The 144,179-nt window shown below is 39.5% G+C and overlaps 1 protein-coding gene across 6 annotated transcripts; it reads left to right on the top strand.

Annotated features, from left to right (window-relative positions):
• Window positions 1-29,722: 29,722 nt before the first annotated feature.
• Window positions 29,723-129,892, top strand: CSNK1G3 (casein kinase 1 gamma 3). Of its 6 annotated transcripts, XM_054809769.1 has the most exons (16): window positions 29,723-29,930; window positions 33,726-33,855; window positions 57,220-57,636; window positions 61,190-61,230; window positions 69,641-69,710; window positions 91,524-91,672; window positions 92,979-93,213; window positions 100,898-100,983; window positions 101,116-101,200; window positions 106,054-106,202; window positions 107,232-107,327; window positions 107,997-108,092; window positions 120,925-121,031; window positions 121,392-121,415; window positions 125,980-126,072; window positions 127,308-127,432. In XM_054809769.1, the coding sequence occupies exons 3-15, from the start codon at window positions 57,459-57,461 to the stop codon at window positions 126,035-126,037; spliced, it is 1,374 nt and encodes a 457-aa protein (XP_054665744.1). In that variant the 5' UTR covers window positions 29,723-29,930; window positions 33,726-33,855; window positions 57,220-57,458; the 3' UTR covers window positions 126,038-126,072; window positions 127,308-127,432. The 6 variants fall into 6 exon arrangements, with proteins under 6 accessions (XP_054665744.1, XP_054665745.1, XP_054665747.1 ...); XM_054809770.1 differs by lacking the exon at window positions 125,980-126,072 and having other exon boundaries at window positions 127,308-129,892; XM_054809772.1 differs by lacking the exons at window positions 121,392-121,415; window positions 125,980-126,072 and having other exon boundaries at window positions 107,997-108,086; window positions 127,308-129,892.
• Window positions 129,893-144,179: the final 14,287 nt, after the last annotated feature.

Genomic DNA, 144,179 nt, shown 5'->3' with positions numbered 1-144,179 from the left:
GTGGTTTTCAATTTTCTGAGTTTGTTTAATGCACATTAGGCAAATAAACAACATTATGCTTCTCTTTTAGCGATAGAATTAGAACTGTAGCACTTTCAAGATTCACTTGTCAATTTATAATCCAATTTCCATGAAGAAGATACAGATTGTCTTCACTTATCACCCAGCTCTAAGGGAACAATATAATTAAAATTATGTAAATACAAATTATAAGGTAGCTCATAAAAGCAAATCAAGTAATGAATATTAGGCACAATGTTTAAGTTAGCATCGGTTATGAAATTTTCTTCATACAGGCAATGGTTGAAGTAATTATTGAATTAATAAATTATTACTACAATTATTAAATGCTTTTGTCAAAATTAGTTTCATCTTCTTGTTTTAGAGGCTGTTAAGTTTTAACAGTTCTTCATAATTATTAACTAATTTTCCTTGGCATGGCTATTTTTTCAATCCCAGCTTCACTTCCTGTTGATATCACATGCTAATTTTGCCTCCATATATTAAGTTATCCATCATTTTACAAGATGACTTACTCTGCCTTCTTTACTTCATTCTCTTAAATAAATATTGTAGAATTTATTTATATTAACATCAAAAGATTTGTACTTGTTGCATTTCTTATGAAATTTACAACTAAGAAGATTAAGTTTTCCTGCTAAAATTACATCCTTGATCATTGTCTTTATCTACATGTTAGGTATTTGTTCCTATATGGCTTTTATCATTCTACTAGCCAAGCCAAATTAAGGCATTGAATGTTACAACCAGTATGTCTTAGATGTTTGTCCCTCTCCTTAGTAAGAATATATACAGACAATATTTGGTTTGGAATTATTTTCAATAATGTATGCATATATTAAAAATGCCAGGGGGGTGAGCTTTCAAATAATAAGGGAGGGTGATGAGATTGGTAAGTGTTCTTTATCACTTGCAGGTTCACCCCACTCAAAGCAATTAGTCCTTTCTCATCAAGCATGGCTTCTATTAGTCTGCTCACATTGGGAACATTGTATTTCCCATTACAGATCAGATGAGCAGTCAGTCAGCTGTAATACGGCATTACTGAGTTTTCACAGCATGTTGTGATAGCTTCAGAGATTCCTTCCTGCCACCTTTTAACAGGCTAGAATAGCATCATCATGTGCATAGCTGAGAACAGGTCATATACAATTCAAACAGGGATGCATTATCGTCTCCTTCAGGCATCTTGTTTCATGGTAGCTTAGTCCTGAAGATCTTTCTGCTTGGAAGCTGGTATTGTTTCATTCACCATTTGTGTTAGGGGGCTGCTATAAATATCATCCCAATTTAAAAACCTACTGGTGCTTTTAACTTCATGTTGTTTCCATCATTTTCGGCTCAAAATGCATCATATTTGTGTCTGAATTCATTAATGAATAACCTTAGGGTACCTATTAATTGACTTAGGATCATTTATTTAGTTCTTATTTAACCTGTCTTGCATCTTTTTTAACATTTGCAGATTGTTCATGCACAGAGTATGGTAAATAACTATCCCTTTGTAGTAGGGATTTAAATTGCACACAAGTGTAATGTGTGTTCTAAAAGAGTAACTTGATTTACTCTTCTTGTGGTCATTTGGTTACACTTTGGAATACTTTGGAAGTATTCTTAAATTTTTTGTTTGTTTTACCATAAAACAGCACTTGAGTAAGAGCATACTTTATATGGAGGCTGAATATGAGAAAAGGATATAAAATACTGTCTTTAAGGTAAAATTTAGAATTGGAATCCCTGATCCTCAGTGCATGACCTGGTATGTTCAAGAAGAGCAAAAACATCATTTAAACAAAGGAAATTGACATTTAAAAAGAGGGAGGGGCAGCTGGAGGCTCTTTTCAAAGATTAAATTAGAAGACCGATAACCTTTACTCTTCTGGAAAAGGGAGAACTGAATGGTGAAATATATTTCATCAGAGTAAGTAGGAAAAGATTATTTCTTCACTGATAGCTGTGGTACATGTAAGCAAATGGTGTATCACTGGAAAGTTTGTTATAATGCCTAATTCACATAAACTATACTTGTGAATAGTGCTATCAATGAAAACTAGAAAACTATTAGAAGACTTTGATCTGAAAAGGAAATGGACAGTTACATCTATTAGAAGTGAATGGAAGGCATCTCACAGATTCCCAAATTAGGTACAAAAGCAATGGCTTTGTTCCTCTCTCAAGTCTAGGACTATTTAGAACTCTATGATAAAAAAGAGCATCCTGAAGAATATCAGAATATATTCTGGATCTCCCTTAAGTGTGCCTGTGCTGTGACACTTCTGGGACTGTTGATGTAACTTACCATATTGTTCCTGTTTCTTTCCAACCTTGTCAGTTAAAAGTATCAGGTCAGATTCTGTGTGAAAATGTCTGGGATAGGAATTCCTAAGACTGAAGATGGCTAATGGCTTTTAAAATCTATAAATGCCATCGATGGATACATTCCTGATGGTCTTCTGTCATGTGGTCTCCTGTTATTTGGCTGCTCACTGTTCACCTAGTAAGTATTGCTAATACTGAACAATTGAGAATTGCCAAACCCTAATTATTTGAAAGGAGGAAAACTTTAATTCAATGTTTCAGGGAAAAAAAAGGAAGACTCAATAAAACTAAGCATATTTCTGTTTTTCAGTGCTCTGGTTTTCTTACAGATGTTTACATTTTTCAAAGCTTTAACGTACTTGTCTAGAGGTATGACATCTTGAAGGTTGCACTGTGAGTGAAATTTAAACTGAAATAATTTCAGCAAATGGCATTTCCTTATGATTAATGATGAATGGAATCTCTTCTATCATCAGTTTCCCCTCATCACTCATTCATTCCCAGGAAAATCCTTGCATCTTGAGAGCACTAATACATTAAACTTAAACATGAAGTTAAACTAAGGGCCTAATTCAGAATCCATGTGAGTCAGTGAGAAGGTTTCTTTGAAGCAATAACTTTAGTGGATTTTGGATCTTGTTCCAAGTGACCAGGGACATACTCCTGCATGTCTGCGAGCAGAAAGGTCATCCACACAGTTCAGGTCATATTTGAACAGCAAACACAGTAGATTTTTGTCATTTAACCAAAGAGAATGATATCATTTTGGGTTGCATAACCTGGCAGGTCAGTGAAAAACTAAGAACCTTGATCTCTCGAATCTTAGTTCTTTTGTTTATACACTAGGCCTTCCTAGTTGTAATAGAAATTAAGATATTATCTTTCTTTCTCAAAGAGACCATTTGTGAAGCTGAGCATGCTGTGTAATATAGGAAAGGAGAAATTAAGGACAAAACCATCAAAATACTTCTTCAGTCTGTGGTCAGTGACAGCAAAGATGCTAAAATGAGATACTTTTGAGAGCATTTTAAGGAAAAATCACTTGGGTCTGGTATTCCAGTTTGGGTTGCTGCCAGATGGACTGTTGATAAGGGCATATAGACATCTCATTAATTTATTTAGACTTGATGGGTTAAGAGTAAACAGAAGCACATCTGACAAAATACAAAAGAGAACATGGGCTCAGACATGACTTGGACGCTGCACAGGAGGAATTTGGATCAGCTTGTCTGTGTTAAGGTTACACACTTAGTGTTCTTCAGGTGTTAGTGAAGACAAGAAAAAGGAAAAGAAGTATTTTCAGTGCAACAGCTTTCCCAATTTCTCTGTCAAAAGCAGCAGTGTAAATTTAATTGTAAGGAGGCAAGCAGAAGATTCTGAGTAGGCACAATAGTTAACAAATTGGTGGGAAACTGTAGTCCTAATAAACTACTTAGGACAAGAAGCGCTAGTGCTGTTCTGCCCTGATGGAATGACATTAATCAAAGACTGCTGGCACTCAGTCACCTTTCTAATTTAGGGATTGTAATTCTTCCCATAAATACATGATTTCTAAGATTCTATCTGTGCACAACATAACATTCTTGGCAAATACACTAATATTCTGGGGCACTCAGGTACATAGAAAAAATCCAAATGAATGTCAAATACATGTTGGTGATTATGACACTAAAATCAAGTGATGCAAGTCACATTGTAGGATCTGCTATCAAATATCTATATGTATGTATAATAAGTCTTTAAAGAGGATTAAATTAGAAACTAGTCTTTGCTATATGGTATGAAGAACAGAATATGGAGAATATGTATATAACATCTATTTAACAAAAAATAATGGATATGAATGTTCCTGCTCTGAAGAACAGAATACTGAAAGTGTGCTGAAGCCAATCCTTAAGGCAGGGGTGACTTCACTGTGTTTATCTGTATAGATCATAGAAAGTGATACACAGAAAATACAGTCTAAGTCCCAAGGAGTTTACAATCTAGCAAGCAGTATTCTCTACTTAGTACACGTACGCTCACACAAACTATCTCTGTAACTAGTAACTCTGTGCCAGGGTGAGTTAGCATTTGGCCTTAGAGGGACCAGATGAACAGAGTCAGAGACAGGATTTTTAATCCCATTATGGAGATGGATGACTGTGTAATAAAAGGATTGAATGACTTGCCCAGGGATGAATAGGAATGATAAAGCCATGAATTTAATACTCTTTTTTCACATTCCACTATGGTATCCTATCCAGAACATAGTATTAGCTCCGAAAAGTTACTTTTTGAGCTAATTATAATATATTGTGAAGTTCTTTAGATACTAGACAGCATATGCTCTGTCATATATATTGTTTCCTTTTTTTTCCTAATTCTTGTGCAGGTTGCAAGGTAACAGCTTTTTAAATTTCAAAATCACCAAAATGATGTAAAAAATTGCAACTATCATATAAATGGACTCATTCCTCCTCTCTCACAAAATTTATGTAAATTACTGTTTGAGTGAAAAATACTTATGAGACAGTTAAATATAGGATAAGGAAACACAGAATATCCTGAGTTGGAAGGGACCCAGTCAGGATAATTGAGTCCAATTCCTGACAAGACAACCAAAAGATAAATCATCTGCTTCTTGAACGTCAACAGGCTTGGGGCCATGACTACTTCCTGGGGAGCTCGTTCCAGCACTTGACAACCCTCTCTGTGAAGACTTTTTTCCTAATATCCAATCTAACCTTCCCCTGACATTAAGCCATTCCCTTGTGTCCTATCACCAGACACCCGAGTAAAATGACCAGCAGCTCTCTCTCTGCTCCCTTAGTACCAACAAGTTATCTTCAACGTGCTTCAGGAATTTCCTGGTGTTGTGTAGAGTATGAATCTGATACATGGCTGAGGGAGGCTATGAGGCATGAGGTTCAGAAAGGACCCCCTTGCTTTCTAAACTGCTTCTCAGAGAGGAGCCTAGGTGCAGTTAGATCCAGTCTTAGTCCCAGACTTGGTCAATGCTTTATGTCTAAAGGATTATGTGTGTAGCCGCTTACCAGAGTCAATGTTGGGCTGTCAGGGCCCCCGAAGGACTTTCACTGAGACAGTTTCGCAAAGTTGAAACAGACAGAAAGTTGATTAAAGCCACAGATATAAAGAGTTCAGAATTTTGCTTGATAAATGCACTTACTGCAATAGCGCTAATATATGATGATAGTACCAGCTAAATGCTATGCTGGGTATTCTTCACCGAAAGATGAAGGCACAATGCTTACCAAGAAGGGGTCCCTATCTTGGGCGGAGGAGAAGGAGCCCAGCCCGTCAACTGCCTCTTTGGGGTCTTCAATCTCTTCTCTCCCCTCTGGGAGTAAACTATATCCTTTGTACCCCAACCTTAGCTGTTCCCCTCCCTGGGGTGACATTTAACATGATTTGGGTGGAGGGTCGAGTACTACAGTCATATATGTTTAGCATGTACTTCTTTTAGCTCGTTATCGTGCTTAGGGGTGTCAACTTTAATATTCTTTTCATGGATAATGAAGCAAAAGGTCTCACTCTGGGCACCAAGGCCTTCAAGATTCTGTGTGGAAACCGTTTATCTGTTTATTTCACGTTCTCTAGCCAAAACAAAGCCATCCTGCTGCCATAAGTCTCCCTCCTTCTTCTGCTTCTCATGCTGACCTTGCAGATCTCCATCCACAATGTTTGCCTAAGAGATAAGCAGACACCAGTGTTTTTAACCTCTTATATGCAATTCTCACATTATTAAACAGAATTGGCCCCAATACTGAACCCTGGGGAACACCACTTGTGACCGGACACCAACTGGATTTAACAGGTTGCCCAGAGAAGTTGTGGATGCCCCATCCCTGGAAGTGTTCAACATCCAAGTGTTGGATGGGGCTTTGAGCAACATGGTCTAGTGAAAAATTTCCATGCCCATGTTCGGGGGGTTGGACTACATGTTCCTTCAAGGTCCCTTCCAACCCAAAACATTCTGTCATTCTATGACTTTCCTAGACCTCTTCACATCTGCTGTATGACAGTCCCTGTTAACACCTGGGAAGTTGAAGTCGCCCATAAGGACAAGGGCAACTGATTTACAGGGGCAGTTAACTCCTTATGGGCTAATACATCAGTGACATCATCCTGGCTGGGTGATCTATAGCAGACTCCCACAACAACATCTGCTTTATTAGCTTTTCCCCTAATCCTTACCCCAGACCCGGGGCACCTGTGGTGTCTTCACGCTGAAAAAGCTGCATCTAATTTGTGCAAGAGCAGTGGGCAGGAACTTACCCAAAATGGCCCAGAGGAGCCCTGGCAAGGGGCTCTGCTCAATGCTGCAGAGGAAGGACGAAAACTCCGGAGGACCAGCGCCAGTCTGCCCTAGGGGGGAAAAAAATCCCTCCTGATTGCAGAGCCAGGGCACCAGTGGTGTCTTGGTGCTGCAAGAGCAGCAGGCAGGAACTTACCCAACATGTCCCAGAGGAGCCCCAGCAAGGGGCTGTGCTCTGTGCTGCAGAGGAAGGTGAAAAACCCCCAGGGACCAGCGCCAATCTGCCCCGGGAGAGGGGGAAAATTCCTTCCTGATCCCAGAGCTGCCAATCGATCCGCTGTTCCCTGAGCACGTGAGCAAGACCTGCCTCACCACGGGGTGGTCACTCCTAACAGCAACGCCACCACTGCCCGACCCCTTCCCTCCCGCAGCCTGGATCCATCTCAGGGCCTTCCAAGAGCGGCAAAAGCCTCCGGACGGATCGACCTCGGGGGTGAGAATCCTTCCTGTGCCCGGCAGGACACCAGTGGGTGCCCCAAAGCATGGGGGGAGGTGCTGGCTCTGATAGCCCTTGCAGCATCTCTGCAGCCTGTTCCTTAGCGCCGCTGCCACTGGCTCTGCAGGGGATGAGGCTGGCGAGCTCTGCACTGCTCCTCAAGCGCCGAGAACACATTCCCATGGTCTTGGCAGGCCACCCAGCCAAACTTTGCCTCTGCCATTCAGCCGTGGGCACCTCCAGGTGTCTGGGGCGCTTCTCCTCTCCCCAGGAGCTTGTCTCCGTTCCTGGAAGGAAGGAAGGAAGGAAGGAAGGAAGGAAGGAAGGAAGGAAGGAAGGAAGGAAGGAAGGGTGAAGCAGGATTTCCACCCAGGAGACGCAGCTTTGAACGTGGCCCTGCCAGGAGCTGGGACTGCGGCAGAGAACCTCCAGCAGCCTCGTCCAGCCTCGAGTCTTCCCCCCTCAGCCCCTCCAGTTAATGCCACTGGCCCCTCAAAGACGTCCTCTGCCACGCCGTGGGGCAGCCCCTGGCCAGCTCAGTCCTGATGGCGCAGCCCGGCAGGCCGGCGGTGGGGCACAGGAGGGTGCCCCTTTCATCCTGCCTGGGCACGGTGATGTGGCGTTGCTGGGATGTGGCCCTGTGACATGGGGGTGGCGGGGTCCCGTGTCACGGGGGAGGGCCACACAGGAGGAAGGTCCCTGTGCCCAGGGCCAGGGGCTGTCCCTGCCCGTGGTGGCCATGCACTGGGCGCAGCTGGGACAGCCTGCTGGGCTCCTCCCTGCCACCCTCTGCAGCAGGCTCCTGGTGTCACCAGGGCAGGGCCAAGAGTCAGGGCACAGCGCAGTCCTGGCCAGGGGCTTCTCCTGCTGCGCCACAAGCAGCCAGGGAGCTCGTTAGCTGAGGGCCACATTGCCTGTGCCCTCAGCCTGGAGGAGTCCAGGGGAGCCCTTTCCCGCCAGGACCTAGGGAGATCCCCTTCATCAGCACAAGGCTTGGGCATTCCTTCTGCAAGCCACGCTCCCTCCCCAGGGCAGATGTCATCCAAAGACGTGCCATGACCATGAGTCCTTGCACTCATCTCCTGCTCTGCTTGTCCTGTTCATAAAGCTCAGTGGCTGGACCAGGGACTGGAAGAAACACCTGACCTGCCTCGCCAGTGCCTGTCTGTCCTGGGATAAAAATTCCTCCCTGACCCCAGAGCCAGGGCACCTCTGGGGTCTTGGTGCTGCAAGAGCAGCGGGCAGGCACTCACTCAAAATGTCCCAGAGGTCTTTTCCTGTGTCTATGTTATTATTATATAATCTATGGATTTAGTAGCCAGGTTAGTGTTCACTACATTAATTGATTTCTTTCTACCATGTTGAACTGTGTCCAGATCAGACCTGTAAATAAGTATTCCATATGTACATTATGTAATGAAGGAAATATTTGTAGTTTGGTCCTCAGGTTTATGATACACAATGTATGAATCACTCGGGAAAGGCAACACTCAAGAAAGATTCTTTTCTCAACACCAGTATTTTAAAATTAAATATAAAGGTTAAATGTATAAAAAGTAGACAGCTAAGAGAAAGTTAATACAGATATCTTTAACTTACTATGTTAGATATTAAAGAAACCTAAAAAGTGTGAAATTTGGAAATCCTTGTCTAAAACCTGTGTTAAGATTATTAGTTAATATGAAATTTTACAATATGTAACTAATTTCTCAGTATATGATTTTGAAGAGTAGGATAAAGGTAATTAATGCGTAGGTTGCTAATGATTGAGCAAACTGTAAAACATTACTGTAGCCCCATTGATAGTGACAAGTTTGAGAGGAGTTTGGGGTCAGGAGTTTAACATGAGTTCATAATAAATGCTAGAGCAATAACAGATGCTAATGCTGAAGTATTTTAAAGAGGAGTTAAAATAATTTTAAAAAGTGTTCTGTTTGTCTTAACACATGCATATGTCTAAGTTCCTAGGGTTTTTTGTATGAAATTATAAAATGCATATTTTGCCCTGAAGGGACTCAACCAGTTTAATAACCAGCTCTTTTTTCATGCTGGAAATTTTTTTTTCTGTTAGGATCTTATGCAGTTTGTTCTTAAACTTTTCCAAAGCCTCCTGGCATCACAAGAGTGGAGTAGAGTGGGAGAATCACCTCCCTCAACCTGCTGGCCACACTTATTTTGATGCAGCCCAGGATATGGTTGGCTTTGTGGGCTGCAAGCCCACCTTGCCAGGTTATGTCCAATTTTTCATCCCCAAGTTCTTCTCCTCAGGGCTGCACTCCTCAGTTCTGCACCCAGCCTGTAGCTGTGCTTGGGATTGCCCTGACCCATGTGCAGGACCTTGAACTTGGCCTTGTTGAACTTCATGAGGTCCACATGAGCCCACTCTTCAAGCTTGCGAAGGCACCTCTGGATGGCATCCCTTCTCTCAAGCAAATCAACTGCACCACTCAGCTTGGTGTCATCCACAAATTTGCTGAGGGTGCACTCTATCCCACTGTCTATGTCATCAATAAAGATACTGAACAGTACTCATCCCAATGTGGACCCCTGTGGGACACCACTTTTTACTGATCTCCATTTGGAGATGCTGCTGTTGTCTGCAACTCTTTGGATGCGTCCATCCAGATAGCTCTTTATCCATTGATTAGTCCATTCATCAAACACATATCTCTCCAAATTATCAACAATGATGTTTTGTGGAACTGCATCAACGGCCTTACAGAACTTGAGGTAGATGACATTAGTTTTTCTTCTCATATCCACCAGTGCAGTCACTCCATTGTAGAAGGCCACTAAATTAGTTATGCATGATTTGTTCTTGGTGAAGCTATGCTGGCTGTTTCTAATCACGTCCCTGTCATCCATATGCCTTGACATAGCTTCCGGGATGATCTGTTCCATCTTCCCCAAGTCAAGTCTGTTTTGACCTTGATGGTAATTGGGAAGTGATATCCCTGACTTTATCTTGACCCATTTTCTATCTTACTTTTTCTCCCTGTCTTAGTGAGGAGTGAGAGTGAGCGAGTAGCTGGGTGAGCACCTGGCAGCCAACCAAGTTTAACCCACCACCGCACCATGTTACATAACAATAAGGATTTTATTCATCACTTGAGAATTAAGTAATGGAGAAATGGCTGTTTATTTTTGCAACTTTTTAGCATAATGAAAGTGTAGAAAATTAGCGTGCAAGAAATGTATATTGTGCCATAGTTTCACCTTGGTAATTCATATCTGTGAGATAACACCACAGGAACCCAGTAATATTTCTATTAATGCCATCAGTACAGACACTCTAATGGTTTAAGCTGGAACTGTTTCTATTTTAACTCCAGCTTGCACCATATATGGATATATTTTCAGAACTGGCATATTTAGTGCATCTTGCTTTCTGGATATCTAATTTAAAATACATTTGTCCTGGTTTCAGCAGGGATAGAGTTAATTTTTTACTAGCAACTGGTACAGTGCTGTGTTTTGGATTTAGGATGAGAATGATGTTGATAACACACTGATGGTTTTAATTGTTGCCAAGCAGTCAGGGACTTCTCAGCTTCTCATGCTGCCCTGCCAATGAGGAGGCTGGGGGTGCCCAAGAAGCTGGGAGGGGACACAGCCAGGACAGCTGACCCAAACTGGCCAGAGAGATATTCCATACCATATGACGTCATGCTCTGTATATAACTGGGGGTTGGCTGGGAGGTGGGGCAGCCTGGGAACTAGCTGAGCATCAGCTTTGAGTGGTGAGCAATTGTGCTGTGCATCACTTGTTCTGTATATTCTTTTTATCATCATCATCATAATCATCATCATCGTCACCATCATCTTCCTTTTCTGTCCTATTAAACTGTTTTTATCTCAACCCATAAGTCTTTTTTCTTTTTTTTTTTTTTTTTTATTTCTCTCCCCTCCACTGAGGGCAGGCGGGGAGTGAACAAACAGCTGTGTGGTTGTTTTAGCTGTCTGCTGAGTTAAACCATGACAGCATTATTAATGATTTTTCAGTAGTACAAATTCACAACTATCATTGATTTCAGTAGGAATTGTTCAGCTATCCACAAGCCAGAAACTTTTGAAAACATGCCTGAAATGCCTCACCTTTAAAAAGCTGTGGTGGGTTGACCCTGTCTGGAGGCCAGGTGTCCCCCAAAGCTGCTCTATCACTGCCCTCCTCAGCTGGGCAGGGGAGAGAAAATATAACAAAAGGATTCTGGGTCAAGATAAGAACAGGGAGAGATCACTCACCAGTTACCGTCATGGGCGAAACAGACTTGACTCAGGGAAATTAATTTGTTGCCAATCAAATCAGAGTAGAGTAATGAGAAATAAAACCAAATCTTAAAACACCTCCCCCCACCCCTCCCTTCTTCCCAGGCCCAACTTCACTCCCCATTTCTCTCCCTCCTCCCCCTCAGCAGCACAGGGGGACAGGGAATGGGGGTTGTGGTCAGTTCATCACATGGTGTCTCTGCTGCTCCTTCCTCCTCAGGGGGAGGACTCCTCACACTCTGCCCCTGCTGCAGCCTGGGGTCCCTCCCACGGGAGACAGTCCTCCACCAACTTCTCCAACATAAGTCCTTCCCACGGGCTGCAGTTCTTCACCAACTGCTCCAGCGTGGGTCCCTCCCACAGGGTGCAGACCTTCAGGAGCAGACTGCTGCAGCGTGGGTCCCTCCCATGGGGTCACAAGTCCTGCCAGCAAACCTGCTCCAGTGTGGGCTCCTCTCTCCACGGGGCCACAGGTCCTGCCAGGACTCTGCTCCAACATGGGCTTCCCATGGGGGCACAGCCTCCTTCAGGTACCTCCACCTACTGCGGTGTGGGGTCATCCATGGGCTGCAGGTGGATATCTGCTCCACCATCAACTTCCATGGGCTGCAGGGGTACAGCGTGTCTCACCACAGTCTTCACCAGGGGCTGCAGGGGAATCTCTGCTCTAGCACCTGGAGCACCTCCTCCCTCTTCTTCACTGACCTGGGTGTCTGCAGGGCTGTTTCTCTCACATCTTCTTGCTCCTCTCTCTGGCTGCAATTGCTCTTGGTGTTTTTTCCCCCCCCTTCTTAAATACGGTATCCCAGAGGCAGTACCACTGTCGCTGATGAGCTCGGCCTTGGCCAGCAGCGGGTCCGTCTTGGACCCAACTGGCATTGGCTCTGTCAGACATGGGGGAAGCTTCTAGCAGCTTCTCACAGAAGCCACCCCTGTAGCCCCCCTGCTACCAAAACCTTGCCACGCAAACCCAATACAAAACGAAACCAAATTAGGTACTTACCGACATTGTGCATATTGTGCATATATTGAGTAGAAGATATTACAGATATTATTTTTCACTGCTTTGGTATTGCAGTTTTTCCTAATGCCCTCTTGGATTTCTTATTTTGTATCAAGCAGTCTTACACTACATCTGTGATATTGCTGGAAGGATCTCTTCCGAGTAATCTAAAAAGAAATTTTCCAAAATTTTGGTCCAACTTTAGTTAAATTTGTAGGAATTGTTCCAGGCCAACTGTTTTCTACTTGGAATGAGACTGTCCCATTAATTAATTTACACATATTTAAAAGCCATTCTGTATTTTTTAAATATTCATGAGGTATGAATGCATTAAGTTTTTCAATAGCTGTTATTAACTTTTGCTGGATGTTTAACAATAAAAAGAACAGTTCAGGTTTAATGGAATAAATCATTTTGGAAAAAAACCCTATGATTTCAAGGGAAAACTGTTAAAACATTCAGTTCTCAAGAAATACATTTTCTAAAGCAGTGGCACCATGACTTCTGTTGATATTCTTTTATTTGTTGCAGATGCCATAAAGCAAGAAAGCACGGGCTGTTTTCAGGTCTGTTTGAGACTGGAAATGAACACGGACCTAGGCTTAAAAGTACACTATATGGTTTGTGTATATGATAGTTTTTCTCAATAGGCCTTACATAAATTATCATATCTGGAATTAAATTACAATGTAACACACAATTTACATTCAGGAACTTTCACCATGTACTATCATACTACTAGATGCACTGTGAGAATGAGAAGCAATTCAACAATACGCATGAACATGATACGTGAAGTGAATACCTTCCTGATTAACACTGCAGAGAGATTTTTAGTTAGCTGTAAATTTTGCAATGCAAACGACATAATAAGTCATGCAAATGACAAAATAGTATATTATAACTATATCTTTTTAATATTTATTTAATAAAGAAATATTTTTCATACATGTTCAGAAAATGTTTTTATTTTCAGCAAAGCAGCATTTGGCTAGAAATTCCCTATTAGCTCTAGAGATTTCATGAAAAGTTCCCAAACACCATTAATGACTATTAATAGGCTTCATTTGATTTTATATGTTAGTCCAAGAACATAACAGAACATAATTTCCAGAAGAATTTATAATATCACCCACATTAACTGTTGCATTATAGTACTAGTTATAACTGATTCGGAGGCAAGAGAATGTGACATAATGAATAACCATTAATATATCATTTTGTATTTGTGTTTTTCTGACATGTTTAAAAAAATCTGCAATATGATCCTGCCTGAGGCTGAAAACATTTCTGTTTGGGCCACTGGAGGCTGTGAGCTATGTGGGTTTCCAGCATTACAACTCAAACTTGGGGAGAAAACTGTATTTTTTTGGCTTGCCTCATCCATTGAGCTTTTTTATATTTCTACATGGAATGCTCCAAAGATATACATCCCTTATGTGCATATTAATTTCACCACCATCCCCAGAAGTTTTGTACATCCTCCCTCATCAGTAAGGCAGAATCAAAGGCTTTCACTCCAGTGAGGGATGTGGAGTGAAATCCCCCGTAAGGTACCCAAGGAGGAAAATTCATTTTGTTCCTGGCCTTGCCTTTGGAGGTGAACACATTTGTGTTCAGTGAAGCCAGAGTATAAGGACACAGAAACCAGAAGCTTGACTCAGTTGCCCACTTTGACTTATCTCGAAGACTCCTTAATGTATTGGTGCGGCTTAGAGTGGAAGAGCAACAGAATATAGAGCAATGAAACAACTGTATTCTTTTCAACAAGCTAAATCACTTTTGATATTTTGTGCAGTGTGTAAAAATGAAATGCAGAAAAGGCCAAATTATTTACTGCATTGCACGATCAGCTTTTTGTCAAGTATCAGTACAGTGATTCAAAGCTGGCTGCAAATTAGCTTCTACATGGGATGCAAGCATATGTTCCTTTTATATCACTGGAAAGTTCACCAGCCTGACAGTGCCAGAGGCACTACCCATATTTAAAGTGGTTATCAAAAAGAATTGCACACAAGACACAATGTGGACACAATTTATTTTTTCCTAGTCTTGTTAAAAAAAGATCCTCTGATTTTTCATGAGGGTGGAGTATTTTGTGAAAAATCATAGCTGTCCCTCATGAGCTAGCAGCTATAAATTCTGCGTAGGTAAATGTGCCATAGATAGCCTTCTGCTTTGATTCTTCCTGGAGCTATGCTCAGTAGTGTTCTCTGTGAAAAGCTTTTCAGCTGTCCTCAGGATTTCTGACAATGGATTACAATACTTCTCAGAGGGAAACAAAGGAGCTTGTCTTTACTTTTTTGCATGGCTTTTAATATTATTTCTGGTATTAATTATTCAAATTTCATCATCCACTCAATCTTCAAGAAATCTTACAGAAAGCTGAAAGAAAAGAATATAAACGCCTAGCTCTTCACTTTCAGTGATCTTCATGCAATTGTAACGTGCACCTATGGTATCATGTCCCTTAATTTCTTTCAGATATGTTATTTCCCATATAATTAATATAAAACTGAAACAGATTTTTAGTGAAAGATCAGTTTTTACAAATATTATATCATCAACTTCTGGACTTGTCAGCTACATCTGTAGTGTGTATACACATAAGAGATGATGTATGTGGATGCTCAGTTGATTTAATACTATTGATAATTTAGGCCTTCATAAGGGATCTGAATATATCTGGTTTTACATTTGAGCTGGAGGGTGAAAGAGGGAATGTAAACAAATATTTCAGCATAGTTTTTGAATGGGAATAGTAAAAGTTGTACCACCTAAGTACAAGAAAAAAACAAGCAACTTTTATTACATGCTTTATGGCCTGTACCTAGTTTGAGCAATATTGTTAAAATTGTTATGGGGGTGAGTGCTTTCCTCCACTCATCAGAATGATAATTTTCTTCTCTAAATAAATATTTATAGGAATTGCAATACCATCAACAGTTGCTGAATCTGGTGGCCAATCTTCATCTGATCTTTCATTTGAGTAAACTAGAATTACTATTCTCTAGACTACTAGTAGCACTCAGTGGGGTGAAAAAAGGATATATTTTAGGGATAATTAGGTTTAAAATAACTAATTTCACCTTACTTCATTATACCATGCCCATTTAAGGCAATATTATTAATTAAAAAACCCTTAATAAATAAATTCACAGTACACGTGAGCCATTCTGAGATTTTTTTGGAACATAGTCTCATAAAGTGACGCTGAGCCGTACTGCAAATGGCTTCTGCTAAATAAATTTTTAATGAGAAAAAATAAAAACCAGGTAAACTTCTTAGATGAAATGCCTAGTCTAAAAACACAGAATGTTTCTGTAGGTATAATATGATTTATCCAAAGTTTGCATTCTCTGCCTATATGCTTCTACAAACTACAGAGATGTTGGTTCAATTAAGTTTTTGTCTGAGGCCTCCTTCTTTCACAATTGTTAGAAAGCATATACCATTATTATTGGAACTACCTGAGATGGAAGTGTAAAATGTGGCCATTGTAATTATTATTAATGATAAAATGGCCATGAATATTAACTATATAAATATTTACATTGTTGAACAGTATCTGATATAGCATGAGAATGCACAGACTCAGAGCTACTATAGAACTATTTTAAATCAACCATAGTTATTTTTTACTGGTACTAATTCCTAGGTGGTCCAAAGAAGGATCAAGGTTCCTTTGTACAAAATGTTGACATATATTAAAGGACAAAATGTCTCTTGTTCTCTTCTTCACTACCCAGGTAAATCAACTATCAACTGCCTATCAGGCATAGCACTTTTCTGACAGGAATCCTCACTTACCTGTAAGCATAGGATAAGTGTTGGAGACTACTTAATGAAAATGGCAGTGTTTAATTTTATGTTATTATGTTATTATAGATTTTCCTGAATGTTGCATATTTTTCCTACTCCAAACAATTTACACTTGATAAGCTAAGAACTTTGTCTTGCTAGTGCATTCTAATGCTTTCAAAGTGACCTAGCCTGAATTCTTCCCTTCTACTCTTGCTTTCATAGCAGTATCAGAGTCTTAAATCCTTTACTTAAATTTGGCAGTGTCCAAAGACTAAACAAGATATAATTTATTTTGGAATATTTTACTTTTTTTTCCCCTACCTCTTTTGTACACTACTGACATAAGGGATTTTAGTTTTGCCACTGCCTTCAATCTAAATGCTATTAGGTTTTAAAAGTGATGTGTAAAAATCAATAATATTCACTTACAGTTCAGGATAAGCAAAATTTAGCAATGCCTGTATTTTTTTCTTTTGCATCCTCTAAATAACCTTGAAAAAATGAGAATGAATCAATTGGTATTACACTGGAATGCAACCAGAATAACTAGATTGCAAAGGACACTGCTCCCAAGACATACATTTTTAGTAATATATAGAGTTGTAAGAAAATGACTGTCATATCATTCTACCTCCGGGGTGAATAAATATACTGTATGAATTTGCAAGTTAATACGTTCTGCTGTATGTTAATATTTCCAAGCCCCAAAAATCTCTCTGCCGAAAATCAATGAGGCCTCAGTGTCTGAAAAAAAGTATTTATCTAAAAATTTAATATATTTCTTTTGAATTCTAGAAGCTTCCATTAGGTGCTAATTCAGAAAGTATTTCTAGGATGTTCTGGTGCCTGTCCTTTTCTTGGATAAGATTTTAATGGTAAAATGTTAAGTGAATGATCTAGCAGTGTACATTAAAATAATATTTAAAAGCATGTTCTAGAGTGATTGAAAACTTTACTTGTATTGCTGAAACGAGAGTGTTAAATCACAGGAGCAGATCTCTTCCCAGGAGTTCTTTTTTTTTAACCTGCAATTTTAGATTTATAGCAATGCACTGAAAATACTGAAATGGTATTAGAAATATTTTTTTTAAAAGCAGGAATTTTGTAGATTGATTTGCTTTTTTCCTAGTTTATTCATCCAAAGAATGTGATGAAAACTAACTCATGGTGCCGTGTATTATCAAGAAAAGCATGCAGCATTGTAGTAGAGTATCAGCACAATGTACTTTTATCTGTTTTAAAACATGACTCACCCTAAGGATGGATCTCTTGAATAGAAAAATTTGCCTTTTACTCACATGTAACCAGGACTCCAAATACCAATTTCTGGGACTAAAGTCAAGGGCACAATTCCCATTGGCACCGATGGGTGGTGGACTCCACCTGCAGCATTACGTGAGGTAACATGAATGCCTCAGAATCAAAGGCCAAAGTGTATGCTAGGGAGGAGCATGCTTTGACAACAAAAGGTACACTGGAGAATGTTGAATTATGATACTAAAACTGAAAAAGCAGTAATTTAAAAATATTTAATTTTACTGGATACCGGCATATTTAAATCTGATCTATTTGCAGTGGGTTTTCACTGTATTGTATTCTAGGGATAATTTGAAAAGTTTTTGTGATTTCTTAACACTAACAAATTCTGCCTTGGTTTTATCTTATTAAGTGATTTTTTAACATGACAGAAATGATAATCCTCATCGTGCCAAGCCTGAAAAATGTAGGCAGTCCTACTGAACTCAACAGCATAATTCATGTAGAAGAAAAGCTATTCATATGCTTGAGAGTGTTCAGGTCTTAAATTTTTTGCATGACTTCTTCTCAGTAGTGAGAATGCATATAACAGTTGGCTCACAGTCATTCTACATGGTAGAGAAAGGTATGTCCTCCAGATCTCAAAAACTGATACACTGAGAGAGGAAATTATACCCGATGACTATTTCACATTTTCATTCCATGACAAAACAAAATGACCACATATATTCCTGAAGAAAAATAATTTTACATGAATAAAAATAAGTAATTTTCAAGTGAAAGGTGGATTAAATTATTAGAGAAGTGAGTGAACGTAATTATTTTTTACAATTTCCCTGGTGGTTAACCCCACACACATAATTTTTTTTTAATGTAATACTGTGCAGAGGTAAAAAAAAAAAAAAAGTTGATTGGCAGCACTTTGTCTTGTCTTTTCCCTTTGTTCCTTGATTGCTGAGTTTACACTTACCTATTTGCTTCTACTAGTTACTGTTTTGGAACATTTTTGATTGTATGTGTTTTTTTAATTAGGCCTTTACAACCATATCTTTTGGATGCTTACATTTTACAACCATATATTTTTGGGGGCTTACATCTAAATATAAAATTACATTAATAAATTAATTAGATTTCCATACACTCCAATTCTTGATAGCATTTCAACTTTTGACAGGTTTTCCATTGACTTTAAAAGGGGTTTAGATTATTAATTAATTTCTTTCAGATCAAGCTACCTCAGTAGTAACTTTACTCAGTTCCATCTTCCTGGTTTTTACTATAGAAATTCAGCTGCAACTATTGATTTTATAATTTTTCAAAACTTAACTTATAGGTCTATCCTTTTCTGATAGAGCTCAGAAGCAACATAGTAATATAAATATCATCCCCATAAAGAAAGAGCAGCTTTTTCTTGATGGTCCCTAATTTTTCAATAGTATAGAATTTATGAATTGACATAGTACTAAAAGCAAGAGTGGCTTTTGGCCTACATCCCCGCTTACATGGCCATTGAAAATCCTTTAGGAAAAGATTAGACAAGCATCTACTTGATTTAATGTAGGTATAGTCTTGAAAGAGGGAATTGGAAATTATGATCTCTAAGGGCCTCTTAAAGCATTATTTTTTAATTTAGCTGTGTCTAATTGTCAGATGCCTACAATACATGTAATGACAATTTAAAATTGATGCTTTCAAGATTTAATTAGTTTATGATTTCAAGAAATTACATGAGTATAGGTCACAATAATAAGGAACAAATTTATCAGAAGTGAAAAAGCAGTGTTAGACAAAGTTGGATATTGGTATATTTTTCTAAAAAGGCTACAAAGCTGAGAGGAGAAAAGGATTCCTTTGAATAGTGGTACTGTTCAGATGGAGAATAAAAGAATGTGTAGTTCTTTAATCCTTTGGCTGAATGTTAAAAATACACTGGGTAAGCAACACTATTTAATCTTGGCAATATTGTGTGTGGACACAAATACTATTTCCCCTTGCTCAATTGCTTAACTGGTGTTTTGAGTTTGGTATTTGGTTGGTTTTTTTTTTTTTTTTTTTGTCACAATGATCTAAATGACTAAGAAAGTAGTCTACAAAGAGTTGCTATAAAATTTTTACAGTGGGCTGTCCGAGAATGGATGACATATTAACTGAATAGCAAGAATAAGACTTCATAATTTCTACAAATTCTTGTGATTCCAATTATGTTAGCTTTGCCAGAGGAAAAAATAAAAGGCACGTAACTAGTGAAATAATTGAGAATTTACTCTATGGCAATAGAATTTGTGTAGAGTATATGGAAGTTTATATAATTTGAATAATAATAGCAGAAATAAAGCTATAAGGATAAATGTAAAATATACATTTATCAATATACAATGTAGCATATACCACAAGCAGTGCTACAACCTACAGCTTGATAGAAATACATAACACATTTTATATAGATTCCAAATTATATCTCTACAAGGATTTAGTCCATGAAATAGAAATAGCAGTAGAGAAATTACAGTGGAAAGATAACTCAACACATTTAAATTGATATTGCTGAAGAATATAGCATTATTGACAGGTAATTATAAATGTTACTAAAAGTACAACTGGAAGGAAAATTATGAAATTATTTCTGCAGGATTTATGTTAGGAATTAACAGTTGTAAAGTGGATCAGATTATAAAACTGGAGGATGTCACACCCCAGGGGAGAACCACACAAATGCATACTAGAAAGATTAGAAAATATAATAGAAGGATGTTATCTCTAACACCTTTTTAAGGCTTGGGGTGGTCCTTTAAAGTCATTCCTCTCTTTTTCCTTTGATATCCATTTTTGGCTACAGATATGTCCTGATAGAATCCAAGTGTTTTTTCTTCATTACTTTTCTTCTGGAGTCTGGAGGGATTTTTCAGGCATAAGGATAGGATAGTTCATTATGTTTTATTCAGGAGCATACAGTATTCAGTCTAGCTTGTGTGGTTATGCATATAGTTCCTTGTTTAGATTTTGTGAACTTCAGTGATGATTTGGTAACTCAGATCCTTACACTTATTTGTTTTCTTCTGACATTTCTGATTCTGGGGGAAAGAAGAGAATCCATACATTTCATACTGCCAGAGCTTTTATTAACTACACTAAGAACAGATGAGCCATGCTTTTCTCACAACAAAAGTATGTTGGTCCAGACCCCGTAAAGCATTTCCTTCCTCCTCTCTCTCTCCTCCCAGCAGAAAATATTTCCTACATTTTCTTTGTCCTAACACTTATTTTCATTATTCCTCAAGTTCAACAACTTCAAAAACCTTACAGAGCCACATCCTGCTAGATAGCTTCTATGTTCTACTGTCCATGAAGTGGACATTCATACTCTTGTTTGCAAATTAAAGTATGTAGTGGAACTGGGATTAAATGCCTTTACACAGTGTGGATTCTACCAAAAGCTACACTGTGGGGTATTCTTTTGCCACATGGAAAAACAAAGATATGGATTTATGACCAATGTGAATAGAAAAAAAAATAACTTCAATGCAGTGTTTTGCAAAGAGTAAATTTTTTTGAGTTGGATGCACAGAGATAAATCTTCAGTGATATGTTGGCTTCCTGTACCAAACTTAATATGAAGGAAATTCCAATTTTCTTAAGATTGTCTTGTCATTCACTCTTTCATCTTATAATCCCACTTCACTTTTTAAAAACAAAAGATAACTACAAACCCAAGCTTGACCTATGTTTTAAATATATCTTAGAAATGTGTACCAACTTGATTTTTTAGATGATCTAATGATAAAACTTCCTGGACAACACTGCACTTTATAAGACCAAATCACAAAGCAATTGAAATGCCAGATGAACTTCAAGACAGACAAACATAAAGTGATGGACAGGGGGAAAACCAATCGTAGCTTCATGTATAAAATAGTGGTCTGATCATAACTACGCAGGAACTGGACCTTAGTTTATGAAACATCTGTGCAAAACTTCAGATAATGCTCTATAGAGGCCAAAAAAGAAAACTGGATGTTAGGAATTCTTTGAAAAGCAGTATGAAATAAAACAGGGGGATTGTTCTGATCCCCTTATCTCAGAAAAGATGTATTGCAACTAGACGATTCAGAGAAGGGTAACAAGTATGACCAAGGCATAGAACAGCTTTTTACATGGAACAACTGAATAAGGTAGGATCTTTCAGCCTTGAAAGAAAAGGCAGTTTAGTAAGGGTTATGGCAGAGGTTGCAAAATCACTGGCGGCACAAATTCAGCAAGACTTCTAACAAAAGAGCCAAGGCCAGGAGGAGCCAAGTTCAAAACAAGAAAAATTCTACAGACAGCCGCTAAGTTGTCTGTGAATGTCCTCACTGTAGGATGTTGTCAATGCAAAATCTTGACATTAGTTCAAGTGGAGCCTGGCCTGGTATTGTAAAGGAGATCTATTGAGGGCTACTAAACAGAAAAAGCAAAGGAATTCCCTGACCTGAAAGTAATCAGCAACTAGGAAAGTATGTGGGGCAGTCTCATATGTGATTGCTGTGTTCTTACCAATCCCTGGTAAGATCGTTCAGGTCCTTTGAACAAATAATGAGGTTGCAGTGGAATGTTGGTTGCATTTGTTTTCATGTAAAGGCCAAGGGCCCATTTCCAAAGATGCTGCAGGCTTCCAGTCTGGCTAGTTCCAGTGGAAATCCCTCAGTATGTCCTTAAGTCAGTCTGGTGTTTTCTTTTTGTTAGTGTTTCTTCAGATGGGATTGCTATGAATACAAAGCAGTTGCAATGTATCTTATCAAAGTAATTTTCCTAACAGAATGGGGAAGTTTTGTAAAAGTGAACTTTTTTTTTTCAAATTAAAATGGGAATCATGCGATGATACCTCTGGACAGTGATACATCCTTGTCTTCAGAAAGCAAAGGAGGTAAAATTAAGAAATATATGAGCTAGTCAAGTCAGGAATCCATTAGCTGCTTCAAGACAGTTATATTCCAATGCCTCATTTGCTCATATAGGAATATAAATTAGGATATATTTTACCTTTGCAACCTTTAGAGATAGAATATAACTAAGGATAAAATGTGATCCGTAGAACTGGAAATTTGCTTATGAGATAAATTCCTGAGACAGTCCCCTCAAAAAAAAAAAAAAAAGAAAAAAAAAGAAAGAATGTCTAATAATTTATGCATAGCAGCCTATTTGTAAAAAAACCCTCACATTGTATTTATCTCCCTGCCCTTCCCACACAATCTAATTTTTTATACAGCAACTGCCAGAAACTGTAGATTTTGAATGCAAGGATTTTCACAGAAAAGCCGTTCATAGAAACGTCCTTGATCTTGTCATGGTAATCATCATCCCCCGAGCTTAGCATTTTACTGTCTATAGTAATACTTTTCATGAATAAAGAAGACAAGTTCTGTGGAAATAGACATGTTTTCAGCACATCATTAATGAGTTTCAGGAGAAAATTATGTAATAGCAGTAATGCAGAGCACAAGAAACCCTTAAAACCAGACTTTTATTGAATTAAGGAAAAGGCAATGATGTTAAGGAAGCCAAGCAATTAGTACCTCATCCATTATGCTTCACTTGACAGTATAAATGGTTTCTATTTGTAGAAAGAGCAGGAAATCTTATTTTGCCCACCAAATCCATATGAATCCAATTTCCAGTAATTTAATACTCATATCTTATAAAGATACATAGGGATTCTTTAGGGTTAATGCTCAAATAAAATCAAAGTTTAAAGCTTTCAAACTAATTCCTAATTAGTGGAAGAAACTCTTAAGAAATCAATAGCAACACAAATAAAGCCAAGAATCTCCTTTTGAATGAGAGTTAGCAGCAGTTATTTTTTTAGGGCCAGGTTCTGCCTTGATTTCCTGTCTGTGAAATATAATCATTGATCTCAACTTTCAGAGAAAACATAAAATACAGTGATCAATCTAGTGCGATATTTGTATCTGGAAAACCAAACAAAAGCAATACAAATCTGCATATGAATTTTACTACTGTAAAACTAGTTATTTGCAACAGGAAAGCAAGACTTAAGTGATGATGGGTATGACTTGCTTCTCTTTAACATTTTAAAGCGAAATACGCATTCCCATCCATTTTCATAAGAGCCAGTATAATGGAATACAAATCTTCAGAGAATTCTCTAGCTTCAACTATACAAAAAGCACTTGGTCTAGGTAGCACAGCCATAATTCTGCCATGTAACTCTGTATTTGATCAATTCCTCAATTTCAGGATTTTTTTGTTAATTTTTCAGAAAAAAATTAGTGCTTTGTGACTAATTCACTACTAAATGTCAATGGGCAGAATGCTATTGATTGTGTGAACAACTAGAAAGTCAAAATGGGAAAATGGAAAACCCATAGAATCTGTTCTGCTTGTTTAGTACTGACAGACTCAAGCACCTTCATCATTTTCCATTAATCAAACAACTGTTTTTATAGAAAGGGCAAAATGGAAATGTACTCACATTCTGTAGAACGAGCCTGGAAATAGAGTCCTAGAATGTTACTAAGGAACACAAATGGCATAGCTTTTGGTAAGTAAGGGTAAAGGACAAAAGGAACCCTTGTGATTTTGGATAGTCAAGATTAGGGTATACACAGAATTAATAGTAGATGCAGACTCCAAAACACTCCTAAGGAAAGGTGGCACACAGGAAAATTTTGTGTTGAAATGGAGGGAGCCCTTGACACGCACAAGAAATCTGGTTTACAGAGATTATGGAATATGTAATCTCCTAATAACTAACAGGATATTCTCGATAACGATATATGACATTGAAAGAAAACTAATTTGCTTTGGGAAACAGCTATGGTGATTCAGCAAGCTAATTAATGAGTCCCCTCATCTGAGTACAATTCTGCTCCCCCACATACTTTCCATTTAAATATCTCCTACTATAGCTGGTGACCTTCGACCATAATACAATAGCACACAAATTAACTTGGTGCTTTTATGAAACATGTTGTCTCCTCTCTCAGACCGAGAGAGTTTCATGGGAAGCAGACAGAATACAGACAGTGGTGGGATTTCCTTTGGAAGACATAGAAGGACATCATCTGACATGTGGGAAAGAACAACAGCTCAAAGAGGGCAGCAGAAGCGTCTACAGAAAAAAAAAGTTAATTCTGCATTTTACCAGCTGCTTCTAATAAACCTTCCTTTTTTTTGCTTTGTTGTTCACATAACCTATTCTGGAAATGATTAGAGGGCAGAGTGGGTGATTCGGTTACTGAGGAACAGCAGTTAGAACAATGGTTGGAAAATGTAAATTTTGCATTGCAGAAGAGTTGCCTTGTTAGTACTCTGTGTGCTAAGAATTAGTACTTTGTGACTAATTCACTACTGATTTTCTAAGGTAGAATTCAAACAATTCATAAACTAGAGAACAGGATTTAAGGGCAGGGTATTGGGGGTAAGAAGGGTAAAAATTCATTGCTCCTTTTCAAGGAAAAGGATTAGGAAGAACTACAAATACTGGTGAAGTCAGATCGTGAATCATTTAGCAGCTGGCATAAAAAACAAGTACAATTTATAATGTAGTTTGTGATATATTATCAAGTGCAGCATTTTAAAAACCCTGGAACTTGACTAACTGCTGTTATGAAAGGAAGTGGAAATGTTGCAGAATAGCTTGAAACACATAAATAGTTTATTTGTACTCCCTGGCTGTTACATTAAGAGAGGAAAATAAACACAAAGAGGCAGTGCCTGAAAAATATTGAAAATGTTTACATCATAGCAGTATTTCTTATGTGTTGGGTTTTGTTTTTTAATTCAACTTGCAGAGTTATGGAGACATTTCTAAAACATACTGAAACCAGAAAATGGGGTAAAGAATAAATAGAAGGAAGTTTGTACTACTGAAAAAAAAGTTACTCTAAAAAACCTCTCTTTATATTAATAAAAGAAAGCTCCATTTTTAAAAGTATCAGCTTTAAATTAAATTAATTACACTTGGTATCTTAGAATAAAAATAAAGAAGTAGCTTTATAATAAAATAAATACATTTATTTCTAAACATTCTAACACAAGGATCTAGTTTTATTTTCAACAGTTACTGGGAAGCTTAACTTTGAAAGTGCTTATGGGGCAGAAAATCTTTTCAAATACCTCTTAAAAATTTTGCAGAAATCTTTCTATCCATTTTTTCTTTTCCCTAAACTTTGAGCTTTGACCATCACTTTTACCTCAATGAAAAAATACATAACTTCTGTTCAACCTCTTGGATAAATGACATAGTAATTACCATTCGTTGAAGCCATTCTATGATTAAATGCTTAAAACAAACAAAATCTTCTCTGTACATGAAGCAGCCTTAGATCAACAATTAGATCACTTATAACTATCTCAAACTTGAGAATTCTAACATTTTGTCAAGTGCCTGTGTTTATGTACCTCATCACGTGTTTCTTGTGCATGTGGCCTTTTCAGTCCTTTCACTTAACATGACTCATAATTTTTTATTTATACAATCTAATGGGCAAATTCCCCAGTTGTACTGAAATAGATTTTGATGCAGTTGAGCCATGGGCACCAGTGAAAGATCTACGTGTCCTCTTTCTGGGTTTTTTTTGTGCAACTCTGATTTCCACTAGTTTTTGAAAGCTCATTGTTGTCCATTACTTTGGAAGGGATCAGCCTGAGCACAGCACTTTTTCACATCTCTCCCTCATGGAAGAGTACTCCCTACAGGTTACAGGGAGTTCTGAAGAAAAATTGAGAACAACACACTGCTACGAAGTCAGCTCAACCAACAGCTTCAGGATTATGGAGAGAAAGAAGTATAACATTTGTATGTGGGTCAGATAACATAAAAAGCCAAGCCTGGTTTTGCTTTTTTATTTAAAGTAATGACATTCTGTCAACTGCTTAATGTTGTATGATGTAGGAGGATGACGCATTACAGGGATTCTCAAACTTGGCCTTCTTTTTTGCCACCATCATTAGTGATGACAGCACTACACCAGCAATTGCATGAGCTCCTGCTTCTCTCCTGGGCCCCAGCCATGCACAGCAGAAGACAGTTCCCACCTTTCTCTCACATGGTGTTAATAAGTCTAGGTTCCTTGCTGTGCTCTCTACATCAGAAGAGGACTACAAAAGGCTCCTTGTGGTCCTAAAATTTTGAAACCTACAAGTGCACCTTAACCCCAATCTACAACGCATATTGCTAAGTCCAGCCAGGTAAGGCTTTCTCCTTCATGAACACTGAGTGCTGCCAAACTGCATGAACTTTAGAACAAATGAAAAGTACCCAGTGTTGTTTGTTTTCTCTGTTTGCAGGCACACATTTACAGCAGCCAGGAACAGATTCCCTCCGTTGTCTCTCCACATGGGGCTAAAAGTTGGCTAAGTGCTGGCTCATGACTCTGCAGTTCACTATGTTGCAGTAATTTTTGTATCACACACTCTTAGTCTACAGCAGCAAAAAAAAAAAAAAAGGTAAAGGTTAGTCAAACAGACTTTAGTATGATCCATACGAAAGAATTAATTCACTGCAGCAGCTTATATTACTGCCTGTTTAGCTCTATTTTTAGATGTTGAGATCTTCTTAGCTACATGGATTAAGTTACAGGATCCTGAATGGCAGAAATTTGTAAGGACTGCGATTGAGATACCACAGTAAGGGCAATTATTCTAAATGAGCTTGATTGGCCCAAGTCATATGACAGTGGAAAAAAGACCAATATTTAGAACTGAATATGAGCTTAAAACATTGGATGGAAGGAGGAATCGTATGATTATTTCTTCCACATGTGTGAAAAGAACAAAGACCTTCACAAACTGGAAAAGCTGTTACGTTTTTAAGGGAAATCTGAACTATAATATCTAAAAGCCAGAAGCTATGCCTGTGGGTTTTTATAGTGCAAGTTCTTAATTTACTAGTATCTAGTAATCAAATATTTTAACGTGGCAGAAAAACACTGCATAAATAAAACTGTAGGCTTCTGGAAACAGCTGTTAAAAACTCAGTGCAAAACGATGAATATTGAAAGTTGAAATTTCACAGGGAATGAAATATCTTGTCAACTTTATGATAAAGTACTTTTTGAAAATAAAAATATTTGGAAAGTTAAGAGGCATGTTATCTGGCAAGCTCTGTTATTTTGCTGTGTGTGCAGGAATTTTCAAAGTATTCCACGAAGGCAATAATGCTCACTCTAGGTTTAAACACTGGAAGTACTTTGTCTTTCACTTGGAACAGCGTTCATGCATGTACATTGCAAGGAACAACACACTATAAAGCCACAACATTCCTTTCCTATTTTAGGTACTCGACATATGGCATGGTATGTCTGTTGTTCTTAGTGATTAAGAGCAGAAAAACATTTTACATATAGCAATTACACACTTTCTTTACCACTGCAGCCTAACTGACTCTAATTCTAACCACCCTAAACAGATGCACTTTTTGTTTAAAATTCTGAGATGTGGAAGACATCTCTCCCTTTTGCCTTATGTTCTTCGCCTAAATCCTAGAATTACAGGGTATTAAGTAATCTGTTGAGTTGAACTAAAGGCCAATGAATTGAATTTTTTTAAAGTCAGAATTCATAACTTAACTGGAAAAATACCCTACAGCTTTCACATGAAAAATAAGTCTCCACTTGTTAGGTTACATCAGCCTGCTTAGAAAAGGTCAGAAAAGGCAATATTAGTATTAGTGAGAATACGTCCATTTCTGATTAAAGTTGATGAAAAATTTGAGGACAGATTCTACAAAACAAATCTGGAATCACAGTAATGCAAGACTTGGTTTTGTCTCTGCTTAGTTGCTCGTAAGAGTTGAATGAGTAAGTGTCTGATAGGATCCTGCAATACTAACTGGAAATAAGTATATGCTCACTCCTCTTTGATGAAACCATCTTTTACAGAGGGGAAACTTTTCATGCAAAACAGCACAATCTGCTCTGCATTGTCCCAAGACTGCATCCCATATGATGCTAGAGAAGACTGGGTGAATTGCTGGAAGAAAGTTAGATGTTCTGAAGGTAAATCTGCACTCCATGTAATAAGTGAGGAGTTACACATTTCTGCGAATGAATGACAATGTTAGTGAGGTCTTATATACCAGCACAGCTCCATATTTATAATAACTGTAAAACAAGCTGTTAAACTTTTAAAGCTATTTTTTAGTTTTCAAATGAAAAAATAAATAATCCTTTTACTTAAAACCTTAAGACCCTCCGTGGCCTAAATGCTACTCTCTTCCTGATTGGAGAACAAGAAAAGGGCCTAAAGATGTTTTCTTTTGCACAAGTGTTGACACGAAGTCTGTTGTACAGCATTTATATTTTTTCACATTTACATGGAAGTTCTTGCAGCCATCAAGGAAGAGTGAGGTTCCGATTTCCCTGTTTCCTGCACGAACACACAAGGAATGCCCGAGGCCTGAGTGAAGCTAGCAGTGTGCGACTTCACTCACCTGTAACTACAGTGCCAAACAATCCAGGCCAAATGTGGGGACTAAAAGACAGACAATAGCATTTTGGAGAAACTACCAAACGTGAGCGGTCCGATGTCGAAGGATAATGGCACCATGGGGACTGGTGCCCAGCAGAGGATTAAGACGAGCTCTATTTCCAGGCGTGCCACAGCTGTGGTCCACAACTGCCTCAACCGCGCCCGGACACAGGGCAATCTCTGGAACCCAGCCCTTCCCATTTTAAGCAGCTACCTTTGCCTCTGCTAAAGAGAGCGGCAAAGCACATCAGCTCACCGAAGCTGAAGGCGAAGGAGGCAAGCACCCTGAGGCGGAGGGGCTCCCCGCGCTCCGGACTCTGCCCGCCGCCTCCTACTCCTCCTTTGAACCGGATCTTTTACGGTTTGAGGGGAAGCAGCGAGGCTGAGGCGGCCGGCAGTCAGACTCCTCCCGGTGCTCAAAGCACACCCGAGCGCCGTCCCTCAGCCGGACCCCTTCGGACACTGCCGCCCGCCCCCAACCAGCGCACGGAACCGTTATCCGCTTCTCAGCCCTGGCGAGGTACTGAGCGGGAACCGGACGCACCACCCGCGCCGTGAATCAGCCCCACCCCCGCCACGCCCAGTCCTTCTCTCATTGGCTAGCTCCTCTGCCCACCAGCGATCTCCGCCCCCTCCCGCGGCCTGGCGTTCGCTTCTCGTCTGCCGAATGGCCGGCGGGCTCTGTCAATCTCTCGCGCGACGGGCACCGATCGCCCTCAGCCCAACGCTCGCCCTATCTCTCTGGCCCCGCCCACGCGCGCGCCCCGCCTTCGCATCCGGGCGAGGAGCGGTTCGTCCGCCTGGGGCTGCTGCCGCCGTGGGAAGGGGCGGGTGTTCCCTGTCGCCGTTGCGTCCCCTCTGCCTCGGAACGCCTCCCCGGCTGGCTCCATCTCGCAGCTCTGGTGGCAAGGCAGGGAGCAATGCCCAGAAGTGCCGTCCGGTGCCGAGCCTCCCTTCCCATCGCACAGCGGAGCCGCTCCCCTTAGCCCTCCCCCCAGCCCTTCCCCGCAGTGGCTCCTGCTGCTCCGCGGAGCCGGTAGGTAGGTGTTCCCGGCCGCCTTTCGGAGAGGTGTCGATCGTGGCGGCCGCAGCACCCCCTTCGGCCAAGGCCTTTAGCCAGCTTCTTTCTCCGGTAGCCCGGGGGGGAGGGGAGGGGCAGAGCCCCCTACGTGCGAGCGCGCGCGGCGGCAGTTGCAGGTGTTGGTTGGAGGGGCTCGGGCCGGGGTGGGGGGAGGGAGCCACCGTGTGTCCCGGAGCCGTTCGGATCCGAGCTGCGCTCCTTCCTCCAGATGGAAGGCGGGAGGGCGCCGGGGGGCTGCGTGCCGCTCCGCCGGATGGGCCGGGCGGCCGTTGACGCCTCGTAGTGCGGGCCGTGGCGGTGCCGGCAGCGCGGAGCGAGGGGGCACGACCCACGGCTGGCGGTGGAAGGGCCCTTCGCTTTCCTGTAGCTTCTCTCCTGGGTGGCAGAAGCTGTCGCTGTGAGACCTCCGACAGCCCTCTCCTTCTGAAGAAGTGTTGCTACCGGCTTGTTTGGTTTCCTGACTAATTGCTGATTTCGGTGGTGATGGCACTGGTTAGTCCAACCGAGCTTTGAGCTGGTTTTTGTAGGAGCAAGTCAGTAAGTTCGTTTTCCTGTTGTGTAGAAGCAGCTTGCTGGAGTGCGTTTGTACTGGCTTGGTTAGCAGATTAGAGGCAAACTGAGCTGCCACTGCTTTTTTTTTAAAAAAAAAAAAAGTTGCTTGTTAACACACTCCGAATACAGTGGTTTTAAGTTTGATTTGTTAAAATCTCTAGGAGTGATGTTTCAGGTGACTTGCTGTGAAACCTTTACAGAGCTTATTTTCCAGCTTCCCTGTTGACTCTGCTGGCAAAACCCGTAATGGGTGTTAAAGTGATGTGCCATGTGTAAAAGGAGTTGGAATATAATCGAAGATTTTCTTCGTAATGCATTTTGTATGTAAGATCTTTTGTAAGTACATACATAGTTATAAATACACACTGTGCAAAATTGTTCTTTATTTTGCATGTTCTTGTGATCATAAGTGAACCACACTCTTAAGGATATTCAGTGTTGCTACCTGGGTTGTGACTACTTGTAGGGATAAACAACTTACCTGCACTGTAGACTCAAACCTTTCATGAACACTAATAAATGTCTAGCAGATGGATTTTATCTTGAGCTGCATTGGGATGTTAAAATCCAGGATGGGAGTAATGCAACTTTCCTTTTAGAGCGAAAAGATGAGGTAGAGGTTTATTTGTTAACTGTATTTTAAGAGATATCTTCTACTGACCTCAACATCCTTTTGCCAGTTTCTTTTGAATGGAGAAGTTTCAACAAGCGAAACAGTATTTGCAATCGAAATAAGTGCTATTTGATTGTACTAACCTGAAATAGAGAAATTACCTGGTAAACAGCAGACTAGTTAATCAGCTGAGAATGTTTTTCAGCTAATGAAATGAATCTTTTTGTCTTGCTACTGCACTTTTGAATAAAATAGATGTATTTGCTTATCAAATATAAATGAATTTTAGAATCTAGAATACTAGTTCTGATACAGTGATACATTGTGTTTTCTCTGTGTGATGGTTTTTGTTTTGTTTTGTTTTTTCTCTGCGTGATCAAGATAAAGATATTCAAGGAGATGCTAGGAGTCGCAACCTATTTGTTTGGAAGACTGCCAGCCCTGTTTTAATAACCTTTCTGAAATTACTTTGCACCCCTGCCTCCCCCCCAAAAAAAGTCACTGAACCTGTAAAAGAGTTTTTCGTCATCCAGTTTACTTATGTGCAATTAACAAGACTGAATTTACTTCCTGTGGTAATTTTTCATTTTTTAATAGTCTCATAACTAAATTAAATATGTGTTAAAGCTGATGCAGTGTATCTAAACTTAGTGTCTCAACTGCATCTGCAAAGCGTGTCCTATGAAGATTGTTTATGCTTCTGTAGTGACTATGCTAAGTTGTTCTGTGATTAGAAGTATCAGTCACATGTATTTGTAACATCTTTACTTTTGTCTTAAAACTGCGTTTTAATACAATATTAGGAAGTGTCCTGGTGTTTAGGATGAATTTAGTTTAGTTATGACTTCGAGACAACAGTAGAACAAATGTGAGGAAATAGGGAAGTGGCAGTGGTTACTGTTCTCCAGTATCTTGTTATTACAAGAAACAACTTTCTGAAGAACAGGGTACTGATCAGCTGTATTAACTATCTCTGTCTTTTCTTAATAAGTCATACCAGCTAACCCCTTTTTTTTTAGTCTGTTTTAACAAAACATGTAGCTATTTCTTGTTCATTAGGTTTTTCTTTTTACTTTTAACTGGTTATTTTGGAATGGCATACACAAAAGTTATACTGCAATTAAAGGCACACATAAATCACAGGAAGAACAAAGTTGTAAAGGAGTTTGAGGTGTTGCTTCTTCACAGTTTAAGCTCACTGATTCCTCCGAAAATGAACTGCAAGAGTTTTCAGTCAATCCTACATACCCCACCTACAGTTGCGTGAGCAGGAGAGCTGACACAGTGCTTAAGGGAAGAGTGGGACAATGCTTTTCTGCAGTGCACTGTGGTTAGATGATCTTAAACTGATCATGATACCTGTGAGTTATTTAGCAATGAAAATGGGATGGTGTATTCCCAAGGAGCAAATAATGTACTGTGGAAGAGTAAGCAAAGGGGTAAGAACTATAACATGTTGTTTCCTTTGCTTCTGGGCCTTTAACGTTCTTTCAAAAATATTTTGAGACTTCTGTATAATTGTTTTCCCTAATCTATTAAAAGGTAAAAAAGTAACTTTTATCTAATTGTTATATACTTTCTGGCAATCCTTAATTTGAATTTTTTTTTTTTTGCTATGCAGGCATTTTAGTGCTTTCTCAGTGCTGCTGCAGAACCAATGCAGTTAAATCAAGCCTGCTGCTGCTGAGCTTGTCTTTCGAAGTGTATTTCCGAGTAGCATCTTAGACATTGTCACAGGAGTTTTAGGGTTTTGTGGGCCACATCTGAAACAGCTTAATCACATACTTCTTTCCTCACTGAACTAAATAGTTGCATAAATAAAGGCAGACTAATAAGAAAGTAGTTAAAAACTAGGCAGGTGATCACAGGTAAAGACAGTGACGGGAACATCTGTCCCTCCCCGTGACCTTAGGTAAGCTACTTATAATTTAATGTCTTCTCTTTGGCATGGGGAGAATGTAGAAGAGGAGGCATTACATACCAGTCTGTGCTGTAGAATTGGTTTGGATGTTCGTTACTTTGAAAGTACTGCTTTCAGAAAGCTCTCTAAGGAAGTTCTGAAACTTAGTAAGCAGTGAAGTATTCAGCTATGTTTAAAAAAAAGAATTAATTTTGATCAGATTTACCTCACCTGTTGTATTTAGTTCCAGTGTTCAATAGATGGTATGTTCATTACCTTAAATGAATGAGTATGAGGATTCTTTCTAAAAAAAGATACAGAGAATATTTGTAAATACTAAATATGCAACACTTCCAGAATATTACAAATGTGTTTACCAGTGCATTCTCTTAGGATATTTATTGAACTGCATTATTCTTCATCTGTTACATAAAGCATTTTTGTTTGAACACATTTCAGTGTAGTTACCCCTAATGCACTTTCTCTTTCTTGTGTATTCCTTTATTTGGTTGTTTTGAGTATATCTACATGTAAAAGCTCAGCATACATTTTAGGAAACCTTTTTAAGCAAGATGGATAATATCCACTTTTGGATGTTCAAAGAGGGGTATTTTATATGAAATAAGTGCACCTTGTAGGTATGGAAAGATGACAATTCTTTTTTTTTTTTTTGCTGTTTGTGTGTCTAGTAGTATCCCATTGCTGCCTTGTACAGTGGAGTTAGAAGTGATAGGAGACACATTAATAAGTCAGAACTGTCTTTGCAAAAATGTTTACTCGGATAACTGCAGGTCACAGAAGTCCATGACAGACACACAGGTAAGATTTGCATACTTCAAGAAGGTTTATTACTTACTCTGACTTTGTGTAGAACATCACTAATGTATTACAACATATTTTCCTATGCTTTATGATCTTCTATTAAAGCTTACTATCCTGTTTAATTTTTAACATACCAAAACTTTTAAAATTACTAACAGATTTTAGTTAAGTAAAACAAATATTTATTGCCATTTTCCTAGAAAGTATTTTTTCCTAGGTTACATGGATGTAATTGCCTGCGTGGGAATTTATACTCTTCATCAATCACATATTTAAATATGTTATTTTCAATTAAGACCTGATGTGGACTATAACAATGGAAGATAAATGGCCTTTTCAGTAATAAAAAAAATAGAGGTGTTTTATGACAGATAGGGCTTAGATTCCAGTTTAAAGTACATGGTTTGTCACACTTTCTTTTAGTCTCTGTGTTTATTCATTGAGTAATTCTTGAGGTGCCATGCTCTTCATTCAGTAAACCATGTACAGTCGCAGAAAGTGGATGGAACAGTTTTAAACGGAAGCATAGTTAATGGTGGTGTTTGGGTAGCAGTTACCCTATGGAGCTCATTGAGACCATTGGGTCTTAAGAGATGTGCTAAACCTACTGTGAAACTGCAGTAATTGAAATTATGTTGCAGGCTGTTGGGTAGGTTGTCCTCTCTACTACCGGATATTTCTTCCCCTGCCCCATTCCTGGCTGTGTAGTTTTGTACCTCAGCTGTTGTTCTGCATCTGCCTTTTGTATCCTCCACTGAGTTCATGAAGCTTCTGTTCAGTAGCAAGTTACTGTTAGGTGTGTGAACTTTCTACTAAGTTAGTGAGTGTACTGGCTCCCTAGAGGTGTTTGAGTGCTGATGCTGGTCTAAAGTAAGCAACAGGAGCAGCAGGTACCTGTGGCTAGATGCAGCAGGAGAAGAGAGTCATCATGCTGACACATTATATTGTCTAATTGAAGTTTTATTTTGAAAAATGCAGGCTTAGATGGTCTATATTGTAGCATGAAAACTGTTCTTTTTGTTTGGGCTTGAGGTGCTAATTACCTAGTGAATGTTTATCTGTTATGTTCTGAAGGCTGCATGGGCTGTATGTTTGTAGAAAAACACTGTTGTGCTTCAGAAGTAGGAGTTCCTTAGCGGATTATCTTTGATGCTGGAACTTGTGATTTAGTCCAAGGTAGGACACACATTTGCAACCTCGAAGAAATTACTACTTAAAAATTGTATTGTTAAATACAGAAAAGATTTTTCTATACATAAGGCACTAAACATTTTCCAGTTTAGGTCTTTATATTGGGACTTAAATGAAGCAGCTTGCATTTCTGTATGTAAAGACATGAAAGACTTTTTATGTTTCAACAGCTTTTTAATGTAATGATACAAAGCAGCCTTATAAAGGCATTCAGTGTTGCTTTAGAGGAGTGCCACTAGTTTAAAATGAAGTACATAATTAATTTCAGATATTATTGATATTGTTGATGTCAGTTTAAATGTAGATAATGTCCATATAAATACAAGTATCTTAAATTTGGCAGTAATCTTGGGAACATGAAGTAATATTGTAGAGATTGCAGTCAGGGACATGATTGCTCTAACGATCATGGGAGACATGTTTTACTCTAACCTCAACCGCTAGTATCTTCTTACTTGTGCCTTGTGAACATTGGCTTCTGAAAACAAAGAAGTTCAGTATAAAACGTTCTTCCTTTCTCTTTCTGTGGAAGATTGCCTCAAACAATTACTGCTCATTCATTTCTTACAGTATTCCAGGAGCAGGTTGCTCAATGTATCAGGTTATGAAAGTTTTTACTTCTGTTTAACATTTGCTGGCAGTAGGCTGAGGCATCTCTCAATCTGGAGAGATAACACATGATGAAACTTGAATTTACAGGTAACAGTAAACAGGCAGAGAAGAATTTTATCAACAGACAGCAAGAAGATAGAATGGCTAAATTTACTCTTAAGCTTTTGCCAGACTGAGAGATAAATGTCTTTGCCCTCTAGAAATGCACTTTTAATGTTTGCTTTTAATTTTCTAGCTTTAAGCTCTAATAAAATCTGTTGATTGTACTTGGAATTTTCTTCTGAAAAAAAGTAATTTTTAAGGAAATTGGGTATTTTTGATCTGCAGTTATATCATCTGCTATCTATACAAATGTGGAACTTGTTGGGCAGTTTTAACCAAGCTTAGATTTTTATGCCTCTGAAGATACATTCCTATAAGCTTCATAAAAACCAATTTAGATAGGGTAGATATTGGGTCACTATCCACATTGAAGGATGGATGTTACCTGTTTTGTGAGCTGTTCAGCTTGCAACTTGTAGTACTGGGCAGGCAACGGTACGTGTCTCTGCTGAGTGAGAAGTGAAAGAGTTTTATTGTGGGGAAAAAAACTAGGGGCTTTGCTAAAAAGAGAGCTCAGGATGTAACAGAGGGAGGCCTGGGAATACTGTAGAAACATGGAAGATAACCAACAAACTGAAGTTACTGCAGTGAGGCTGTGTGGGTGTTGAACACTAATCTGTAATGACTGAAGTTTAGCTAACATTTTTGCTTTTGAGGAACAATTGGCTTAGTCTGAATCATCTTAGTCTCTCTAAGTAGTAAATAAAGAGTTTCCTACACAGTGCATGCATCTAGATAGTGACATTTTCTCATTTTAGTACATGAGAATTTTGTTTTGAATTAGAATTAGTGTAATTGGTTAATTGCCATCAGACCTTGGCAAAACTGATATCAGTAGCATAGAGGTTATTTTGTTCTCAGAACTTTTAATTTATACCAGATTATTTATGCATCTTTTGTGTTCAGTATGAAGGTGGCATGTGTGATTCTAATTGGTGTAGTGTCTGAGGCTTTTTATCTGTAACATTTTATTCCATAATAAACTTACACAGCAAGAAGAAAACTTTATAGAAGCCTGTTTGAGGATATAATGCTGTAGTTTCATTTTAATAAAAGCATTTTAGGCAGACATTGCAGTGAAAGCCATGTATGTGACGGGAGAGTTGCAAGTATAGCTGATAGTAAAGTACTTGGAATTCATTGCTGTAGAAGGTACCTGTCTAATTCATGGAGCAGAATCATTTGATTGCCATGTAGTTCGTTATTGTCAGAAAACCTTGACAGATTCATAGCTGCAAAACTTACTCTGGAGATATTTACCTGTAGTATGGGTTATCCCTTTCCTTATGTGCAGTGTTGGCAGGAACATCTATGGTTAACATCTGTTGTAAGGTTGTGTATTTTCAGTGGCAAAAACGTTGTCAAATTAAGTTGAAGTCTTTCATGCTAGTTTCTGCCTCAGATAGAAATAGGAATATTTTGGATTAAACCACTTGGCTGATTTGGAAAATAAACATAGAGAAAGACCTACCAATATGAGAGGAGGAAAAAAAAACCCAACAAAGCAGAATCAAAGAAAAACCACTAACCCATCCAACTAACCAACTTGATGATTAAGTTCTGTTACAGCTAAGTTAAAGCATGTACTAGAATTTTGGTGGGGTGATTTATCAATCTCTTCATTGTAACTTAGTCAAGTTTTGCTGAGGTCTAAGGCTTTTGGAAGCACCATTTATAGCAGTCCAACAGAGCTGACAGTTTGGAAAAAATTCTACAAAAGTTAAAATCCTGACAGTGTTTAAGTCTGGGCTGCATGAATGGAACAAAACTTTTCTGGAACTTGCTCTGTCACGTTGATGGGAGATTGCCGTGCTGCGCTGGCATTTAGCACAAAGTGACTGTCCAGCTTGTGATTTTCTGTGATTTATTTGCTTCTACCCAGGAAAAGGAGTAAAGGCAACAGTGAGTGGGTGATGAGGGCTGTGGCTTGGGCTTTATCTGAACTGGGGGACAAAGGAGTATTTCCCACCTCCCAGATCCCAGTGCATGTGTCCATAGTGGCCATGTATGGAAGAGCACATTTTGAGCTGCAGTTCAGTACAGTTGGGGTGAAAAAACAAAGTGATTCAGGAACAGTTGAGAGGGCAAATGAATTTTGGTAAGGTCAGAATGAGGAAAGGCAGAGGTACTAAAACATAATCTCAGTAGTTCCGTGTTGTCAAAGCCTTTGAAACTTAAGTACATGCCTCTGCAGGTCTGACATCATAAAAAGGAATAATGTTCAATACTACTGGTAATAGGTGGCTGTCATGGGATCAAATCATGATCTGTCAGCCATGAGCATGTGATATCTTATTTTCTAGACTTGTTTTTCAGGAGTGTAGCACAGTAGTTAATGTCTGATGTGATGGCAGTTGAAAATTGAAAAATTTGAGTTAAAATTACTTAACTTGAATTTGGCTCCCCTCTGAGTTCTTACAATAGAATATGACCATGTAACTAAAGATAAGGGTGAGGAGGAATTAGCCTCAGTGAATTAAAGACTTTTCATTTTGAAAGCTGCTCTTTACAATCACTGTGGAATGCTAGAGCACACTAGGTACTTTTTCCTATCTGAATTCTAACCTGAAAACAGAATTAGTGTCTTTTGGACTCTTAGAAAGTGTTTTTTTCCACATAGCACTGGAGTGCTTCACCATCGTGCTTAATTTTATCTTCAGATGTAGCTATGGTGTGAGATGAAATGTAATGCTATCCTTGCTTTGTTTTCTAACTTTTAGATGTGTTCAACTTCACAGTTTCTTTAGCCTAGCCTTAAGCTAGTCTATAACTTTCAGTTGTTCTGCTATAACTGTTGAGTGCTGATGGTAGAATGCTTGATGTAGAAAATTGAAGCATCCATTATGTAGCATTAGCTAGCTCAGCATTAGCTTTCTGTCAGCTGTGGACAATATAGCCCATTTAAGTGTGTGTGGGGGTGGTGTTGGAAAAGTGAAAAAAACAAATTACTGGAATGCTGCTTAACCATCAGTTACCTCCTTTCTCTGCTCTTCAGTAAATAAGCTTTAATACTGTCCTTATTTTTTTAATTATTTCTTTCTGAAAACTGACTTTCAGCTGCTACTCTAAAATGATTATATGATCCTACAAGAAGGATGCAAAAGTTTTAACCAAGTAAATACATTCACTTGCATGGAATCCTAAAGTGAAGTTGGCGGGATTTTGTGGTGAAAGCCTATAAGGAAGTGTGATTTGTGGATTAAGGCCAAAATTTTCTTCTTGGTCAGTGAGAAAATATAAATGTTTATGCACTGAACAGAAAATAGCAGTCATCAGTTGATGTTCATTTTAAGTTTACAGAGATGAAGAGATTGTTTGGGGATCTTAATTGTTACGTAGTTACTCCAGCCAGTCATTTGGGGAAAGATTGCATTGAGTTAGGGTGGCCCTGAGTACTGTACATGTCTTCTGAAGTAACAGTATTTTGACCAGAACTGGCAATTGGGTGGTAGAGAAAGCTGCATTATTGTTGGTTAGATAGTAGTCTTTCAGTGACAAAATTGAATGTACAGATCAGATATTAAAGTTTGGATATTGATAGCCCTCAGATCTCTTCATGTAACTTTAAACCTTGGTACAAGAGAAATTACAGTACCTTACCTAGAATGGACTTTTTAAACAAGAATCAATAAAGGTATATTTTTTGTTAGCTTTTGTATGGAGGAAGATTAAATGTTTTAATAAGTAAAGCTGGCTTTCTGTTAGATTTTGTGTATTAAAGAAGGATTATATGTGACCACATGCAGCTTGCTAATGGACTTTTCCTAGCAAAATAGCTATACAAGTGCAAATTTCAAAGCTCATTCTAGAATCTTGAACTGATTATGTTCATTGAAAATAATGTGTGGTAGTTGATACTGTAAGAGGGAAATGTAATTTTGGATTTTTTTATATATATACAACTTGACAGGAAAACCTGACTTTTCTAGAAGGTTTGGCAGTGTAAATTTTCATTCATGAGAAAGCCACTTGCACTTACCTTGACATTTTCAATTAGCATGCTTATTTGAGTGAACCTGCTTGGTATATGTTTCTGAACTGAAACTGTGTGTATGTAGACTTGCATGCAGTTACAGAAAACTTAATGTTGTATGGGAAGAATCTTAAAAATCTGTAAAAGTAAACAAATAGTTTTTTAAAAAATTCATCAGGAATGCTGATAATCTTATTTGCCTGCCTGTCCTGGGTTTTGGCTGGGATAGAGTTAATTTACACAAGAAGCTGGGAGGTGACAATGCCAGGACAGCTGACCCAAACTAGCCAAAGGGATATTCTGTACCATGCTCAGTATATAAGTGGAGGGGCTGGCTGGGGAGAAGGATTCGCTGCTTGAGGATGGGCTAGGCATCAGGTTCTGGGCAGTGAGCAAATTGCATCGTGTATCACCTGCTTTGTATATTCTTTTATTAGTATTGTTATTGTTTGTTATTTTTTCCACTTTCTTTGCTGTCCCAGTAAACTGTCCTTATCCCAACCCATGAGATTTACCTTTGTCTTCTGATTTTCCTCCCCATCCCACTGGGGATAGGGGAAAGAATGAGCAAGTGGCCGCATGGTGCTCAGCTGCCAGCTGGGGCTAAACCCTGACAGTCCTGTTTGGTGCCTAGCATGGGGCTCAAAAGTTTGAGATGACATCAGATCTGACCAGAGCATGTTAAAACAAATGTTATACGCATTTAATATATTAAGGTAAATAGTCCCTGGTCACAGTGGTGTTTCGTTTGTTCACATGGTTGTGCTATGTAAATCCTTACTTGCTGTATGTGTTCCCTGTGGCACTGTTTGTCACCTCTGGGAGAGAGATTGGGATTCTCATTTTGCTCTACTGTGTAATATCGACTTATGATAACCTCACTGATCATGAGGTTATGCTGGCATTTGTAAGTGGCATTGCTGTCATGCCCATACCTCTGGTGACATCTCTTGGAATTGATTAATAATCACACCCAATCTATGAGGAAAAAGGAGGGGGGTGTACTTTTCCTAGCTCTTTCACCTCCCCTTTTTCCTTCAGGCTAGGTACAACAGCTTTTGAGAATTTTTAATATCCTTGGGTTGTTAAGCCAGCATGCTCTGATTGCTCTGTCTCCTGAATGTGTTCTTTAGGGTTACGAACAATTGTTTTAAGAATACCACCCAGAGATCTGCCCTGAGTCTGAATAGTCATGGGTGGCATGGCATGTGGAGAATATGGGCAGGTATCTAGAGAACTTCTCACCTTCAATGGTTTGGAACGTCACTCCCAAACAACTGCAGGACCCTGATGAAGTGATAGAATATTTGAAAGGAAAATGCTGTGGCTCTTCCAAAGAGGCACAACTTACCGCACTGTGCTGGGCCCTCGCCGGTATCTACCAAACACTGCTCAATAGTAGGCAGCACCCTGAGGGGAAGAGAGGGAAAACAGATGACAGGCACTGGCTTCTCCAACCCCAGTGACAGGCACCATGGCTACTCAAATCCTGGCAATGGGCACTGATGCTGCTGAAACCCTGGTGTCAGCTACTGCAACTGAATGGAAAAACCAACCCGTGCCGATATCAGTCACCTCCATATAGAAGAAGAAATACACACAAAAAAACCAACAGCTTGCCTAGTAAGGGATGATGATGAACTCGGACCATCATGAGAACAGGAGGAAGAACCAGAGGTAATCACCCGATTCCTGTCCCTGAATGAGCTCTGAGATATGTGAAAGGATTTCAGCCACCATCCAGGTGAGCGCATCGTTATCTGGCTGCTCTGATGCTGGGATAACAGGGCCAGTAGCCTGGAATTAGAGAGCAGGGAAGCCAAGCAGCTGTGATCCCTGTGTAGGGAAGGGGGTAGAAGATTGAGGAAGAAGATACAATCCCTCAGCCTGTGGAGGTGACTTCTTTCAAGTGTTAGGGTGTCATGGTTTAGCCCCAGCTGGCAGCTAAGCACCATGCTCACATACTTTCCCCTAGTGGGATGGGGGAGGGAATCAGAAGGGTAAAAGTTAGAAAACTCCTGGGTTGAGATAAAGTCAATTTAATAGGTAAAGCAAAAGCTGTGTGCACAAGCAAAACAAGACAAGGAATTCATTCACTGCTTCCCATCAGCAGGCAGGTGTTCAGCCATCTCCAGGAAAATAGGGCTCCATTATGCATAACGGTGACTTGGGAAGACATATGCCATCACTCCAAATGTTGCCCCCCTTCCCTCTCCTCTTCCACCAGCTGTATGTGTGGAGCATAATGACATATGTTATTGACTATCCCTGTGGTCAGTTGGGGTCAGCTGTCTCAGTTGTGTCCCCTCGCAGCTTCTTGTGCACCTCCAGCCATCCTGCTGGTGGCGTGGTGTGAGAAGCAGAAGAGGCCTTGACTCTGTGTAAGCACTGCTCAGCAGTGACGAAAACATCTCTATTATCAACACTGTTTTGCATTTGTGCTGGAATCATAGCCTCATACTAGCTACTGTGAGGAAAATTAACTCTATCCCAGCTGAAACCAGGACAGAGGGAAAGGTATCCCTTCAGTGAAGATTTTGTGTCACCCAGGCAAGTGAACCACCATGGAGAAGAGGCATCGAGTACCTGAGGGAATTAACCATGCGGGAGTTAGTTTATTATGACCCAGACAACGCATAGCTAACCGGTTCTGATGAAGTCCAATGTACCCAACTCATGTAGTGGAAGTTTGTATGGAGTGCATTGTCATCGTTTCCCAACTCATTGGCAGTAATGGACTGGAAAGGTGAAGAGGCACCAATGGTAGATGAAGTGACTGGCCAACTCTGGCAATATGAAGAAAGTCTCTCTCCTTTGTCTCATCTGTGGAGAAACTGTCCCAGAAGGTCCAGCAGCTCGAAGAGTATGTGTCCTATTCCTGACCTGTGTGGACCATTATCTCACCTATTCAAGTAAGTGTTCCTCTGCTCAGGAGAGAGGATATAATGGGTACGCACCATGAGACACCCTGTGGTTTAACCTGCATGACCATGGAGAGGACATGAGGAAGTGGGATGGAAAACCTGCCTCAATCCTAGAGGCATAGGTATGTGAATTGCTAGGAAAAACAATTTCAAATGGGGGTTCTTCCAGGAAAAATGCCACTCCAGTCTCCAGCGGGCAGTTCCCCGGATACAGTGGAAGGACTGATTGTACTTACGATCCTCTTGAAGGGACTTCTAAGTCATTAGAAGATGACCAGGACTAGAGGGGCCCTGCCTGCAGCCAGATGGTGGAAAGGGACAGCTGGATTTATTGGACTGTGTGGATTTGATGGCCTGGCACATCAGACCCCCAGGAGTATAAGGCTCTGGTGGACACCGGTGCACAGCGTACCCTAATGCCGTGAAGCCATGAAAGGGCAGGACCCATCTGTATTTCTGGAGTGGCAGGGGGATCCCAACAGCTAACTGTACTGGAGGCTGAAGTGACTCTAACTGGGAATGAGTGGCAGAAGCACCCCATTGTGACTGGCCCAGAGGCTCTGTGCATCCTTGACATAGACTGCCTCCAGAGAGGGTATTTCAAGGGCCCAAAAGGTACTGGTGGGCTTTGGATATAGCTCCTTGGAGTCAGCTGTCTACCTTGCCTGATCTCTTGGAGGACCCTTCTGTTGTGGGGTTGCTCAGGGTCAAAGAACAGCAGAAGCCGATCGCTACCGCAGCGGTGCACCGGCAGCAATATTGCACCAACGGAGACATCCCGATTCCCATTCATAAGCTGATTTGTCAACTGGAGAGCCAGGGAGTGATCAGCAGACCCCGCTCACCCTTTAACAGTCCAAATGGCCAGTGCAAAAGTCTAATGGAGAGCAGAGACTGACAGCAGACTATCGTGGCCTGACCGAAGTCATGCTGCTGCTGAGTGCTACCGTGCCAGACGTGCTGGAACTTCAGTATGAACTGGAGTCAAAGGCAGCCCAGTGGTACCCCACAGTTGGTATCATGAATGTGTTTTTGTCAGTTGCTTTGGTGTCAGAGTGCAGGCCACAGTTTGCTTTCACTTGGAGGGGCGTCCAGTACACCTGGAACCAAGTGCGCTAGTGGTGGAAACACAGCCCCACCATTTGTCATGGACTGAGCCAGACTGCACTGGAATGGGGTGAAGCTCCAGAGCACCTACAGTACATTGACGACATCATCGTATGGGGCAACGCAGCAGCAGTAATTTTTGAGAAAGGGAAGAAAATAGTCCAAATGGTTCTGAAAGCCAGTTTTGCCATAAAACAAAGTAAGGTCAAGGGACCTGCACAGGACATCCAGTTTGTAGGAATAAAATGGCAAGATGCACGTCATCAGATCCCAATGGATGTGATCAACAAAATAGCAGCTGTGTCTCCACCAACTAACAGGAAGGAAGGAGAAGCTTTCTTAGTTTTTGTGGGTTTCTCTCTACCTGGAGTCTCTGGCAGAAAGCACCAGGGGAGACTCAAGGTCGAGTTTTGGGGTTTTGGAGTTGGGGATACAGAGGATCCAAGGCCTGCTACGCTCCAACTGAAAAAGAGATATTGGCAGCATATGAAGGGGTTCAATACGCTTCATAGGTGGTTGGTACTGAAGCACAGCTCCTCCTGGCACCTCAACTGACGGTGCTGGGCTGGATGTTCAAAGGGAGAGTCCCTTCTACACATCACGCCACTGATGCTGTGTGGAGTAGGTATGATCACACAGCGGGCTCGAATCGGAAACCCCAGTCGCTCAGGAATTCTGGAACTGTTGTATGGTGTTCTACATGATGAGTTGCAGAGGCTGCTGAAGGAGAGGGTGAATTGAGCCAGGTTGCAGAGGTGAGAGCCATCCAGCTGGCTTTAGACATTGCTGAACAAGAAAAATGTCCAGTGTTCTGTCTCTATACTGGTTCATGGATGGTGGCCAATGCCCTGTGGGGGTGGTTACAGCAACGGAAGTTGAGCAACTGGCAATGCAGAGGCAAACCCATCTGGGTTGCCCCATTGTGGCAAGATACTGCTGCCCAGCTAGAGAAGCTGGTTGTAAAAGTACATCCCGCTTGCGTACCCAAGAGTTGGGCCACTGAGGGACATCAAAACAACCAGCAGGTGGATCAGGCTGCTAAGACTGAAGTGGCTGAGGTGGGTGTGGACTGGCAACATAAGGGTGAATTATTTATAGCTCGATGGGCCCATGACACCTCAGGCCATCAAGGAAGGGATGCAATAGATGGGCTCGTGGTCGAGGGGCGCACTTGACCATGGATGCTGTTGCACAGGTCATCCATGAATGTGAAAGATGCACTGCAGTCAAGCACGCCAAGAGGTTAAAGCCTCTCTGGTATGGAGAAAGATGGCTGCAATAAATATGTGGAGTCCTGGCAGATCGATTACACCACACTCCCGCAAACCCTCCAAGGCAAGTCTTACAATGGTGGAAGTAGCCACTGGATGGCTGGAAATACATGCCATGCCACTGCCCAGAACACTACCCTGGGCCTTGAAAAGCAAGTCCTGTGGTGACATGGCACCCCAGAAAGAATTGACTCAAACAACGGGACTCGTTTCCAAAACAACCTCATAGACAGCTGGGCCAAAGAGCCTGCCTGGCATTGCGTGGGCGTATCACATCCCCTGTCATGCACCAGCCTCCAGGCAAATCGAATGATAAAACGGACTGCTAAAAACTGCACTGAGAAGAATGGGTGGTGGGACCTTCAAACATTGGGGTACATATTTAGCAAAGGCCACCTGGCTAGTTAACGCTAGGGGATTTACCGTTCAAGTTGGCCCTGCCCAAACAAAACTTCAATTTACTGTAGAAGAGGATAAAGTCCCTGTAGTATACATCAAGAATATGTGAGGGAAGACAGTCTGGGTTAGTCCTGCTTCAGGCAAAGGCAAACCCATCCACGGGATTGCTTTTGCTCAAGGTTCAGGGTGCACTTGGTGGTTGATGTAGAAGGATGGGGAAGTCTGATGTCTACCTCAATGGGATTTGGTTTTGGATGAGAATAGCCAATGATTTAAATTGTATGATGTTAACTGCTAAAGAACCCTGCCATTGTATGTCATCAGTACTACAATTGCTTTATGTTGTACCAATGGTATTACAATAAGAATTACCCAAACCAATGAAAGGTGAACTTTGATGAAACTGAGCAAAGTGCAGTGATGATGGAACTAGAACTGAGTTCAGCAACTCGCACCCAGCAACTTCCTTGAAGTCGACATTTTCAGCCTGCGAGCATGGGCTTTGCCAGATACACTAGCTGCAAGCTCTGGATGCAGCATGCAACAATCCAACAGCACACACATCTCTCTTGCTCTGAAAGACTGTTATGACAGATGGAGCCCAAAAGTCATGGACTATATGAACTCCACGGACATTTTAGAGGGATGGCATATAGACTAAGGGAATGATATCTGTGTATATCTGTCTGTCTATATATACATATATATATATATAGCAAAGACAGGGAAAGCAGAGATGACATACATTGTATAGAATAAAGGGATGGATAATGTCCTGGTTTTCAGCTAGGATAGAGTTAATTTTCACAAGAAGCTGGGAGGAGACATAGCCAGGACAGCAGACCCAAACTAGCCAAATGGGTATTCCATACTATATGACATCATGCTCAGCATATGAAGGGGGCTAGTTGGTGAGGAGCCGTGGCTCCAGGATGGGCTGGGTGTCTGGGTTGGGTGAGCAAATTACATTGTGTATCACCCCCTTTGTATATTCTGTTATAAGAACTGTTGTTTTCCTCTCTCTTTGCTGTCCCAGTAAACTGTCCTTATCCTAACCCACAAGTTTTACCTTTTTCTTCCAATTCTCCTCCCCATCCCACTGGGGGTGGTGGGTGGTGAAGGAGTGGCTGCATGGTGCTTAGCTGCAGTCTGGTACTAAACCACCACAGGGTGTTATATTCACTTTCTTAAACGTGTATCTTCTGAAGTGTGAAGAGTTTGATCTGCATGTGATCAAGAAAAACTAGTTGCTTTGCTGGTTTTCCCTCTTTGCTGCTGAAACTCTAGGAGGGATTTCAACTCATTATTGTGTACTTTGTAGAATAAACGTAGCAAATATGGGAAAGGCAAGCTGTCTGTGAAAGAATGAACAGTGATTATTGATGGCCTGAATGCGGATGCTGCTGAAGATCTGATTCAGGTACATCTTCACATCTTGTGTGTTCCATATGTTTCTCATTTTATTCAAGTAGAGACACCAGTCCTTTTAATGTGAAACTGAAAAAGTTCGTCCTTGTTTCTTGGATTAGTTCACATGTGCTGTAAAATATTACTGTTTTTTTGAGGAGGACAATGGTGTTCCTTCAGAGGATATGTATGTTCCTTTTACAGTGCTTCCAAGATAGTTGTTTACCTGACTGAAGTCAGAATAACAAGTACCTAAGAAATGGTAGAACAAAATATTCTTAGATGAATCAACTAACCTCTGAAAGTATGATGAATCTTGAAGGGTGCTAGAAGTGGTAGAAAGAGCAGATAATGCCAAGCTGTATTTTAGTTCTTACGTTAAAAAATTTAAACTAAAAAATTAGTCTGCATTAGAGTCTCAAAAGTTAAACTGAAATTCCGTGTGTATACCAAGTGTTGTGAACAAAATAGGATACCGATGAATAGGTTTTCATTTTGTTGAAGTTACTTTCTAAGAAATGTAAAATAATACAGTAATGAGCAATTTTGATACAGGTTATTGATAGCTGGAGAGGGAAATTGTGTCAGGAGAAATTTGCCTGGAAATTTGTTTTTTTGTTTTTCAAAGGTCATGTCATGAGTATGTAGCATCTGTGGAAGTTCTACATGCTGAATATTTCGGGACTCTCATTTTGTCTTTAGTTTTGATTGAGATGCTAATGATTTTACCTTTTTTTCTGCTTCTGATATATGGAAAGCGATGAAATATTCTTAAGTCAAAATCAGATCGGTTATGTTCAAGTTATGCGATGAGCCTTTTAACATCTGTTTTTATTTTTGGAGTTTGTATATGGAAGTATTTTTTTTTTTTCAGGCTCAAATTAGTCATAAAAGGGAACAGCCATCCAAAGGTGTGATACCAATATTGCAAGCATCTATTTGTATGAAAAATGAAGCTATTCACAAATTTATTTGTAGCATAAATTGTTGGAATAGCAACTCCACTTTTTTGGGGTACATGAAGATCGTGTGAAGGTTTGAATTTCTCTCATTGGGCTAAATTGAAAATAATTAAATATTTAATGATTAAAGAGTGGATTTATTTTTAATTTTAAGTAAACAATGAATTTCACTAAATCATATATAAATTTAGAGATATTTTCCAATTCAAAGTCTATCCCAAGAGTTTTTCAAAGTTAGAAATTGCTGTTCTAAACTTTCAAGGACTTTACAATTTTGAACCTTTTTACTGTGGATTTGAAATTTCCCAGCTGTCCTCTGTTGCATGGAGACATATATAAAAATGGATGAAAATGAAGCAGTCAAAGCTAGGCTAGAAAGACCAGCTTAATCTTTCCACGAGGCATATAAACAATACCAGAAATAGTTGATTAGATATTTGACTTGTGTATTGATTACCTCATAATGAAGCTGTCATCCTGAGCTTGATTTCAGATTTGTAATATGAATTGCAGTTTCACTACTGTTGAATACATCTAAAAACTCTAAAGGAGTTTTGCTGAATAAATTTGCATGTTACTCTGTGGTCCAAATGAATTTGTAACATTTGAATGAATACTGGAAATTGAATGTGACTATTCTCCATCTGAAATAAGGGCTACTTAGTAGGTGAATTATTCCTTAAAGACTATGTCTAATGTTAGAGAAAGGCTCTTGGAAATCTGTGGCAGAGGCACTAGAAACTTTTTCAGCACTCTTCTAGAAGGTGTAAGGAGAAACCTTGCCTCTGCATTAATGTTAGTGCCAAAACCCACGAGACCTTGGGAATAGAAGTATGTGAACAAAGAACCTTGAAGGGTGAGGAAAAACTGAAGATGTATGAAAACGGTAGGAGCCTGGGTGAATTTTTAAATGCTTTGTGCTTAAACCAGAGGTGTTTCTTTACTATCTTTCTTTTTTTCATGGAATCTTTTCTTTCCCTCCCTAGCTCTTGTGCTACTGTATACTTTTTCTAAAACTAGAGACATACTGATACTAGCAGTGATAGAGGATCTTGTAATTAAACTCTGATTGGTAATGCATATGATACCTAAGGGAGCAGATATGGTTGCATGTTTCATTTAACTTCGTCACTTTTGGACAGTGGAATGTTTTATTTAGCAGATTTAATATTTTCTTGATAGGTTTATTTAAGAGTAAATGTGGAACATGAAAAAGGAATGCAGTAGCTAGTTTTTATTTTAGAGGTGACTTGCACATTTGAATATGAACGTTGTTATGACATACACCTTGGAACATGTAAACTTGGATGTAATTACAGTGTTGCTGCTGCAGGCTCAGCCATTTGAGAGATGTATGAATAAAGAATGTGCCTAAATGAGTTAGTCTTTTACTCTGCCTTATATAAGGTCCTAGAAAGTATTGCTGTGCAGTAGGGTTCTTGTTGTGAGGATATAGCCTTTGGTAGTGTTAATTGGGACATTTTCAACTGAGCTTGAGATGTATAGATATATATCTGTAATCTAGGGATGTCTAAAATGTTTTTTAGGTGTCATTTCTTCCTGTGTGCTAATCCCTGTATTAGAATTTGAATTTTAGCAGCCTGCCACTTTCTGGCAATAATTTGACTTTGACCCTGAAGCAAACTTTTAATGGTATGCTCTTACATGAGTATGGCTGTGCAAGAAATTAGGAATACTTGTGTGATAATAAAACACAACGGTGCTTTAAAATTGCCAGCCCAACTAGGGCTTTGAGATTTTTTTTGCCAGTAGATGTGAAAGAAATTGTTTGACTGGGTGTGTGTGATCTTTGGTAGTGATGCAATCTAAAGAAATGGCAGTTGTTTCCAGGGCACTGGAAAAAGGAGAACTTTAATACAATATGATTAGAAGATTTGATAATTTTTTTGTGGCCTTGTGTAATTATCCTTTTTTCTTATAGCTAGTGTTGCACTGCTTTATTAGGTTTTGAATACTGAATAAAGGAGGAAAAGATTAAGAGGATTTAAAGGAAAATTTCTCCAATGTAGGTAATCTTTGGGTAAAGATTGTTTTGCTTCACAGATTTTCTGTAGCAGCATATGTTTGCTTAATGAATAATGTGTTCTTTTGGGTAATGTGTGAACTTGGAACAATAGTAGCAAAGCTGTTGAATATACTGAGGGTATAATGGAGCAGAAGACAGAATAAACCCTGAATCTGTTCTTCTAACTCACCTATTTATTCACCATGTAGCTAATATTACATTGTTTTTCTTCAGTGCCTTTAAACAGTTTTCTTTAGATGTTTAAGCAAATACTCTAAGTATAAATCATTCAGAGATCATAATCTATTTGTTAGAGGAAAAAATAAGTTTTCTCCAGTGAATTCACGTGGAAGATATTTGCTTAATTTTAATTTCTATATGTCTAGCTCTGTATGTATTCTTAGGGAGTTTTCAGTGTTCTGAGTTCTTCAAGATTATACAACTGCACAACATGAATTTAAATGAAAAATAGTTTGAGTATAGTGGTGAATTGAAGGATCGTTTTTGTTCATAGAACTGTATAGTTCCATTAAAACTCCTTCACTTGCTCTACGTGTAAAATTTTATGCAGCAGAGGGAGTGAAAACCAAACATTTCAAACAGGGTGGATTTTCCCAGTTGGAATCTCCTTGTCTATTATATAAGGAAGATTTGTATGCAAATCATGCGTAAAACATTCTGTAGAGTAAAAATGTCCTTTCAAGGAAACAGTTGTCTTTCTGTCCTCTTCAGGTATCACAAAATTGCTTATCTAACCTTTAGATAGTAGAGGTCTTTAGGGAATGGTCCATTTAGTCCGTTGCCTTGCCTTTGTGGAAGAAATATTTAATCACCTATTGTAGTGCACGAGGAGCATTATTGAAGTTGTGAGGTCAAGCATGCAAAAGTTTGGAAGTGATAATGCATGTAGTTTAATTACAGCATGCTCATTTAATGGAGAAGAGAACGGAGCAAACCCACCTGAGCTGGGAGTAACTACTGTATTTCCAGTGCTAGCAGGTTAGCCACACCACTGTGTTGGTGAATCCAAGCTATTAAGTTTTGCCTTCAAATTCTTACATCAACTGTGGTAAAGCCAGTACTGGCAGAAATAGTTAATTCTTTGTGGACCCAATAAATGCAGTTGTCCTCATGTGCTGCTTCATTGCAAATTGGGATTTTTGTTTTGGGATGGTGTTACTATAGTCTTGTGGCTAAGTTATTATTTATTTGGTTAATTTGACTGTATGTTCTGTATTTATGTTGTGTGTTGACACAGACCAGTAGCCTGGCTGTCATTTGCTATCAATTTTAATTTATGTTTCTAAAACTGAGTCTGAGATTCCTTTTACTCTTCTGCAGGTGTTAGGTGTATGATTCCTTTCAGTCAACTGAAACATATCTAGCTATTGTCTTCGCTCTTCTAGCTTGTCTTCACCACTCCTTCCTTTTCAGGCAGTCTCTCTACAGTGCTTGGGAATGTCTATTAAATTCCATCAAATAAAACCTCTGTTAGCTGATGTTAGTGTTGCATCTCAGTTATTCTGATGGCTTCCTTACAGGTCTTCCAGTCTCATTTCACCTTTTATCCTCAGTCAATATGGATTGTAGATCTAATTTCTAACTAAGATAAAATTAATTTTCCAACTGTTTGATACCATTTGACTTTTTCATAGCTTCCTTTGCCTTCTCTTCTTCTTCATACTTGAACAGAAATAGTCATTTCACTCCTATGACATTGCTTTGTTAACTTGGCTTTGGTGTTGTATCTGCTGTTATACTGATATTTAATCGTATATTTTTTGAACAAGAAGGCTTATTTAAATCCTAACAATATTCCCTGATATATGGCTGAAGCTTATGGGTCAAGTATGCTCATTTATGTAGGCAGAGATGGAAAATGAAAATTAAACAGAAAATGGAGCTGTGAAATGAGGATGAAGTTGGCACATTTTTAAGGCAGATTGCATGGGAGAAGAATATAGCCCATATAACTAGCACACAGCAAGAAAAGGAGTTTGCAAATAATTTAGAATGCTTACACTGTATGTGTTATTTTTTCACTTCACATGTTGCACACTTCTGAACACTGTCTGACTTCTGAGCCCTAAAAATTACATTGAGTCTTTGAAAAAAATCTGCTGGTTCTTCCTTAACAGTCTAGGAAAACTAATGCAGTTCCTGTAATTTGTAATTTACTTGCATTCTGTATCAGAAGTTTTTGCACGCCCAAGTAATTGCAAATACTCTATCTATCTATCTATCTTTGCCTTTTAGTGCTTTTCCTCTAGAATGTGAGGATTATGGTGAAGAAAAGATACTGCCATCGACAGTATAACTCTGTCATAGGTAAATGCAGTGTAAATAAAAACCATGAATGCCTTCTGTATTTCTAAGGTGAATACTTCACAAAATGTTGAACAGGAGTTTCAGTAGGAAGAAAGTCTAAGTTCTTTCCTTATCTCAAAGTAGCTGCAGATGATTTTATTACGAAATATTGTAAAAGAACACATGTCCTGGAGAAACTGTCACAGGAATGTTTGTCTTCTGACGTGTACTGTGTGAAAAGTGTACGAGGGTTCCGATCTTTGAATAGCAGGAATCTGATAAAAGGTGCTAATTTCAGTTAATATAAGAAAGCATACCTGTAATGTAACTGTAATATCTGTTGGTTCAACAGTAGAAGAGGGAAGGGCATACATTACCATATAATAGATTCGTCCATATAATAGATGCATTTTTGGAAACTGAAGTTTATGTTGTTAATAATGTATTTGGTTTCATGCATTGTTGCCTTAAATTTCAATAAAACACTCAATAAACATTATGAGAAAATATACTTTTTTAGGAAGGCATTCACTAATCAGTTTATTTACTATTTATTGGGTTTTATTGTTTTTTCCTGCTTTGTGATTTGCTCTCAAAATGCTAGTACCATTTACAAAACTAATCTACTTGATAAATACTGAAGCTTATACTCAAGCTTATCTTTATCCCTTGAATCCATTGTAAATTATTTTTTCTATTACTGCATTCTGAGGTATTTTAAAATGACATCTAGGAAACGGCTTGTGGTGGGTCTGTGTGTGGACACAAAAGTTTTGGAAGCAGTGTTTTTTTTTTAAGTTGAAAAGTAGGCTGTTTCTCCTGGAAGAACTTGCTGCGTTAAAAAAGCAGTTACATATAGCGTGTGGAATTTCACCAATTTGAAAGACGTGAGTGTTGCTTTTGTAAATGCACTGGCTGTCTGTGCTCAGGTGCTGGAGAGAGGGGCCACAGGGGGATCTGTGAGGAGATGTGGGGGGCTGCCTTGTGCCAGGCACACTGCAGGGCACAGCTGAGCCTGGCAGTGAAGCTGCTGGCACCTCCAGGAAAATGTATTTAGGAAAGGGTAAAAAAGGCTATGCAGCAGCTGTGAGAGAGGAGTGAGAAGATATGAGAGAAACAGCCCTGTAAACACCCAGGTCAGTGAAGAAGAGGGAGGAGGTGCTCCAGGTGCTAGAGCAGAGATTCCCCTGCAGCCCCTGGTGAAGACTGTGGTGAGACACGCTGTACCCCTGCAGCCCATGGAGGTTGATGGTGGAGCAGATATCCACCTGCAGCCCATGGATGACCCCACACCAGAGCAGGTGGAGGCACCTGAAGGAGGCTGTGCCCCCATGGGAAGCCCATGTTGGAGCAGAGTCCTGGCAGGACCTGTGGCCCCATGGAGAGAGGAACCCAGGCAAGAGCAGGTTTGCTGGCAGGACTTGTGACCCTGTGGGGGACCCACGCTGGAGCAGTCTGCTCCTGAAGGTCTGCACCCCATGGGAGGAACCCATGCTGGAGCAGCTGGTGAAGAACTGTAGCCTGTGGGAGGGACCCATGCTGGAGCATGAGGAGGAAGGAGCAGCAGAGGCGAGCTGTTACAGACTAACCCCAACCCCAACCCCCCCATCCCTCTGTGTCCCTCTGGGAGGGGAGGAGGTAGGGAACTGGGAAGTAGAGGAGTGAAGTTGAGTCTGGGAAGAAGGGGGTTAGGGGAAAAGGTGTTTTTAGCTTTGTCTCTATTTCTCACCGTCTTACCCTATTTTAATTGGCGATAAATTAATCTTGACCCATGAGCTTTTTCACCTTTTCTTCCCACTGTTCTTTTGAGGAGGAGGAGTGAGAGAGCAGAGTGGGCATCTTGCAAAAGATTTTTTTTAAAAAAAAGAAGGGCAAAAAGAGATTTCTCATAAATTAGCTCAGTTTTTGAAAAGAATTAAAACTTAACTGCTGTAACTTCAGTTTCAGAGTGAAGACTGGAATTAAAAAATACTGGCAATAATTTCTTTGCAGGATTCTGTTCCAAATTGGCGGTTTCAATTAATTTATAAAATATAAGTTAATTTATTGCTTAAAAGAGCATCTGATTTGATATTTAAGTGTGCAGCATTATATAGTAAGACATTTTCAGCATCTGAGGCTGTGTATTGAGTAATCAGAAAAAAGTTCTCTTGGTGAAGAGTAGTATTAGTATAAACTTGAGAAAGTCTGTTGCCACTAGTGCCTAACAAACTGCTATCTAAAGTATTAGACTGTTACATTGTGGGAAAAGGTATTTGGGTGTGTGTGGATAGGATATTTTTAAAATGAAGATTCTAAATGTATTGTAAGTCTTCATCTCTAACTTAATACTATTAAGGGGTCGGTTTGATTATGATTTGGATTTTCCAAATTCAGGATCTTCCTATGATTATAAATGGCTTAAAAAATTATATTGTGCAAATTAATTTGTCACTGGCAAAGCTTCAGTGCCTTGTTAACTACTAGGCTTCATCTGGACAAGCATGTACACAGAGCAGCTAATATCTTTGCATAAATACTAAAAAATCTGTCCTTGAGCTCCAGCTTGGCTTTTCTGGTACTGTTTTATTGCTGTATGAGCTGAAACAGTGTGAGACTGGAAGCTTCTCCAGTAATATGGACTTTGGCTCACAAGTGCTTTCTTAGAGATCGCCATTGCCTTAATGCTGCTACTGAATTTCTGGTGCCCTCGGTCCTCATGTTGCCTGCCTGTTACTCCATGCTCCTGATGCATCACGACTTACTTCTGAGTACCCTCAGAACCCAGCCTGTTATAGCTAGATTTTCTGCTCAGTTAGCAAGGCTACATGCTGTGCCCAGGTGATAGTTAAATACAACCTGGGGAAGTCTGAAATAAATGAAAACTAGAACTGTTTTGTCCTTCTAAAATGAAGTTGTGATGCGTTAGAAGAATACAATTTTAAACTAATTTCACATGTGATTAGATTTTGTATTTGTGTCAATAGGTAAGCTATGGAAGACTTGTAAGCTAAGAATCCTATTAACTCTGAAATGGGATTTAGATTTCTTTAGGTTTGCCCTCATATCCAGTCCCTTCTGTAGGCCTAGTGCTCTGTTGTGGAGCCCATTGGTATCATTGGTGTGAACTATTAGTGCCTTTCTAGTCTTTGACTGTTCTAAGATATGTCTTTCAGCACTTGGTAGTATGAAGATTTTGGTATGTGGAAAATAGGGCCAGGAAGTTTGGCCTTCTACTGCTACCGACATTACGAAAGCATTGTGTTAGTAACTGTCTATGCTTTTTTACTCTTTGGTGATGGCAGTAATATGCTGTGCTTAGGTGCATTGATTCTATTTGCCATGAAGCACTAAACATTCTAGGATTGTTTACCTTGTTATTTATCACTGGAGAACCAGTAAGGTATGGACCATAACCCTTTTTTCTTTAATACTTAAAATATTTATGCAGTCTGCTGCATCAAATATACTGACCTTCTAAGTACTAAATGGTGCCCTTGAAGTCTGCCTCAACATATTCCATTTCTAGTTTTCTTATTTCTTCCCAAGATTTTGTAGCACAGTGAGTGAGGAAAAATTACCTATTGCTTCCTGTTGAGTCTATTCCTCTGAGATCTGTGGTTTGGAAAGTGACTTTAGGGTATCTAGCAGTGGTGCTTGAACCTGCAGGATTATGTTGTATCCAAATGTGTTTTGTATTTTTCTCTTAAATGCCTCTGTCTATACCATACCACACCACTGCATTCATTCAGACTCACTGCTAAAGTCCTTTTTCTTGCATTAAGCAAGTGTACTTGGATTGGAACCTGCATTTGTGTTTTTTGATTGTTCTCAGAACAAGTCTTTCATTCTCCCTTTCATAGTAATATGATGGTGTTTCTTTGCCAAATTTCCACGTGCTTCATTGTTCAGGTGATAGGTTAATCAACTGTTCGTTATTGATTTTTAAATATCATCTAGTTATGACGATGCTATGAATATCCATGATTCAGCAGATGCAGTTATTTCGGTGGTTGTTTATATTGTTTGGTATGTCATCTCTACTGGATTTTTTATTTTTAAAATATTGTAATAAGCTGTGATGTAATAATTTTACTTTGTGAGAAGTGGGTTTAAGAAATAAAAGTATCTTCAAAGTGTTTAAACATAAGCTCCTGAAGATTATCTTTAAAATAGGCTGTAGCACATGAAATACTTTGTTTTTTCAGAGGGTGTTTTCTTTTACTGCAGTGTATTCCTACCATTGAAGCAAATATAGCAAAATAATTTTGAACAGATATTTAACTTGCCCTGAAATTTTGACTACATAGTAGCCAACTATCTTTTGAATTTTGGATTTTTAAACCACTGTTGTCAAATAGAAAACTATATCCACTATTCCTATGGGCAAGATAAAAATGAAAGCTTTCTTAGGATTCTTTATTGCAATAGGAAGCTAACATGTTTTTGCTGAAGTCCACATTGGAATTAGTGTCTGGGCAATGATGCTAAATGGTGGACAAGGGGAATGAGGAAGCAAATTTATGACATAGTTAAATGGGGCAGGGGAAAATAAGTAAATAACTGAAAGAACTGAAGTGTCCTTGCCATGAGTGTATAAATTTTGCTTCTTAGAAATGATAATTCAGAAAAGATTGTGGAATAATTTTAAGTTTGAGTATCTTTCTATAACTTCAATAATTGTGCAACTTGAGCATTTCCTTAGATCAACAGGTACTACTGGTGGGGAAAAAAAACAAACCAGAAATAAAATGCTTTCTTTTGCAGAGCTGGTGTAAGATGCAATGAATGCCTCAATGTCCATTTTAAGTGTGTCCACCTCGTCAGGAAGTAGTTTTATAGGTTTGGGGGTTGTGTTTTTGTTTGTTTTTGAAATACCTGTTGCATTAAGCCTCGAGATTTTTAGCTCACTTCTGTCACACCAATATCTCTTGCCATTACGTGCTAGAATCAGGGGCTTTAACCTTACAGTAGTGCTTTTCATAGAGGATCTGTAAAGCAAATGTAATTAATTATAGCTTAACTGTATGACTAGTTGAAGGGAGAGGTAATTTTGTACAAGAATTTTACTCTATTGAATAACTTTGTTTTTCTTTAACAGAATTCCTGTAAATACTAGTAAATATTGCTGGTGGTGTGCATTCTGGAGATATATTTTTCCTACAGATACTACCAAGGCTTTGCGAATGGGATGAACGTGCTGCTGTTAACTGCTTACTGACAGTAACCAGCTGGGCACTTTACCAGTGATGTTTTCATTCTCACATTGTCCAACTGGAGTTTGCTTATACTGATTTTTAAAAAGAGGAAGAAATCAAAGTGGAGTACCGTAAACTTGACATGGAGAATAAAAAGAAAGACAAGGACAAGGCAGATGAAAGAATGGCACGGCCTAGTGGGAGGTCAGGCCATAATCCACGTGGAACTGGTTCTTCAAATTCTGGAGTGTTAATGGTTGGACCTAACTTCAGAGTTGGCAAAAAAATTGGATGTGGTAATTTTGGAGAACTACGGTTAGGTAAGATCCTTGTTTCTTTATTTCAGTTTACATTACTCAAGGCCATTGTATGCAGTCTAGGCTTGAAAATGTCTACATGAACACACTAACAGTTCTTCAAAGTACTTTCAAGTTTTAGATAGGTTAAATTTGCCTTGCACATCTTTTGTTGTTTGACCCTGGCCAGTGCAAGCTCTCTCAGATATCAAGAATCTCTGTAGCAGAAGACTTTCTGGGACTAAAAATGTTTCATAACTGTGTGCAGTGCTATCCTAAATTCAGTCAGTTGTCTTTTCCAAGATATGGTGGTTGTATTTTGCTACTTTTCCTGGCTTCCTGAAGTTTATTCAGATGTATTTGGGACTAAGTGTATGTGAAACACATTCTCCTCCTGTTGGTCCAGCTTGTAGTACTGTGGTCTTGGAGACACTGTAGTAGGCAATACAGAATTTTTAATAGCAGCAAGCTCTTGGATTCCTTGATTTCCTTTCCATCAGCAACAGTGCAGTGAGGCTAAAGAGTGAGCTGCTGCTGGACAAGGGCAGTGAGAATCCATCAGTCTGGGAGATGGGTAATTCAGTCAGTTCCCTGCTGAGCAGATGGATGAAAATCAAATGATGAAGAAGGGACAGACTGAGAAGGACCTGTGGAATTTAGAAGAATTTGGGCAGCAAATCTGGAAATTTTACCATTTATTAAAATAGACACTAAAAGATGGGTGTGTGCTTTTGGAAGAGTGTATATTTAGTTTGGGGGACTTAAATTTCCAGGATGACAGCATGGTTAGCCAGGATTTTCAAGATCTGGGAATTCTGTATGTGTTAACAAATATAACTTGACACTTAATGGCAGGAGTTTATTCCAGTATTCCTGGAAAGCTTGAGTTAATGCACTGCTTCAGGGTTTAAAGAGAGATGGGCTTGACAGTAGAGTATTTGAGAGTAGAGTGGGCAACGTAGGTGTTGTGTTTCTGTTGATCTTCTGCCTCTGATAGAATTACTACTCATTATCCTTCAGACAATGTTTTTAATATAGTGCTTGCATAAAATATAACATCTTTATATATGCATGTTTCTAACATGCATAAAATATATCATGTTTTTAATATAGTGCTTTCTAGGGGCCTTCTATCTAGTCTGAGTTAGAATGTAAACAAGTTTAGCATGTTAATACTTTAGAGAGATGAAAGATAACATTGCTGGAGCTCTGGCTGAGAATACTGAATTTAACACAGTCTCAATAAGAGGTACTCTTGTTATTCCTATTAATAGTTAGACAAGATTGATATATTTTGACCTTTACAGTGTTATATATGTGTCTCTGCAGTTCACAAGTCAAGCTGAAGCTCTGTCTTCAATTTGTCTTAAACTTTTCTAAACTGGCTTTGTATGATAATTTTTCTTTTAAACCTTTCAATGAACGAAATCAAACCAGTATAATTGATGTCACATTTACTACTTGAAAGCAACTGTAAACTAATTAAGTTAAATTTTTTCCTGTCTGTTACCTTGGAGTGGTCACAACATATGGAGTTGATTATCTGTTTCAGATCACTGTCAGATTAACTCATTTGCTTGCAGCAGATAGAGCGAAATAATCTATTTAATTCTAAATTCTTGAAGTAGTTAAGACTTAAAGTCTGATATTACTGAAATAAAATGGGACAAACAAGTACAAGAAACAGGAAGAAAAATGTAGTGTACTGTCCTGCAACAGCCACCAGGACAAGTGCAGGCTTTCTCCTTTTAGCGTCTTCCTTTTATGCAGATATAGTAGATATTTTATATCCTTATTTATTGTTATTTGTGGTGTAAGATGTTTTAAATGCGTAAGTTACTGAAAGCAGGAGTTAAGATTGGTATTACAGATTCTGATTTAAATTTGTTATTTTTGCGTTTACACTACTACAGTAGCAACTAACTTAAAATGTGCATCCATCCTACAAAGATGAACACAAGCACTTAATTTTTTTTAGGTACCTCCTCAAACTGGGATATATTTTGAGCATGTGTCTTAGGGCTGAATCTTAAAGGAGGGATAAAGTTGTTAAAGAGCAGTGAAGTTGCACTTCAGAAGATAAAAAATGAGTTACAAATCAGTAGTCATTGTAGTTCTTTGACCTGAGAAAAAATGTATTGCCAGACTTCTGCAGTGGCTTGTGGATCAAATGCAAAATTGGCTGTATGTGCCAAAAGCGTTGCAAAAGATTAAACTGTTTTGAATATTGAGCTGTTAATCTTAAGGCTCTTCTGAGTTACTGTTATGATAAACTGATGGGGTAGTAAAAGAAAGCTTGTTGCTGCTGCATAAGATGCATTACGCAATACCTGTTCTGTGCTAAGATATAGACCAACGGTGGTGTCAAATCTGCTGTCCTCCGTATTTTAAAGAGACAATTGTCTTGAATAACGACATGGGAAGTTATAATGGCCCTTCTGGTGTTTCTTCAGAATTGTAAGCCTGTTACTGCATTCAGCTACTGGAACGCATTATCCAGTCACTTAAATGTAACTGGATTTGTTAGCTACTCCAGAAGCTGATTTATGTATCTAATAGACTGAATGAGGAGGGTGCCTGCAAGAGTTTCTTCAGGTAACTTGCTTTTTGTAAAGTTGAACCCTTAACAAATGTGTGATTTTAATAACATCTTTTTTCAGCTTTGCAAGAGTACTCTATTTTTAAAAATAAGTATTAGAACTGAGATCATAGTCTTTTGACTATAAATGGAACTGTCTTTTCAGGGAACCTTTTTTGTCTTGATCCATGTCTTTTCCCTATTTGATTTTTTTTAACAAAACTGAGATAAACACGAGAAAATCAGACCCGAGTAATACTACAGAGAAAAGAGTAGGATTGTCATTAAAAATAATACGCACTAAACTCTTTTGAAGACTGTAGAGAAATGAAGTGTGTCAGAAGTAACAACTTATTCTTTCCTTTATGTGCTATTTTTTAATTTTACATCTATAAAGCTTGTTTAATATTTTAATCATTGCACACAATTTGAAGTAATGTTTGTTGAAATATGTTTATCCAGTTACAGAATGAGTTTTAAAGCAGCAGATGCATTTTCCAAATGATGTAAGCATTTAACTCTGTAATATTCTTGCCCTGTTTGTCCTAACTTTAAGCTTAGTAAATTACAGACTTGAGGAAAAAAAAATCCTGTTAATTCTAACTTGAACTAGTGTTTGGTGTTCCAAAACCATATGATAACTTAAAAATAAATTTTAAAGAGTTTTCAGCAATAAATATGAAAATGTAGAATATCACATTCCACTTATATTAGTTAACCAATTTTCAAGCTTTTCTAGGCCATAAAAATTTTCCAAACTTGGTGATAGAGCTGAAACTCTCTCAGTGAAACTGCCCTTTATGCTATTCAAGAACAAAGTTCTCTTTAAAGTATGTATAATAATAATAAATAATAAAGCTACTTTTTTGTAAGTCACTACCAGAACCCCTAGCACCTCAGATGAAAAATGTTTCAAAGACTTTCTTGAGGTTTAAATGGCATTTAACTTGAACAGGAAAGCTAATGTCTCACATTCTTGTTTTTGTTCTTTTTTTCAAGGAAAAAATTTATACACAAGTGAATATGTGGCAATTAAGCTGGTAAGTAATGGGTTTTTTTAAAGGATTTGGGGTGAGAAACTAATCAGAATTTTCCTTTCATATATAATAGTTTGATTTCCTTAATTGAAATCCTTAATAGTCTTGTTTGTTTTCAACTGACTAGATGAAAACAGTTAGTGATAGATGTAATTATATACTTCGGCTGTATTGAAGAAAACCAGTGTCAATTGTTGCCACTGTTCTCAGAGCTAAATCTATGTTTGTAAAGTCGATGATAATTGATTACTGCTTCAAGGATATGCTCAGCAGTTGTCTTAGTAGATTCCTTTTTTGTGCAGCAATTAGAGGAACACCAAATTTAATGTGAATCTGACATCAGGTGACTAGAGAAGCTCCAGAAAATCTGTAGATTGCCAGTATTTTAACACCCTTAGTCCCACCTCAACCTGTTTTTCATCTGTTTTGGTAGACTTGTTTTATTTGCAATGATATATAAAATGTTTTCTTCACTTACAAGCATGGCAAATTTGGATATTTTATTAATATGTCATTCTTCATCTTTCATCAGAACTACTCAGTTAACTTCATGTTTTGCTTCTGGATACTTTTAACTTCTTGGTAAATGACTGTTTTCGTAACCAAAGTATTTCAAGATAAAATTCAGTTGTTTACTTTTTGTCATTGAAGGAATTTTAGCACTTCCATTAATTTCTTGTTGCTGCAGTAGGACTGAACGTTTTTCATAGCATAGTATAGTGAATTTCTGGTTTCATAAAGTGAAAGATAAACTATGGGAAGAGAAATTCATGGCTTTAGATGGGGAATCTAAAAAGTGTCACAAAAATACATAATAAACTCTTGAAAAATATTTGTATCACTATCCTTAGAAAAATATTTAGTTCAGGAGTAGTTACAGATTTAAAAACATCCAAGTTATGGTTTGAAAGAGTGACGCTGGATGCAGTTTTGAGGGTTACTGTGTGTGGGTTATACCAGATTTAAAATAATTTCATTTTAAAATATCTTGAAGTTATTTTTTATGTCTGGTAAAACTTGAAAATTATCTGAGAATTCCTCTAGTTAAAGGCTGTTTACTAGAAAGAGTGTTCAGAAATAGTTTGCAAGATAGTGATTTTTTCTTTTAAGCACTAATTACTTGATGTAGAGCAAGAGAACTTTTTAATCTGATCGGTGTATTTTGGTAAAAACATTTTTATTCTATATATGTTACTATTAATAAACTTAGCTACTATTTTAACCCATTTCAATTTTCAAAGATACTGTTCAGTGGCAACTTTTACTTTGTTTCCAAATTACTTAATGGTACAGCTGTTCCTTTACAGTTGTGCAAAATGTTTGAACTATCATTATTGAATAACTTTGAAGTCACTAAAGAACCTGTGTAGTAAACTATGTCTATAATTTACTAGTAGTGCTTAAAGAACTCTGAATATGTAGTTAACTTTTTGAGTTGTTCTCTTACATTAGTGGTATGAAAAGCTATAGCGTCTTTGCAATAGACAACAGATGGAAGGAATCTTAGTGAAAATCAACACTAGATCTTGCATTGTCATTAGGAGGTAAAATTACATTTATTAGCAGGTAGAATTAGTGGGTTCTCTTCTTACTGGAGACAGTGCCAGGACTTTATTCTAACAGGTAGATCATACTGCTCCCTTTTAAAATGTATGCCTGACAGTTTTTCCTTATCTCTGGCACTTACTCCCTTTGTGTTTTGAGACCAGTCATTAGGCCTACGTGCTCAGTCTTTGTTTTGTTATCCTAAATGAGCCACTCTTAATTTCCTCTGTGTTCTGCACCTGTTTGTAGTTCAAGTTTAGCCATCCGGAATGGGGCTACTTGAATTATACTGGTGGGTTGACCCTGGCTGGATGCCAGATGCCTACCAAAACTGCTTTATAAACCCCCCACCCCCTCAACTGGACAATGGAGAGAAAATATAACAAAAGGCTTGTGGGTTGAGACCGCATGGCGGAGGGGTTAGAACTGAATGAGCTTTAAGGTCCCTTCCAACACAAACCATTCTATGAGAAAAGGACAGAGAGAGATCACTTAGCAATTACCATCACAGGGAAACCCAAGTCAACTTGGGGAGATTAATATATTACCAATCGAATCAGAGTAGGACAATGAGAAATAAAACCAAATCTTAAAAACACCTTCCACCCATCCCACACTTCTTCCTGTGCTCAACTTCAGTCCCGATTTCTCTCCCTCCTCCCTGCTAGTGGCACAGGGGGACGGGGAATGGGGGTTGTGGTCAGTTCATCACACGGTGTCTCTGCCGCTCCTTCCTCCTCGTGGTGGGGGGACTCCTCACACTCTGCCCCTGCTCCAGCATGGGGTCCCTCCCACAGGTGACAGTCCACCACCAACTTCTCCAACATGAGTCCTTCCCACGGGCTGCAGTTCTTCACCAACTGCTCCAGTGTGGGTCCCCCACGGGGTCACAAGTCCTGCCAGCAAACCTGCTCCAGCGTGGGCTCCTCTCTCCATGGGGCCACAGGTCCTGCCAGGAGCTTGCTCCAGCATGGGCTTCCCACAGGGGCACAGCTTCCTTCAGGTGCCTCCACCTGCTGCAGTGTGGGGTCCTCCGCGGGCTGCAGGTGGAATCTCTGCTCCACCATCATCCTCCATGGGCTGCAGGGAGGCAGCCTGCCCCACCATGGTCTTCACCATGGGCTGCAGGGGAATCTCTGCTCTGGCGCCTGGAGCACCTGCTCCCCCTCCTTCTTCACTGACCTGGGTGTCTGTAGGGCTGCTTCTCCCACATCTTCTCTTACAGCTGCAATTGCTCCTGGTGGTTTTTTTTTCCCCCCTTCTTAACTATGTTACCCTAGAGGTGTTGCCACCATTGCTGATGGGCTCGGCCTTGACCAGCGGTGAGTCTGTCTTGGAGCCGACTGACATGACTCTGTCAGATATGGGGGAAGCTTCTAGCAACTTCTCACAGAAGCCACCCCTGTAGCCCCCCCGCTACCAAAACCTTGCCACGCAAACCAAATACATTCCACTCCTTGCCTCTGTGAATCACATATTTAAGAAATACTATTAAAATCCACATTCATTGCACAGCGTTAAGAAACTTCACTCACATCAACAAAAAATAATTCCCCACACCAAAATCAAAATAGCATCATCACAACACCTAATGAAAGTGAACAATTTACACACAATCCACCCTTCTTCCTTTCAGCACAATTACAACCACCAAAATTCTCCATGATCATTCTGCTCTCTAACATTGTTCAGTCCATGTTTTGCCTGTTACTTCTCCCAATTATTATGCTTATCTTGAATTCTTCATGTCCCATGTTGTGTGCCCAAAAGGACTGTGGTGGGTTGACTCTGGCTGGACACCAGGTACCCACCGAGCTGCTCTGTCACTCCCCTCCTCAGCACACGGGGTGAGGGAAAAAACAAGATGGAAGAAATCTTGTGGGTCAAGGTAAAGGCAGTTTAAGAAAGCAAAAGCAAAGGCCATGTGTGGAAGCAAAGGAAAAAAAAAGATTTATTCTCTACTTCCCATCATCACGTGATGTCCAGCCACTTCCTGGGAGGGTTCCTCCTCCTTTCTCTTAGCTTTTATTGCTGAGCAGATGTCATACAGTATGGAATATCCCTTTGGTCAGTAGGGGCCAGCTGTCCTGGCTGTGTCCCCTCCCAGGATCTTGCCCACCCCCAGCCTGTTGGTGAGGGGGGAACGTTAGAGAGACAGCCTTGAGCTGTGTGAGCAGTGCTCAGCAGTAGCCAAAACACTGGTGTATTACCAACACCTTGCTAGCTACCAATACACAGCTCAGCACTGTGAGTGCTGCTATGGGGAAAGTTAACTCTAGCTCAGCCAGACCCAGTACAGTTACGTACGTATTCCAGTTTGAGCAGAAAATCCTTGGCAGGTACAGTTGTGGTAATATCTGTCCTGAAGTATACTAAAACCATATCAGCATTCCTCATGGAAGCATTCCATTCCATTGTTGATGTACTGTTTTCTTGTGAGCAGCAAGACATCTCCTATGCCAGATGTTTTGCATATGAATGGTAACCTTACACTCTAGTGCAGGAGGATTGTGTGGGTTTTTCTCAAGAGCATGAATTATAATGGCTGCATTTATGCAGCAGCTTGCAGGAGTGCTTCTGATGTTAAAAGTAAATGGATTTTCTAACTACTGTTTTGACTTAACCTTTTCATTGTGTGAATTAATGTTTCCCTTGTGGACAAAATTATACAACTATGTTCCTGTTTATGATGCTTATGGCAACTTCAGCACTTACTTGTGTAAGGAAATAGTTTGAACACTTAATACCTGAGGGTCATACAATGTATGCATTTTAATGTATAAAATTTATATGTAAATGCATATATATTCTGGTAAAACGGCAACAGTTCCAGGATCTTACTCTTAATCTGACTTCTTTCATTATGGCCTGTTTTGGTTTGACAGATACTCAGATTTGAAAGGTTGGAACAGACTTTTTAAGGACTGGAATGACACTTTCAAGAACTGGGCTTTATCAATTGTGCACTGTCTATCTGTGTTTGTATATTTCTGCTGGTCTGTTAGTATATAAATTGGTATCTTGTGCTCGGGTGGTTCTTCAGCAATAACTATTTGGTGTACATGAACCGTACCTTTCCTGCGCACCTTTTCATTTATTGTTAAATTTACTTCTTTTTTTACATGACCCTCTACTTCACTTAAGCCTCCTATTCAGCTCTTCCCTCTCCTTCATTCTTCTTCCCTTTCCCTTCGTCAAATTTCTCCATTCTCCAAACTTATCTCTTCTGCAAGATAGTTAACTACTAACCAAATACCAACTAAAGGAATTTCAGCTTGAGCTGCATCTGGAAATAAGTAAATTTTTCTGTCTTAGTGTGAAAGATAGCAAGTTAGGAGGTAGTCACTGCCGCTCTTAATCTGTAATCTTTAATTCATTGATTTATTAATGATTCTAATCCTTATAATTTTAAGTGGAGGATGTGTGAAAAGGAGATTGCAGTTGGTTACAAGGCTGGAATGGTTTTTCCTCCCTTTTTTGTTTTTAAAGAATTATTGCAGTCTAGAATGATACCATTTCAGAACCTCTCTAGAAGGCTGTAGTAAATCCAAATCAACTGCAGCTCTGATCTTTTCCTGTAACAAGAGTCCTACTCTTAAAGAGCTTTTTTCCTGAAAATAGCTTTTGTTTGCTATTGCTGAAGAAAATATGAAGCAGAGACAGAAGGTACACTGAGTAGGAGTTCTCACTAAAACCATGAAAAGTAGGTAGTAGCTGAATGTTTATATTGTGCTTTGGGTTAACATCAGAGTTCGTGAAAATTTCTAACGTTATGGTTAGAATAAGTAAACTGTTTTCTCAAAGCCCTTTAGAAGGGAAATGGCCCATCTTGGAAATTGCATAGTAGTTTATTCCGTATTTGTGGCACAAAAATAATTGCCAGAAAATTCCCATTATGAACTTGAAACAGATCTCATTTCCGGTGTCATTATCCTTTTGTTTGAATGTATAAGCATCCCACACACACAAAAAAAACCCCCAAACCCAGGAGGGAAATATCTTGGTTCAAAAGAACCTCTCTAAGCTAAGGAGCTGTTGTTTCTGCTGCTCAGGTAACTGGTGTTTAGTAAACTGCACATTAATTCTTTGATGGTAGCAAGACCACAAGTCCCTCATTATGAGAAAGAAAGGCTCTTTTGCAGGGAAGAGAAGCTATCTGCGTTTTAATATAGAAGCTTTGAAATAATTAGACTGGAATGTAAAAGTAGTGTAGTGAAGGTCGTTTACAGAACATTGCAGAACTCCTGAAATGGCTCTTTGAGGATACTTTAGTGAAGACCTGAGCTTTTTTAAGTAAACAAAATGCACTAATTTCTTTTAGTAAAAGGAGACGTTGGCTGCAAAGTCCTCTGGGATTAACGTGATGTTTGAACAGCTATGTGTTCCCAAGCTTATTTTTAGTTGCTGAAATGTACTGAAGTACTGATGAAAAGAGAACCATAATTTCCCATTTCTTTTTTATTCTTGAATATGCTTTTTAGACTTATTCATAAAAAATGTAGTTACAGTGGTATACTCTTAACTTATGTTATGGTGGAAGATTACACTTAACATACCTTTGTCTTGATTTATCCTTATCTATCTTTTCTTATTTATCAGAAGTTTACTGCATATTGCAAAGTGGGATATGTGAGAATAAAACAATTTTTTTTTTGTGAAGAGCTTATTGCGGTTGCCTTTTCGCAAATTTCACTGAACAGAAGATTGTATTTCCTTTGTATGTTGGAGTTACTGAACAGTCAGGAAGGTATCTAAGCCTCCTTACAACAATAAGGCAATTCCAGAAGACTGTCAGCCAATAAATGGACTACTAGTACATACTACTGCATTTTTTCACCGTTATCGGAGGGAGTAAAAGTATTTAATTGTCTCTCTGCTAGACAGGATTTAACTTCAGTCTTTGGCTGGTGTGCAGTTGCCAGGTAGACTTGTTTGACTGTTAGAGAACATTTGCCTTCTGGAGGCTTATCAGAACTCTTTCCTGCTGATGACTGGAATGAACAGCATTCATTTGAAAAAGTATACCTGTGTATGTGAAAAATTCTTTTTCAATTAAGGCGAACAAAATTGAACTGCCCATAAGCCAGTGTCTTGTCTTAGTATATTCAGCAGACATACAGAGTTTTATGGACTAAAATATTTTCCTCTTAGCAGGCAGAATTACAAGCTTTAATTAGAGAGCATGTAGAGAGTGGTGTATTTTGTAACTAACAGACTTCTATACTACTACTGCAGGCAAACTGGTAGCTGAATTTGTGTGGTTTTGTAAAAGGTTGAAAAGTTTCAGTAACATGCTTCATAGTGTATTTACTTATGCCTCTGAAAGCTGAGTGTTGACAGTTGATAGTTGCACTGATTTGCTTAGGCCTACATTTACAGGAAAGTGTTTTTAATACTTGACAATAAGTTTTATGTGTTCTTCTCATAAGCTGTAAGTAGGACCTTTAGGTGGCCCAGTTAGTCTTACTTAGTAATTCAGTTTGTGAAGGACCAACACTTCCTTGTTTTAGAAAGTTCTTGCTCACTTCTTTTTAAAGAATTCCAGTGTTCAGCTAGGATGAACGCTCTGGAACATAAAAAGCATATATTAAATTCTGTTTGGTTTTTGTAGAAACTGTTACATTGGCCTTTTTTACTTTTGGTCCTCAACTTTTGGCATCCTGGCAAAATCAAATGCTTAAATACACCTGAACATGGACTTTGGTTGTAGCAGTAGCAGCAATTTGAAACATCTGGATGTTGGAGGAAGATGGATTTGGGAAAAGGACTAAGTTTTTCATCATTGTGCATTGACTTATGGTTTCTATAACCTGGATGTGCCACTGGGAAACAACACAGGTTAATAAATTGTTAGCTTCTAGAGAAGATGGAGTGAGGAAAGAGATGAGCACCATGCCCAAACTCTTCCTGAAAATTGACATCCAGCTGTATCAATTATTGCTGATAAATGTAGTAACAGTCTTGTTAATTATGTGCTGCAATTCTAGTAGTAGCAATCTGTGTAGGAATAATGCACAGTTAATGTCCAAATTATCACTGATGCATTAGAAGATGTTACTTATAACAAGAAACCAGGCATATCTTCTAAAAGATGGTCTAGGAAATTACTTTAAGGATCTTATAATAATGTACCTTGTGCTTTGCAAAGGGACATTCTCAAGAAGTTAGGGCTTTTGTTTAGGCTGCTTGTGTATTCCTGTTCTTAATCTCATGTCACTTTATTCTCTGAGACTTTGCCATATTAGTATGTAGAACACAGAACTAAGATTTCATTAACTTATGTAAATTATGTTGGGAAAAGAAAGATTTAAACTGCAGATTTATTCTGGTGCTTTTTTAATATCAGATTTATAGTTTACAATGGTGCTACTTAATTTCTGCTAAACTGTTACTATGTGGTGGAAGGATTTGGTATTTTTTGTCAAGATCCTAGGATAAAACTTTTTTTTTCAATAAAGATACATCTGTACTTATAGCAGGTGTGTGGACGGTCTTTTTGATCTGTTAAGCTGCATATCAATGCCACCTTTTGAGAACTGCAAGACACATCACCCACATGATTTGGAGAGACAAATTATATTTTAGCTGTTCCATTGTGGGTCTGTGGTAGGGTTTGCATGTTGGACCCCAGTCGCATGGAACAATACATGATATAAATGTTCCCTTATGCTCTAGTCTTACCTGACTGAGGTTTAGGTTTCTCAGTTTCTTAACTTCTTAATTACCAGTCATTTTAGAAGAAGCATTCAAACTTACCATGTGGCTTGGAAGCAGTAGGATTAGTTCACCTGGTATTAAGTTAGTGTATTAGTTTTTAAGCTTTGGCAGAGAGGCTTTGTTTTAAATGTTGTTTTTGTTTTTAAATCAGGAGCCAATGAAGTCGAGAGCACCACAGCTACATTTGGAATACAGATTCTACAAGCAGCTAGGATCTGGAGGTAAAAAGCAGTGTCATGCATTTTACTGTAATGTAATCCAGGATAAATTTTTCACAGAAGTTTTATGATTTAGAGGTATGAATCTATGTAATAAAGTGTCCCTAGTTACTTAAAGTAGAAAAAAGTCAATGAGTCAGTGGATTAATATACATATATATTAATATACATATTTTTCTAGTATTGTAAGACATTTTGTTCCACTCTGGAAAGTGTGTCTGTGAAATCCTAAGACTATTTAATAAGTCTTAAATATCACAGAATTTGTGTGCATATTGGGTATACCTTAAACTAAGTTGTCGTAGAGTATTGCCAGTGCATTCTCTTTGAATAAACACTATAAATGACCAAACTGCTAATCTGCTACTCACATATTTATATTTAAAGTTACCGTGATATTTAAATAGCTTCAGTCTCAGTTTTACTTTACTTCATTTCCATTGACAAGCTTCTTAAATACTTTTTAAAAAAGTTTAAATGTAGTTTAAGATTTGAATTTCTCATTTTGTTCCTCTTGGTGCTTTTACATCCAGAAATACTCTTATGATGGTCCTATCAATGATCCAATTATCATCTTTTGCTTTTATATGTGAGCAATACCTAAAACTTCTCACATATTTTTGTGCCTTTCACAAAACTGTATATAGTCAGTTAGCAAGATGTAAAGCTTCTTAAACTAAGAAAATCAGAAGAAATCTTCACTAAATCAGGTATACCCTAGCAAAAATTCTTATGATATCTTTTCCTTGAAAATGGAAATTTTAAAATTATTTAATTCCTGGAATATTTTTTGTAGGTCATGCAATTAGTTACTTTTGCACTTTTTACTAATGTAGAAGTTTCTCATATAAAATGGACTACTAATAGTTGTTTTCTACATGCACACCTTTTTTTCTGTCAAAGGCAGCTTGGATTTTGTAATGGTGATTTTAAAGTCATGCTTAAACTACAATAAAATACTATTTAAGCTGAAAAGTCATCTCTGAAAGTCAAGGAATACAAAATGAACAAGTCCATACCACTTTCATTTTGTTGCCTTGAATGTATGTGTTATGATAACTTTTAATACTTTTTAAATATTACTTATATTTAAAAAAAATCAGGATCATATATTCATTGATACGCAGACTGGACAATGTTTCTCTAGATAGGTAGCTTTCAAAATTTTGTGCTCTGCTTTAAAGACTGTCTCTAGGGAAACATACTTTCCAATACTTTCAATTCATATAGAACTTTTTTTGATCTCGTATGAATGCTCTGCAACCAGGAATCTTTAGAGATAACTCTTTGCAAGACACAACATTCTGTGTTGTTCTTCATAGATGGAAAATTAAGTTGCAGGATGTCTGGTCAAAATATTGAGTCTTATATACTTGCTAATTGGAGAAAGTCATCAGGGTACAATGTTTATTTTTTTCTAAGTAGTTGTAAATTGTCATCATACACTAGATTAGCATTGTGAAATAGCTGATAAGTGGAAAGCAGAGATCTTAATTGCTTTACTAATGAGATAGCGCAACTCACAAGTTAGGGACAGTACCTAGCTGTGCAAACCCAATTGTAACTATCTAAAATTGCAAAGTAGCTGTGTAGTGGAGGTTAGAATAAAGCTGTAGTTACTAGTTCAGACTCAGAAGCATTGCCTATTTTCTGCAGAGGTAGGAATCCTTATGGCAATAAGTCTTGGGGAAAAAGTCTTGGCAAACGTAACTTGGTTTACCTTTTTGTTTACGGAATAAGATTGAGGGACTGTGTTTAAGATGTAGGCAAGTCAAAGTTCGTCTGCTTCAGATATCGTTCAATCTTCCTAACGCTATTGTTGGTTGCAACAACTTTATCACTTTCTCTGTTGCCTTATTGAAGTACTGTAAGGGAGAATGATCTCTCTGATGTTTTGCATGAAGATGAGGAGACCTTTGGGATGAAAACAAGAAGGTAAAGCTAATGAGTTACTAACTGTCTTCAATATTTATGAACCTTGTATAGACCTCCTCTGTTTTCGAAGTAACCTGCTTTTATTCCAAAGCAGGTGTAGAGCCCTGTAAGCTCCTTCTGAGTCTTGTCTGACTTTCTCAGGCACCTCATTTGATACTCATTCTAATGGGTTTTTTGCATGTCATGTTTTTGGCTGGGATAGAGTTAATTTTCTTCTGAGCAGCTAGTTAGTGCTGTGATTTGGACTTAGGATGAGAATAATATTGATAACACAGTGATATTTTGGGTTTTGCTAGGCAATGTTTACACCAAGTCAAGGACTTTTCAGGTTCTCATACTGCCTTGCCAGTGAGGAGGCTGGGGGTACATAAGAAGCTGGGAGGGGACGTGGTGTGTTGGGTTTGCATGGCAAGGTTTTGGTAGCGGGGGGGCGCTACAGGGGTGGCTTCTGTGAGAAGCTGCTAGAAGCTCCCCCTGTGTCTGACAGAGCCAATGCCAGCCAGGTCCAAGACGGACCCGCCCCTGGCCAAGGCCAAGCCCATCAGCACCTCTGTGATAACATATTTAAGAAGGAAAAAAAACGAGTTAGAGAGCTTTTGCAGCCAGAGAGAGGAGTGAGAAGATGTAAGAAACTCTGCAGGCACCAAGGTCAGTGCAGAAGGAGGGGGAGGAGGTGCTCCAGGTGCCAGAGCAGAGATCCCCCTGCAGCCTGTGGTGAAGACCATGGTGAAGAAGGCTGTCCCCCTGCAGCCCATGGAGGAAGGATGATGGTGTGTAAGAGATTCCACCTGCAGCCTGTGGAGGACCCCACGCCGGAGCAGGTGGAGGCACCCAAAGGAGGCTGTGGCCCATGGGAAGCCCATGCTGGAGCAAATTCCTGGCCGGACCGGTGGACCCATGGAGAGAGGAGCCCACACCAGGGCAGGCTTGCTGGCAGGACCTGTGACCCTGTGGGGGACCCACACTGGAGCAGTCTGTTCCTGAAGGTCTGCACCCCATGGGAGAGACCACACTGGAGCAGTTTGTGAAGGACTGTAGCCCGTGGGAGAGACTCACATTGGAGAAGTTCATGAAGGACTGTCTCCCATGAGAGGGACTCCATGCTGGAGCAGGGGAACGATGAGAGGAGTCCTCCCCCTGAGGACAAAGAAGTGGCAGAGACACCGTGTGATGAACTGACCGTAACCCCCATTCCCCATCCCCCTGTGCCGCTGAGTGGGGAGGAGGCTGAAGCTGGGAGTGAAGTTGAGCCCAGGAAGATGGGAGGGGTTGGGGGAGGTGTTTTAAGATTTGATTTTATTTCTCATTCCTCTACTCTGTTTTGCTTAGTAATAAATTAGATGAATTTCCTCTCAAGTTAAGTCCGTTTTGCTCGTGACGATAATTAGTGAGTGATCTCTCCCTGTCCTTATCTCGACCCATAAGCTTTTTGTTATACCTTTTTCTCCCCTGTCTAGTGAAGGAGGGGAGTGATAGAGCGGCTCTGGTGGGCACCTGGCCCCCAGCCAGGGTGAACCCACCACACATGGCCAGGACAGCTGACTCAAACTGGCCAAAGGGATATTGTATACCATATGACATCATGCTTAGTATATAAGTTGGAGAAAGCGGGCTAGGGGTTTAGACAGCGGCTTGGTAACTAGCTGGGCATTGGTTGTCTGCAGGTGGTGAGCAATACTGTGCATAACTTATTTTGTATATTATCATTATTACTATTAATCTTCCTTTTCTGTCCTACTAAACTGTCTTTATCTCAACCTGTGAGTTTTACTTTTTTTCCTGATTCTATCCCCCATCCCACTGTGAGGGGGGAGTGAGCAAATGGCTGTGTGGTTGTTTTAGCTGCTGACTGGGTTAAACCACAACAGAAGAAAGTAATATTCATGTTCATTGCTTCTTAGAGAGAAGTTAAAAAAAATTGCTGATTCCTTGTTTTCTGCAGCACTCTCCCTTTTCCCATCTTTGCAGGAGCTGGGCCCTCAAACCCGAGAGGTTCTGCAGCCTAAGATTCTTTCAGAAAAAAGGTTGCAGAATTATATAATTTCTGTCCTCATGTAAAATGAGGCAATTGGTTTTACTGACTTTTTGTGACAGTTTTACTGTCAAGCGTAGATTTGAGAAATTTTGTCACATGAACGGTTGGAAAGTATAGTGGTAGAAAGTTCATGGACCTAGTGATAACTTCAGGAAGCAGCTGATCCTTCCTACATAGAAAAGGAGGTAACTAAAAATCTTATGCCAGATCTAGCCATATAGATAGTGTTGCATTATGGGCAGTGGTTGTACTTTTGTTCAGAGAGTAAATTGAAGGAAGTGTGTCTTCATTGTACAAGTAGTGGAAGAGTCCATCATGGGAGATATAAAAATAGCTGTCATTGCTGGAAAAAATTGTAAGTATTGTAATTGTGAGCAGATAGGAGGCTTCACTGATAAGTAATTGCTCACGGTACTAGCAGTGTACTAGGCCTTTTCTGCTTCTCACACCACCCTACCAGTGAGTAGGCTGGGAGTGCACAAGGAGTTGAGAGGGGAAACAGACAAGACAGCTGACCCAAACTGATCAAAGGGATGTTCCATACCATATGACGTCATGCTCAGCATATAAAGCTGGGTGGAAGAAGAAGGAAGGGGTGAGACATTTGGAGTGATGGTGTTTGTCTTCCCAAGTCACTGTTACATATGATGGAGCTCTGCTTTCCTGGACATGGCTGAATACCTGCCTGTTGATGGGAAGTGGTGAATGAATTCCTTGTCTTGCTTTTGTTTGCCTGTGCGGCTTTTGCTTTACCTATTAAACAGTCTTTAGCTCAACCCATGAGTTTTCTCACTTTCACTCTTCTGATGCTCTCCCCCATCCTGCTGGTGGGGGGAGTAAGTGGCTCTGTGGTGCTTGGCTGCTGGCTGGAGCAAAACCATGACAAAGGAGTATCATTTTGAAATCGTATGCTTTCTTGATATTCCCTTATCTCCAGCCAGTGCTTGTCTACTTACTTATAATATCCCTTTTTCTTTTCTAATGACCTTGTGACTTATATTTTTGGGTTTTTATACGTCCCGGTTTTGATTGAGATAGAGTTAATTTTCTTTCTGGTAGCTGGTATAGTGCTGTGGATTTAGTATGAGAATAATGTTGATAACACACTGATGGTTTTAGTTATTGTTAGGTAGTTGTTGTGTCTACACTAAGTCAAGGACTTTTCAGCTTCTCACACGCTGCTGGGTGCAGAAGAAGCTGGGAGAGCACTGACAGGACAGCTGACCCAGACTGGCCAAAGGGATATTCCATACCATGTAATGTCTTGCTCTGAATATAACTGGGGAAGCTAGATGGGAGGTGGGATCGCTGCTTGGAAACAGACTGGGCATTGGGTTTTGTTTTTTCTGCATGTGGTGAGCAATTGTATCTGTGCATCACTTGTTTTATTATTGTTGTTGTTGTTATTATTATTCTGTCTTTGTTACTCTATTAAACTGTCTTTATTTCAACCCATGAGTTGTTTTTTTCCCCCATTCTCCTTTGCATCCCCTTGGCAGGGGGAGGGGTGAGGGAGCGGCTGCGCAGCTCTCAGTTACCAGTTAGGGCTAAAACACAACAGTCCTTTTTGGTGTCCCAACGTGGGGCATGAAGGGTTGAGATAATTACAGATCTGACCAGAGCATGTTAAAACAAATTTGTTATAAGCATTTGTTATATTAGTTTAACTGTCACTGGTCACAATATTTTATTTGCTCTCAAAGTTGTGTCGTGTAACACTTTACTTGCCATATACACTGGTTATCAGTGTTTGTGTGGTTTATCGCCTCTGGGAATTGGATTATGGTTATTGCTCTGCTGTTTAGTGTACTACTGGCTCATGGTATCATAAAATCATTGGTAGTCGGATCAGTTTTGTATCTGTATGCGGCAGGTGGCAAGCAGAGCAACAGCAGTGGTTTCATCTCTGTACTTTGGGAGCCATCTGTCTGAAACTATTAATAATTATACTTTTTACTTTTTCTCCTCAGAGAGCCAATATGTGGAGGAGACACCTTCCTTCACCTTCCCCTTCTTCTCCAAGAGCTAATTACAATAGGTCTTGAGAATGTTGAGTATCCTTGGGATGTTCAGACCAGCACACTTCTATTGCTAGGTCTCCTGAATGTGGTTCAGGTCTTGTTTAGGGTTAAACAAGTATTTAAGTATACCACCTGGAGATCAACCCAGGTGACAGGCACTGCAGCTACTCAAACCCTGGCGATAAGCGCTGCAGCTGAACCAGAGAATGAACCCTGCTGGTGTCAGTCACCTCTATACATAAGAAGAAATGAACAGGAAATTCAACTCATTTAGTAAAGGATGATGAAACAGGGCCATCACAAGATCAGGAGGAAGAGACAGAACCAGAGATAACCACCTGATCCCTGTCTCTGAGTGAGCCACAAGATATGCGAAAAGATTTCTCTTGTCCATTAGATAAGCAACTTGTCACCTGGCTGCTCCGATGCTGCGATAGTGGCGCCAGTAGTCTGGAATTAGAGGGCAGGGGGGCCAAGCAGCTGGGATCCCTGTCCCAGAAGGGGTCATTGACCAGGCAATTGGAAAAAGGCCACAAGCCCTCAGCCTCTGAGGTGACTCTTGTCAGGCATGAGGGAGAGGTACCCCTTCAAAGAAGAGGTTGTATGTCACTGTGTTGGGTTTGCGTGGCAAGGTTTTGGTAGCGGGGGGGTGCTACAGGGGTGGCTTCTGTGAGAAGCTTCCCCTGTGTCTGACAGAGCCAATGCCAGCCAGGTCCAAGACGGACCCGCCCCTGGCCAAGGCCAAGCCGATCAGCTCCTTTGTGATAACATATTTAAGAAGGAAAACAAAAGAGTTAGAGAGCTTTTGCAGCCGGAGAGAGGAGTGAGAAGATGTAAGAAACTCTGCAGGCACCAAGGTCAGTGCAGAAGGAGGGGGAGGAGGTGCTCCAGGCGCCAGAGCAGAGATCCCCCTGCAGCCTGTGGTGAAGACCATGGTGAAGAAGGCTGTCCCCCTGCAGCCCATGGAGGAAGGATGATGGTATGTAGAGATTCCACCTGCAGCCCATGGAGGACCCCATGCTGGAGCAGGTGGAGGCACCTGAAGGAGGCTGTGGCCCATGGGAAGCCCATGCTGGAGCAAATTCCTGGCTGGACCGGTGGACCCATGGAGAGAGGAGCCCATGCCAGAGCAGGCTTGCTGGCAGGACTTGTGACCCCATGGGGGACCCACGCTGGAGCAGTCTGTTCCTGAAGGTCTGCACCCCATGGGAGAGACCACACTGGAGCGGTTCGTGAAGGACTGTAGCCCGTGGGAGAGACTCCATGCTGGAGCAGGGGAACGATGAGAGGAGTCCTCCCCCTGAGGACAAAGAAGCGGCAGAGACAATGTGTGCTGAACTGACTGTAACCCCCATTCCCCATCCCCCTGTGCCGCTGAGTGGGGAGGAGGTTGAAGATGGGAGGGGTTGGGGGAGGTGTTTTAAGATTTGATTTTATTTCTCATTCCTCTACTCTGTTTTGCTTAGTAATAAATTAGATGAATTTCCTCTCTAAGTTCAGTCTGTTTTGCTCATGACGACAATTAGTGAGTGATCTCTCCCTGTCCTTATCTCGACCCAAGCTTTTTGTTATACTTCTCCCCATCCCACTGGGGGAGGGGTGAGTGAGCAGCCTTGTGGCACTCAGCTGCCGGCTGGGCCTAAACCACGACAGTCACCCAGGCAAGTGAACCACCATAGAGTGAGCTGTCCAGTACCTGAGGGAATTAGCTATGTGGGAGATGGTTTATTATGACCCAGACAACGTGCAGTTACCCTCAGATCCTGATGAAGTCCAACATGCCTGACCCATGTGGTGGAGGTGTGCACAGAGTGCACCACCAGCATATGCCAAATCATTGGCAGTACGGGCCTGGAAAGACGAAGAGGCACCAACAATGGAAGAAGTGGTTGGCCAATTCCAGCAATATGAAGAAAATATCTACTCCCACCCTATGGGCCTGTGTCTCCGCCATGGAAAGACTGTCTGAAAAATCCGAAAACCTGTTTGAGAAACTATCCCAGGAGGCCCGGCTAATCAGAGAGGATATGTCCCTGCTTTTACGGACCAATATATCAGTTATTAGGAGTAAGTGTTCCTCCACTGAGGAGAGAGGATATGGAGGGTATGCACCACGAGGCACTCTGGTTTTACTTGCGTGACCACGGAGAGGACATGAGGAGGTGGGATGGAAAACCTGCCTCAATCCTAGAGGCATAGGTATGTGAATTGCTAGGAAAAACAATTTCAAATGGGGGTTCTTCCAGGAAAAATGCCGCTCCAGTCTCCAGCGGGCAGTTCCCCAGACAGAGTAGGAGGAATGATCTTACTTCTGGTCTTAGGGAAGGAGCTCCTGATTCGTATTTACAAGAAGTGAGTAGCAACAATGAGATTCAAACCCATGTATGCCACACAAATGTGTTTGTCAGCAAGGAATACTATGACCAGGACTAGAGGGGCCCTGCCTGCAGCCAGATGGTGGAAAGGGACAGCTGGATTTATTGGACTGTGTGGATTTGATGGCCTGGCACATCAGACCCCCAGGAGTATAAGGCTCTGGTGGACACCGGTGCACAGCGTACCCTAATGCCGTGAAGCCATGAAAGGGCAGGACCCATCTGTATTTCTGGAGTGGCAGGGGGATCCCAACAGCTAACTGTACTGGAGGCTGAAGTGACTCTAACTGGGAATGAGTGGCAGAAGCACCCCATTGTGACTGGCCCAGAGGCTCTGTGCATCCTTGACATAGACTGCCTCCAGAGAGGGTATTTCAAGGGCCCAAAAGGTACTGGTGGGCTTTGGATATAGCTCCTTGGAGTCAGCTGTCTACCTTGCCTGATCTCTTGGAGGACCCTTCTGTTGTGGGGTTGCTCAGGGTCAAAGAACAGCAGAAGCCGATCGCTACCGCAGCGGTGCACCGGCAGCAATATTGCACCAACGGAGACATCCCGATTCCCATTCATAAGCTGATTTGTCAACTGGAGAGCCAGGGAGTGATCAGCAGACCCCGCTCACCCTTTAACAGTCCAAATGGCCAGTGCAAAAGTCTAATGGAGAGCAGAGACTGACAGCAGACTATCGTGGCCTGACCGAAGTCATGCTGCTGCTGAGTGCTACCGTGCCAGACGTGCTGGAACTTCAGTATGAACTGGAGTCAAAGGCAGCCCAGTGGTACCCCACAGTTGGTATCATGAATGTGTTTTTGTCAGTTGCTTTGGTGTCAGAGTGCAGGCCACAGTTTGCTTTCACTTGGAGGGGCGTCCAGTACACCTGGAACCAAGTGCGCTAGTGGTGGAAACACAGCCCCACCATTTGTCATGGACTGAGCCAGACTGCACTGGAATGGGGTGAAGCTCCAGAGCACCTACAGTACATTGACGACATCATCGTATGGGGCAACGCAGCAGCAGTAATTTTTGAGAAAGGGAAGAAAATAGTCCAAATGGTTCTGAAAGCCAGTTTTGCCATAAAACAAAGTAAGGTCAAGGGACCTGCACAGGACATCCAGTTTGTAGGAATAAAATGGCAAGATGCACGTCATCAGATCCCAATGGATGTGATCAACAAAATAGCAGCTGTGTCTCCACCAACTAACAGGAAGGAAGGAGAAGCTTTCTTAGTTTTTGTGGGTTTCTCTCTACCTGGAGTCTCTGGCAGAAAGCACCAGGGGAGACTCAAGGTCGAGTTTTGGGGTTTTGGAGTTGGGGATACAGAGGATCCAAGGCCTGCTACGCTCCAACTGAAAAAGAGATATTGGCAGCATATGAAGGGGTTCAATACGCTTCATAGGTGGTTGGTACTGAAGCACAGCTCCTCCTGGCACCTCAACTGACGGTGCTGGGCTGGATGTTCAAAGGGAGAGTCCCTTCTACACATCACGCCACTGATGCTGTGTGGAGTAGGTATGATCACACAGCGGGCTCGAATCGGAAACCCCAGTCGCTCAGGAATTCTGGAACTGTTGTATGGTGTTCTACATGATGAGTTGCAGAGGCTGCTGAAGGAGAGGGTGAATTGAGCCAGGTTGCAGAGGTGAGAGCCATCCAGCTGGCTTTAGACATTGCTGAACAAGAAAAATGTCCAGTGTTCTGTCTCTATACTGGTTCATGGATGGTGGCCAATGCCCTGTGGGGGTGGTTACAGCAACGGAAGTTGAGCAACTGGCAATGCAGAGGCAAACCCATCTGGGTTGCCCCATTGTGGCAAGATACTGCTGCCCAGCTAGAGAAGCTGGTTGTAAAAGTACATCCCGCTTGCGTACCCAAGAGTTGGGCCACTGAGGGACATCAAAACAACCAGCAGGTGGATCAGGCTGCTAAGACTGAAGTGGCTGAGGTGGGTGTGGACTGGCAACATAAGGGTGAATTATTTATAGCTCGATGGGCCCATGACACCTCAGGCCATCAAGGAAGGGATGCAATAGATGGGCTCGTGGTCGAGGGGCGCACTTGACCATGGATGCTGTTGCACAGGTCATCCATGAATGTGAAAGATGCACTGCAGTCAAGCACGCCAAGAGGTTAAAGCCTCTCTGGTATGGAGAAAGATGGCTGCAATAAATATGTGGAGTCCTGGCAGATCGATTACACCACACTCCCGCAAACCCTCCAAGGCAAGTCTTACAATGGTGGAAGTAGCCACTGGATGGCTGGAAATACATGCCATGCCACTGCCCAGAACACTACCCTGGGCCTTGAAAAGCAAGTCCTGTGGTGACATGGCACCCCAGAAAGAATTGACTCAAACAACGGGACTCGTTTCCAAAACAACCTCATAGACAGCTGGGCCAAAGAGCCTGCCTGGCATTGCGTGGGCGTATCACATCCCCTGTCATGCACCAGCCTCCAGGCAAATCGAATGATAAAACGGACTGCTAAAAACTGCACTGAGAAGAATGGGTGATGTATGAATGATAAGAGAAACCGATACATTATCGTAAGTGCAGTACTTACTGCAAAACTATAGCAGAATTTTTGCCTGAAGTTGCACTAAGACTTTTAGAATGAGTAGAAAACAGTTTCATGCTTTTACTGATTTTTGTATTTATCTTCTAGACTATCGATCTTTCTCTTCATGGTAAGATGAGCTGTAGATGTATTTCATGTGCTATGCCTGTAATTTAACTGCACCTAAATTCAGTGTGCTTTCATCCTAGCAAGGACTTGGGGGGACAGAAACCAGTAACTGCTGGCTCAATGTGAGTATTGAGCTGTAAAGCTGAGATTTTTTTTAATGTGGGGTTTTTTCAATTTATAAACCTTGTCAGTGAAAAGTATTAAAATGCTTTATTTCTTTGACAGGTAGGATTTACAGTATGGTTCAGCTCCCTTTTGCAAAAAGGAGGCTGTGTAGATATTAAAGAAGTTATGTACTGTTATGTGTTGAAGAGTGTAAAAACTATTCAACTTTTCCTGTTTGTTTTTTCTAACACCTCTTAATAAATCTGTGGGTCATTAATCATAATGGCTGGGATTGTTTACAAGTGAGTAAGGACTCTTTTGTACTTACCCATCTGACAAGTGGAACAAAAGAATGGCAGGCAGTTTCTGCTGCTTAACCTGCCTTGGGAGATCTTGTGTCTGCAATGCTGCTGTTATTACTAAGAACAGACTGTTACTGTAGTACCTGCCTGTAATGACAAAGGGTATCTATTGTTAGATTTTAGTTTTTCATTTGAGGTCATTTTTGAAAGAGACAAAGATCTGTTCGGTCTGTGGATTATCCTACTTCTGAAACTGCTGTATTAACGCTTCGGAGAAGGTGGATGCTCGGTACTGTTAAAGGTATTTTAGTTTTCTTAACTTTTATACTTCTGTTCTTTTAGCTAAAGTCTGGTTAACACTTCCACTGTTAAAACTGACAGTCAAACACTTTTCTTGCAGAGTGACCATTGGCCAGTGCATGTATAAGTTATGTATTTGTGTACTATGGAAAAAGGTGTTGTATTTATAAGATTATGGGTGGTGTGAAATGAATGCTAAGTATTGCATTCTGTACATCAGAATCTTTTCCATGGTTTGGTACTAAGAGTCATGTGGTAAATGCGTTCTGCATTGCTGTCTAAATATATGTTTTTTCAGTTCTGAAGTCATGAGAACCTGCCTTAGATCATACCACTTGGACAGTGGTAATGAAGAAGTTACCATTGGATTAGTGGTTGAAGAAGATTGCAGTGCTGGCATAATGTGATTTTGGAAGATATAGAAAAGTTACCAGATCACTTGTGTACGTATTGGCTAGTAAACACTGTTAGTGTAAGAACAAGTCTGTATGGAATCATGAGAAGTTGCAGCCACGGAAGCATTTGTGCATGGTGGTCAACTGCTGTTGTAGAGGAGTGGAGTCTGCTAGCTATTTTGTTCATCAGGCCCAGTAGAATATTTATTTTAGCATTTTGAGCATGTCAGGATTCTCCAAATTGATGACTGTGTTTTGGTTGGGAAATGTTGCAAAGTCAGTTTGAAATACTCTGGATTTCTGAATTTTTTTTTGGTGCAGAGTGCCTTAAGGCTTGAGATTGAACACTTCTTTGTTATAAGGTACATTATATACAATTTAATGTTGACTGGTAGGGTAGATGTTGCTGTTTCTAGTTTTTCCCTTGTTTTCTGTGTTGAAAAGGTGTTTTGGGCTGAAGTCCAAGAGTGAAGTTCAGTGCTTCAGTGGTCAGTGCTTTTTCCTGTAAGTAAAGACAAAATATTTATGGTAATGAAAATGTGGTTCTTCATCTAATTTCAGTTCAGACCAGCTTGAGAGTGTGTGTGTGTGAGATTTGAATGTTTGATGACACCTTTTAAATTTTTTTTTTTTTTACAGCTCTGTTCAGGATATAGAATGCATGAGGCAGACATTGGTACTGATATTGTTTAGTATTTAAGATAGTGATAGGTGATTCTTTAATTTTTCACTGTGAACCACTAAAAATGCTACTTTTATATGGGAGAAGACAATGGTAACTCAGATTGCTATTGAGAAATTTAAGTGAATGAACAATGATGATAATGACAAATTTATTTTATGTATAGTCCAACAAAACATAGAAGAAAATGTTGCTGGCAGTTTTTCTTATTTTATGCCAGTCCTTTCTAGCATTTGGCTTAAGGAAATGTACAGAATTTTTCAGTTTATATTTAAAGTAATTTTTTTCCCTAGAATAACAAATCTGGTAAGAATGGCAACTGCATAAATTTAAATGTAACTCATAGATGCACATTTCAGTGTTTCTGAGAAGCAATCATTACTGACCATAAGAAGCCTGGTGGTATAAAAATATTTGTATCAATTTTTGGAATATGGCATCACACACAGATTGTAGAGAGTAATCAATGGGGTTTTTTGTATAAAATATAATGTATAGCTGTAATTGTGAAGGAGGCTTGATGGTACGGTTCACAAAACATTGTGAAGGTTAGATAAATGGGTATTTGATAAGGCTTACAATAAAATGTATGTCTAATTCTTCTTTAGTAACATAAGTAACTAGTTATATTAGAACTATTTTAATGGAAAAATCTTACTGTTGTATTACTGTTTCTTATATTTGCAACCATATTCTTATATTTGTAAATAAGAAAGGTAGTCTAAGTGTTGTGGTGCATGCCTCCAACATGGCATTTTAGCAGTGCTGAAGCCATACTGCTTATATAGTGTCTCATTCCATGTTTAGAGTTTTACAGTGCATGCACAGTCATGGTTTCAGTAGCCATAAGGTGCTACATTTTCTGAGATCGTGTGGCCTTCCGTTTATGCTACTTTGGTTATGTATATGCATGATTTTGTGTGTGCTGCTTTAGTTTAAGTCAAAAGCCACGTATGGCACTATCTTGGATTTTTTAATCACTTTCAGAGGTTTCAGGCCAGATCCTGTAGTCTTAGTAGGGAATACCTGTGTTTGTGGCAGGTTGTTGAATTGCATTCTTGACACAGTACCAGTATGAATGTGCGGTGGAAGATGGCTGTTACTGCAAATCTTTGATCTACTCAGTTTAGGGTATTTTGCTTGTGTCTAATGAATTACCATATATGAAAATTAAAACTAGAAATAAAAGGTAGTGGGGTGTAGGAAGCTGAATACAGAACAGCTTGTTCTGCAAATGCAATCTAGTGTATTTTACTGGCATTTATGGATCTGATTTAACAAACTAAATATTAAGATATAATACAGATTGCATCAGTAGGTGTGCTTCTTGACTGGCTTAGAGGAAACTCTAAAAGGAAACTGAAAAGCTGCTTACTTGCTTAATAGCTTTACAAATTTAGGTTGTATTTTATAGAGATATTTTGCCAAGATATGGCTCAAAATTAAGTCAGTGGTAGACTGGGAACACAAGGTTGAATACAAGTGTTATTGCCATTGGCCTGCGTGTTACATATTTCTTTGACAGTCTCTGCTGCTTGTTTATCAAGTTTTTGTTTTGTTTTGTTTTTCTGAATGAGGACACACACATGCAATAATTGAGACTACTATGTAGTATCTGTGTTAAAGCAATTAGCTGGATTTTTTGCTTTAAGACACAGATCTATGTTTCTGCTAGTCTTTATGTATATTGCATTAGATAATTGCAGTGAACAGCATGTAGCCTCAGGCTTAAATCAGGTTTGATGCTGAAGTTCTTGAAAAAGACCAGCCAAGGTGGATAACGGTCATGAACAAGAAATAACTTCTACTTGATTCTCTTTATTTTAAAGGTGTTTGACAGGTACAGTTGTAATCTACCAATGTTTTCTTTAATGTTTTTATCTTGCCATTGTTATAGAGGAAGACAGACCTGTCTTCCTCTAAAACATTCCGGACATCATGTACCTAAACATGGTGGACTAAAGCATTTGAGTGATTGACCAGTCTTGACAGGTGACAGAGGTGGTTCTATTCAATAACTCATTATTTGGTGCTAAGAAACTGGGAACAGGAGAGAAAAAAAACCCCAACACTTGTTTTCCTTTTCTACTCTTTGAATATAAAGCAAAGTATAAGTCTGACTTACTAATAGTAAAATATTGGAGGTATTGCAGTGTACACAGTTGTGGAAAAAATGACTAGTTGGATGATATGTGCCCCTATTTGATATTTTTGATGATCATTTTTATGATATTTTGATACTAGTTTTTATTTTGATATTTTGATTATGCACAATTTTTGTCACAGCATGGTAATTTATACAGAATACTTAATGCCATTTTCTTGATCTGATAAACACAATGTGGTAGTCTTCACTTAACTGAGCACACGTAAACTGCAGTAAGCCAAAAGTGAGTGAACAGACAAATACACTACTGTCATCATCTCCGCATTCCCACTCTTCTGCCAGGATATCTCCTGTGTGTACCATATGTGACCCAACCATCTGACTGAGGGCTCCAGTGTCAAGCCATACATTTAATATGAGCAAAACTTAGTTTCTTATTTTTAGATAAAAAATAAATATAAGTTCTCATATTTTTTTCCAGCACCCCAATGGATAATTTTGCACACTTTTTGAGTGTGTGCACTCTATTTTAGAGACCACTGGTGTACAGCACCAATGTTTTAGGCGGTTAGTGAAAATTAACTTTTCTAGAAGAAGAAACTGCAACCCAAACAGTATTCAAGTAGTGAATTTCCAAGTCAAGACTTTCTTGATTTTTGCTGTGAGTAAAATGGGATTGAGAGTAATACTGACCTAAAATGGATTTACAATCTTATGACAGGGCAGTCACATAAAACAGTGTAGCTGACTTTAGTAAATTGAGTCCATTAAGATGAAAGTGTTTTACTTGTAAGTATAAATATATAGGGATAAGCAAATGTGAGTCGTGTCTGAAAATAAGGATACTCTATTCAGAGTTGTAAACCTAGAAAGGAATTAGATGTTTTAGTGTTAAAGTTTTAGTGGGAGTATTTGATATTATTTTTTGGCTTATAGTAACATTAGTGTGACAAGGATTGAATTCTGCACATAGTTGGGGGGGATACTTCTTTTTAAAAAGGATTTTTGACAATGAGGCAGAAGATCTGTCAAGCTAATAGAAAGGATTGAATAGTAATCAAAGTGCATTATTGAGCGAGATACCTAAGAACACTGACTTCTTTAATTTCACAGAAAGAAGACTGGGATGTGTCTTACAAGTTCCCAGTATTTCCTTCTTATATTCTTACACCAAAGGGCTTCAGTGGTTGAAGCCAGACTAAATCAAAATGGAAATAAAATACACACTCTTAATTGGGAATAAGTGTTGGAATATCCTGTCAAGAAGAAGGTGAATTATTCATTTCATAGAAATGAAAGTTTCTTTGTTTTTCCAATTTACCCTATTTTTCTTTAAGATTTATATAAAAGGAGCTTACATTTATATCTCTATTGTGGGGGAAGAAAACCCGGATGCTCTTTATTACTGATATGTTACTTTCTGTCTTTTCTAGAGATCTAGAGACATGAAGAAATAATGCAAATAACAAAATGATGGTAGGTTATTGTTTTTAAGCAAAAGCAATGAGACTATTTTGATTAAAAAACAAAACAAAACCCCAAACTTCTAGTACTTTGAACTATTAATATGAAATGTTTTTATAAACACAGGGAGTTTGAGACATAATACTCCATATCTGCCTTGCAGAAGGTACTAACTTAATGTGTTAAACACAATTTTAGGGTACTCTGGAGTTTTTGTCTAATTAGAAGATAAAGTGTTGTAGGTAGTATAAGTACTACTCTTGGCATGTTAAATAAAATGAAATTGATCACAGCTGAAACACAAACTCCCTGCCCTGGACGTATATTTCACAGGAGTGGCTGTGGTGCTTTCATGATAGGATGTGGTAAAAGAAAATGTTAAAGGGTGTTTTTGACATCACGTATAACCGGACTTGTGAAATTGGCAACTCTGCCAATTGGACAATGTCACAAATACCTTTCTACAAATGTTTCCTCTTTTACTAGCATGTAGTCATGCAAACGAGTTCTATAAATCTGGACAAAGCCCAAAAGTCTCTGGCTTCTGTATTTTTGAAGTGTGTTTATTATTTTAAAATGTTAAAAAGAGACACAGAGCAGATGTAGTGGTAATAGAGGAGACTAACTTCTCTTGAGAATGTTTTGGAGTTAATATCTTTAAACGTGCAAATAGAGGAACAGAGATTCTCAGAATATGTCTCAGGCCATTACAAGGGGTGCTGTTTCTTCCAAATTCCCAGTGCTTTTCTTTCTCTTTATACGCTCATGTGGTTTCTGTTTCTTGGGTGTTTTTTTTTTTTACCTACGTTTCTGTGCATCTGTTGGATAATTTGCTGCTACACATACATCCACTTTTCCATGTGTGATTCCACCATACCAGAAAGTGGAGGCAGAAAGCTTGAATTCTAGAGTTACAATATCCCCTTATCTGTCCAATATCTTTTCCGATACGTTATCTGATAATTAGGGATGATCCTTTTAGAATTAAAAACACTATCTTCCCATTCTTAAGAAGGGAAAAAAGGAAGACCCAGGGAACTACAGGCCAGTCAGTCTCACCTCCAGGCCTGGCAAGATCATGGAACAGACCCTGCTGGAGACTATGCTCAGGCACATGGAAAATAAGGAGGTGATTGGTGACAGCCAACATGGCTTCACTAAGGGCAAAGCGTGCCTGAGAAACTTGGTGGCCTTCTGTGATGGGGTTAGAGCATTGGTGGATAAGGGAAGAGCAACTGACGTCGTCTGCCTGGACTTGTGCAAGGCAGTTGACACTGTCCCGCACAACATTCTTGTCTCTGAATTGGAGAGACATGGATTTGATGGATGGACCACTCGGTGGATAAGGAATTGGCTGGATGGTCGCACTCAAAGAGTTGTGGTCAACGGCTCAATGTCCAAGTGGAGAACGGTGACGAGTGGCGTTCCTCAGGGGTCGGTACTGGGACCGGCACTGTTCAACATCTTTGTCGGCGACATGGACAATGGGATCGAGTGCACCCTCAGCAAGTTTGCCGACGACACCAAGCTGTGTGGTGTGGTCGACACGCTGGAGGGAAGGGATGCCGTCCCGAGGGACCGTGACAGGCTGGAGAGGTGGGCCAGTGCGAGCCACACGAAGTTCAACAAGGTCAAGTGCAAGGTCCTGCACATAGGTCGGCGCAATCCCAAGCACAACTATAGGCTGGGCGAGGAACGGATTGAAAGCAGCCCCGAGGAGAAGGACTTGGGGGTATTAATTGATGAGAAGCTCAACATGAGCCGGCAGTGTGCACCTGCAGCCCAGAAAGCCAACCGTGTCCTGGGCTGCATCAAAAGAAGAGTGACCAGCAGGTCGAGGGAGGTGATCCTCCCCTACTACTCCACTCTGGTGAGACCCCACCTGGAGTACTGCATCCAGCTCTGGGGGCCCCAGTACAGGAGAGACATGGAGCTGTCGGAGCGAGTCCAGAGGGAGGGCCATGAAGCTGATCAGAGGGCTGGAGCACCTCTGCTATGAGGACAGGCTGAGAGAGTTGGGGTTGTTCAGCCTGGAGAAGAGAAGGCTCCAGGGAGATCTAATTGCAGCCTTCCAGTACCTGAAGGGGCCTACAGGAAAGCTGGTGAGGGACTGTTTATGGGGGAGTGTAGTGACAGGACAAGGGGTAATGGGTTTAAGCTGAAGGAGGGTTGATTTAGATTAGCTGTTAGAAAGAAATTCTTTACTGTGAGGGTGGTGAGGTACTGGCACAGGTTGCCCAGAGAGATTGTGGATGCCCCCTCCCTGGAAGCATTTAAGACCAGGCTGGATGGGTCTTTGGGCAACGTGGTCTAGTGGAGGGTGTCCCTGCATGTAGCAGGGGGGTTGGAACTAGATGATCTTTGAGGTCCCTTCCAACCCAAACCATTCTATGATTCTATGATAATGTGTTCTGATGTAGTGTGCAATGCATTCTGTGCTCCTTCATTAATAGCAATAAGCTACTCTTGCAAAGTCTTTCTGAAATGGGTATGATTAAGCATGTTAAGTATATTAGTATAGATAGGGGCTTGAATATGCATATTTAAAAAATGAAGCTCTAGTCTTCAGAAAATTGAACAGTTAAATGGGATTTTTAGTGGTTATGTTTTAATTATTCTCATTTGTAGGAGAAGAGATTAGTGAAAATGCTCTTAAAAAATGCTGCATTCATTTGCTTTTAGTTTTGCTAAAACTGGTAAGTTTTGTGGGTTTTGGGGTTTTTTTTACCCAAAACTGTAGTGGACATAATTACAAATATGTGCCCTGAGTGTAAATAACACTGTAGTAAGGTTTGAAAAACTTGTGACTTGATGTACCTCAAAAAACACCCAGACTTAGGGATGTTTTCATTTTTAAGCTTACATTTGCTCTACAGAGAAAGGTGAAATCTAGTGTTCCATTACAGTATTCTGAAAATATATTTTGTAGTTCTTTCTAGTACAGTATTGTAACAATGAAAACCATAGAAAAAGCTCACATGAAAGGAAAAATACGTTTTCAGAGTATTTTAGTATTTAGAGTGAATGAGACACAGAGGATACACGCTGAAAAGCAAAACCAGTCCACAATAACTAGCTTCCTTAAGAGAACAAACTTTATTCTGCTGAATGAGGAAGAGGTCCTGGGCGTATGAGGAAGTGCAAGATGAATAGAGGCAATGATACAAAACTTTGTGTATTTATATAGTCACATAATGCGTATATATAAAAAGACTTTAAATACTGATATTTTCAACCTTCTGGATTGCCTGGTTTCTTAAGGCAGGTGTTTATAGAAAGCTATAAATTCCAGAAGAGCAGAGTATTTTTGTATTATTTTTTTGAATATACGTGCTGTTCACTGAACTGATAAAGTATATGAGTATATATGAAGATATATGAACATTAAGATAGAACGTGGCATTGTTGCTAGAGTAATTGTAAATGCAATGCTTGAGAATATTAAAGAACATTTCTGGTCTTTTGATGCCTGCATTTATTTGTCAAATATTCTTTCAGGAATCACTTTCTAATGAAGTGGGTGATCTTATGTGCACTGTGAACTTAAACTGAATGTTGGTTATGTCTCTACTAAAGGTTTAGGTACCTTTAACTGATTTGTTAAACATATTTAACTGATTCTTCTGCTGTGCCGGGAGAAGCCTTGTTATATGTACATGCTTATTATGCTTCTGTTCAGGGAAAAGAAGTAGTTTTTTTCAGATAGCGTAATTTGGTGGTCTAAGCTGTGCACATCAAGAGACCTTTGTTCAATGATTCTGTTAATGGACTAGATCGTAAGGGAGTCTTAGTGCAACTCATGTGACTTTTAGCCCTAGTTTTCAAGACATTTATGGCCTTGGTATCACCAGCTGTCTGAGGAAATGTGTATTCTAAGCATGTGTTCCTGCCAGGGTTTCTGGAATGCTGCCATCAAAAGCACAACAAAAAATAATCTTTTTGACACAACAGTATGGTCTTCATTTTTTGTAGTTTTTTATGAACAGCAAATTAACATGTTCTTCAGGTGTTTTGTGTTAGAGAACATAACACTTTACATCATGAAAAATGTTAGATTTAGAGATAAAGTATCAGAGTGACAGTTCACACTTTAGACTCCATGCAAGATTCGTAAACAAATGTAGCTTTAACACTAAATTTGCCTTTTGTCCTCCTAGATAGATGTGTCTTATACCTGTTTACAGAGTATTTAAGAGATTGTTACCTGATCATACAGTAGGATCTTTTTATTCCTGTATATTGTGTTTGGAAATTATGTATGTTTTGTTCTGAAATTAATTTTTATTTTAACAATTTTCTAAGTAAAAAAACCAAGCACAAATAAAACTTAAAAATTTGTGTTTGTTAATATAAAATTTTAAATCTGAAACTGTTTTATTCAAAGATCTTTTTCTTACAAATAATTTTAATAATTTATTCCAAATAATTTTAATGGATTCCTTCTGGAAATCAGTTTTTGAAACAATTTAAGAAGTTAAGAACGGTGTCTGATGTGATACTTCAGAAGTGAAATCAGGATGAAACTTTATCACAGGTTCTCCTTGAGACTTCCAAAAATTCCTTGTCATCTGTTCTTACGATTACATTAAAGAAATCCTTGTCCTTCATAAGGTTTGAATTAATAAATCTCAGTCTACCATACATTTTACTAGAAATCTAGATTAAAAACCAAACACAAAAAAAACCCCAACCCAAACTTCCACTCAGTGGTGTTTAGATTTTTAATGGACTAACTTACATTTAAGAAAAATGTTTTCTTTTATGTGCTATCTAAACAGAAACCAAAAATAATGGAGGAAGAGAAGACAGGAGATGCCTTCCAATGCAAATTTAAGTAGAAAATGCTTGTATTTGGAAAAAAAATAATATTAACAAGTGACGACTAGCAATTTGTCATCTATGGTATTTTTATTTTGATGATGTATTTAAAACTTGACTTAATATCTCATTAGACTTGAGGATTCATTAATCTCTTTTGGATTTTTAAATGATTTCTATAGAAAATAAGGTGGGTTTATTTGTGAATGTAGGTTTCTCATAGTATTAATTTTACGAGTTTAATTTAAATGCCTATTTTTTGAAAAGGAGCTTATTTAAACCTCCATACTTTATAAATTCTATTTCAAGTTACTGTTACAAAATGAACAGATAGGTTATGATTTTTTTTTATATATAAAGCTTTAAATCTGTCACAGGTCAAGCATGTAATATTCATAAAATATTTAATGAAACTAGTACCACCTTCCTTAGACCTGTTATATTTTTTACCTATAGTTTTTATGAGGTTTTATTGTTGCTTTTGTGTGAAGAATGTGTTTTTAACTTAATAGCAACTTAAAATTGGGTAGGAATTTTATTGGTATATTCATTAATCTTATTTAACTCCTTGTAATTACTTTGTATCTTCGTTTTACAGATGGAATACCTCAGGTTTACTATTTTGGCCCATGTGGCAAATATAATGCTATGGTGCTAGAACTACTTGGACCTAGTCTGGAAGATTTATTTGACTTGTGTGGTAGGACATTTTCTCTTAAAACGGTTCTTATGATAGCCATACAGTTGGTAAGTAGAATAGATATTAATTTGAGTGTTCATTAGAATAACTAAGTCAGTCTTCAATGGATTAAATGCTTATTTCACTTAAGAGATTTGCACTTCCCATGTTTTAAATTTATGTTGGTGGCTTTTAAAGACCCTGTGATAGAGTTTTAGCAGGAAGACTGTCTTATGTCACTTTTGTTTACTTTGTTCTAGTTTTTCAAGACTAATTGCATGAATGTAGTTTCATTATGTCTTCTGAATTCTCCTAATTGCAAACTGAAATAATGAATTTTAGTTTGACATACTCAATTAAAAAGAGAACCTTCATGAAATACAAATAATTTTAATCCATGAAAGCAGTTGGATGGTGGGACTCCTAAATAGCATAACTATTTTTCCTGGACATTCTCAGAATGAAAGAAAGCGAACAAATAAAAAATCCCCCAAACCCTTCTAGAAATATTAAAATAGCACAAAATTATTCAATGACTGATTTGTCCCTTTTTTGAAGATTTCCTGATTTGGCTCCCACCTGAGGGTAGGTATAAGTGCCCAAAGAGAAAGAAGAATAAGGCTTTGCATGTTTACCTTGATACAATGTGTTTTCAATAAGTCCTTCTGAAATATTAATGATACTGAACTTCCCTAAATAAGTAGTGATATTTTTACCCATTAAGAGTAAAAATAGCTGTTTAAAACACAACTGTAATTGGATAATAGGCCTGTGACTATAGACATAGATGTACTGAGCTTATTTACAGCCAAAATGACAAAGTTCATTTTTTAAAATGCTGAAACCATCACAGATCCAATGATCATCTTTATTTAATACTTGCTGTTCCTTTCTGAATATATAAATTTTGATAGAAAGTGATGCAGCTAGAATGGAGGTTATATGCATAGTGGTGAACCTTCAGTACTTCTCTTGTTTATACCTTTAATATGTAATAGATCTACGTGGAACATTTCTGCTCACTGCTTGATGACATAATTTCTGGTTATAGTTTTAATGTGCATGAAACATACATGGTGCCAGCTGTTCTTAAAGAAGATAACTTCTGTAATATACTGATTCATGTCTAATGTCAAGTGTGAAAGTTTCCATACACAATGTGATGTATCTGCTTAGGGGATGCATACAATTTTCATTGACTTTATAAGTGGGAGATGCCTATTTAAGAGCAATAGCCCTTTGGTTTTAAGGTGAAAGGAGGGGTGTTTTCTTCTAAATATAAAATCAGTATAAGATGTTTAGCTTCTATCACAATTTAACATGGCAACCTGAAGCTCAAACTAAACTTCCTGTTGTTTTTTCCTTTTATTAAAGATTTCTCGTATGGAATATGTCCATTCAAAGAACTTGATATACAGAGATGTAAAACCTGAGAACTTCTTAATAGGACGACCTGGAAATAGAACCCAGCAAATCATTCATATTATAGATTTTGGTTTGGCAAAGGAGTATATAGATCCAGAAACAAAGAAGCACATACCATATCGAGAACACAAGAGCCTTACAGGAACGGCTAGATACATGAGTATAAATACACATTTAGGAAAAGGTACGTGTGTCTTTTAAGTACAGAAACAAGAATTCAAGAGCTGTCATTTGTCTGAAATCATCTTGTTTTCAACTTGTAATTTTTTTCAGTCTGTGGTCAGTAAGAACTGCAAGTTTTGTGTACTGCGCAAAATTATAGTTTGTCCTTATGGAAATACTGTTTTATGGGAATAAGGTTCTCTGGGTCTCTAATCATCATGGTCATGTCTCAGCAAATGATTACGTTATTTTGGTTAGATATCCATAAAAGAAAGATGAGGTTTGTATCATAACATCTTCACATTAGAAGTACACAGTAGTGGAGCGGGGGAGAAATAGATATGCTTATTAAAGATATCAAAGTGAATAGATTGTAACAACACAGGTTTTCAAGGCTACGTTGCCAGTTTTTTAATCCCATTGAAGTGCAACATGTAGTGGAATAAAAGTAGCTTATATTTGGTGCTAATTTCTTGATTTTTTTTTTGACTAGTTATACTGTTAATGTTGCTTTGTCAGAGTAGTTAAAGGTTATGCTAGTGTTGTAAATATGATGAGCTAAAGCAATGACAGGATATATATAGAGAGGTAAGTTATTATTGAATTAATAAATTTAGCTGGAAAAACATGCGTGAGCACTTGAAGCGGTCTTTGTTTATTTCAGTTATATAGAGGTTTTCTAGTGAAGCCAGATTTGACACCTTTGAATTTGTGTAAACCAGTTGCATATCATTGCATGGTAATCACTACTTAGGTTGCTCTTTGAATTGGTCATAAAAAATGTTGCACAGTGTTTAATGGTTCAAAGATACTTCATGTTAATACAGCAAATGAGAAACCATTCAAATTTTCCAGATAGTAATAAGGTATTTTATCAATAATACCAGACCATAGTAGCTTGTGGTTAGTAGTCATAGCTGATGAAATTATGTTAACATGTAGAGTCATAGAATCATTTAGGTTGGAAAAGACCTTTAAGATCATCAAGTCCAACCATAAACCTAACACTGCCAAGGCCACCACTAAACCATGTCCCTAAGCACCACATGTATGCGTCTTTTAAATACCTGCAGGGATGGTGACTCAACCACTTCCCTGGGCAGCGTGTTCCAGTGCTTGGCAATACTTCTGGTGAAGAAATTTTTCCTATCATCCAATCTAAACCTCCCTTGGCGCAACTTCCCCCCCAGTTCCTTTTGTCCTATAGCTTGTTACTTGGGTGAAGAGACCAACACACACTTTGGTACAACCTCCTTTCAGGTGGTTGTAGAGAGCGAGAAGGTCTCCCCTCATCCTCCTTTTCTCCAGGCTAAACAGCCCCAGTTCCCTCAGCCGCTCCTCATAAGACTTGTGCTCTAGACCTTTCACCAGCTTCGTAGCTCTTCCTTGGGTATGCTCCAGCACCTCAAATGTAGTTCAATTTGATATATTTTTTATAATAAAGTCATAATAGGTTTGCTTTAAAGAATTAAAATTAGGCATGTGTGTTTAGCCTTTATGTCTTTTTTAAAAAAGGAATTGAATTACCTCATCTATAGGCAAAAAATTTTTTACTGAATCAGTGTGAGGCTCTTCTGCCTATTTCTCCTTTTCTCTCAGTGCCTGCCTTAGTCTCGAAATAAATTGGGGTGAAAGACCTGTCTAACTTTCTTGACTACTAAACTAGCTTCAGATATGCTTTTTCTATGAAAATGTAGAGGAAGAATATATACAATTGCTGTTTAGTGCATTCCATGGCAAATATAGATTTGTGTTTATGACACATCATTCAGCAGCACTTCAGGACAGCACACTTGGGAAATTTGCAGCATCTCCAGGCAAATTAAAAATGTAGAGCTTTTTCAAATCAAACAAAACCTGCAGTTCTTCAAAACAGACTTAAACAGGTACATTTAACTGATGAAGATGTTCTTCTGTGTTGTCATTTCAAAAGGCTATTGATTTCACATGGCCAAACATTACTTTAAAATTAGTTTTGAATTGTATTTTACCTGATTTGCATCTCTGCAACCTCTGGCTTTTTTGTTTCTTCACAAGCAAAGCTGAAGGATTTAATTTCATGATGTGCAAACCAATTCTGCTGTTCATTCCAGATTTTGGCATGAGTTGATCTTGCTTTCTCCACACAGATTCCTAAAACAACCTCAAAGTTTTCCATTAAGTAGGAAGAAAAAAGCAGTTGTATCTATGGCTATGTTATGCATCCATATGTAAGATTAACAGTGCATGTAAAATCTCCAAATTTTTAGAAGCATATGGTCAGAAATCACTGAATCAATTGCTGAAAGCTGATCCCTGTCATTTGATGAGTTATATTTGGGTACTATACACCGAAATTTAAATAACTTTTCACATATTTACACACTGCATTTTGGGGGGGGCGGAAATGGAAGAAGTGCTGTTTAATGTGTAACTGTCTTGCCTCTGCATCTGGTACCTGATTTTGAAGGCAGCCTTTTGAGTTGCTTTTAAAATCTCATTGGCAGTCCCACATCCCGGAAATGTCTTTACAGGGTGGCACCCTTCTTTATATGCATGCTTTTAGGGGGAAACTCTGAAAATAAGACAAAATAATAGCTGCTTTCCTTTTTAAAGGTGGGAGATTGGGCTCTTGTGCCCGTCTTTCCAGTTTTTTGGAATTGCTTCTGTAGAAAGTATGGAATTAATTTAAGTAAAAGATACTTGTGAGATCGTTCCTGCTAAGTATATGAAGCACCAGTGTAATTCTTTGTACTTACACATCAGGAATGCACAAATTTCAACAATATTGTTTGTCAAGGAAACACATTTAATATCTGGAATATAACCAAGTCTTGTGAAAAGCAATTAAGACTCTTGGCTCTGTGAGCATCCTTGTATCAAGCTTGCTTGGCTAAGCTTAGTAAGTGTGTTTATTTGTAATGGGGCAGCTGTGAAACAGTTACCCAGTTTACTTTCCCTTTTATGACTAAAGCTTTTGTACATAAAGAAGTTAATCAACAGACAAAGTTAAACTGTCATGCTGTAGTTGAACCAATGATGTGAAACAGGTGAGAAATGTCTTCCTTTTGCTGGCAAGTTGAGTCTTGGTAGTTTGACTAGTTCGAGGGAATTTATCATTCATACAACTTCCTTTTCTCATAATATAAATGAATTCTGGAAGCACCCTTCCTTTAAATAAGCAAGGTTGTCATGGACAAAAGAGCTGAGGAGTAGAAGGGCCTAAGTTTTGAACTTCGACTTAGTACTTAAATAGCCCTGGCTTCCATATTTAGTTTCCAAAACATTCTGTGCTTCTCCAGTATATTTTCAATACCTGAAGTGTGTCAGTGTCTTCATATACTTTTCTACTCATCTCTTCACTGATGAGCAAGATTTTTTTAAGCAAAAATAATCTTTATAAAATAGTATGAATAGTGATTCCTTTGGAATATATGTGTGCACTTTCGCACAGTTAAGTGTCCTCAAAGCAATCTACAGTGTTAAAAATGCAGATTACCATATCTGTAGTTCTTATCTTTAAAGATTGTTTGTTAGTATTAATTCTAAATAGTTTAATCTCTCTGAGTACAGTGATAAAACATTTAAGAATTTCAAAATTTTTAATAAATGAAAGTAAATTTTACAAGAAATTGTGTAGCAGTTTACTGTAGGTTTTGGATTAAAACATATAGCTTGCAGTGTGATAGCAGATTGTAGGTTGGGCCACTGAAGGTGATGCTTACTTGTAGAAGGAAAGAGTAATGATTGGTAGTAGCTTTCATGGAGAGGAAGACCAAATGGATAATGAAAATTATGAACAACTATAGGTTTTAGCATTAGGTATTAAAGCTAACAAACCTTTCAGTGTATTGAAATCTAAACTGCACTGAAAACGTGTTGTGTTTCAGGGGCTGATACACAGAAGTGTTCAGTTATCCCTACCACAGGGCTGCAATTTCAGGGTATAAGGGGAAGTCCGAACTCAGTGTTAACATCTGATATTCATCTTCCGCTGTCGTTGACCAATAGCCTCCAAAGGTTGATTTTGTTAGATATTGACTACTTCAGAGCTGACAACTATCTTTGCTTTCGACTGTCTACCCACATGTTTTCATGTGGGCACGGGAAAGGAGGGGGGAGACTCTCTCCCTATTTCAGCTGATACTTCAGAGCATCAGGATATTACCCTCATTCTGTTTTATGGATCTTCAGCTGCTGGTTTGAGTCTCAAAAAATGTCTCAAAATTAGAAGGTACTGGTTATGTATTTCAGCAGTGGACGGTTTAAATATCAGCATCCCCATTTGCCATAGCATCATGGCCACTGTGGTTCCTTTCCTCATTACAGAAGTGTCTGGTGACCCTTGGCAAGTAAAGAAAGATTCCAGTAGTGGACTGCTAATCACAGAATCGTTGAGGTTGGCATGGACCTCTGGAGGTCATCTTGTTCAACCTCCCTGCTCAAGTAGGGCAAGATAGAGCTGGTTGTCCAGAACTGTGTCCAGATGGCTTTAGAATATCCCCAAGAAGGAGACTTCTCAAGCTCTTTGATCAACCTGTGCCAGTAATACATGTTCCTGTAGTACATACAGAACAGAAAACTTTACTTTCTTACCACATTAAGTTGTTAGTTTTAGTAGTTACAGTTGAAAGTTTGTCAGATGGATAAAAGGTTTATTTATTAACTTTATTATTTATTAGAAGTAATGGTCATGAGCTTAAATTATTTTTTGAAGTGTTTTACCGTTGTGTAATAATAGGAATTCTTTCCCTTTTTCAGTTAAATTTATTTCCACAATGGTACTGAAACTGTATGTGAGAACTGGCCTACTAGAACACATTTTGGCCTTTCCCCCATGTTAGAAATGACATACAGTATGCCAGCTTTATTTCAGCAGTTCCTTCAGTGTTTGAAAATGGAAGGAGAATCCTATGTCTATCATACAATCTTTAAGATTAGATTAAATGATTTTTCACATAAAGAATGATAGTATAAATTCTAGTATTTCCTTACAGTATCATGGCTCTTTTAACACTGAGAACACCTTCGAAAACTTGATAGTGGGGTTTGAAGTCCTTAAACTTAACTTTTAGAACATAAGTTCCTCAAGTAAAGGAAGCATTCACTTTATTTTTCAGGAACGGTATAGCAAGTTGGTGTCAGCTTAAGGTGATACAACCAATTTTAAAATCAAAAAAGCTTTTTTAGTCCCTTTTAAATAAGAGAACACCCACCCTGCCAGTATCATTTAAGAAAATAAGCCAAAATGTAAAACTGGTAATTACTTGAAGAATATAACTGAGTTTTGAGGGGATTACATGTCTGATACTAACACAGGAATGTGGTAAATTACACTTTCTCCTTCAAGGGAGACTTTTCCACCCCCTAGGTAGAATCTTGATCTCTAGTTGGACAGGTTTATATTTGTCTAATGGTAACTTGTTTAATATGTATGAAAGTTCTGCTGAATTTAACTTGTGTGTCATGGGAAGTTCTGTACCACTCAGCCTGATGCAAAACCATGCAAAATAGTGGATAGGTAGATACTGACTCCACTGGAAAAGGTAGCTGTGACAAAGCTAACACTTTATTAGTAGCTTGTCTCACTCTACTGTAGCAAGTCTCCTTCTCACAGGAGATTCTGAAATATATACATAATTCTTAAATGTAGATGAAAGAAGTTTAGAATGCCGATCTGAAATCTTTACGGTGATGTTGCTAAACCATGCAAAGGACCACAACCTCATGTAATAACTCTACTTCAGGTCAAACTCAGAGCAGTGATTCTTCTTGACCTGATTATTTTACAGGCATTTCTTGGGTGACAGAGCTAATCATTATGATCTCTTAGATCTAACAAACACTGAACAGTGTGAATGGGGCTCTTACTTTCATAGCCTCTCCTTTATGTGGAGGGTTTTTTTCCTGTATGTTCTGTGATTCTCTTCTAAAAGTGTAGTATTTCTTTAATTCATGCAGTGGGACACACAGAACACTGAAGATCTTTAAACTCTCTTGTCCCTTTGGTTGCAGAGACAGTGGTATATATGATACATTCAGCACTGAAAATACTGAGAGTTTTTTAGGGCAATATTTTTTAGTCTGTAGGTAATTTTCCTAGCAACTTCGATGATCTGATAGCAAAACTAATGCATGTACTACTGCTTCTTGACTATCCAAGGTGTCAGTTGACCCTTCTAAAAAGTGTGTTTTCAGTAAAGAGGGAGACTGTCAAGTTCACTTTCTCTTATAGGTTGATTTCAAGCATGCACTTATTGAACAGTAACTTGTTCTATGTTAGAAAGTATGAATAAGAAAGTACGTTGTCCTTTGATCGAAAGTATGTTTTAGGATCCGTAGTGTTTAAAACTGTCATAACAAGTGCATAGTAACTATAAAGACTTTAAATGTTTGCATGTGTTTGGTTGAAACTTGAACAAAATTACCAAGGCCTACTCTTTTGAGGTGTAGACAGAAGGTGATTTATAGTTACGGAACATTGTGTAGCCATTTATTTCAGCAATCTTTTGTTCCAGAAATATACATTTGATCAAGGATTTCTGGTAGTTTTGTGCCAAACTGGGAGTTTGTATCTGGAATAGAAGGTATTTTGTCTATGTGAAAAATAACATGGCTTTATTCAGATAGGTACTTGAAGGAAGTGCAAATATTCTGCAGCCCTTATCAGCATGCGGCTAGTGCCCTTGCTTCTATAAGGTAATTTTTCTTGGGCATAAAATTACTCCATGCTTCTTTTCCAGTCCCCTTCATTTTCAGGAAGGCAGAGAGGAATCTCAAAGAATGAAGATTCTGACTGGGAGTTAAGGAAGATGAAAATCTGTGTCTGTAAAAGTCTTATAATTTTCTGTATTTCCTGGAAATCTAAATTGGTAATTGTTTTGGGATTTTCCTAAATTCAGAAAAGCAGCATAGTGAATTGTTGTCTAAGTTATTTGGCTACAAGAAGTGTAGTCACATGAAGCTGTAATACCTATATATGACTATCTCTAATGGTCTCTGGGGAGCAACAAATATCCTTGGTTGTATTGGTCTTTTCTTGGTAGTGCTTAATTATTGAAGAGGAAGAAGTTAGTTATCTTACAGAGAATGCCTGAGACACTTTTGGGAATGAAGCAGCTCTGCTTTTTAATGCTAATTGAAAGGCCAAATGAAGTCAATTTATTTAAACAGTACTTACATTCAAACAAAACCAAAAAACCCCTACCCTTACCTTTATAGTAGATCTACTCTGTTATATGAACTGTCATATGTTCTAGATTTAAAATCAGTTTTTTAGGGCCCAGACTTTTTTGTAGTCTAAACCAGCAAAAAATAATTCTACATAGCATCTTCTCTATGATTTTATAGAGGAAAAATGACTTCAATTAAAGCTTCTTAAAATGTTGTAAGTTCACAACTAATGGATCAAAAAATATCAGAATTAAAATGCAGTTATATGTGTAAAGGGTCAAAATATATTTTAAAATAAGAACAGTTTCTTTTAGCAAGATAACCTGTTTAAAGCACTGTTGAGATGAATATACCTGCAGTCTGCATCTGCTTTTTTGTTTGAGCTGTGTTCTTAATGGAGTCTGTAGTACACAAGAAGCCCCCCACATGCTCAGTTTGATTCCAAGTACTTTATAACTCCCAATTATTTTTATATAATTTGGAAACTAACCTTTTAAATATAATGTAAAATGCCACAGATTGAATATTCTAATAATATTTGAATTTTGTTTCAGAGCAAAGTAGAAGAGATGATTTGGAAGCTTTAGGTCATATGTTTATGTATTTTCTCAGAGGAAGCCTTCCATGGCAAGGTTTAAAGGTAGTGGTTTTTGATATCTTCCTCTATCCTATTTTCAGATCATCAGCTTTTCTTGCCATGATCTTTTTTCTTTTTGAAAGTTTGTCTGCGAGCTGTTTAACCTCAGGAGCTTGTTTTATTCTTGTATCATAGGCTGATACATTAAAAGAACGTTACCAGAAAATTGGAGACACAAAACGAGCAACCCCTATAGAAGTATTGTGTGAAAACTTCCCAGGTAATGTCTACTGTTAATAAAAATGTTGTGTATCGATTTAGGAAATGAAACTGGCACAGATAATTGTTTAATATCTGGTTTTTAAAAATAAATAAAATAATGCTTCCAAATATGTATATTATGTAATGTGGTAATAGAATCAAGAATTATCCATTGAAGCAGCAGTAAACTAATGCTGGTGTTTTTCAAAGATAGATTCTTCTAAAGGAAACATTAAAAAAATACTGTGATACATATTCTTACATTGATCAACTACTCTACACTTGTATCTTCAGACATAAAATTTTGCAAGCTTTTTCAGTTCAAATCTGATATCCTATCCCTTTTTAAAACAAGCTGCATTAGGAACAGCTTGAAATAATATTTAAAATATCTTGCAAGTAGATTCAGGTGTCACTTCTGGTTCTCCTTAAGTATATAGAGAATCAATGAGATACTGGAAGATTGGAGAGAAGTAAATATGACTTTTTTAAAAAAAGTTGGACTAATTGGGACAGGGAAAACGCACACATACGACATGGACACAATTTTGTCAAAATAAAAATAAGCACCTTGAAAAGTAATCGCAATATCATTGATTGGCAAAATGGATTTGCTGAGAATAACTCATGACAAACTGATTTGATTTCCTCTTATGAAAGGAAATCTTGTCCACATCAGGCCTTGTGGGACAGGAGGTAGAAGTTTTATGTCGTGAAATCTTAGTACTTTTGCTTTTGACGGTCTTTTTAAATATCCTCACAAGTAATCTTAAAACTGTAATCACGAGAAATCTGCTATGGGAAGAAGAGTGTAAAACAATTTGAAGTAGTTAAGTACATTGTTGTCAAATTTGAAACACAAAATGGTGTTCCACAGAGATCTGTGCTAGATCTGTTCAATGTTTTTGAGTGCCTTGTGTAATTGAGAATGTTTGTTAAATATGCAAATGATAAGTTTGAAATTTGTAGGCTTGATAGTGGGGTTAGAATGATAGGATCCTGACAGATTCCAAATACAGTCTTAAAAATACAAGGTACAGTTCAATAAATCATATTCAAAGTAGTATATGAAAATAGGATCAAATCCAAATTAAGAATTATTGGGTATGGAAAGGTAATGACTCAGTCACAAAGTAAATGCAAGTGAACAGTGTCATGCGGCTATATTTTTAAAAACAACCCCCCAAAAAACCCCTATACTAAATTGGGTTATAGCAACAGGATATAGCCTGAAACACACAAGAATTGCCATTTCCACTGTACTTGATTCTGTATAACCTCATCTGAAGCAGTATGTTCAGTTTTGGGGACTGTACTTCAAGAAAATGTATCCTATTTTAAGGGTGTCTCATAAAGAAGGGAGGGTACTTATATACCATATTTGCTAGTCCTATCATCAAAGACTGAAGGAATGAAGATTGGGTTAGTCAAGATGATGGGGGAAATAAGTTCTCCTGTACATTTTGGCTGCTGCAAACATGAAAGGAATCAGTTTGCTACATCCACAGCAGCTAGGACAAAGTAATGGATGTAATCCAAAGCAGTTAAGTTTAAACTTGAATTCTGATGTTTCAAATACAGTGAAGAGCATGAAGGGATTGCTATTGTCAGGGAGACTGTGGAATTTCTTTCACTGGAGTTGTGTGGAAACAAACCAGACAGACAAGAGCATAACTGATGCTATGGGATAGGGTGGTGTACTAGGTAGCATTTTGAAGTTCTTTTAAAGCCTGTGGTAAAAATCAGTCCATTATCAATTTTTTTGTTTTTCATTTCACATTCTTCTGTGCATTAAAAAAGAAAAGTCAAGTGAAATTAACTTTTGTAACAGAACTTAGAACAAATGTCTGAACATATCTTTAGTGAATTGACAAAAGTTAAATGCAGGTAGGGGGGGAAATTTGTTCTGGAATAGAAATCTTCTGCATCCAATAATGTATGCATGTCTTGTATGATGATTTTTATGTAGTTGCTAGAATCTTTTAAAAAATATCTAATGCAAGGTGTATATGGTGCAGTTCCCGGAAATGATTTAATCAAGCACATGCTTGTTGACAGGATGGGATCTGAAAATAGAATGGGGAAAAGATTTGATCTTGGAGAACACAAAAGATAAATTTCTTTGATAGTACTTATGTATGTTTTAATAATAAATATATTCTTATATGTGAAATATTTTACATGTCACATATTCAAGAATTTTCTACCTTTTTCTATCCTTCTTGTCACTTAAGACACAGAATAGAATGAGAAGTACATCCACCATCATTTCAGTTCTTTTCAGTCAGACTGCAGACTAAGCTAACTGATTGATGTTCTTGAAGGCAGGAGAACTCTGTAGTATCAGTGAAAGATACTTTGATCTTTGTCGTATGTGAAACACTTATCTTTTTCATCCCCTGTTCAGTGGAATTGTACTGTCTTTGAGTGTGCAACACTACTGCTGTTACAAGCCTTGTATAAAATATAAGCAAGCATTTAAACTCTGGAGTTCTGCTGCAAATGCATGCTAAGGATGGTATTTGATTTTTGGAGTCAGCCAGTTGTAACAGATTCAGCTTCATTAAATGGCTCAGTTCCAGCCTTCATACCTCTGAAGACATGCTTTGCATGCTTTCGGTTCCGGTTTACATTGGGAAGGTATGGCTAAAGAGATCCTTAGCAATGTGTCAACATTTCTCGTCACCGCCTTCAAATATTGATCTCCTTGGCTAGTATTGCTGAAGAGTCTTGCATGTTGGCTGAGCTGGACTTCAGGTGCCAAGGAGTTCCTCCAGTCTGCTGCTCCATCTGCTCATGCCTAAAACATAGTGCTTAATACTCTTTTTTTGTCAGAGCTAAGTAAATTGTGGTGTCTTGGCACCAGCGTCCTGTGGTACATTCTTGACAGCACCAACGTGATGCTGCCTCACAACTTTTTGTTATCAAGCTGGTCTCAAACCTTCACTTCTCCCTCTTTCTATCTATCCCACTATCTCTGAAAGTTTAACTTAGCATAGCTCAGCCTTTGCACTTCTCAGCCATCCTCTGTCAGAAGAGAGGCTTCTTACAGCACCTTGTTTGTACCACAACATGTCAGCTTCTCCAGACTTACTGGAATATGGTATGTGGGTTGGGATGAGTGTGTGGTGGTAACTGTTGGCTGCTTATGACATACATACCCCTTCACAGGATCAGTGACTGCTGGTGGCATCTACTTTTAACCTTATTTGTCTTCTGACTTTCTGGTCATATAGAGGTGCCTTCTCTTGTACTTTGGACCATGTGAACAGCCTTTTTGAGACTGAGGGGTCGTTGCTTTTCTCAGAATGGCTTTGTCAGTGGGTGGTTACCCACTCTTCCATGACCTACAAATGTTCCTAAATAAGTTGGATTTTAAGAGCCCTGTCTACCTCGAACTCGTGTCCCAGGACTCAGGTCAAGTTCTTCACCTGATCCATATCAGATCGTGAGAAGTCATTGCAGTAGTCTATTCCAAATCACTGCAGTGTGATTATTATTTTTTTAATTTTTGTTTTTCTTTTTGTAACAGGAAGGTGTGGAAGGACACAGTCTGAATAAACCAAAATTTCAGTATGGTTAGGTTGTTGCTCTCTTCACTCTTCCAATTAGTTCTTCTAATACCTGTGGAAGGACCTGTAGGACTTGGTCTTTTGTGAAAGCTTGTTGTATTTATCCCTTCTCACTATCTGCTGTTTTCTCAGACATATTTCCACATGCCCCTCATTTCACTGATTCCTGAAGGATTACTGCAAATGTTGTCACGTCTCTGAGCAGTTTCTCAATGGGTTTTGAAGGTTGTGCATCAGATGTTCATGGATCCTCCCTTTCAGCCCCTTGCATTCTTGTAGTCTTCTGTCCATAAGGATGCTTGTTCTTACAGTTATTCTCTCAGAAGTCTTTCATGGCTTATAACCATTATCAAGAATGGGACCGTTATATGCTCTACTCACCTGCCAAGAGATTTGTGCTGGAACTCTTAACTGGAAAGTTCTGGCTGCTAGTGCGCAGTACTAGGTACTCAGTACCCTTTAACGACTAGGAAGGCTCTTTTCTTTTATCTTCACAGGCCCAGGCCCTTTCAGAAATCTCCCTGTTTGACTGCACTACTGGGAGAATCTTATAATTTGCACGTAACACTTACCCAAATGTATTTCCATTTGTATGCTGACATGGTATTTAAACAGCAATATTAAACTGACACCGGTCAGAAGTCATTCTACAAGAGCTCAGGTAACCTTAGTACTCTGCAGCATTTCTGTTCAGGATATTTGCCACTTCTGCGCAATACTGTCACATAACATGATGCGCAGCTGCAGCCTTCCATAGTCATACTACAGTTATAGCTCAACAGAGCCTATAACAAGTGTCTTTTGTCAGGACAATTGGAGTTGTCCTCTTCAGAACGTACGTATGAATCCTCTCTTAAAGAAAGGAAGGTTACGTTCCAGTAATAGGTGTTCTTTGAGACGTCCACTCTGTATATTAATATACTACCCTCTTTTCCTTAGGCTTTTCTTTGTACAGTTAATTGGGGGTGGGGGAGAAGAAAAGCAGAAGCATTTCTCTCCCCACTTTTTTGACACACTGTGCATCAGGATTGGAAGGTTGAATGGATGATGTCAACAGGTAATGCAAAAGGAAAATTAGAGGCGGGGCACTTGGTAGGATATGTTTAGAATATGGCAGTATATCTTAAAGAATATTATTATTAAAGTAATTTTTCTTTCTGGTCATTCACAGATTCATGGTGAGCAACTGTTCAGGTTTTATGACGAGAAGTAGAAGTTGCTTTAAAATGTAATAATAAATGCTATTTTTGAGTGCTGTTTAAACAGGTATGGCAATTATGTGGGTTTCTTATTTTTACAGAGGAAATGGCTACATATCTACGTTATGTAAGAAGGCTAGATTTTTTTGAAAAGCCTGACTATGACTACTTAAGAAAGCTCTTCACAGACTTACTTGATCGGAAAGGCTATATATTTGATTATGAATATGACTGGATTGGCAAGCAGTTGGTGAGTACAATTAAGCTATTAGTAATATACTGAGGGTTTTGTGTGATCAGTTTTGAGCCAGTGTTGGTCTTGAGTTTCAGAATACATGTGCGTCTCGTGGCTGTTATTAGAGTTGTGAACAGCTACTATTACAAACCTGTTTTCAGATGGATTTTCAAACATTATCTTTTGGCTTGAGATGTTTCATGTTGAGTCTCTTTCCAAACACGTACTCCTAGTGTCAAAACAAGGTTGTAGGAACTCATACTGGTTTTTAAGTTGAAGGAGTTTAAAACTTTGCAGTTGATTGCTATTATTGCATGTATTTTTTTACTTTGGGGACTTTCTTGCTCCCAGTATTTTTAAAATGTAGCGCAATCACTTTTCTGCATCTGAGGTATACTCCAAATACTTATCAGTTCATTATGAAGAAATTTTCTATACTTTATATGCATTGTTCTATTGAAATATAATGTAGAATATCAGTTTCTATCGCAGTGCATCTAAAATTACAGAAAATACTGTGTTTATATTCTTTAAAGAAGTGGTAAAAGATTAATTTTTCATCACCTCAGATTTTTCATTGCCTCTTTTTAATAAGTAGGGAAGGGGGTTGTGTAAGTTGGACAACTTTGGATTATACATTTTACCCCAAAGTTCCTTATGTAACACTCTGAAAGAATCATAGTATTCTATTGCTAAATCTAATTCAGTGTTTAGCATTAAAAATTTTGGTAAGCCTTTCTTCAGACTTTCATCAGAATGTTCTAACTGCTAACTGCAGAGAATACCAGCCTAAAGTCTTTCAGAAAATTAATGTCTGATAATACTCAGAATTGCTACTTCATGAAATTGTGTAGGTCTTGGTTTGCCTTTTTTTCTTTTTGGTGTTAGTAAATATCTAGAGAAGCTTTTGCTTTAATTTGATGATTTTGAGTTATGGGAAACTGTTAGATTTAAAAATTAATTTCTACTACAAACCAAGAACTTTTGGTAAGACTTAGAAATTTATTTTTTTTACCAGTTGCTACATATTATTTATATTTGTAGCCTACTCCAGTGGGTTCAATACATTCAGACCCTGCACTGCCTTCAAACAGAGAAGCATATCAGCACAGAGATAAAATGCAACAATCCAAAAATCAGGTAAACTGCTCATGTAAGATTATTGGCATTACTTTGTCTTTTGTCTAATGATTTGTGCTATGTTGTTATTTTTATCAGAACTTCAGAATAAAATTGACTCCAGGCTTTCTTTGTATTTTCTTCAAGCAGATCCTTGTTAATGTATTTCTACATCTGTAGACCTTAAAATGTCCTAAAAAGTTGTTTGTTTGATGCTATGATATAATGTAGCTTACATCAGTAGTAAATTTTCTCTTTGCTGATACTACTTTAATTTTTTTCAGCTCTCTGTTTTTAATCACTGTCTCTTCCCCATATAGTATATTTGTTGGTATTCTAACATGTTTGTATAACATTTTCACTTTTCTTTTTTTAAACCAAGATAATGACCAAGGTGGTAAAAACATTAGGAATTTAGATCTGTGTCCATTTAGCTAAGCTAAATTACAGGGTTGTGTTGGTGGACTTTGTTTCTTAATAGGAATTTTGAATTTTAGCTACTTCTCTGTGAAGATGTATGTGTAGGCATATGTAAGTATGCAGATAATGTTGATATACAGTCTATATAGAAATTGAGTATGCAGTGCTTCTGTGTTTTTGAAAAATATAATAATTAATGCATTAATTGTTTATTTGGGGATTTTTTTTTCCTTCTTTTGCATATATTCCTAATGCATTCAAAAATGATAGTCAACAGACCATAGGGCAGCTTGGGACTCACAGCAAGCCAATCCACATCATTTGAGGGCTCACCTAGCAGCTGACAGACATGGTGGCTCGGTACAGGTATTTTCTGCTTCTTTGCATGACTTAGTCATTTTGCATTATATAATACTAGTTTCCTGTAGTGCATGACATGATTCCTGTTTTCACATTAAGCTTGCCTTCTAGTAATGTTCAGAATGTTTATATTATTCCCTACTTCACAATTGCCAAATTAAAACAGGTACAGAAAACTATGGATATCTGTGTGTGTGGTATTTTTGCTAAATGTTTCTTAGTGAAGGCCTAAAACAATAGATCTGTCTCTCTTTTTGAGGGAATATACAATTCCATCAGTGCAAGCAACTGAAGTTTAGACATTTGGCATGTTATTTGGTTGTATTAGTAACTGAAAGAGTATTAACTGAATTTCGTGGTGTTCAAGTCATGTATTTTGTTCCTTAAGCAAACTTCAAATGAAAGTGTTAAGTAGTGATTTTTGTTTAAACATACTACTTTTGTTCAAACAATAGTTGACGAGAAGAATGTTTTCCAGGTCAGTACTTCACACTTATCACCGGAAGAATGAGTAGAAACCAATAATTTTTCCTTCACTATTAGTTTATTGAATCTTCAAAGAACCTTTTTCCTGATTTGTTCTTCATTTTACTTTTTGGTGTCTTGGTCTTTGAATGTATTTAGTCTAATTGTAGTTTAAATTTAATATAGAGGGATTCAAAATGCCAGCTGCGAAGTCTATATGATATTTTGAGCTTTCAGTTAAAAATAGTTTAGCTTTCTAAGGCGCTGTCTGGGGAAAAAAAAACATTTTTGTCTGCTACATTTTTGATTCTGATAATCTAAGTTACATTTATTTCATCTGAAGCTTTGCTTTTGGAAAAAAATTGTCAATGCCTGGAGAAAGAATGAGACGTTTAGAGTAAAGAACACAATGATGTAGTCTCACCAGCGTGATAATTCTGTATCTTCTTTAAATGCTTTGAAACTCAATTCAAACTTAACATTCTCTAAATTTCGCTGCTTTAGAAACTACTATCATCTGTCATGTAAGAAAAGCTAGTAGGTTATAATTATTGCTAAGTATCGAGAAAAGTTTAAAAATCATAGAATCATAGAATGGTTTGGGTTGGAAGGGACCTCAAAGATCATCTAGTTCCAACCCCCCTGCTACATGCAGGGACACCCTCCACTAGACCACGTTGCCCAAAGGCCCATCCAGCCTGGCCTTGAACACTTCCAGGGAGGGGGCCTCCACAATCTTTCTGGGCAACCTGTGCCAGTACCTCACCACCCTCACAGTAAAGAATTTCTTTCTAACAGCTAATCTAAATCAACCCTCCTTCAGCTTAAACCCATTACCCCTTGTCCTGTCACTACACTCCCCCATAAACAGTCCCTCACCAGCTTTCCTGTAGGCCCCTTCAGGTACTGGAAGGCTGCAATTAGATCTCCCTGGAGTCGCCTTCTCTTCTCCAGGCTGAACAACCCCAACTCTCTCAGCCTGTCCTCACAGGAGAGGTGCTCCAGCCCTCCGATCGGCTTCGTGGCCCTCCTCTGGACTCGCTCCAACAGCTCCATGTCTCTCCTGTACTGGGGCCCCCAGAGCTGGACGCAGTACTCCAGATGGGGTCTCACCAGAGCGGAGTAGAGGGGCAGGATCACCTCCCTTGACCTGCTGGTCACACCTCTTTTGATGCGGCCCAGGACATGGTTGGCTTTCTGGGCTGCAGGTGCACACTGCCGGCTCGTGTTGAGCTTCTCATCAATTAATACCCCCAAGTCCTTCTCCTCGGGGCTGCTTTCAATCCGTTCCTCGCCCAGCCTATAGTTGTGCTTGGGATTGCGCCGACCTATGTGCAGGACCTTGCACTTGACCTTGTTGAACTTCGTGTGGCTCGCACTGGCCCACCTCTCCAGCCTGTCACGGTCCCTCGGGACGGCATCCCTTCCCTCCAGCGTGTCGACCACACCACACAGCTTGGTGTCGTCGGCAAACTTGCTGAGGGTGCACTCGATCCCATTGTCCATGTCGCCGACAAAGATGTTGAACAGTGCCGGTCCCAGTACCGACCCCTGAGGAACGCCACTCGTCACTGTTCTCCACTTGGACATTGAGCCGTTGACCACAACTCTTTGAGTGCGACCATCCAGCCAATTCCTTATCCACCGAGTGGTCCATCCATCAAATCCATGTCTCTCCAATTCAGAGACAAGAATGTTGTGCGGGACAGTGTCAACTGCCTTGCACAAGTCCAGGCAGACGACGTCAGTTGCTCTTCCCTTATCCACCAATGCTCTAACCCCACCACAGAAGGCCACCAAGTTTATCAGGCACGCTTTGCCCTTAGTGAAGCCATGTTGGCTGTCACCAATCACCTCCTTATTTTCCATGTGCCTGAGCATAGTCTCCAGCAGGGTCTGCTCCATGATCTTGCCAGGCCTGGAGGTGAGACTGACCGGCCTGTAGTTCCCTGGGTCTTCCTTTTTACACTTCTTAAAAATGGGGGTTATGTTTCCCCCTCTTCCAGTCAGCGGGAACTTTGCCGGACTGCCAGGACTTCCCAAATATGATGGAGAGTGGCCTGGCCACTTCATCCGCCAAGTCCCTCAAGACCCGCGGATGCAACTCATCAGGTCCCATGGACTTGTGCACCTTCAGGTTCCTTAGATATTCTCAAACCTGATCTTCTCCTACAGTGGGTGGTTCTGCATTCCCCCAGTCCCTGCCTTCTGTGACCTGGGCAGTGTGGCTCAAGCATTTGCCAGTGAAGACTGAGGCAAAGAAGTCGTTGAGTACCTCAGCCTTCTCCATATCCTGGGTAACCAGGTCACCCATTTCATTCCAGAGGGGACCCACATTTTCCCTCGTCCTCCTCTTATCACTGACATACCTATAGAAGCTTTTCTTGTTGTCCTTGAAATCCCTGGCCACACTAATTTCTATCAGGGCTTTGGCTTTCCTAACCTGCTCCCTGGCTGCTTGGATGGTTTCTCTGTATTCTTCCCAGGCTACTTGCCCTTGCTTCCACCTTCCGTAGGCTTCCTTTTTTTGTTTGACTTTGCCCAGGAGCTCCTTGTTCATGCACGGGGGTCTCTTGGTGTTTTTGCCTGACTTCCTCTTTGTTGGGATGCATCGCCCCTGAGCTTGGAGGAGGTTATGCTTGAATATTAGCCAGCCGTCTTGGGCCCCTCTTCCTTCCAGGGCTTTGTCCCATGGTATTCTACCAAGCAGATCCCTGAAGAGGCCAAAGTCTGCTCTGCTGAAGTCCAGGGTAGTGAGCTTGCTGAGTGCTCTCCTCGCTGCCCTGAGAATCCTGAATTCCACCATTGCATGGTCCCTGCAGCCAAGGCTGCCCTTGAGCTTCACATCCCCTACCAGGCCCTCCTTATTGGTGAGAATAAGGTGCAGCATGGCACCTCTCCTCGTGGGCTGCTCTGTCACTTGGAGGAGAAAGTTGTCATCGACACATTCCAGGAACTTCCTGGATTGCTTGTGCTCAGCTGCGTTGTCCCTCCAGCAGATGTCAGGGCAGTTGAAGTCCCCCATAAGGACCAGGGCTTGTGAGCACATAGTTCTATTCCTCCCATTAACAAATCTTTTGAAAACTTTACCTGTATATTTCAGTTGAATAGCAGTAGCTCTCTCAATAACATCAGTTTTAAAGGTAGTAATTTATCTTTTCAGAACAGTATGTGGAATCAAAATTGGATTTGAAATTGCGTCATCCACTTTCTTAAATTTTTTATTACATTTCTTAATTTTTAATTTTTTTTTATGTTAGAAAAATACATATTTAGCTTGATAATTCCAGTTAGTAGAACTTTGAAATTGTATATCATCCCACTGTGTTGGCCATCGTAGCACTTAAGAAATCTTTTTTCTTTCGCAGTTAAAATGTAAGATTTGCAAGAGATTTTATTCCATTGCAATGTATGTTAATTACCTTTTGGGGCCAGGGGGAACATTTTCTAGGAAATACTGGTAGTATTCCTTTCTGTTCGTCCTTTTTTCCTCAAAGGATATGGTCATTCTGAGTTCAGATCACTTAGATCAGTTAAGGCTAAACAGTTGCCATGTAAACAGAGCAGTGTGCAGATCTGCAGCCATTTGGTCTGTGTCTTTCAAGATCAAGTGTTGTACAGAAGGATATTTCAAGCCAACTTAAGTGGGTTGCTTTTTAATGTGAAGTGGTCGTACTTCCTCCTTTAAAGGCACTTATAAAACTGCATAGTATCTTTTGTTTTGAAGTTTGTTGTCAAATACCTCTTTGTTGCAGTGAGGCTAACTGAATCATGCTATTAATTTGGACAGTTAGCTAGCTAGTTTAGCTGGATTCCTAATTGCCCCTTAGAAGACAAGTTTTATAAGTGTCACAGATAATTTTTCAAAGGAAAGTTGAGTCTACAGTATGAAATTAAAGTGTATTTATTTTTTCTGTCAAGTTATTGAGTCATTACTCATCTTTGAGATAATTTTTATGCTAAATTATCTGTTTATCTGCAAGATATGAAAATCTGGCAGATAATTTTATTTAAAGTGACAATGGAATGCTTTTTAGGTCACTGCTATTAGTCATCTGTAATACTACTGCTAATGTCATTTCTGAGATCCTTTTGTAGAAGATTATTAAAGTGTGTTGTTAGTGGTTCTTCACTGTGACATTAACTTCAAGTGGACTGAATATTGGTATGTGTATGTTAGTATATATTTTTATGCTCTTAGTAACAAAGTTCAAGTGGGAAACATTCAGTTTCTAAATAGTTTGTTAATTTATAGTAATCATTCTGGTTTTTGTATTAATTTAATTTATCCTAGACTTTCTAGGCCTATGTTAGAAATATACTAATGTGCTTGATCATGTCTAATTTTACTTTATAGCATCAGTTCGTGCATTGTAGGTTAATTCAGCAAGGTAGTGGAACTTGGGATTTTAATATCATATGGTTGTAGCCTTACTGATACTGGAACTGAAGCACTTCTTCTGCCACAACTTTTGGTTCTTTGACAGTGGGGCGGCCTACATGGCACCGGGCCTGATGAACCCTGATGGGATTCATCTCTCTCAAAGGGGGAAGAGGATCTTTGCCCAGGAACTAGCGGGGCTCATTGACAGAGCTTTAAACTAGGCTCGAAGGGGGAGGTGGATAACATCAGGCTTGCCAGCGACATGTTGTGGGCTGATGTGCCCAGGTTGGAGGGATGGGGTGCTGGCGAGGGCCCTCAGCCTATTGCTCAGAGACGTGCTGGATGCACTACAGCACGCTCGAAGCCTAGAGGAGACGAGCCAGGGGCCCCGGATGCAACAGGAACCAATGGGGTAACACTGGGAAGATACATCAAACAAATTGCAGCCACTCCAGCCAATGTCAGCCTCATCAGGGGCACAACTGAAATGCCTCTACGTGAACGCATGGAGCACGGGGAATAAACAAGAGGAGCTGGAGACGTGTGTGTGCCTGCAAGGCTATGACCTTATTGGCATTACAGAGACATGGTGGGATAGCTCCTATGACTGGAGTGTTGGGATGGAAGGGAACAGGCTCTTTAGGAAGGACAGGCAGGGCAGGCAAGGAGGGGATGTGGCCCTCTACATCAATGACCAGCTGGAATGCATGGAGCTCCACCTGGGGAAGGATAAGGAGCCCACCGAGAGCCTATGGGTCAGGATTAAAGGGAGGGCTGGAGCAGGGGACATCATAGCGAGGGTCTGCTACAGGCCACCTGACCAGGGGTACCGAGCAGATGAAGCCCTCTATAGGCAGATAGGAGCAGCCTTACGCTCACAAGCCCCGGTCCTTATGGGGGACTTCAACCACCCTGACATCTGCTGGAGGGACAACGCAGCTGAGCACAAGCAATCCAGGAAGTTCCTGGAATGTGTCGATGATAACTTTCTCCTCCAAGTGACAGAGCAGCCCACGAGGAGAGGTGCCATGCTGCACCTTATTCTCACCAATAAGGAGGGCCTGGTAGGGGATGTGAAGCTCAAGGGCAGCCTTGGCTGCAGGGACCATGCAATGGTGGAATTCAGGATTCTCAGGGCAGCGAGGAGAGCACTCAGCAAGCTCACTACCCTGGACTTCAGCAGAGCAGACTTTGGCCTCTTCAGGGATCTGCTTGGTAGAATACCATGGGACAAAGCCCTGGAAGGAAGAGGGGCCCAAGACGGCTGGCTAATATTCAAGCATAACCTCCTCCAAGCTCAGGGGCGATGCATCCCAACAAAGAGGAAGTCAGGCAAAAACACCAAGAGACCCCCGTGCATGAACAAGGAGCTCCTGGGCAAAGTCAAACAAAAAAAGGAAGCCTACGGAAGGTGGAAGCAAGGGCAAGTAGCCTGGGAAGAATACAGAGAAACCATCCAAGCAGCCAGGGAGCAGGTTAGGAAAGCCAAAGCCCTGATAGAAATTAGTGTGGCCAGGGATTTCAAGGACAACAAGAAAAGCTTCTATAGGTATGTCAGTGATAAGAGGAGGACGAGGGAAAATGTGGGTCCCCTCTGGAATGAAATGGGTGACCTGGTTACCCAGGATATGGAGAAGGCTGAGGTACTCAACGACTTCTTTGCCTCAGTCTTCACTGGCAAATGCTTGAGCCACACTGCCCAGGTCACAGAAGGCAGGGACTGGGGGAATGCAGAACCACCCACTGTAGGAGAAGATCAGGTTTGAGAATATCTAAGGAACCTGAAGGTGCACAAGTCCATGGGACCTGATGAGTTGCATCCGCGGGTCTTGAGGGACTTGGCGGATGAAGTGGCCAGGCCACTCTCCATCATATTTGGGAAGTCCTGGCAGTCCGGCAAAGTTCCCGCTGACTGGAAGAGGGGGAAACATAACCCCCATTTTTAAGAAGTGTAAAAAGGAAGACCCAGGGAACTACAGGCCGGTCAGTCTCACCTCCAGGCCTGGCAAGATCATGGAGCAGACCCTGCTGGAGACTATGCTCAGGCACATGGAAAATAAGGAGGTGATTGGTGACAGCCAACATGGCTTCACTAAGGGCAAAGCGTGCCTGATAAACTTGGTGGCCTTCTGTGGTGGGGTTAGAGCATTGGTGGATAAGGGAAGAGCAACTGACGTCGTCTGCCTGGACTTGTGCAAGGCAGTTGACACTGTCCCGCACAACATTCTTGTCTCTGAATTGGAGAGACATGGATTTGATGGATGGACCACTCGGTGGATAAGGAATTGGCTGGATGGTCGCACTCAAAGAGTTGTGGTCAACGGCTCAATGTCCAAGTGGAGAACAGTGACGAGTGGCGTTCCTCAGGGGTCGGTACTGGGACCGGCACTGTTCAACATCTTTGTCGGCGACATGGACAATGGGATCGAGTGCACCCTCAGCAAGTTTGCCGACGACACCAAGCTGTGTGGTGTGGTCGACACGCTGGAGGGAAGGGATGCCGTCCCGAGGGACCGTGACAGGCTGGAGAGGTGGGCCAGTGCGAGCCACACGAAGTTCAACAAGGTCAAGTGCAAGGTCCTGCACATAGGTCGGCGCAATCCCAAGCACAACTATAGGCTGGGCGAGGAACGGATTGAAAGCAGCCCCGAGGAGAAGGACTTGGGGGTATTAATTGATGAGAAGCTCAACACGAGCCGGCAGTGTGCACCTGCAGCCCAGAAAGCCAACCGTGTCCTGGGCTGCATCAGAAGAAGTGTGACCAGCAGGTCGAGGGAGGTGATCCTCCCCTACTACTCCACTCTGGTGAGACCCCACCTGGAGTACTGCATCCAGCTCTGGGGGCCCCAGTACAGGAGAGACATGGAGCTGTTGGAGCGAGTCCAGAGGAGGGCCATGAAGCTGATCAGAGGGCTGGAGCACCTCTGCTATGAGGACAGGCTGAGAGAGCTGGGATTGTTCAGCCTGGAGAAAAGAAGGCTCCGGGGAGATCTAATTGCAGCCTTCCAGTACCTGAAGGGGCCTACAGGAAAGCTGGTGAGGGACTGTTTATGGGGGAGTGTAGTGACAGGACAAGGGGTAATGGGTTTAAGCTGAAGGAGGGTTGATTTAGATTAGCTGTTAGAAAGAAATTCTTTACTGTGAGGGTGGTGAGGTACTGGCACAGGTTGCCCAGAAAGATTGTGGAGGCCCCCTCCCTGGAAGTGTTCAAGGCCAGGCTGGATGGGCCTTTGGGCAACGTGGTCTAGTGGAGGGTGTCCCTGCATGTAGCAGGGGGGTTGGAACTAGATGATCTTTGAGGTCCCTTCCAACCCAAACCATTCTATGATAATACTATTTGATTTTCAAGTCAGTTTGAAGAATTTCAAGAAAAGAATCCCCAAACAGGTCGTTAGAGCTTCTCTGCCTTTATAAGCATATAAGCACATTGGGAAACCCTGAAATAAGCTTTGTTCTTTGTAATCGTATGGCAGTGCATTGACCCAAGCAGAAGATTGTTACTGCTCCTTTAAAGCTGAAGTTAGCTTAGATTAGTATGACTTCAATTGTGGTTAAAAAAAAAAAAAAGAAGAAAAAAAAGACAAACCTCTCATAAACCAGAATGTTCTTGGGTTTTATGAGTTGTTCAAATCTTGCAGATGTTCTTTTAAGAATTACCAGAAGTGGTTCCTGTGGTGGGTTGACCCTGGCTGGAGGCCAGGTGCCCACCAGAGCCGCTCTCTCGCTCCCCTCATTCACCAAACAGGGGAGAAAAGGCATAACGAAATGCTTGCAGGTCAAGATAAGGACAGGGAGAGATCACTCACTAATTATCGTCACGAGCAAAACAGACCAAACTTAGAGAGGGAATTCATCTAATTTATTACTAGGCAAAACAGAGTAGAGGAATGAGAAAATAAAATCAACTCTTAAAACACTTCCCCCCACCCCTCCCATCTTCCCGGGCTCAACTTCACTCCCGGCTTCAACCTTCCCCCCCTCAGTGGCACAGGGGGACGGGGAATGGGGGTTACGGTCACTTCATCTCACGGTGTTTCTGCCGCCTCTTCATCCTCAGGGGGAGGACTCCTCTCATCGTTCCCCTGCTCCAGCATGGAGTCCCTCTCACGGGGTGCAGACCTTCAGGAGCAAACTGCTCCAGCCTCGGGTCCCCCACGGGGCCACAAGTCCTGCCAGCAAACCTGCCCTGGCATGGGCTCCCCTCTTCATGGGTCCACCGGTCCGGCCGGGAACTTGCTCCAGCGTGGGCTTCCCACGGGCCGCAGCCGCCTTCAGGTGCCTCCACCTGCTCCAGCATGGGGTCCTCCATGGGCTGCAGGTGGAATCTCTACACCCCCTCATCCTTCCTCCATGGGCTGCAGGGGAACAGCCTGCTTCACCATGGTCTTCACCACGGGCTGCAGGGGGATCTGTGCTCCGGCGCCTGGAGCTCCTCCTCCCCCTCCATCTGCACTGACCTTGGTGTCTGCAGAGTTTCTTACATCTTCTCACTCCTCTTTCCGGCTGCAAAAGCTCTCTCTCCAAGTGTTTTTCTACTTCTTAAATATGTTATCACAGAGGCGCTGATGGGCTTGGCCTTGGCCAGCAGCGGGCCCGTCTTAGAGCCTGCTGGCATTGGCTCTGTCAGACACAGGGGGAGCTTCTAGCAGCTTCTCACAGAAGCCACCCCTGTAGCCCCCCCGCTACCAAAACCCTGCCACGCAAACCCAACCCAATTCCAAACAGATCTGAAGAGAGTTGTTGACAAAGGCTGATAGTAACCATCCATGAATGTTGAACCAGAGTAGCAACCCTTTTTTTGCTGATCTGCCTGCCTCTCCAAAATGGACTTCCTCTATTGGTCATAGAAGGGCAGACTATAAAAACATGCTTAGATACAGTTTTATTCCGGTCAAAATGTTTTAATTTCTCCTAGCTTTTTTATCCATCAGAAGGCAAAGATGGATTTTTTCAAACTATTGTTGAAAAATAACATTAATAACTAAATTATAAATGTAGGAAGGATTTTTAGATATCTACTTCAATGTTTTCCAGTTCAAATGAAGAATGTGTACATGGTTGAGTTTGATCACTTTTTTTTGAATCTGCTCTCCAAAAAGATAGAGGTGAATGATTGAATAGGCACTTCTGGGAAAGAAGTGTGAAGGAGAATGCCATATGAAAGCTCCATAAGATGCTAGAGTTCGACACTGTGTTTGATATTGGAGCAAGAGTCATAAATGTTTTCATTTGCTTTTTTAGGAAGAGAGAAGAAAATAGGAGTTCTTACAAATATCTGTGCAAACTGTCACCTGTTCTTTACAACAGTCAGGAATGCTAAGCTGTACGGGTTTGCTTCCCATACAGAAAGGAGCATATACCTAACTTGTCATTTCTTGATGTACCCTATCCTTACTTGAGTAAACTGAAGACAAAGGCTTCTGTTTCTGATCAGCTGTTGTTACTAAACCATGAGCACAGGTTTGAGGATCTCTTTAGAAAAGTTCATTTTAAGTCTAGATCATGGAACAGAAATCCTGAATGATTAGGATGATTTGGTGGACAAGTTGAGCAATTTTCTTTACCCTTAGATTTTCATGAATCTTATTTAGCCAGTACTTTCCATGCTAACACCATATCTTTCCGCTCTGCTTATCACTGTTAGAACTGGATATTTCACAAGAAGCAATGAAATTATCTGCACAGTAAGGTAGCTGGTGAGATGGTTGGGATCATACTATTTCCCCTCACCAGTAAATATGGGCAATGATGACAACAGATACTAAGATATTTGTAAAAAGAAATCGACTAACCCAGGGTGTCTAGGTTAAGATGCCTGACTCACTATCTTATGATTTATTAAAGTACAGTTCCTGCCTATTTTTGTTACTGAATGTTTAGTGCTGCTGCCATGCCCAATGATACAAAACTAAGCTTAAGCCACCTGGTTGAAACTCCCCTGGCTTACCTGTCATCACAAAAATCAAGTCCAATCTCTGAAAATTCCTTCAGTTATATTGAGCAAAATTTAAGTAATTAGATTCTTGCAGTCTTGGACATCTCTCCTTTTGTTATTGGACTGCAGGGTTTTTTTTTGCAGTGGTTCCTATTTTAGTGAAACTGGAAAAAGAAGACTCAGCTTCATGTAGCATACAGCATGGAAAATGGCTTAAGTTTGGCAAAATTCTGAAGCTCTGTGCTTACAGAGTTATGTTGGGAACCGCAAAGCAAACCTCAATAGGCAAGGCTATTACCTCTAGTTATACAGAGATGAGATGTAATGCTACATTAAGAGGAGAGCTTGGAAGGGTATGGGGAATAGTAACAGCATGATGATGGCTTTCCTTCCCTCTGCTTGCTTCTACCTTAATTTCTGACCTTCAGGCAACAACTGGTAAGAATCTTGAACTACAAACTACCATTGGTCCACTTTCCTGTAGCTGATTATGTTTTACAGATGTTTTCTGTGGGCTCTGACATTATTTGGCCAGAACAATATTTTTGTGCAATGTTGCTTGGCCAAGCATTTGCTGCTACTTTGTAGCTAGCAGACCTCTTGATACTTTAATGGGTCAGTTAGCACTGTCAGGTGCCCTGACTAGATATCCAGTTAAACATCTTCCTGGCAGATTCTGAGAGATGAGTAAGGGAGAGGCCTCTGGAATAGCTCCATTTGTCATGCAGGAAAGCTGGCAGGAACTGAGAGAGAGAATATTGGGTTTAAAGTCAACATAAGCCGGCAGTGTGTGCCTGCAGCCCAGAAAGCCAACTGTGTCCTGGGCTGCATCAAAAGAAGTGTGACCAGCAGGTCGAGGGAGGTGATCCTGCCCCTTTACTCTGCTCTGGTGAGACCCCACCTGGAGTACTGCGTCCAGCTCTGGGGGCCCCAGTACAGGAGAGACATGGAGCTGTTGGAGTGAGTCCAGAGGAGGGCCACGAAGCTGATCAGAGGGCTGGAGCACCTTTTCTATGAAGACAGGCTGAGAGAGTTGGGGTTGTTCAGCCTGGAGAAGAGAAGGCTCCAGGGAGATGTAATTGTGGTTTACCAGTACCTGAAGGGGCCTACAGGAAAGCTGGAGAGGGACTGTTTATCAGGGAGTGTAGTGACAGGACAAGGGGTAATGGGTTTAAGCTGAAGGAAGGTTGATTTAGATTAGCTGTTAGAAAGAAATTCTTTCCTGTGAGGGTGGTGAGGCACTGGCACAGGTTGCCCAGAGAGGTTGTGGAGGCCCCCTCCCTGGAAGTGTTCAAGGCCAGGCTGGATGGGCCTTTGGGCAATGTGGTCTAGTGGAGGGTGTCCCTGCATGTAGCAGGGGGGTTGGAACTAGATGATCTTTGAGGTTCCTTCCAACCCAAACCATTCTATGATTCTATTCTATGATTCTATGACAGTCAAAACAAACATTTCGAGATAACCAGAGCTGTCTCGCTGACTCAAGAATTTAGAAAGGGATTTGAGAGGAAATTAATGGGAATGAAGATGAATAATTTTTTTTTTTTTGATGGCAGTAAGTGTTCTTGTGCTTTAAGAGTGAAAACCAAATACATCTTAGGTCTAGAGAATGTCTTAGTTATCCCCTCTTCGGCTGAGTACTCTTTGAGATACAACTGAATCAGGCCACACAAAGAAGGAAACTAAGGAGCTTAAATACACTAAAGAAGATCGGGTAAGACTGACTGAATTGATATCAGGAAAGGGGTTAATGCCTTCTCTTAAGGCTCTGAAGAGACATGAGGGAGATCAGCAAACCTGATCAACAGAATTGCTCTGCTTAGTCCTGTCGCTTTGAGTGTGTCATGTAGATGACAGTTCCACTAGTAAATAAGAAAGAAAAAAGGCAGTAGCACAGAGATGCAGGAATAAAACCTGGAAAAGATACTATTATTGGAATAAAAAGAACGATGGAATTAACAAAAATTACTGATATTTTTAAGATATATTGTAACTTTAGGAATTGACAAATGTATGTCTGGCACTAGCATAATTTCAGGTATTTCTGGTGATTTCAGGTAGTAAGCTCAACAAACGGAGAACTGAACACAGATGACCCAACTGCAGGCCGTTCAAATGCACCCATCACAGCTCCTGCAGAAGTAGAAGTAATGGATGAAACTAAGTATGTCCATCTTTTTATATTCTTTGGATCTTGTGTGCTCAGCCACTTCGAAAATTTTCTTGTACAGTTATTAAAAAAATACTGTCTGAACTGAATAGCCACTGGTGAGGTGCAAAACTAGTGCTATAGCTAATTTTGTCTTTAAATATTTTCTATAGCTTGTACTTCTTAGGCTAAGTTCTCAATAACATATCTGTCTATACTACAGAAGTGCATGCATTTTTGATATTTCAACTGATTTTGATATATTTATTTTAAGATAGTGTTTCGACTACTAAAAGTTGTGTATGAAAGATGTAAAATTCTTCCTCTGTGCGGTATTCTGATTCTCTTTTTTTTCCTTACTCTCTTTCTGTATAGCTGCCAGAAAGTGTTGAACATGTGGTGAGTTCTACAGCACAGGCAGGCAGAAATAGCCTCAGGGGCTTTGTTCTTGTTTGTCTGAAATTAGTTTTAAACCAGCTTTAAAATAACAAGTCTATTTGGAAATCGCAAAACATGTTTCAATATTGTGAAACAATTAACTGTTTTTACAAACAGCCAGCCACCTTCAGGAGCTATTTTGCCTGCTTCAAAATCTTGCTTGCTTTTAAGTTGTGTAGTCTGTGGTATATTTTATTTAATCCTTTTTAGTGGGCAGTAGAATATATTTTCTTACTTGCTATCCTGTTGTAGAGGGGGAAACATTATTTCCTGATGTTGTAGCATTCAGCTAGTAATTTAACATCTAGAAAATAACTCACTCATATGAACAAGTAATAAATGCTAGCAAATGTTTGAAATGTGTCCATTATCCCTGTAAATATAGTATTTGCCAGAATATTAGTCTTTGACAATCTGCTAACTAGTTACTAAAACATAACTTCAGGGTTCCTTAAACTTACAGTGTAATGAAAGAGGAAAATATTAAGGTTTGTTAACATGGAATGGACAACTAATGTATATATATTTGAGTAGTAAAGTCAGACTTGCAAAATAGTACAGAAAAATATTCTTGATAGCTAAAGGCAGTATAACTTTCAACATGTTTTCTTTTATAATTGTTCTTGGAATAGGATTTTACAAGGGTATGGATCTTATAAAATAGAGGCACTCAAGTATGAAGAATACATTAATAGCAGAAAAATCCAATAAGCATTCTGTAATAGCAATAGGCATTTCTTAAAGTACAAATTTTTCTTGAAGTGATTGTTCTGCATGTCCTGATTTTGGTATGTAAGATTTATGTGCATGTGTAGTTAAAAATCGTGAATGGAGGTTTCTGTTGTGTCACACTTGTGCATTAGCGCTCTGTGAGCGCTGAGAAGACCAGTTCTTTATCTGCCATCTTTGCGGAGTACTGTATTATTATTTTTCTGGCAAGAATTCAGTTTTCTTATATATATTTAAAACAAACAAAAAAAGACCCAAAGAGCAAGGATGTTGATAGGCTGGACATAAAGAAATTCCCTATCCCCTCCCTTTTGATAAGTGCACTGATGATCTTCCTTATGCCCAGTTTATGTACACACAGGAATAGATTAAATTTCTGAAGTTTTGAGTAGTGCTTAGCACAATTAAACCTATGCTTAGTTATCTACAGAAAGTAAGAAAATTCTCAGAAGCCAAGATCTTGCAGCTGCTTTAAAAATGTAGAAGTTCATTTCCTCCGATATGAATGATTGATGGACAAATATGCTATCCTTGGCCTTTTTGGCCTAGTCTTTACTGGTTTTGTTACAGAAAAAATAACTAGTTTCATTATCCTACTCTTTAGATTAATCTTTTTCAATATGAAACACACAAATCAGTTTTCCAGTGGTGTTTATTTAAACTAATTCATTATTTTTTGGGGTGTAGAAGTTGTTTTATATTTTGGCAGTAATAACACAACCCCTGCATCCCCGTCCCCAGCATTGCTATCAGACATCAATGTATAGATATAAATCTCTTCTGAGTAACAGTACTCTAAAGGTGTAGGTAATTCTACATTTCAACATGATAGTTACAAGCTTAATATCAAACGGTATTGTGAGACACTTAAACATCCATTTACAGATTTTACACTGCTGAAGAGTGTAAGGAAATGCAAGTATCAGTATCTTTTATGTCTGTGATGTAGACATCTTTGTTTTTAAGAAGACATTGTTTTATCCAAAGACTCTCACTTTGTGCCTCTTTTGTAATTTTTTTCTCTATCTGAAAACATGAACAAATATAACCTTTCTTGCTGATATCTTCTGTTTGTAACATTTCCTCATACTCTGAGGAGACAACCTTGAGTATTTTTTAGAAACATTTAATTCTTTATTCTAGATGTTTTCATAGTTTTAGAAGTGTAGCATGACTATATCTTGGTTTAAAAGATTGAAGGAAGGTTGCCCTATCGTGTGTGATTTTTAACCATGAACACAAATATTGTTTAGCTGAATATTAGATCTTCTGTTACTATTCCAGTGGGATGCTGTAAATCAGAAAGGATAAGGATTTTTTTCCAGTAAGCATTTTATTGTTTTGGGATGTTCACCCAACACTTTTGTTTCTTGATATACGTTTATGTACTCACATGCAGCATATTTTCTAAATCTTATGCCTTGTCATCTTCATACTCCTCAGGTGTTGCTGTGCAGCAAGCATGGCTTAGCAGTTGGTGCTGGGTTTTGGGGTTTTTTGGTGGGGTTGGCAGAGGGGGGGGTTTGAGGGGACTTTTATTTAAAGAAAAGTAGCTTTCAGTCCTATTTCAATTGTTTCTTAATAGAGTTGTAAAGGAGGGAGAAAACTAACCTGAGGGCTATTCTGCCCTGGCACCTGTAGATCTTGTCTTCTACAGATGATCTTCCAGTTATCACTAGGCAATTAGCCTTTCTTTCCTTAACTCTTTGCTAGCCATCAAAACAGTTGCTTCTATGAAGTGTGTGTAATTTGGATAACCAAAAGGCTCTGCCACAGGAGGACAGGGAAAGGGAAACAGGAAAAGATTATATGATTTGTTCTTTTTGCATCTTGCATTCTTTTTGCGACTTTAAGCACCTGTTAATAATCCTGCAGTAAAGTGCTGCCACATGCTAGGTGACCAATATAAAAATACAGCTACCTAAACACAAATGAGAACTGAAGTTGCTTTAGCATGTTGTGCCAAGGGACTTGTCAAGTGATAGAGGGAAGGGTATTTTATAGAAAAAGGTATGATAATGTTTTAAGTAGGACAAGAAATGTTCTTAACCATAATACGGAGATTGCTACCTTAGATCATATCTCAAATGTCACTTTAGATTGTACAGGAAAAGCAAGTTGTTTCTTGAGTTTCATATATCCTTGTTATACTACCTGCTATAGAAATGTTTTATATCCTACACAGAAGGAGGTTAGCAGTCATTATATGCTTTCTTTAAAAAGAAAAAAGTTCCTTTCCTAGAATTAGAAATTTTCTAAGTGTATTCTTACATATTTTGTATTCATATTGAATAATATGATAAATTTGTGGGTTTAGTACTCATTAATAATGCCCTTATCTTTAAATAGGGCTTCAAGCAATGTAATGTATATATATATAAATATATATATACATAATATATATATATAAAAAAGCGATAATGACACCCTCTAGTGACAGTATTCTTAAGAACATGTCTGCGAGATTATGCACTATGGATCTCTAATTTCAGAGTTACATTTCTTTCATAAAATTTATTATCAGGCAGTGTAGTCTGACCTGTCTTACTCCCATGTAAATGCCCATATATTTTAAAATGACATTTATTTGGCCTTGGAAATTTTGGCAGGTCTAGCACTTCTAGGCTGATAAATATACGTAAGTTTCCAAGTCACTCCTGTGGTTTACAATGCTCTATGGAATTTGCATTCCTTTAACACTTCTTAGATATATATTCATAAGGGATTTATTTTCCCACACCAGTTAACAGTCTGTTAACTGGAATGTAGTTGAATAGTTCTTATAATTACAAAAAAAAAAAAAACAACCCAACAACAAAACAACCAAAAAAAAGGAACTGTTAATAGAAATAATGCACCAGAAGACCAGGGGATTAAAAAAGCAGTGCTTTATGTTGGTTAAAGATAGAACTTTTGAATTCCCCATTGCATGGTGCCCTTCTGTGGTTGACAGAGAAGTAGCAAACTAAATAGGCTATGGAGAAGCAATAAAGGTCAGTATGAGACTGGCAGCAAGGATGAGTTAAAGTTTTCTGGGAAGGAAAGCAAGAAAACCTGAAGTGTCCTTGAATTACACAGAGGATTCAAGCAGTCCTAAACATTTAAGTGGGATATGCTGTTCCTTGAGACATACTCCATATAAGCAAAATGTGGTTAACCAATGAAGAGTTAAAATTCTAGATTGTTTTTCTAGAATATAAATTAACTGTCTGCCACACTTTCATCTTCCTACAGTTACTTATGTAACCTGTGTTCTGTATATATTAAAATCATGAATCGAGATGAAACTTTTCTGTAAACTTTCTTTGAGGCCTCCTTATTTGAAACTGGTACAACAGTGATTTACCATCACAGTCCAGGGTAGGATTTCCTCATTTATAGGATCATAGGATAATTCGTATTGAAAGGGTGGGAGCACTGTAAAATGCTTTGTTTTGATATGATGTTTGTTGTAGATACAAACATAAAATACTTGAGAAACCACTGAGGACAAAGAAGGATTAAACTAAATTGGACTCCATACACTTGCATATAAATTTAGAGCTTACATGATAATGGGTGCTAGTGGTTGTAGACAGATGCTGAGAAAAAGGGCTAGTAGTTATGGAGGAATTTCAGTTGCAGTTTGTGGCTACTAGCCTTCAAAAACAATTATGTCTCTCTTAGAAGTACTTAAAAATTAATAAATACAGTACGATATTTTTGCTAGCTGTAAAAATATTTATCTATGTAGTTTCCCCTATTTAATTTTGGGCTTCCTCTCCTTCAATAACCAATGTTTTTTTTCTGCTGAAAGTTATGTAACTTTTAGAGCAGCTCTGGTCTGCCTCTGCCCACTGCTACTTTTTCAGTGACTGAGCGACAGGGTGCCCTTGGATATTTTGAGAAGGTAACTTCTGTCTCCCCTTACTTTGGATGTTGTTCTCACCCCTTGTAGAACCTTATTTTTAGACCATTATTCTCCCTGGTTTTCAAATGTTTTCCCCATTTCCCACATTCCAAACTAAATCAGCAGGATTCTTTTTGAATTTTAGTGACGTAAAATGACTTAACTGATAGGCTATTGATGCAGTACATTTATATTTTCACTTCTGTTGTACTTCATAGTTTAAAAAAGATTCTTGAGCATATAGCACTGCAAGTGAGAATTCAATAACCAAACTGCAGAACTCCATGGGGCAAGCTCTGTTAAGGTAGACAGCTTGTATGTTCACTTTTGATTACAAACTGTGAATACTAAGTTGAAGCTTTAATTTTAAAGGTGGTGGTCAGGAGCTAGGAGTTGGTTAAAATATGCCAAACATTACATGCAAATGAAAAAGTTTTCTTTGCGTATTTGTTGCTTTCCTCTTTAGTTTCTTTTCAGAAATACTTCCTGGACTTCTGCAGTGCTTCTCTGTATTATCCATCTCTAACTCCTTCCAATTATTTTTCCTTTTGTTGTGGTTTTTTTTCAGTTACTTTCAGATTGTCTCTAAGTGAAATTAGCAGTGTTTGTCAATTTTAGTTTCCTTCATGTAGTATGCAATAAAGGAGAAGAAAGAATGTCAGTATACTTTAATATACTTAAAGCTGTGATTTTTCACTGTAGTGATATCCATCACAGCACTGAATCAGAGCATTACATTGTTCACAAACATTTTCTTCTAAAATATTTTGAGGAATAGCCTTGGAGAAGGTTTTTCGAAGTTCTGGTTGACAAAGTGAGCTCAAATTGTTTTCTTGTGTTAGCAACAGCGATGCCTTAAGTGACAGTTCAGGTGGTAGTCTTAAGCTCAAGCTTGTATTTGACATATTGCCAGTTAATGTGAAAGAGTACTCAGGTAATGGAACATTCCTTATTCTTACAAGTACATTTTTAAGTCAGCTGCTAATGCCCATGCTTTTGATACCCTCACATAATACTCTAAGCTTAATAGCTGTCTTTATTATAGCTTTTTTCATTTGATACTTTTTCCCCCAAAAAGTGAACTGTGTCAAAAGTATCTCTATTTCAGTTTCTTTCATTAATAAATCAATCACCTGCGATAGAGCTCAATGTGTTACTTCAAGTGAAACAAATACAGTAAACAGAGTTTTGTTTTGTGATTTTTATACCATATGTAATTCATGTCACACCTGCAGGTGCTGCTGTTTTTTCAAGCGGAGGAAAAGGAAAACCATTCAGCGCCACAAATGACTAGAACCAAGCAGAACATGGGAAATTGCTTATTTGTTCAACTGCTGTCTTCTGATCTTAAAAACACAAACAAAAAGCCCCAACCAAACTCCATAATGACCACACTTCTCCAAGGACTCCCTTAGAAACAATGTCATGTGTGTGTGCTTTGATTTGATTCTCCTGCATCCATCTTTTGTTTCTTTAATTCGTCTGTTCTGAAAGCTTTAATGATTTGTCAAATATGAGTGCTCCTTTGACCATCAACAAATGGACCAATGAAATGGTACAAATGAACAGTATCTTCAGCAAAACTAAGCTTGAAAAATATTTCTCCTGTCCTAGGAAGTACTAGCAGCGTCTTAGCTGAAGACAGATGTCATAAATCTGGTACCTGAGTTCGTAGTAGTGTATCAAAAGCAGTTTTCTTAAATGCAGAAGAAAAATACAAATGCACAACCATATAGAAAAACAATAAAATCTTCAGATTTCTGATACCTGCATTGATTTTTATTTTTCTTTTCTCCCAGTATTACTGAGGAGAACTGTAGTCAAATTGTATCAGCATTAAACGCTGTCTGTGATATTGTGGTACAGTCACTGTCTAGAGATACTGAGGAGTCTGATTTAACTGTTGATGGTTGTCTAAATGCTGGCAATACTACTGAACAGAGAGTATTTCCAGTAGCCTCTGGATTTGAAGACCTGCTTTTGTTATGTCTACAATGGAATTGCAGTACAGTAGAAATGACAAGAGTGTTTGTATGAAGAATACAGAATTTTGTATAAGTTGTGTTTCCAGTAATATTAGTAGGATTGAAATGCCTTCAAAAGAGGATCTACAGAGGAATTATAAAAGAAGAAATAAATGTGGATCTGGTTAAAGTGGAATTAGTATTAAAGCCTATATGTTCACTATGGTAATTAATGGTTGACAGCATCTTTAACTTGAAAATATGGATGTGCCATGTAATGTTAGAGATCTGTTTGTAAAGGATTTTATTCTTTTGATTTAGAGAACAAATGCAATGGAAGTGGGTTAGACTTCTTTCTCTGCTTACTAGCCCACAGCACCCAAAATTTCCTGAGATTTCTTTTTTCCTGGAAATGTCTTGTCTTTCAGCGTAATGTCACTGCTATAGTAGGATGGCAAGGATGTGACAGGTTACTTCCCCGCAGTCCAATGAAGTGCCTGCAGCATGAACAAACCAACAGTTCTATAGACAAGGCAGCCCATTTCGTGTTTTCTTCTTCAGAAAATATATGCTTCTTTTAAAGCCATAATGAGAGGTGTGATTTTGTCATGTTAAGCTGCCAGTTGTTTGAAGAAGGGTTGTGAAAGATGGAAGTGACTAGGCAGACTTGTTGACCAAAACTCAGATTATCTCAATTTTTTATAACTCTTCTAGAGCTAATTAGCATTTTTTCTATCCACACATGCCTTTTGGCTTACGTATTTATTTTTAATCTATTTTGCCAGTAGCATTTAAAATGTATATTAAAATAAATGCACACCTTTGAATTCATTATTGTATTTACAAGGATTTTAATTATATTTTGTAATTTATTTTTCCTTAACAGCCAGAAGTGTATTTTATTGTTTTAATTATGTGCTCATATATATACTTTGATCTTTGTCATTATTACTGTTCATGATCTTAAGTTTTTGTTTTAAAAAAACTGAACTTGGCCTACAAAAACATACTGTGTAACAGATTGCAAGTTTCCACTCCACCAGTTGTTGTTATTATCTCAAACTCATGAATTTACTACTTCGTTTTTGTTTGAGCTGAAAAGGTAGGAAGTGACTTGACCGTTCTGGTATGAAAACACATCCTTCTTTGTAGTACTTGACCAAATTTGTTACTTTGTAATATTTGTAAGTACATGTGGTATGTGTAGTTTTCACACACCTGATGGGGTTTATTCTCAGAGGTTTTTGACCTGTACATTGTTTGTATGATCTGAACTCCATACACATAACAAAAAAGTGTGTATATTATTGATTTCAAATATTTGAATATATAAAAGCTGTTTATTTGCTGAAATGACCAGTATCTAGGCACTTGCTTTTCAGCAATATTTTTTTAAGTGCTGGATTTTAATGCTGAAGAAATTTTTCTTCCAGCAAAGCAAAGCAGTCAGTACTAATGCAGGTATGTTCAAGTTATGCCAAGATGGTTTGCATTTATATCTTTTTTTCTGTCTAAACTAATTAAGTGAACATTGGCTGGATGTCTAAAAATGAAATACATCCCTGTTTAAATGTAAGACAAAAAAATAAAGATAGTTTTTTAAAACTTGCCTTTCCCCCCCCCTTTCCTACAGTCTTGGATGAAATAATGGAAACTGAAAGAATTGCTACCTGAAATGCTACCTCAACATTGCAGTTAGTTATGTTTGCTTAGTTAACAGATGTTACTGTTATATGCTTTAATACACCTAATGATAACAATAGAGTGAAGAGGCCTCAATGCCTGCATGTTTGTAACTAGGAAATCTACTCAGGGTCTCCATGGATTAAAGTCTATGCTCTCTGTGCCTCCTAGAATAAAAGCCATTACAGATACTGTGACAATATGCAATGAATGTGTCTTTGATTTTGCCAGGTAGTTACCTAGAAAAGGAAGACTTACAGTTCTTCAGTCACAACCTTATGTTTGGTAGAGGTGATTGTTCCTAGCTGTAGAGCATTTGGCATTATATAAAAAGGGGCATATTTACTTGAGGACAATGTTAACAGGCAAAATTGGTTGCTAGACTTCTAGTTAAGATTCCTAGCACTTTGCTTCATAAGAAGGTATTTTCATTTGCTTGTGTTCTTACAGATTTACAGAACTGTTGCAAGTAAAACATTTTTTTGGTTCATATTTTGTTTTTACTCAAACTAAAGTTTTTTTCAGAACTTTTTTGAGGCTTGGAATTTTAACACCTGAGTGCTTAAAAATACACTCCCGTGTACTTTTCAGTAGCTTTTTTTTTGAAGGCTATTTCAAACATGAAGATTGCAGAATGGGTTATGTCAGAGTTAAGCCACTGTAGAGCTTCATTGATTGTCTTACCAAATTAAATAGTATATTTTACAAGAATATCTTCTTCTTTAAGTATTCAAGATGAGTGACAGTAACTGAGTTAGTATAGTTTTAAGGATGTATTCAATTCTCAGGCTCAATTTTTATTTTTCTTGTAAGATAGGCTGTTCCATATCTTATTACCACATCTATTTGAACATTACCCAAAATACAGCTTTACTGAGTACTTGTGGGGCTTCCTATTGTGACACATAGTATAATATGGGGTATTTAAGATACTTATTTCTGTCTTCACACAACTTGCCTCTGAAATATTATCCTGTTGTCATTAAAGGCGACCAAATCTAAAAGTATTGTGTAAAAAAGAAAATATCCAAAACAAAAATGGTTCACTAACTTCATTGACTAGTTTGAGATGCAAGTTATTTTTCAGACTACACTTCTGTTTTCTTGTGTACTGAAGAGCACTTAAGTGTTTAGCTAATCCTTAGGTTTTGAAATGGACAACCAAAAATATGAAACACCAGAAAACTGCTTTGTAAAGTTTTGAGTGGTTAGGCTATTGTCATGTTTGTGGCAGAGACTAGTATTTAATTTTTTAGAAAGGTGTTTTGTACACTGCAGATCTCTACCTTGGTACTCTGAGCTTTTCTATTGCCTGGATTGTCATTGATATGTGGCCTTTGGTGATAATCAAATACAATACTCATGAAAACTTAAAGCACCTGATATAGTGAATGGTAAGGAAGCAAGGATCCACTGAGTTGTGGTCATTGTACCTGACCATTTTTTTATGTTGATCCATAAACTGTATTTTGCTTCCTTCTGAAAAAGCTTGAGAATTTAAGAGTTAATTGAGGATTTGTAAATCCTTGATTGTGTCTAACTACTTTTAAATCCAGGCGTTGGAAAATCACCCTAAGTTCATGACATTGAATTGAAAATATGGTGCTGATAGATTTATGCCTTTTTATTAGTGAGTAGAGGGCTGAGCCTTCTATATCTTTCAGGAGCATTCAAGAACATTGAATATTAGTGCTGCAATGGTTGGCTATAAACTCTTCAGAAGGGGAAGGAGAAGGACAAGAAAGGAGAGGCAGTGAGGTAGCCCTGTATGTTAGGGAGTGTTTTGACTGGAGCTTGACGATGGTGATGAAAGGGTAACCAGCAGGTCGAGGGAGGTGATTCTGCCCCTGTGCTCTGGTGAGACCCCACCTGCAGTACAAGGGGGAGCCGCAATGAAAAAGAGCCTGACCCATCATTGTAGCTCGGTGCAAGGTGGCGGTTTGCAAAGGGTCTGGCCTGCCTTCTCAGGCCAGCTTTTCTTCCCAAGGACCAAGGTGTCAGCTGGGTCCAGAGCATGAAGCTTCACTGCAGTGGCATGGGCTGTGGTCTGTTGCTTGAAGCGTTGCACTGAAGTGTAGCAGCCCTCCACGTGCCAGAGGCGCTGGCTGCCCTCTCCTGCAGAAGCCCAGGCCGTGGCCATTGCTCGGGAAGGTGACTCTGCAGAGGAGAGAGGCAGGACAGGGTCACTAGTGACAAGCTCCGGGACAGCATGACGAGGTTTGAGTGATGGTGTGCTAGTGAGGGCTTTCACTCTGCTCCACAGCGTACCAAGTATGGCGGAGCACAATTCAAATGCTCGTACAGTAATGCCGGCAGTATGAGGAATAAACAAGAGGAACTGGAAGCTTTGGCTCAGTCCCAGAGCTACGACAGCGTTGGCCGAAGCGAGACTTGGTGGGAAGAGCCCTGTGACTGGAGTGCTGTGATGGACGGTTACAGGCTCTTCAGGAGAGACAGGAAGGGCAGGCGAGGCCGAGGGGTAGCGCCGTCTGTAAAGGAGGGGTTGGACTGTACAGGGCTTGGAGTTGGGGGTGACATGGTTGAGAGCCTCCGGGTAAGGATTAGGGGAAAAGCTAATAAAGCAGATGTTGTTGTGGGAGTCTGCTATAGATCACCCAGCCAGGATGATGTCACTGATGTATTAGCCCATAAGGAGTTAACTGCCCCTGTAAATCAGTTGCCCTTGTCCTTATGGGCGACTTCAACTTCCCAGGTGTTAACAGGGACTGTCATACAGCAGATGTGAAGAGGTCTAGGAAAGTCATAGAATGACAGAATGTTTTGGGTTGGAAGGGACCTTGAAGGAACATGTAGTCCAACCCCCCGAACATGGGCATGGAAATTTTTCACTAGACCATGTTGCTCAAAGCCCCATCCAACACTTGGATGTTGAACACTTCCAGGGATGGGGCATCCACAACTTCTCTGGGCAACCTGTTCCAGTGCCTCACCACCTTCATCATAAAAAAGGTCTTCCTCACATCCAATCTAAAGGTACCCTCTTTCAGTTTAAAACTATTGTCCCTTGTTCTGTCACTACAGGCCTTGGTAAAAAGCCTCTCTGCACCTTTCTTGCAAGCCCCCTTTAAGTATTGAAAGGCCACAGGAAGGTGTCCCCACAGCCTTGTTTTCTCCAGGCTGAACAACCCCAACTCTCTCAGCCTGTCTTCATAGCAGAGGTGTTCCAGCCCCCTGACCATTTTCATGGCCCTCCCCTCTGGACCTTCTCTGATAGGTCCAAGTGTTTCTTGCACTGGGGACACCGGAGTTGGACACTTGTTTACTGTTCTGTAAAGAAACATAATTCTAAAAATAAAGGTGGTACTCAACCACTTATGCATGAGAGAGAACTTTCAAACTTTGGTAGAAGAATATGGGAAGAGTCTAGATCCATAACAAACCACTACTTGCACTTGGTATGCTTTTCTTCCACTAGCTTTCCACAGAAACAACCTGCGTCTGTAAAAATAATGAATCATTCTCCTGGGGGCAGGGGATAAGACTGAGGCAGAGAGCAAACCTGTGAGATGCTAAATGTAACAAATCTTTTACTGGAAAGGTGTTCTGGGTATTACAGTGAAATGTCTTAAAATATATACAGATCTTCCTTTACTGGGAAAAGGCGTTAAATGTTTCATATTCTGGTTTATACTATTAGGGAGCCATGACTTACATGGGTGACTATTTTCACTATTGCATAACTCTCTGTCTTTGGAGCAGATGCATGAAATAGATTTTGGTAGGTGGGTATATAATTAAATATCTATTATAATATATATATAGTAACCAAATTAAAAATTGTAATCAATGCTAACTTTAGCATTTCAGCGCCTAACTTGGCAGCTTTGATAGGTGCTCTTTCTAGGGTATGGTTATGTGTCATTTTGCAAACACGATAGTTGTTTCAGAACCTATGGATTCATTGCTTAGATCCACCTCTAAATGCAATCAGAAGTAGGAAGATATCAGCTTGCTAGTGAGCTTTTAGGAAATTCTTGAAAGCTAAGAAGGAGACGTGGAAATAACTAGATGCTAGTCATGTGTCTATACATCATTTCTTCACCAGATTGCCATTTTAGTCTCTCTGTGTCTTCCCCAGCTCCTTATTTTGGGTTTTGTTGATACGTAGGTTCTGAACTTGTGCATCCACTTCAGTGAGTTTATCTTTGAGAGGTAGGTCAGTTTGCCTCATCAGCTGGGAATGCACTATCTGTATTCAGCCATATAGTCTTGGCCTGAGAATCCCTACTATAGATTTGCTTTCAGCGTCAGTGCCCTCTGCCAGTGAGAAAGAGAAATCGGAGGCAAAGTTCTTTACAACTGAAGTATTAGTTAGATGATAGTTAAGTATACATAAATTACCCAGATTTGATTGATAAACCTCCCTGCATGGATTGAAATCACAGCTGGATTAAGCAATCTAAATTTACTGAGGCAAAGCTAAACAGTTTCTCACATGCAGGACAAAATGAATATGTTCGTATAATAAAGATTTATTTTCTTAAATTTAAAAATCATATTCTATAATCTGATTGCACTATACTGCTTTATAAAACAGTTAAAAAAAAAAATCATTTCTCGAAAAAATAAGGTAAACTTTTATAGTCTTCTCAGAAATACTCAAGTGTTCCAGCTGAAATGAACCTTATGTGTCAATGACCAGTATAGGGAATTTCAGTGGCTGTTAATTCTGCCTCCAAGTTGAGCATCACCTTTGTGTGGTACTTCATTAAGCAACATACAGCACCTAAGTGTCGAATGGTATACTGTGATTAAGTAGTAACATTTTATGTAACATATTCCTTTGAGACAGCAAAAGTAATTCATTTGCCTTGTGGCTTTGGCTGGTCTTTGGCTAAAGCTTCTCCTATAAAGAACGGAAGTGTCAGCTCTGCCATGTACTTGTTTACTTGCATTATCAGGATTATCTTCCATCTGCACGTTCTTTGCAGGAAGCTCTCTAAGGTCCGTGTCCATTTTGTAAGGGATAGTTTAGTTAAAATGAGAACCTGCAAATCCACTTAAGAGAGTGCACATGAACTGCACTATGTAGCAATACACTGTAAGTGAGGAAATGAGGGTAGGCACCTCTGTGAACCCCTTTGTGCTGTGGACACCCAATCTTCCCTGAAGAGACCTCAGTGCCATGCGTGACATGGAATGCTCTCATGTATGAAGTGGGTGGGAACACCGGTGTCAATTTGTATGTTAAATATTTGTAAAGCTTAATTTCTTTCTTGATCTTTTTGGATATAAAGTAAATATAAATAGAAGTAAATATAAATAGAAGTTGTACTAGTTCCTTCCCACACCCCAGGGGATATTATCACTCAGTCCTGGGGTTTGTGCACCCCATTTTGGGCACCATGGGCTGAGAAAGCTGAAGTGAGGCACAATCCTCTCATTCTCCTCTGCAGGAGAACACGTTACAAGGCCAGAGGTCTTCAGCACCTGGCTCAGTACAAATGATGTCTCCAGCTCTGGCTTAGCATTTTTAACAACGATTTTGTTGGGTACGTTTTGTGTGTTTCCACCTCCGAACCTTACTTGAACTCATGTTCCCACCTCGATTTGCTTCTGTATGACTTTATGCAGTCTTGGAAAGCTCTCAGATTAGATGAAAGATCTGGGATTTCTTAGAATCTGAGCTTGATTATTACAAGAAATCATGCAACTGTTTGTGGATCAGTTGTTTCTGTTTTGACTGGTGAAATATAAACTCATTCTGGGATTTGGCTTCAAAACAGGACCAGACAACTGGGAAAAACCAAAACCCACCAGTTTATTCCCAGGCGTCTGACACTCTACTGCCTGGGTACCTAGTGTGTCTACTTGACCTAGTCTCACAGCTGGTGGGGTCCCAGCCCATTGCCTGCACTGGCAGGGTCTGGGCTGCAGGTGCAAGTCAGGCAGTGAGGGGCAGAGGGGATTTGGGCATACGGTGGCCCTGGCATGGCCAGAACAGAGGTTGTTGCCAACATGGACAACCATGGGAAGCCATGAGTGCCAGAAGGGTGTCAGGGTAGCCCCGGGTGCCTGCCGAGCTGCTGTGCCTGGCTGCAGGGGTGGAAAGGCAGGAAGCCCCAGCCCTGGTGTGCAACGTGTCCACTTGTCTACGGGAGGTATGCCGTGGCTTGGTGCAGGTGCAGCAGAAGCAGCCTGCTGGAGGCCAGGCAGGGCCTGGCTGTGCTGTGGTGGTAAAGGGAGGGGGCGCGAGGCTTGACAGCAGCGGCAGCCCCTCCAGGCTGCACATCTGGGCTTCTTGAGGGGCGTTTTCCTTCAAAGCCTGGCCTGGTGAAAATGCAGCTGTTGCTCTCCTCTTGTGGCCAACCCTTTGCTTACACCTCTTGAGCAGGTGGGGATCATCTCTCTTGAAGTTGGGGTCATAGCAGAAGAGTAACTAGAACATGCAGAAGAAGAAGAGCTAGTTTGACAGCCTTTGGAGACGGGAAAATATCAAGATAGGAGAACTGAGCCTTGTAAAGGCAGAAGACCAATGTGGGTCCTGAAAAGGTCATGGGCATTTGAAACCTAAAACTTAGGCTGACCAAAAGGTTATGCTCTGGTTTTGTTAAGTAATGATCACCCTTGTGTTTTCACCTGAGAAATGACCTGAAAAAGAACTGAATCTCAGAACATTTTCTGCCTTCCTCCTCCTCTCCTCCATTGCCAAGGCTTATGTTACTGGAAAGTGAAGCCCTCGTGCCAGAATCATTCTGAGTGTCTGTTCATGTGCAGAGGAAGTGATGAACCTTGCTATTAGCAGAAGGCACTCCTGTTTATTCTGCCGGAAACTCATTGACCAAGTCAGATTTTTTGGAGTGCCCCATGGTAGAGGTTATCCATTTGGGCATCTCTCCCAACCACAGAAATGTCCTTGGCCTCTTTGCTGTAGTGGTGGCTTTGGAGTTCTCACTTGAGAGCCTACTTGAGCAAGAGTTGTGATGGGCAGGGTTGGAGCTGCAGCCAGTGCCCAGCCTGCTGGGTTTGTGTGGTGGCTTCTCCTCTGGACATTGCTTGGCCTTGGTCATGGGGTATCCTGAGTAGCTGCCCTCTGGCCTCCTGCATTTCCCTCTGGGTTCTCCAGCTGCGTGCGGAAATGCATTTCCCATGCAGTGTGGACCATGGGCGATCAATCTCTGCCCAGTTCCTCCCTATTTCTTCTCTAGCCTAACAAGGGCTCTCTGATTTCAGTAGCACTCCTTCTGTCCTGGGCAGTCCCTGTACCCAGGTGATGCTCCCAGATTTCAGCAGTCTCTCTGTGGCTGTTCTGTAGGAGCATCTGAAAGTAAAAGAATAAGTACATTTTGCAAATGATACAAATGGGAGATATGAAAAAAACCCTTTTCTTTGAATGGGTTACTATGCCTTTATTTTGTCTTTAAAAATCAGGAAGCAAATGAATAAAGTCAATAATTTTCTGTCAGCCTTCTGAGTCAACACCGTCTCTACTGGATCAAGTGTTTTTTCTATAAAGGACAAGTTTGCTGCAGAACCGGTGGGTATCAACGCTTCTGTTCCCTTCAGCATTGGCTCAGTCCCTGGGAGGTTTACAAAACCCTGGCCTAAATATATAGACAATAAAGATGAGAACAACTAAGTCTTTGGACCCTCTGGGCAGAGCTAACTGACAGGAGTTTGGGCAGAGCAAGGAGGGTCTCCTCCAAGTGCTGGAGCATCCCCAAAGGCATGGCCCAGGCAGATGCAAGTTGCAAATCAGCTGGCCTTTGCTGTTACCCTGCAGTGGTGTTCAGCTCAATGGCCTGGGAAAGTAGGGCTGTGTCTGTGGGATGAGAAAGCATGGGTGGCCAAGCCAACAAGATACAACTAGGGACAAGTTTGTACCAGCTACTGCAACAATAAGTAGTACAAGATCTGTATAAAAATAACTAGTAACTTGCCTAATGTATTGGGTTTACTGAAGTTCTTCATGCAAACTTGACTGACTAGAAGGAAAATTGAGGAACAAGGCTTTGGCCATGGTCTGGGAGAACATATCTTCTCTGGTCCATCTTTCCTGCAAGCTTGGAAATCCTTTTCATCCTTTGTAGATACTAAGCATCACAAGCTGCTCTTTTGTCCCATCCTGGAGGGACGGGAGAAGTTGAATCTGCCACCTCAATGAGCTCATCTGGAGCAGAAGCAGATGATGATCCTGCTCTCCTCACAAGCAGGCTTAGGCTGCAGCCCTGTTGGTCACTCAAAGTAACTGGTGACTGTGCAAGCCTACCCAGAAGTTTAAGGTCTCCAGGGAATTAGGCTTCGAAGGTTGACATCTTTCAAAAGAATGATCATATTATAAGTAGGTGGGCCAGAAAAGGAAGATTAAAGAAAATGTACAGATAGAGCAGCCCTGCAGAGAAGGACTTGGGGGTCCTGGTGGATAAGAATTTGGACATGAGCCAGCAACATGTGCTTGAAGCCTAGAAAACCAATTGCATCCTGGGCTGCATCAAAAGAAGGGTGGACAGCAGGTCGAGGGAGGTGATTCTGCCCCTCTACTCCACTTTTGTGAGACCCTACCTGGAGTACTGCATCCAGCTCTGGGGTCCCCAGTACAAGAAAGACATGGAGCTAATAGAGTGGATTCACAGGAGGGCCATGTAAATGATCCAATGGCTGGAACACCTCTGCTGTGAAGACAGGCTGAGAGAGTTGGGGTTGTGTAGTCTGGAGAAGAAAAGGCTCTGGGGAGACCTTATTGTGACCTTGCATTATATCAAGTGGGCTTGTAAGAAAGGTGGAGGGACATTTCTCACCAGAGCCTCTAGTAACAGAACAAGGGGCAGTGGTTTTAAACTGAAAGAGGATGCACTTAGATTGGCTATAAGGAAGACATTTTTTATGATGAAGGTGGTGAGACACTGGACCAGGTTGCCCAGAGAAGTTGTGGATGCCCCATCTTTGGAAGTGTTCAAAGTCAGGTTGGACGGGGACTTTGGGCAACTTGGTCTAGTGAAAACTGCTCTTGCTTTGACAGGGGCTTGCACTAGATAACCTTTAAAGGTCCTTTCCAACCCACACCATTCTATGCTTCTATGAAAGTTGATTTTTTTCAAAGTTAGTGCTCAAACTTCTATTTCACAGCTGATGGCAGTTCAGAGTCAGTGCTGCTGGGATTCTTTGTTTCCAGTTTGCAATAGCAGTTACCTAGGTCTTCCAGAAAAATAAATGGAACATTCCAGTCCTGGGGTGTTTATATTTATGATAAACTAATTTTAGATATTGTGTTTTCAGATATCTGGTAGTTATTCTTTTAGGAGCTAGGTATATCTCTTATGTTTATTTGCTTGATGCTTTTATCTTCTGTGTCTTTTGTACTTTAGGTCACCTTTTAAGCATATATGCTATAACTTTTGAAAGAATTGCAATAGTTTTTGAGAAAGACTGTTTTGACATCAAAATGACAGGTGAGATTTCAGATTTTTTAAAAGCCATATTGTTTTACAAAGCAATTACCAACTGCTTTTTAGAAAAACAGCTGCCAATTTTGAGGAAACTGTCACTATGCCAGGCAGTTCCTCTTAGCAGATGTATTAACACAGGGTAAAACTCATTGATCAGATGGGCAATGCAAAGCTTTTTCTTTAGCCTCATGGAGGCTGGATTCATACTGTGTCTCATTTTGACTACAAGGCACTCAATCTGTGGAGTTTTTCTGTCAGTGCTTACAAATCTGATGTGTTATGGGGACAATACAGTCACTGATCTCAGTTGGCTTGTTTTGTGAATAGGCGTAAGAACTAACAGGCTAGAACTTCCAAAAAGATAAATGCAATGATTGATACCAAGTCTTGCTATAAATGTCTATACTATGTTTTAAAAAATGTGTTTTAAATAAAATATTTCTGAGTAATATTAATATATTTTTCTTTGTAGCTATGCATAATTAAATCAAATACAATGGAGACCAACAGTAGGTTTATCTGACTTGACTTAAAACCTTTCCAAGAAAAAGTAATACCAAAAATGCAAATTCAGCATTGATATGTGGACATTTTTTACCACAACTTAAGAAATTTGCTGTTAAAATGTGTGGTTATTTTACTTCAGTGTCACTTTGAATTGTTTATGCCCGTATTAAAGAAAAATAGATTTTTTTTTTTTTTGAGAAAACGTGAGCAGTAATTTCTGCTTTCTTTTGCTGTTACTCTGATTTGCCTCATTGATCAGCTTGGTCAGTCCCAAAGTTAGCAATTGCTTAGATGAGATAAATTTGATCAGCATGAAAGTGACCTGTTTAATCTGTGAACTGTTAGAAAGCAGTAGTGAATAACTGATTGAATAATAAGTATGATGCACTTTTTTAGACTTGTTTGTCCTGTTATTAGAGAAGCTTAGATTAATGGTTTTATTCCAAAGATTGCTAGAGTTCTAGACTCTTTCCCTTAACAGAGATATGCACTCTTCAATTTTTAGGAAGAATAATATTTACAAAATCCAGTAAACAAATTTAAACTACATGGATTAGTCTGTAGACTGTTCCCCAGTCAAGGTGGCTTTCTGGAGAATAGTCTCTGTGAGGAAGCCATATTCTTGAATTACTACTTACCACATGTACTCTGTATTGCATTACACATTCTACATGCACTGCACAAAATTACAGTTGAAACTACAGTCTTTAGCCTGATGAGAATGTTTAATGATGCATTAAGATCATTTCAGTCAATCCGATAGTTTAAAATTTTTATTCATCATAAATATACAAAATGTATATCTGAAAGTTTTACCTTGTCTACATCTTGGCTGCATAGCAGATAAATTGATAGCCATAGTGTGTGTCAGTTCTGAGATCTCGATTATATTTCATAATTCCAGTACCTTATAAAGTCATGACTTTATAGTATAGACTGTAATACAAGAAAGCAATTCATTCCTCTCCTACGTGGCTGTCATACTTTACAGATGAATGCATCAAACACTTTTTGGTTTGTGATCAAAGACATATTTTAAAATTAATATATGTGTGTACACATAACACAAACAGTTATTGGTGTGTCAAAGGCAAAAACCCTGCACTAAGATTGAGTGTGATTGTTGTATAAAACTTTTTGAGTTAAGCATACTGTGTGTAAAGGAATATGAAGGTGAAAATTAAGAGGCAGTAGGTTAAAAGCCTACTAGACTTTGAGATATTAAAAGAAGAAAAAAATCCAATCCTTGTATATGTAGTTTTTCAAAAACAACATGCTATTTTCCAATGTTCATTTGATGATCCAGAAAATTAAGCCAATTCAGTATCATAGTTTGAAAGACTAATATTAGGCCAACCATTTTAGAGTGACTCCTATTGCTAGATAATTTTGTGTTCTGGTGAAGATAATTTCATTCAGGCTTTTGGCTGTAAAGATTTTCTTTATGGTATGCTTGTCGTAAATGAACTTGGATGAGTTATTGGCACACTAAACAAGTACAATACATGCAACTGTAATAGTTGATGTGCAAGTTGTTCTAGGAGTCATATGCAACTGCTGCATTTTTAATACAGAAAACATGTTAGAGGTACTTGATTTCATGTTGGAGTTGCTATCTAACAGGTCATCCATGCAAATGATAGCATATAGTGGTCTGCATTCTTCCAGAGTCAAATCATTTTGGAGGGACATATTCTAGACAAGAGTTGTTACATTAATGCCTGTGTTGAATTCGGTCCATGAGGCAGAATTTTGTCTTGCCAAGAAACATGTCAGTATCAGCAAAACTATTTTGTCATGTGGCTGTTTGTCTAGTCCTGTCTTGTGCACACAGTAACCATTCTATAATACTGCTTCTCAATACTGAAGTCTACAAATAATGTATAAAACAGTGAATAACCATGTCTTGGATGTATGCCATTCAATATTAGCATCGGCTTCCAAAGTTAGTATGCTAGCAGGTTTTTTGATGCAACTTTGAGGGGCAAAACTGGATTATGGGTTGCAAGTACCATGCATTCAGTAGTTTGAGCTATATACCCTAGATTTTGACCTATCATAATTATGATATGCATATAAGTGCAATAACAGGCAACTGTGTTCTGCAACTAGTTACAATTTGTGTATCTCCTGTCAAAATAATAGTAATGACCCCACCCCATCTCTATATAATGTCTTTTTTTGGTCAGTGCACTACAGTGTATTAAATAGGGACTGCTGGATTTCATTGGATACAGCTGACATGCTTTGGCTGGATTGCTGTTAGTATTGAGATTGTTTCTATCATATTATAATTTTCACAAATACAATATTTGCTTCAGCTGATCTCTACCCTTGTACGAGTGTAACACCTTGACAGTAAGCATTTGTATAACCATCCTCACCAGATGCTCACATTTCCCTCTCTTTCCCAACCTAACTGCATAGCAGGTTAATTTCCAGTCTCTTGACAGAATTACTTCCCAGTGGGAAGGGAGGACTATGGAGGTAAGGATTGTTTTGAGACAGGAGCTGGGCTGTCTAGGATCACTGGTATGGAGCTGTTGAGGGAGAGAAGGAGCCCTGGTCCAAAACCTTTTGTTCTACTTCTACAGACACATGCGCATTTGGTATTTTTATCCTGTAGGCAGGGCAGTGCTAATGATAAACTGTATGTCTGACTTAAAAGACAGAAAAGGTGGTTGGGGAAAAAAGCAATTTTGGCAAACACTCTATTATAGGTGATTATAACAAGGAATTTAAAATGTATGCCACAATTGAAAAACATTAAATATTACATTTCCTTTTATGTGAAACTGGTATGACCTTCATTGTCTGAAATAGCAGGAAATATTATTTCTACAGTAACTATACTACACTTTTAGCCTGATGGTTGTTAAGCAGAAAGCTTAGCATGAATAAATATAGATAGAGATTGTCAGGTCACATTTCAGTGAGAGTTCATGTTAAGCAGTAATATAAATGTAAGAGCTTCCAATGAAATGAAATTCATAATGTAAAGGTCAAACCTGCCTATAAGAGTCTTTTAAGGAAAGCTGTTGGACTGAGAAGATTGCAATTTTGTTTTAATAAATGGTAACGTAGTACAACAAAACTAGGGCATTTCTGCTGGATAAAATGAGATATATATTAGGGACTGATATAGCAGAAAAACCATATCTGCTTCCATGTGGATGGTCTTCCTGTGCAACAAAAACTATATTTCTTTTTAAACATGAATGCTTCTCTTAGATCAAAACAAAATAAAACAAAAGCCAGCTCATAATTTTTAACTTTAAAATACTCACTCACTGAACTTTATGTTTGCTGAAGCGTTTTAGAGATTTAAATTCAAACATTCCGGATTACTGTAAGTAAAATGTTATTTGTGGTCATCACTGATGCTGTGTCTGTTTGTACCTGGCCTTCAGCAAGCACACTGATGTGAGAGCAGTGTAGCAGTGAGCCATCACAACCTATGAAAGAAGGTGCAGAGCTACAGGCACAAAATCAGTTTGCCTGCAAACTGAGCAGATCACTTCTAGTCAGTGTTTCACGTGAAGATACAAAGTTGCCTGACCCAACAGCTGTGAAGCTTTTAATGAAGTATATTTAAACTAAGACGGCTTATCAGAAGCCGCAAGCAGTCTCAGCATAGACAGGTGATTACAAGGAAATCTCTAATGAATTTTTGTGACTTTTTTCAAATGTAAGTTTTCCAGCTATGCTTAATTCAAATTAAGAGTGAAAACAGATAAGTGTTTGGAAGTCGCACTACGAGAACAGCTATGCTGCAGCAGACTGGATGTTTATTTAGCAGAGTAGTTTGTCACCATCAGTGATCACTATCAGATACTTAAGAAAGAATACGAGAAAATGAAAGCTTATACTTCCCCAAGTAGTCACCTCTTTCAGCATTCCACAGTTCAGGAATTTTCTTAGTCACAAGCGGAATTTATGAGTTTAATAACCTCGGTGAATTTTATCTTTTCTTCCATTAATTTGCCTAATTGCATTCTGATCTCAAACTTCTACATGTATCCAGAGCATCTTTGGACAACAACTATCATGTTCTACACTGGGTTAAGTGTCATGTACCTCTTTTAGACACTAGATGCTTAGAAAATCTTGCTGTTAACCTTCCCAGGTGCTTATCCAAAACAGAGTCTTTCTTATTTTAACTTCTGAAAATGTGCATTAGCCCTAATGTATGAAAGAACTGGTAATTCTGTGCAATAATTGTAGAAGTCAGAGGCTGATACTCAGAATGCAAGATGATAAAATGCTACCACCTGACCCGGATAGTTTTGTTCCCTGTAAAACATCCAACTTTGCTTATCACAGGTCCGGTTCCTGCATAGTAACAGTGAAAGCTCTAAGGTACACTAGTGTGCTGATGATACTAGGATTTTAGAAACTTGCCTTAGACTGGCACTGAACAACTTTAGCAATGACTGGTCACAGTGCTAAAGCCTGATTTCACAGATTTCCCCTCTATTGCTGTGGCAGGGTAGTGGTAAGGAAATTCAGAAACAGCTGCAACATTAGTTGAATTGGCAGTTTCTGA

The sequence above is a fragment of the Grus americana genome, chromosome Z (genome assembly GCF_028858705.1).
Source record: "Grus americana isolate bGruAme1 chromosome Z, bGruAme1.mat, whole genome shotgun sequence".
In the NCBI taxonomy this organism is placed as follows: Eukaryota; Metazoa; Chordata; class Aves; order Gruiformes; family Gruidae; genus Grus; species Grus americana.
The sequence above is the reverse complement of the archived record's forward strand: the minus strand, read 5'-3'. Positions and strand labels throughout refer to the sequence as shown.

Excerpts from the sequence above, each read along its gene's own strand:
- CSNK1G3 (XM_054809769.1), top strand. The coding sequence starts at position 57,459 with ATGGAGAATAAAAAGAAAGACAAGGACAAGGCAGATGAAAGAATGGCA. Across the intron at positions 91,673-92,978 it reads TTATGATAGCCATACAGTTG|ATTTCTCGTATGGAATATGT; the intron begins GTAAGTAGAATA and ends CTTTTATTAAAG. Across the intron at positions 101,201-106,053 it reads ATTGTGTGAAAACTTCCCAG|AGGAAATGGCTACATATCTA; the intron begins GTAATGTCTACT and ends TTATTTTTACAG.